The sequence below is a fragment of the Schistocerca cancellata genome, chromosome 2 (assembly GCF_023864275.1).
Source record: "Schistocerca cancellata isolate TAMUIC-IGC-003103 chromosome 2, iqSchCanc2.1, whole genome shotgun sequence".
Taxonomy (NCBI): Eukaryota; Metazoa; Arthropoda; class Insecta; order Orthoptera; family Acrididae; genus Schistocerca; species Schistocerca cancellata.
Window position 1 is genome coordinate 126,959,307 of NC_064627.1, and position 115,816 is coordinate 127,075,122.

At 43.5% G+C, this 115,816-nt stretch overlaps 1 protein-coding gene across 1 annotated transcript; it reads right to left on the minus strand.

Annotated features, from left to right (window-relative positions):
- Positions 1–263: 263 nt before the first annotated feature.
- Positions 264–100,619, minus strand: LOC126161388 (uncharacterized). Its single transcript, XM_049917164.1, has 3 exons — positions 100,462–100,619; positions 17,434–17,710; positions 264–398 (listed from the first exon to the last, which is right to left on the minus strand). Exons 2-3 carry the CDS (start codon positions 17,696–17,698, stop codon positions 304–306), a joined length of 360 nt encoding a protein of 119 aa, XP_049773121.1. The 5' UTR covers positions 17,699–17,710; positions 100,462–100,619; the 3' UTR covers positions 264–303.
- Between the last annotated feature and the right edge of the window lie 15,197 nt (positions 100,620–115,816).

Consider the following 115,816-nt stretch of genomic DNA (forward strand, 5'->3'; position numbering starts at 1 on the left):
AAAGAAATGTAAACAAAATGTGACACTGAAACTGAGTAGTACGTATAGGGCGAGAGGTGGTACCTAGATCTGCAGGCAAGAAGATGAACCAGACCTGTATCGAACCTCACAAGGATACCACCTAGCTGAGATTTCGAACCGTTTATCGAGACACATTTTGGCGAATAGTTTGCTGCATCTCAGAAACGTAACGCGCAAGCATTAAAAAAACGTGTTACTCTACCAAGTGGTCAGGGCCAGGACAAGAAATGAATTTCCATTAATTAAAAGTATGTGAAGCAAAACTTTATTATAAAGTTTACATCACTTCTTTTTCTTTTCCTGTTTCAGTTTCTTCTTTTCCTCTCGTCTCCTTTCCTTCTCCACTTCACGCTGGAAGATCTTATACGCGAGGAACACTGTAAGAAAAGAAAGGAGAATAATTATATTACATCAACTACAACAAAGAAGTGAGGAATTAAGGGTGTAAACAAAAGGAATGCTCATAATAAACCAAATGAAATTGTTTCAAAACTAGGTTGGCTAAACCAGCAGCAGAACTGTGTAATGTCAACTGCCACACCACATTTATAAAAGAATGTGTCCTTCAGAGAAGTTTTCAGCTGTAAACTGCTGTAAACATTTGGAAACCGGTGATTCGAAGATGCAAATCTGACAATATATTCGAAGTACCAATCTTGATTCCCACCCTTCCCCCCCTTTGTTTGTTTTCAAAGCAAATCACCCAGAAAATTAACATTTTTGTAGAATAATTAATTCTCATATACAGGGTGTATCATAATTAATGGCGTAAACGCATACAGTTGAAAGTACACAATACTAGAAGCAAGTAAGTCTCCGTAAACACAGGGTCGAAATAGCATACTTTAAGAGCTATGAGCATTTTTTTCATCTTCGCTACTTTGAAACACAGCTCTTCTAATGAACAAATGCTAATAAATTTTAAGTTTTAAGCTATGCATTTTAGAGCACATGTCTACTGGACTTTTTTTCTTGTTTTGGTCCATACTGACACTTCCCAAAATATGAAAAGCAAAGAGCTTGCAGTAGAAGAGAGATGTTTCACAGCATCGAAGATGAAAAAATAGCTCGTAGCTCTTAAGGAATGAATTTTCGACCCTATGTTTACTCAGAATTTTTTTGCTTCTAGTATCGTGTACTTTCAACTGTATGCGTTTACACCATTAATTATGACGCACTCTATATACCTTGTGGCAACGGCCTTGCCGCAGTGGATAATACGGTTCCCGTGAGATCACCGAAGTTAAGCGCTGTCGGGAATGGCCGGCACTTGGATGGGTGACCAACCAGCGGCCATGCGCTGTTGCCATTTTTCGGTGTGCACTCAGCCTCGTGATACAAATTGAGGAGCTACTCGACCGATTAGCAGTGGCTCCGGTCAAAGAAAACCATCATAACGACTGGCAGAGCGGTGTGCTGACCACACGCCGCTCCTATCCGCATCAGCGAATGCTCTAGGACTTTGGCGAGTAGTTTATGGAATCCTCAGACCCCCAGATCGCACCACACAATCAGTCAAAAGCACCTGAAAAGGGGATCCCGAATCTCTATTCGCCCCTCAGCCCTCTTTTGACAAGGTTGCTGGTAGAATGAGAGTGACTTCTTACTCCGGTAGTCCTCGGCTGCAATAGCTGATAATTTTTCTTCAAAATCTAAGCAATGGCTGAGATACAGAAACTTCGGATTGGTGGTCAAAGAAACTACCCTCCTCCCCCCCCCCCTTACCAGGACCCCAGTTCCGAGAGATTCGCCTGAGTTTGCTTCCAAAAATGAGGTAGTCGTCGACGATGTCATTATAGACGTACACTGTTTCACAAGAACCGTACTGGAATTCGCTTCACTCAACATTGGGAAACCATTGAAAACCTAAATCTGGTGGGTCGGAAGGGGATTTGAATCTTGCTTCTCACGAAAACAGTCCAATAACTTATCCATTACGCCTCTTCCGCCGTAACATGGATGCGGTGACGAAATAGGGTGCTGGAACAGTGTCAAAGCACGAATTGTAGAATGCTGTCACACACGGAAGTGCTTCTCTGGTTGGTAGAGGAAGTACACTTACACAAATTTGAGAAACTTTTACGTTTACATCTGTGCTCCGTAAGCCATGTTACTGCGTGTGGCAGATGGTACTTAGCGTACCAAAGCTATTTCTCACCTTTCTTGGTACAGTTGCGAATGGCTTGTGGGAAGAAGAGTTGCTGGGGAGTCTCCGAATAAACTCAGATCTCTGATTTTACATTCGTGGTCTTTTCTCGAGAAGTAATCAGGAAGATATTGGTTGACTTTTCCAGAAAAGTAAGCTCTTGTAACGTTAAAAATAAACAATACTGTGACGCAATACGCCTCTCTTGCGGCTTCTGCCTCTGGAGTTGGCTGATCATCTCTGTGACGCATTCGCGCTTACGAAATGAATCTGTAATCAAACGCGCTGCTCTCCTTTGTATTTTCTGTTTCGTCTATCAATCGGTACTGATTCCAGATCGACTGGTGTCTACATTACCTGAGGTTAGTTTTTGTGGTCGTTCCGCTTTAAATCGGTCCATGCGCAACCTACTTGATATTTTATGGATATGACTGCTTCCAATGACTGTTCTGCAAAAGTATAATCAATCGACAATGCATCTTTCTGCCTTTTTATCCGCAACACGTAACGTTTGCTAATGTAGAGGGACAAATCCCAATCCCTGCAGCTTCGGTCCTCTGCAGGTCTTCTTTGCATTTCTGTACAAATTCCTAGCGTGGTTACTTCTCTGTATTCAACATCACCCACGAAAAGCCTCAGGGAACTTGTTGTCCACTAAGTCATTTATACATATGGTGACAAGTAACAGTCCTATAATGCTCCATTGGGGTACGCCCCAAGTTACTTTCACGTCGGAAGATTCCCTCCGTTGAGAATGACATGCTGTTTCCTAGGACATTTTCAATCCAGTCACACGACTGACTGCTAATCCGTATGATATTATTTTGTTCGTTTAGCGGCAGTGCGGAATAGTATCGAACGCTCTCCGGAAGTCAGGCAACACGGAATCAACCTCGGTGCTGGCGTCTACTGCTTTCTGAGGGTAATGGACGGACAGAGCGAGCTGAGTTTCCACAGTCGTTGTTTCTGGAACCCATGTTCATTTCCACAGAAGAGTTTTTAAGTCTCCAGAAACGTACATGGTAAGAAGAGCTGATACCCGTGCAAAAAAGAGTGTGAACAGATGTGAAGTAATGCACTCAGCCTCGTGATGCCAGTTGAGGAGCTACTCGACCGAATAGTAGCGGCTTCGGTCAAGAATACCATCATAACGACCGGGAGAGCGGTGTGCTGACCCCACGCCCCTCCTATCCGCATCCTCCGCTGAGGATGACACGGCGGTCGGATGGTCCCGGTAGGCCACTCGTGGCCTGAAGGCGGAGTACCTGTAAGTAAGTGAGGAGAGCTGGAAACTCAAACACATTCTACGAATGTCCGAAAGAATAGACACCAAGCAGCATCTGCAGCTGTGAAACATATTTCTTAAATTGAAGAAGGACGAGGGAGAAAGAAATGGAAATGGATGGGATTACTGATGTCAGATGCATTGGGACTTTAAACGGAATCAGCTGCGACGAGTGAAAATGTGTACCGGACTAGGATCCGAATCCGGGATCTCCCGCTGCACTATGGAGTCTGCAGCTGCGATACATTACATGTAAATTGAAGTAGGAGGGGGAGAAAAAAAAGGAAATGGGAGGGATTATTAATGTCAGATGCTCTGGGACTTTGCCGCGGAATCAGAGACGTAGAGTGAAACTGTGCGCCGGACCGGGATCCGAACAGAGGATGACACGCGTAAAGCTGAAATACTAAACACCTTTTTCCAAAGCTGTTTCACAGAGGAAGACCGCATTGCAGTTCCTTCGCTAAATCCTCGCACAAACGAAAAAAATGGCTGACATCGAAATGAGTGTCCAAGGAATAGAAAAGCAACTGAAATCACCCAACAGAGGAAAGTCCACTGGACCTGACGGGATACCAATTCGATTCTACACAGAGTACGCGAAAGAACTTGCCCCTCTTCTAACAGCCGTGTACCGCAGGTCTCTAGAGGAACGGAAGGTTCCAAATGGTTGGAAAAGAGCACAGGTAGTCCCAGTCTTCAAGAAGAGTCGCCGAGCAGATGCGCAAAACTATAGACCTATATCTCTGATGTCGATCTGTTGTAGAATTTTAGAACATGTTTTTTGCTCGCATATCATGTCGTTTCTGGAAACCCAGAACCTACTCTGTAGGAATCAACATTGATTCCGGAAACAGCGATCATGTGAGACCTAACTCGCTTTATTTGTTCATGAGATCCAGAAAATATTAGATAGAGGCTCCCAGCAGGTAGATGCCATTTTCCTTGACTTCCGGAAGGCGTTCGATACAGTTCCGCACTGTCGCCTGATAAACAAAGTAAGAGCCTACGGAATATCAGAGCAGCTGTGTGGCTGGATTGAAAAGTTTTTAGCAAACAGAACACAGCATGTTGTTCTCAATGGAGAGACGTCTACATACGTTAAAGTATCCTCTGGCGTGCCACAGGGGAGTGTTATGGGATATTGCTTTTCACAATATATGTAAATGACCTAGTAGATAGTGTCGGAAGTTCCATGCGGCTTTTCGCGGGTGATGCTGTAGTATGCAGAGAAGTTGCAGCATTAGAAAATTGTAGTGAAATGCAGGAAGATCTGCAGCAGATAGGCACTTGGTACAGGGAGTGGCAACTGACCCTTAACATAGACAAATGTAATGTATTGCGAATAGATAGAAAGAAGGGTCCTTTATTGTATGATTATATGATAGCGGAACAAACACTGGTAGCAGTTACCTCTGTAAAATATCTGGGAGTATGCGTGCGGAACGATTTGAGGTGGAATGATCATATAAAATTAATTGTTGGTAAGGCGGGTACCAGCTTGAGATTCATTGGGAGAGTCCTCAGAAAATGTAGTCCACCAACAAAGGAGGTGGCTTAAACACTCGTTCAACCTATACTTGAGTATTGCTCATTAGTGTGGGATCCGTACCAAGTCGGGTTGACGGAGGAGATAGAGAAGATCCAAAGATGAGCGGCGCGTTTCGTCACAGGGTTATTTGGTAAGCGTGATAGCGTTACGGAGATGTTTAGCAAACTCAAGTGGCAGACTCTGCAAGAGAGGCGCTCTGCATCGCGGTGTAGCTTGCTGTCCAGGCTTCGAGAGGGTGCGTTTCTGGATGAGGTATCGAATATATTGCTTCTCCCTACTTATACCTCCCGAGGAGATCACGAATGTAAAAGTAGAGAGATTCGAGCGCGCACGGAGGCTTTCCGGCAGTCGTTCTTCCCGCGAACCATATGCGACTGGAACAGGAAAGGGAGGTAATGACAGTGGCACGTAAAGTGCCCTCCGCCACACACCGCTGGGTGGCTTGCGGAGTATAAATGTAGATGTAGAACTTCCTGGGCAGTTGCGTTAACCACTGGACCACCCGGGCAAAGTGTTTACCAGAACGCGCGCACTGTTTCGGCAGTCCTCTCGGTCGACCCACAGTCCACCTAGTGCCACTTATCGGCAGTCCCTGTCCATGTCCTCTACAGCATAATGGCGCACAGCATTTCGCGGCCAGGAATCGAACGGCGTTCAGCTCACTGCCGACAGCTGGCGACACCACCGCCGCTTAACAGCGTAGGCGCAACCATCCCTAAGCCGCTTCTGCTGTAACCCCAGCAAGGCTGGGCGGCGAACATACGGAAAATACACTCATGCTCATAAGGATAATGCTGATACGTGGTGAAACAACGCTCTGGTGGGCTGTTTGCGGGTTTAAATCACCTCGGGGTATGACCATGCAGTGCATTTGATCTGCGGTCGTCGCACGGTGGCGCTGGCTGCAATCCACATACTCAGAGGTTTGTTGGTGCATGTCAGAGTATGGTGCAGCGAATAAGTGAGAAGACGTTTTCAGACGTGCTAATGGTGACAGTGTGCTGAAAATGGCTCAAAGAACACACATTGATGACGTTATGAGGGGTAGAATACTAGAGCGACTGGAGGCAGGTCAAACACAGCAGGTCGCAGCACGAGCCCTCCCTGTGCCACAAAGTGTGATCTCAAGATTATGGCAACGATTCCAACACACAGGAAACGTGTCCAGGCGCTACAGAACGGGACGTCCACAGTGTACAACACCGCAAGAAGACCGATATCTCACCATCAGTGCCCGCAGACGGCCACGCAGTACTGCAGGTAGCCTTGCTCGGGACCTTGTTGTCTCCAGACACACAGTCTACAGGCTACTGAACAGACATGGTTTATTCGCCCGGAGACCTGCAAGGTATATTCCGCTGACTCCTGGTCACAGGAGAGCCCATAAAGCCTTGTGTCAAGAACACAGTACATGGTAATTGGAACAGTGGTCCCAGGTTATGTTCACAGACGAGTCCAGGTATAGTCTGAACAGTGATTCTCGCCGGATTTTCACCTGGCGTGAACCAGGAACAAAATACCAACTCCTTAATCTCCTTGAAAGGGACATGTATGGAGGTCGTGGTTTAATGGTGTGGGATGGGATTATGACTGGTGCACGTATACCCCTGCATGTCTTTGACAGAGGATGTGTAACAGGTCAGGTGTATCGGGACGCCTTTTCAGGGGTGCAGTGGGTCCGACCTTCCTCCTGATGGATGATAACGCACGGCCCCACCGAGCTGCCATCGTGGAAGAGTACCTTGAAACAGAAGATATCAGGCGAATGGAATGGCCTGCTTGTTCTGCAGACCTAAACCCCATCGAGCACATCTGGGATATTCTCGGTCGACTTATCGCCCTACGACAATTGAGGAGCTCCGACAGGCACTGGTGCAAGGATGGGAGGCTATACCTCAGCAGCTGCTCGACCACCTCATCCAGAGTATACCAACCCGTTGTGCGGCCTGTGTACGTGTGCATGGTGACCATATCCCATATTGATGGCGGGGTACATGAGCAGGAAACAGTGGCGTTTTGTAGCACAAGTGCTTCGGGACGGGTTTCTCAACTTATCACCAATACTGTGGACTTACAGATCGGTGTCGTGTCTGTTCCCTATGTGCCTTTGCTATTAGCGCCAGTTTTGTGTAGTGCCGCGTTTTGTGGCACCACATTCCGCAATTATCCTTAATTTCTGAGCATCAGTGTAGCAAGCTACCGACTACGGGCCAATCATGCCGTGCCACGCCGCCGCGGGCTCAACGTCGACTTGTGTACTCCGGCATCCCTGGACTAAAAAGCGCACGCCCCGCCGCGAACGAAAAAATGGTTCAAATGGCTGTGAGCACTATGGGTCTTAACATCTTAGGTCATCAGTCCCCTAGAACTTAGAACTACTTAAACCTAACTAACCTAAGGACATCACACACACCCATGCCCGAGGCAGGATTCGAACCTGCGACCGTAGCAGTCCCGCGGTTCCGGACTGCAGCGCCAGAACCGCTAGACCACCGCGGCCGGCAGCCGCGAACGGCCTTGTGAATTCAAGGCTGCGCGAAGTGTCTGGACTCACCGCTTGTAACTACGGACATATACAGACTTAAGTGACAGTGTTGCATGATAGTGATAGGCACTCAGTGTACATTTCCGTCTGACAGTTTTTGTGTTCAGATCTTGTGTGAACTTCAGTTGAGAGATTTTAAACTTGGTTTTCCGCTCACGCTTCCAGTCTTCGTTGTTCCGCACTTTCCGGATACATCCTCCAAGCTCACTACTTTGAGATTCCCACAGGATGTCAGATGTAATTGTACATCCGCACTGAAAAAGTGAATTCATTGCCCATTGAAGTGAATCAATTATATGAATGCATAGTGTCTGTTCTTTCGGACATGTAAGAAACAACAGACACCACGAAGAAATGGCAGCTGTTACACATTATATGTAAACTGAATGAGTGTGGGTCGCACTGCCTAGTAAGTGGGAGATCCGGTTTCGGATGCCGATTTAGTGAAGATTTTCACTCGTCTCCGCTGATTCCCCGTAAAGTCTCGATGCAGTTGACACCAGTAATCCCTTTCCTTCCCTTTCCTTTCTCGCCCGACCCCCTCTACTTTCAATTTACATCAGATACATTCTATTACCATGTACGGGAGAGGCGATCAAAGTGAGCAGGCTGTGGTATTCCTATATTTTTAAACTGAACAGCAATAGACGGAAAGGCCTAGAAATGAGTGATTATGATCTACAACCATTGAAGTAGAATATGGAATTGTTTAAGCACCTTTGTATCAAATTATATATTTTAAAAAATTCAGTTTTCACAAACTGGAAGAATGGCCTCTTCATCTGACTCAAAAATAAAGGATAAAAATTAAAAAAGAACTAAACAAATTTTATTGTGAAACATGATTAGCATTAAATTATTTACACTTTTCACAAATAAAAGCCGAACTGCGTTCCTCATCTTCAGCACAGAGTTCGTCGTCCAGAGGGAGCACAGGTGGCACTTAATCCACTGCTGTTCTGGCCTTGCATTTGAAAAATTTTCTTCGCATTACATGCACTCTATGCGTTCACCTTCATCGTTAGCGCCAAAAAGAGCTCGACTAGGGTTGTTTTCTGCTATCCCTAATTTTTTTGTTGCCTTTCTTCTCTCCCTTCTTCCTTCTTCTTATTTTATTTTTCTTCTCTTTCTTTGTTTGCCGCTTATTGGTCACTGTCGTAAGGATTTCGACTAAGTATAGCCACGGAGGTCATCTTTTCGGCCGCTGTTGTTGCGTTTACCCCTACACAAAATGGCCAGAAGCCACCGATGAGATGGCCACTTTGCCTGCATTGACGCTATTGCATAAAAGCTGCAGTACCCTCTAATAGCATGACCGAACTCTCAATAACTAGATTAAGATTATGAACTTAAGATATGATACAATTTCATTAAAAAGACATAGGTCACGTTCTCTCTCCACACTAAATACTCAAACTGAGCATTTACCTTAAATCGGAACAACTGAAATCCACAAAAATTATTATAACTCCGAATATCGGCGCGGCGAACAGGTTAGACTTCATGGGGTGACTGGACCCTACTCGGATAATTAGTGAACGAATTTCCAGCTCCACGCCAGTACCTCATAAGTTTCCGGGACTCCAGTAACCACTTTTCCTACCATGGCCACAATGCCCGATGCTCCCCTAATTTCGGATTTGTGGTTGGTGGCAGGGAAATAAGTCCAAAAAGGAATTAAAGAACTTCTGAAGATATGCTCTACGGTACAGAAGAAAACATCAAACAATACTGAGTTTCGTTTAGTTCTGCAACGCATATCATAAAAGTGTATCTCGTTATCCAATTTATAATTTAGTTTAATGTGCTTGACAGAGGGTACTTTTTATAATATGCGACTGGCCAACAAGATTTAGGTTCCCCGTGATTTCCCTATTTCCCTAAATCGCTCCAGGTAAATGCCGGTTGAAAGGGCATGAACGATTTCCATCCCCATCCGAGCTTGTCCTCCGTCTCTAATGACCTGGATGTCGCCGGGACGTTAAACGAAATCTTCCTTCCTTCCTTTTTATAGCACCTTAGACCTTCTTCTTATTCCATCGTGGAGTATGGAAAGAGTCCTTAGTTACATGCATTTGTCAATGCCCGTATTAGTCTAATTTTATTTTCACTCTCTCCATGGAGACGAAAGGGAATGAATATTGTTTATAGATTCTGTTCTGTGGACCTGTTATTGAAACATATTAACTTGACAACACTCCAACCGAGTTATAAACTGGTGTGCAAGTGCAAGTTCTAATGGTGTAATATTCCTTGTCTCTTTCTTCTTTACCTTACCTTTTTAGCCTCAGTTTAGTTTCAAACATTAATAATGGCCATAAGAGACTCATGACTAACTGTTGGACGATTTTCTCTCGTCTCCACTTTATTTGTGCTGTAAACGCACTAAGTACATTATGACAGATGGTGTCGTAATTTAAGCAGCTCTTGAGAATAAGTGAAGACACTTTCTACTTTTCGTGAAGAAAATTCAGGCATCGGCAATTCTCCTACTCAAAGACGCCATCCTCGACCGTAAAAACGATCGCATTATGGTGATCATAATTATTCATGAATCTAAACAGACTGATACCATCATAGTCAAGGGCGGGGCATATTATAATGGCACTAGCAAAGGAGACAGAATTGGATGACAATCAAGTAAGACGAAGACCTTTGTACCTCATACATTATATATGTGTGTTTTGGTGTGTTTGATGAGATGATCAGAACATTCACAGCTGGATGATGAGCTATCCCGAAACCAGGTGCTGTATTATCTGAACACTGCTGTAAAGTGTGTCGAATGCAAATAAGCTATAACGCTTAAATACAACAATCGTTGTCTCAGATCCGCAGAAATGGATAATAACATTAAATTTCATCTGGCATTATATCAGCGTACAGCACACCCACTTGAAAATAGGTTGTACCGTATACCGCAATCAATGGAGAAATGAGTTGTTAGTTAGTTACATGTTCCATACATCATTTGAACAATTTTTTTATCTAAACGATGGGGAACCAGTCGGTTTACGGGATATGTATACATGATTAGTTTTAACGTTAATGAACATACTGTTTTTTAGTCTTACTAATGAAACTACAAATCACACTTAAAACTAGCTTTTATTCTTTTTCGTCTATGAAATAGAAGTTTTCCAGAAGAAATGATTTTAGGTTACATTTAAAACTTGCTTTGCTTCCTGGCAGGTATTTTATGTTGTTGGGGAAATGATCAAAAAATCCTGTTGATGCAAATAGAACTCCTATCTAAGCAATTGCAAGCTTTAATAATGGATAAGAAAAGGTCCTTTTTTATCTAGTGTTGTAGGTGTGGACATTACGGTTCAGTTAAAACACCTAACACCTTGAAGAGGTACCTACAGCATAACTGTGGGTGAACACAACGTATTACCCTCACTAATCGCTTCAGTGCAATTAATACTTTCTTTCTAATTGCAAGTGATGGGTTACACTAGAAAATTATTCTAACAAACATTATCGATTGGGAATAGGAAAAATATGTGAGGACGTTGATGCCTTTATTTCCAACACTAGCAATTGACCGAAGAGCAAAAGTATTTGAAACTAATTATTTGAGCAGCAGAGTGATATATTTCTTCCAGTTCAAGTTTCCATCAATACGTACACCCAAAAATTTGGAGTATTCTACCTGTTTATTGACTCCTGTTCATGTGCTGCATCAGTTGTTGGTATGACTATTTGTTGTACAGAGCTGAATATAGTGTTATGATATCGAAAACTGCCATTTTGAGGCCATAGCTGTATACAAATTGTAATTTGATTCTTTCAAAGAAAAACACAGTAACCATCCGATATTAATAACGCTGTTTATTGCAATAAATAGCTCCATAAACCAACCGATGCACTTTTTTTTTAAGTTTACATAGGTTTTTTGCTCTTTTTCTTATATAAAAAGACCTACGTAAAATTCATACAAATGTGCATCTTGTGAATAGCCTTCTGGAGATGAACCTGTCGAAAGGTGCTATTCACTGAAATAAACAGTGTTATTAATAGAGGCTGGTTGCTGTCATTTTCTTTGAAAAAATCGACCTATACGAAGACACTATACTTTCTCAAAATTTAGGAAGGATCGATTTTCAGGGAAATATTTAATAATTCCTTGCAAAACATCATAAACAATTTCTTCTGTAGCTTTCTGTCTAATGGTATTTATTAAACCACTAGTACCGCTATATAAAATACCATCACTGTTCAATGAGTGTTAAGTGGAAGGTCTTCGCATACACTGAAGAGCCAAACAAACTGGTACACCTGCCTAATATCGTGTAGGGCCCTCGCGAGCACGCAGAAGTACCGCAAAGGAACGTGGCATGGACTTAACTGTAGCCTGAAGTAGTGCTGGAGGAAACTGACACCATGAATCCTGCAGAGCTATCCATAAATACGTAAGAGTACGGACGGTGGCGATCTCTTCTGAACAGCACGTTGTAAGACATTCCAGATATGCTCAATAATGCTCACGTCCCGGGAATTTGATGGCCAGCGTAAGCTTTTAAACTCAGAAGAGTGTTCCTGGAGGCACTCTGTAGCAATTCTGGACATGTGGGGTGTCGCATTGTCCTGCAGGAATTGCCCAAGTCCGTCGGAATGCATAATGGACATGAATGGATGCAGGTGATCAGAAAGGATACTTACGTACGTATCACCTGTCAGGGTCGTATCTAGACGTATCAGGGGTCCTATATCACTGCAACTGCACACGCCCCACACCACTACAGACCCTCCACCAGCTTGAACAGTTCTCTCCTACTGAGATACAGGGTCCATGGATTCATGAGGTTGTCTCCATACCCGTATACGTCCATCCGCTCGATACAATTTGAAACGAGACTCGTCCGACCAGGTAACATATTTCCAGTCATCACCAGTACTATGACGGTGTTGACGGGCCCAGGCGAGGCGTAAAGCTTTGTCATGCAGTAATCAAGGGTACATGAGTGGGCTATCGGCTCCAAAAGCCCATATCGATGATGTTTCATTGAATGGTTCGCACCCTGACAGTTGTTGATGGCCCAGCATTGAAATCTGCAGCAGTCTGCGGAAGCGTCGCGTTTTTGTCACGTTGAACGATTGTCTTCGGTCGTCTTTGGTCCGGTTCTTACAGGATCATTCTCCTGCCGCAGCGATGTCGGAGATTTGACGTTTCACCGGATTCCTGATATTCACGATACACTCGTGAAATGGTCGTGCGGGAAAATCCCTACTTCATCGCTACCTCGGAGATGCTGTGAACTATCGTTCGTGCGCCGACTATACCACCACGTTCAAACTTACTCAGATCATCATAAGCTGCCATTGTAGTAGCAGTAACCGATCTAACAACCGCGCCAGACACTTGTTGTCTTATATAGGCGTTGCCGACAGCTGCGCCGTATTGTGCCTTTGTACATATCTCGGAATATGCAGGCCTATACCAGTTTCTCTGGCGCTTCACGTATATAAAGATTAGGAGTGGAAACAAAATTACATCCTGTGGGACTCCCTTCCTGATTTCTCCCTAGTCGCTAAAATTTTTTTCTCCTTCCAACAGTGTCTGAATTATTTAGCACAATTCTATATTCTGTTCGTTAAGTATGATTCAAACCAACTGTTTGTAAAGCAATTAATACGATAAAATTTAGCCGCGCGGTAGCCGTGGGGTCTCAGGCTCCTTGCGACGGTTCGCGCAGCTCTCCCCGTCGGAGGTTCGAGTCCTCCCTTGGGCATGAGTGTGTGTGTTGTCCTTACTGTAAGTTAGTTTAAGTTAGATAAAGTAGTGTGTAAGCCTAGGGATCGATGACCTCGGCAGTTTGGTCTCATAGAACGTACCACAAATTTCCATAAAATTTAAGTTTTTCTAACAAGGGAACCTCTCCATCGCACCCCCTCAGATTTAGTTATAAGTTGGCGCAGTGGATAGGCCTTGAAAAACTGATCAATCGAGAAAACAGGAAGAAGTTGTGTGGAACTATGAAAAAAATAGCAAAATATACAAACTGAGTAGTCCATGCGCAACATATGCAACATCAAGAGAATGTGAGCTCAGGAGCGCCGTGGTGCCGTGGTTAGCGTGAGCAGCTGCGGAGCGATAGGTCCGTGGTTCAAGTCTTCCCTCGTGTGAAAAGTTTACTTTCTTTATTTTCGCAAAGTTATGATCTGTCCTTTCGTTCATTGACGTCTCTGTTCACTGTAATAAGTTTAGTGTCTGTGTTTTGCGACTGCACCGCAAAACCGTGCGATTAGTAGACGAAAGGCCGTGCCTGTCCAATGGGAACCGAAAACATTTGATCGCAAGGTCATAGGTCAACCGATTCCTCCACAGGAAAACACGTCTGATATATTCTATACGACACTGGTGACGGCATGTGCGTCACATGACAGGAATATGTTGTCGACCCACCTAACTTGTACACTTGGCGAATGGGTAAAAATATTCTTCTACCTTGTCCGATTTAGGTTTTCTTGTGGATGTGATAATCACTCCCAAAAAAGTGATGAAAACATAAGAGTTTGTCACATAAACTGCAACAAATGAATGCAACAGTTTCACAGTCACACAGTTTTCCCTGTCCTCTCTCAAAACATATGTTTTTAACGTTTCCAAATTTTTCCGTGTGTAGACCGTCAAATCCTGCATATGTCCAAGCAAATCTGAACATGTCCTGGAATTTTGGAGAGGATTACGTGTGAGTGCCTGAACTTTGATAATTGTCTGAAAATAAAGAATTAAACTTTTCACACGAGGGAAGACTTCAGCCAAGGACCTCTCGTTCCGCAGCTGCTCACGCTAACCACGGGACCACGGCGCTCCTGAGCTCAGACCCTCCTTGATGGTGCCCATCTTGGGCATGGACTACTCACTTGTCAGTTTGTATATTTTGCTTATTTTTTTCATAGTTCCACGCAACTTCTTCCTGTTTTCTCGATTGATCTGTGTTCAGTTTTTCAAGGCTTATCCACTGTGCCAACTTATAACTAAATGTGAGGGGGGTGCGATGGGGAGGTTCCCTTGTAAGAGAGTGACGTGGTCTACGCAATGAAACGCCTTGAAAAGACGAGCAACCCTTCTAGAATCCAAATTGTGATGTGCTGAGTAATTTGTTTGTTTTTAAACGTTAGCCTCCTCTTGAGTATACAACGTTTTCGAATATTTTGGAAAAAGGTGTCAGTCAGGATGTCATATCCCTGTCTGGCAAACATGTTGACATTCCAGTAGATACTTGGTTCAGATCCAACTGGCTATTACTACGAAGTTTATCAAACAAAGTGCGTGTCATTTACGATGGCGGCCGAGTTTAGGTTCGTTCTGCGCATCTGACGTCACAAAACACAGTCAGCCAATGAACAGAGAACGACATTGCCAGAGCTCCACTGCAGTGCAGAGCACGGACGAGTGTCTTCAGTTTTAGAAACGTTCAGTCATAAATAAAGTAATTGAACAAAAGCAATGTCTTGATAGCAGACTTTCTTTCATAGAAAGTTTGGAAAAAGCATTCTTTATACCAATTGCTTCATAGTCTATTAATTAACTAAACCAAACAAGCAATAAGCCTAATTCAGAAGATTCCAAGGAAAGGCGTTTGTATCATTCCCACTAACCACCTTTTCGCAATAAAGAACAGCCGTAATTGTTTATTTCCTATTGTACTTCGACGAAACGTGAGTAATACCAACAGTGTTTGTAGGTGTTTTGTGTCACATTATAAAGTCCTCCGGGAGATCTATTGGGTAACGAGCTGCGTTAGCGTAAGAGTTAAAACGTTTGGCTATTAAGCGAAAGGTTCTGAATTCAAACCTTATATGGTGCTTAATACACTCCTGGAAATGGAAAAAAGAACACATTGACACCGGTGTGTCAGACCCACCATACTTGCTCCGGACACTGCGAGAGGGCTGTACAAGCAATGATCACACGCACGACACAGCGGACACACCAGGAACCGCAGTGTTGGCCGTCGAATGGCGCTAGCCGCGCAGCATTTGTGCACCGCCGCCATCAGTGTCAGCCAGTTTTCCGTGGCATACGGAGCTCCATCGCAGTCTTTAACACTGGTAGCATGCCGCGACAGCGTGGACGTGAACCGTATGTGCAGTTGACGGACTTTGAGCGAGGGCGTATAGTGGGCATGCGGGAGGCCGGGTGGACGTACCGCCGAATTGCTCAACACGTGGGGCGTGAGGTCTCCACAGTACATCGATGTTGTCGCCAGTGGTCGGCGGAAGGTGCACGTGCGCGTCGACCTGGGACCGGACCGCAGCGACGCACGGATGCACGCCAAGACCGTAGGATCCTACGCAGTGCCGTAGGGGACCGCACCGCCACTTCCCAGCAAATTAGGGACACTGTTGCTCCTGGGGTATCGGCGAGGACCATTCGCAACCGTCTCCATGGAGCTGGGCTACGGTCCCGCACACCGTTAGGCCGTCTTCCGCTCACGCCCCAACATCGTGCAGCCCGCCTCCAGTGGTGTCGCGACAGGCGTGAATGGAGGGACGAAGGGAGACGTCTTCAGCGATGAGAGTCGCTTCTGCCTTGGTGCCAATGATGGTCGTATGCGTGTTTGGCGCCGTGCAGGTGAGCGCCACAATCAGGACTGCATACGACCGAGGCACACAGGGCCAACACCCGGCATCATGGTGTGGGAAGCGATCTCCTACACTGGCCGTCACCACTGGTGATCGTCGAGGGGACACTGAATAGTGCACGGTACATCCAAACCGTCATCGAACCCATCGTTCTACCATTCCTAGACCGGCAAGGGAACTTGCTGTTCCAACAGGACAATGCACGTCCGCATGTATCCCGTGCCACCCAACGTGCTCTAGAAGGTGTAAGTCAACTACCCTGGCCAGCAAGATCTCCGGATCTGTCCCCCATTGAGCATGTTTGGGACTGGATGAAGCGTCGTCTCACGCGGTCTGCACGTCCAGCACGAACGCTGGTCCAACTGAGGCGCCAGGTGGAAATGGCATGGCAAGCCGTTCCACAGGACTACATCCAGCATCTCTACGATCGTCTCCATGGGAGAATAGCAGCCTGCATTGCTGCGAAAGGTGGATATACACTGTACTAGTGCCGACATTGTGCATGCTCTGTTGCCTGTGTCTATGTGCCTGTGGTTCTGTCAGTGTGATCATGTGATGTATCTGACCCCAGGAATGTGTCAATAAAGTTTCCCCTTCCTGGGACAATGAATTCACGGTGTTCTTATTTCAATTTCCAGGAGTGTATTTTCTTTATTTGAAAACAATATCGAAGTGTCTTACTTCATGAAAGTATACTACGGAAAGTATACGCTACGGACTTTTACCTCTGCAAACTCTTGAAAATTTCGTTCAGTGGTTTACTACATCTAATGCTGCACAATAACTGTGTTGAACATCGAAACAAAATTAAGTCATTTATGGGGGGAAGATATCAGTCAAGAACATTTGTAAAAATCAAATTTTTGGGCCAAATAGTTTTTGTGAAATCGAATGATAAAGTGTGTCAAAGCAGTCGAAACACCACGTGTCTGCACAGGCGAGCCGTGCAGTGATGACAAAATCGCTCACAGCGCGGAATGCTGGGACCACGTCTCTGTAGCAGCGAAAGGGTTAACGCGGCCGTGGTGGCCTTACTTCATAAACTGTGCGCTCCCCCCTAAACGTAAGTTTGCGGACTATACTATAGCGCTGCTTCTCTTGGCGCGTGCAACTGACAACGCAGCAATCTCTCGCGTCTGGGCGGGCATGCGCGAACCGCCAAGATAAAAAGAATTGAACTATAATACTTCAGGATACACAACAGCGTCATTCTGTTGGAGGGCACATTTTTGCATGTCAAGCGTAAATAAGATCACAGAAGCGTGGGCGAAAATGGAAGGGCTACTTACGGAAGATCATGACGACGATGGTGATGGCGACGATGACGAGGGTGTAGGGGGAGAGCAGGATGGCCCAGACGCCCTCCGGCTGCGCCTGCTGGTCCAGCAGCGACTTGAGCAGCTTGGCGCGCTTCTCGGCCGGCATGTCGGCCACCTTGGTGATGAGGTGCTTGAGCCGCTCCGCCAGCTGCTCCTTGTCCAGGTTCAGTCCTTCCAGCCCTTCCCTCGTCGCCTCTCCCAGCTCGTCTAGCGGCACGTCGGGCATCTCGTCCATGGTTCGGCGTCGCTGAAGCACAGACAGCCGCCCATTGCACCACACCGGCCACTAGGACTGCCGATATTTTTAAAAATATCGAGATTCCGATGTATCGATTTTAAAAAAGACATCATTATTGGCTCTCGATAAATCGAGAAAAAACGGTGGTATATCGACGTATAAAATAACGACTTACCTACTTATAAAAATATCGGCTTCACATGGTGTAAGTATGCTGTTTATGTTTTCTTATCGGCAACGTTACGTAGCGCTCGGTATGAAAATCACGGGCTGTGCTGTGTGCAGTCTGTGGCTAGTTTGCATTGTTGTCTGCCATTGTAGTGTTGGGCAGCGGCAGCTGGATGTGAACAGCGCGTAGCGTTGCGCAGTTGGAGGTGAGCCGCCAGCAGTGGTGGATGTGGGGAGAGAAATGGCGGAGACTTGAAATTCGTAAGACTGGATGGCATATATATTATGATTATTAAGGTAAATACATTGTTTGTTCTCTATTAAAATCTTTCATATGCTAATTATGCCTATCAGTAGTTAGTGCCTTCAGTAGTTTGAATCTTTTATTTAGCTCGCAGTAGTGGCGCTCTCTGTATTGCAGTAGTTCGAGGAACGAAGATTTTTGTGAGAAAGTGATTTGTGAAAGGTATAGGTTAATGTTAGTCAGGGCCATTCTTTTGTAGGGATTATTGAAAGTCAGATTGCGTTGCGCTAAAAATATTGCGTGTCGGTTTAAGCACAGTCGTGTATAAATTTTTCTAAGGGGACGTTTCATAATGTTAAATATACTGCCGGTTTATGAGCTGTATATTTAAGTATTGATTCATTACTAAATATTCTGCACAAGCTAGCAACCTGCCAACCCCCTTTCGAGCAAGAACTGAAAGGAAAACGATGCGCGTTCATCCTTGACGATAACCACAATGGTAACTGCATGTAAGTGGCACAATAAAAAGTGTCTGATGGGTCCATCGTACGATATCGTCACATATTGAATTTGTCTGGAACACTTCGTGCTGACTTGCCTGTTTCTTTTTTTTTTCGTCGATTTCTATCAATATCAACGACTTAGTAGCTGTGATTCTTCAATTTCTCCACGCGTATTTTATGACTAAATAAATCTCGGGTGAACAGCCTGGTATGAGTATGCATAGGACACAATATTTCGGCAATCGACCACGTTGCCATCATCAGGTGCGCCGATGTACTGCCCGGCGGTGGGCCGGCGCCATGTATATATAGGATAATCCCCCTCTGCAGCACCGGCGGAAACTGAGGATGAACCTCAGGAGGAGGCGGCCTTGGCTATTATTCCGTTTTGTGGGGCCTTATCCGGAAAAAATTGGACGCATTTTACGTAAACACCAAGTGAAAACCATCTTCCGTCCTCCAGGCAAAACCAAGAGCCTTCTCGGTAGTGTCAAGGACAACTTTGGTCTACGTAAATCTGGGGTTTATCAGATACCTTGCCAATGCGGTGGTGTATACATAGGGCAGATCATTCGTACCATTGACCGATGCCGAGAACATCAACGGCACACTAGACTGCAACAGCCCAGTAACTAGGCAATCGCTGAGCGTTGCCTGTCGGAACTCCACAGCATGGATTATGACCAAACCAAAGTCCTGAGACAGACTTCCAAATACTGGGACTGTGTCATCAAAGAAGCCGTAGAGATCAGAGTAAGGGAGCCACAACTAAATCTTGGCAGCGGTTACATCCTTAGCAAGGCGTGGGAACCCGCGATCGCCTGGATTAAGAAGAAAAAGGACGTTTCCCAGAGTGTACCTACTTCGGGGGAGGAGGGAAGAATAACGAGAGCGGTGCCGGCAGACCCCCCTGAACGGGGAGACCTAGAACGCAGCGCCCAGACGGCGGGAGAACGAACGCTATACCTGGACAGCGCGCGGGGCGCGGACCGCACAGACTCATAGGAAGCGCCTTAGGGAGGAGCGTGGGGGGGCCCACCGACGGTCAGTGCATCAGCACACCTGATGATGGCAACGTGGTCGATTGCCGAAATTTTGTATCCTATGCACACTCGTACCAGGCTGTTCACCCGAGATTTATTTCGACTTAGTAGCTGTTGTGTCAAAATTGCTTTGGTGAAGCTAAACGCTCCAGTTTCTGTAGGGTGGCGCCCAGTGACGATTACGTCAGCATTTCTCCTCACACGTCTATGCCCACCGTAAAGACCGAGCTTGTCATTTAGATTTTTACTCATCATTTGCAGCATCTGTTTTTGAATAATGCCAATGAAATGGCACACCAGCTGCGTTAAAAACTGTTTTGTATTCCATTTACACCGCCATCCCCCCACCCCCGCCCCTAGTGTAATCGGACTTCTTCTGTTGTACCACATATAGTTGCTTCACAAAGTCAAAGACAAAGACTGGACGTCATGAAAGCTCAAAAACTGGTAGAAGTCCTTCACACAGTGCAACTAAAATTATGTTCTACTACAATTTCGAAAGAACAACTTCAAATATTTACCGAAATTTGTGAAAAAATATAATATAAAATGAAAATATCGGCACTCCATATTACCACTTTGATATCTATATATCGACATATCGGGGGAAAAATGTCACCGATACGTATAAATACTTTTTGGAAGAATATCGGGCCGGCTGGTGTGGCCGAACAGTTCTAGGCGCTACAATCTGGAACCGCGCGACCGCTACGGTCACAGGTTCGAATCCTGCCTCGGGCATGGATGTGTGTGCTGTCCTTAGGTTAGTTAGGTCTAAGTAGTTCTAAGTTCTAGGGGACTGATGTCGTCAGAAGTTAAGTCCCATTGTGCTCAGAGCCGTTCGAAGAATGTCGATATTTTACCAAGAGTCCTACCGGCTACCCCGGCGACAGTTTGTAAGCGTGTCATACCTACTGAGGCCAAGTTTATTGGACATTTTAAGTGCTGGCATGTGGGGTTCCTGATTCGAACTCATCAACATTATCGAGTCGTTAGAATCAGATAGAAGGTGAATGTAGTTCGAATTTTGAGGACCTATGTAATGTAGAGTATCAATGAATATGGACAAGTAAAGCTAGGAAAATGTGATGATAGGAAGAATATCGACTATACGAGGCCTGTTGAAAAAATTCCGGAACTTTCGCAATTTTGCGCCAATAGTGCGTTGGAGCGAAATGCTGTTGGCATCTCTGCACACGCCTGTCCTTAATGTGTGACTCCCGGAGGTTTCATTCTTGTTCGTCTGTTAGTTATTATTCAGTGCTGTATTGAGTAGAAAGTTGTGTCGCACAGTTTGCGTATCTCTAGATGGTAGCGTTAGAGGAGCAACGTGTCTGCATTAAATTTTGCGTGAAGCACAAGAAAACCTTTACAGACGTATACCAAGTGATGCAGGAAGCCAATGTTGATTACTCGGTGTTACGAATGATTCACACGGCTTAAACATGGACGGACGGAAGTTAAAAATGATCCTCGTTCAGGACGCCATTCGACATCTACCGACGACGCTCATGTCAGGAACGTCATCGAGATTACGCGTGCTTATCGAGGACTGATTGTCAGAGAGATTGCAGAAGAATGTAACATTTCAGTTGGATCACGCCACGAAATCCTGATACAGCATCTGGAGTGGATCGTCTTGCCCCCAAGTTCGTACCATGGCTCATGAGTCGAGACCAGAAAGACCTTTGCCTCGCAATATGTCAAGAGATTTTGGGTCGAGAACGAGATGTTCCTTAAGAGAATCATAACTGGTGATGAGGTGTAGATCTACGGTTATGAAGCTGAGTGCAAGATTCAGTCTTCACAATGGGTCGGGAAAGGTTCTCCAAGATCAAAAAAAAAAAAGCTCATCAGGTCAGGTCAAATGTCAAAGCCATGCTAACAGTTTTCTTTGAAGAATTAGTTCATCATGAATTCGTACCACAGGGACAAATTGTTAATCGACGGTCCTATAAGGACATGTTGCGACGCCTGCTAGAAAATGTGAGGAGGAAACGGCCCGAAATGCGGCGAGACAATTCATGGCTCTTGCATCACGATAACGCACTCGCAGTTTCATCCCGTTGGTGCGTGACTATTGCACAACAAACGAAATCACTGATGTCTCATCCTCTGGACTCTTCGGACCTAGCCCCTGCGGACTTCTATTTATTTCCAAAGTTGGAAACCCCGTCAAAGGACGAAGATTTGGAGCGACAGACGAGATAAAAGAAAATTCGCTGACAGCGCTTCGCCCGGTTTAGCAAGAGTCCCACCAAGACTGATTCCGGAAGAGAAAACGGCGTTGGGAGCAATATATCATTTGTGGGGGATAGTATTTCGAAGGAGAATGTGGTGTCACCGCCAGACACCACACTTGCTAGGTGGTAGCCTTTAAATCGGCCGCGGTCCGCTAGTATACGTCGGACCCGCGTGTCGCCACTATCAGTGATTGCAGACCGAGCGCCGCCACACGGCAGGTCTAGAGAGACGTCCTAGCACTCGCCCTAGTTGTACAGCCGACTTTGCTAGAGATGGTTCACTGACAAATTACGCTCTCATTTGCCGAGACGATAGTTAGCATAGCCTTCAGCTACGTCATTTGCTACGACCTAGCAAGGCGCCATTATCATTTGCTATTTATCTTGTGATGCATGTACCGTCAGACCGATGTTCACCAATTATGAATTAAAGTTAAGTATTCCTTCAGCTACGTACTTTATTTGCTACTATAAATTCCCTTAACTGTTCCAGACCTCACGCCAGCCTGCGTGAGCTTAAACGCGTGCCTTTCGGCTACCAATCATAGTGGCTTGGCTGTCTTGCCAAGTCACAACAGAGACCATGCACAATAAGTAAAAGGTAAGCGTAGAAAAATTTTGTGAACAAAGCTCCGGATTTTTTTGAACAGACCTCGTCCCTGATAATAACACAGTGATTGACAGCTAGTTGTTTACAGGATCGTTACAACAGCAACAGCCAATCAGGAATGAGCTTGATAAGTCCCGATATATTGCCCACTGTTGTCGTATCTGTGGTGTCACCGCCTTTAAATCGGCCGCGGTCTGTTAGTATACGTCGGACCCGCGTGTCGCCGCTATCATGGATTGCAGACCGAGCGCCGCCACACGGCAGGTCTAGTCTAGAGAGACTCCCTATCACTCGCCCCAGTTGTACAGCCGACTGCTAGAGATGGTTCACTGTATACAGACGCTCTCAACTGCAGAGACGACAGTTTAGCATAGCCTCCAGCTACGTTATTTGCTACGACCTAGCAAGGCGCCATATTCAGTTACTATGATTGTATTCTGAACAGATAATATTGTGAATCATGTACCGTCACGAGCGACGTTCATCATTAATGGATTAAAGTTAAGTATCAAACTAATTACGTCCGCTTTCTGAATTCTAATTCCTTGTCATGTTCCAGACCTCACGTCAGTATAGGCCTTCCCTCCTCACGCCAGCCTGCGTGAGCTAAAACACGTGCATTTCGGTCTCCACTAGTAACACGGTGTTGGCTCTTCTGCCAACACAACAATATCTTGTCATATCGCTTTGCTTCTTCAGGGGCCAGTTGCAACAGTCAGCTGCAGTCGACGCTTTCGGCTGGTAGCGTAAGAATTGTAATTCCTTTACGTTATTTGCATTGTTTCGCGAGCAGCGTGTTTGTCTGTGCCACAGATAAGACCATTACCACAATGCTAAGTAAACCCAAAGCTGCATGTTTACGGGCAGCGTGTGAATGCATCTAAAATGGGACCGCCCAGCCGTTTCAACTGCAGCCATATTTTATGCCCAGACAACTGTCAACCGACATCACCCTCTGTTGTTCAACTGTCGATCACTTCGTTATTGTGATCGAGGTATAGTCATATTAACTAGTAATGCAGATGGAAAGATGGTAATAAGAAATAAAAGAAGTAATGTTCTGGTTTAACGGGGTTCTCAAGCGATAAAATCAACATCTGTATATTAATGAAGAGAAACAGTAGGCGCAATTGTCATAAAGAATGATTCATACAAATATTTGTTTTTTTCCTGGGGAACAATCTAGAATTTCGCCGACCACAGTGAAAATGGTCCTGTAACAATAATGATCTACATCTACATAGATAATCCGCAAACCACCATACGGTGCGTGGCGGAGGGTACCCTGCACCACTACTTGTTTCCTTTCCCGTTCCACTCGAAAACAGAGAGAGGGGAAAAACGACTGTCTGAGCCCTCATTTCTCGTGTCTTATCTTCTTGGTCCTTACGCGCAATGTATGTTGGCGCCAGTAGAATCGTTCGGCAGTCAGCATCAAACGCCGGTTCTCTAAATTTTCTCAATAGTGTTTCTCTAAAAGAACGTCGCCTCCCCTCCAAGGATTCCCATTGGAGTTCCAAAGCATCGACGTAACATTTACGTGTTGTTCGAACCTACCGGTAACAAATCTAGCAGCCCGCCTCTGAATTGCTTCGATGTCTTCCTTCAATACGACCTGGTACGGATCTCAAAAGACTCGAGCAGTTCTCCTTTACAGGTGAACTACTCTTTCCTAAACTTCTCCCAATGAACTGAAGTCGACCATTCGTCTTCCCTACCAGAGTTCTCACATGCTCGTACCACATCTTATCGCTTTGCATCGTTATGCCAAGATATTTTGTAAGTAGGCTGTTTATGTTTTCTTTATGTAAGTAGGCTGTTTATGTTTTCTTATTGGCAACGTTACGTAGCGCTCTATATGAAAATCACTGGCTGTGCTGTGTGCAGTCTGTGGCTAGTTTGCATTGTTGTCTGCCAATGTATTGTTGGGCAGGTGGATGTTAACAGCGCATAGCGTTGCGCAGTTAGAGGTGAGCTGCCAGCAGTGGTGGATGTGAGGAGAGAGATGGCGGAGATTTGAAATTACATATATTATGACTTTTGATGATATTAAGGTAAATACAGTGTTTGTTCTCTATTAAAATCTTTCATTTGCTAACTATCCCTATTAGTAGTTAGTGCCTTCAGTAGTTTGAATCTTTTATTTAGCTGGCAGTAGTGGCGCTCGCTGTATTGCAGTAGTTCGAGTAATGGAGATTTTTGTGAGGTAAGTTATTTGTGAAAGGTATAGTTTAATGTTACTCAGGGCCATTCCTTTGCAGGGATCTTTGATAGTCAGATTGCGTTGCGCTAAAAACATTGTGTGTCAGTTTAAGCACAGTCTTGTATAAATTGTTCTAAGGGGACGTTTCATAATTTAAACGACTTGGCTATGAGAGTTGAGCACTAGTAATACTGTATCCGAAGATTACAGCTTTGATCATCCTACTCATCCGCATTAACTTATATTTTCCCACATTTAGGGCCAGCTGTTACTCATCACACCAACTGGAAATCGTCCATTGTGGCGGAGCGGTTCTAGGCGCTTCAGTCTGGAACCGCGCCACCACTACAGTCGCAGGTTCGAATCCTGCCTCAGGCATCGATGTGTGTGATGTCCTTAGGTTAGTTGGGTTTAAGTAGTTCTAAGTTCTAGGGGACTGATGACCTCAGAAGTTAAGTCCCACAGTGCTCAGAGCCTTTTGAACCAACTGGAAATTTTGTCTAAGTCGTCCTGTAGCTTCCTACAGTCACTCGACTTCGACACCTTACCGTACACCACGACATCATCATCTAACAACCGCATATTACTGCGCACCCTACCCGCCAAATTATTTATTTATATAGAGAACAACAGCAGTCCTATCACACTTCCTTGGGTCACTCCTGACGAGACCCTTGTCTCTGATGAACACTCGCCGTCGAGCACAATATGCTGGGTTCTATTACTTAAGAAGTCTTCGAGCCACTCAAAAATCTGTGAACTTATTCCAGATGCTCGCACTTCGTTTTCAGCCTACGCTGGGGCACCTGCTTCCCAGAAATCTAGAAATATGGAATCTGCGAGCGAGCAAGAACGCGGACTGGAACTGTCAGGTTTGAAATGTTTGACGAATAAATGGTGAGTATATTCACGTATTTTGTTCGTTCTCAGTTATATAAACTATGCGCATAGTAGTGTCTAACTGAATTAAAATTAATAGCAATCAAACTTTATTTAAATCGAGTAGAGAAATAGGATGGGTAAAATGTGCACGAAATAACTTGGTCTGTATCTGAAGAGATAGCAAGGCATGGGAGGGGTCAGTGGCACAGTGGCAGTGATGGTGGAGGTGGAAATGGGGGGGGGGGGGGTGTTCCATTGCGGATGGCCATGGAGCTGCAAAATGGTTCAAATGGCTCTGAGCACTATGGGACTCAACTGCTGAGGTCATTAGTCCCCTAGAACTTAGAACTAGTTAAACCTAACTAACCTAAGGACATCACAAACATCCATGCCCAAGGCATGATTCGAACCTGCGACCGTAGCGGCCTTGCGGTTCCAGACTGCAGCGCCTTTAACCGCACGGCCACTTCGGCCGGCATGGAGCTGCAGACGAGATGCAGTTCTACAGCTGAAGTCTGTGCACAAACTCATTTCTCGCATACCTTGTGAGCTACAGCTAACAAATCAGGAAATGATCATATTAAAAGGTTATATCAGTACAGTCTACTATTAGACAAATAAAGATCCTCAAGCTCAACAATGTCTCACTTGAGTACCGAATATAAATAGTCAAATAAGCAAAGGATTAACCATAGCAAGAAGAGTCCCACCATGCGCTGCAAAAGGGGAGTCTTCTCAAAAAAGTGGAGCCTTAGGAAGCACAGCTACTCAAAGAGTTTAAGTGTGGCCTGTAATTATCGTATGGCAGCGAAACTTGATAGATACGCTAATGCGTAAATGCGGAGCCATTTTATGCTGGAAAAACATTAGTTCCATTTGTGATCACCAGGTGCAATCTGGTGCTGTATGCCGTTCGTATGACAGTATACATCCACGCTGTCATTTGACAAGCCATAATGTGAGTGAACAATATGGCTATCGAGAAGAGAGACCATGGGTTGTCAGCGAAGCCGTTGTTTGAATGTGAATGGCAGCAATTACAGTGCTGCAGTGAGAGAGCGTTGCTGACTGAAAGGCTGGAGGACAGGCCTGAGGTCATTAAATGGCTTAAAGAAAATATAACGAAATTCCAAATCAAGGCTGAACTTGGTGCGGCATCTGGAAGGGGTAGGTGTCCTATCCGAGTGGAAGCTATTAACAAGGTTGCTGTTGTTGGAAATGACCATTCAGCACAGGCTCAGGTAGTGCTTGTGCTCGTGTAGTGTCACGAGAATTTTCCATCCCCTGATCAACAGTAGAGAAAGTTTTGCTGCCTATTTTACAAGATCCAGATGGTGCAGTAGCTGAAACCTCATGATGCGCAGCAACGTTCTGAATTTGCTCTTCAGTTTCTGGCATGGATCGAAGCTGACGAAATGTGACCGGGCAATATTCTATGGAGTGACAAGACACAGTTTATACCACAGGGTATAGCGAAAACACAGAACTGTCGAACTTTGGGATACTGTTAAACCATGTGTTGTGCACGAAGAGTCATTGCACTTGCCATATGTGACTGTGTGGTGTGGATCCAAAGGAAGGAAGAAAAAAAAAATCCCTAATTCTCGGTCTGTTCTTCTTTGAAGAGAATACACGCAGGGCCTGTCTGGTGTTTGGTAACATCTGCCAGTTATAGCGACCTCCTGCACCTGTTTTCATACAAGGTGGGGCAACAGTTTCATGTCGCTCCCCCAGATCACCTGATTTGAATCCATGTGAGTTTTGGCTCTGGGGGTATGTAAAACAGCGCGTTTACAAGGGATACGTTCCGTTCCTACTTGATCTGAAGGACAGTATACAGGAACACATGCTCAGATTCCATCAGAACTGCTGCGAGCAACTGTTGATCACGTCGTTTTACGAATGCAGCATCTCGTTGACGTCTCTGGTGCTCAGAATCAACAAACTGTGTAAGTGGCAGTTGATAATTATGTCAAAATTATGCCTTTATCTCTTGTTTGACCTTTTCTGCCCACATTCCGCTCCTAATCCACAACATATGGAAACTTTTATATGTGTCTTTCTTGCTTTCATGGCACCAGATTTACATCTGGTTGCCAAAACTGGGACTAATTTTTTTTCCATCGTAAATCGATTCCGCATTAACGCATTAGAACATCTACCAAGTTTCGCTGTCATACGATAATTACAACGCACACTGGACCTCTGTGAGTAGCTACATTTTAATTACAGCCAACCAGTACCTGCACTACGTTTCTCCCCTCCTTTCTTATTCTCTTTATTGTGCGACTTGAATAGGTAGCTGCTCTTGCAATCCTCTCAAGCACTATTTTTAATGAGATTTTTGTTACGCTGTCTGCCTCTTCTGCCCAAAATTTAATGGTATTGCATACAGTCCCATGTCCCTTACTGGGAAAAAGTTTCCCCGTATTTACGGTGCGTGAAGACTGTGATGCCACACTGTGTGAGAAAGAGATGCTAACGATTGCGGTGGAAGCCCGCAGGTCGTCGGCGACAGTCAACTGTGCGGCCGCCCCTTCGGAACAGCAGGATGGACTCGCCCAGCGCTCAACACGACTCTGCGTTTCTGTGCAACTGCCACGGTATTTTGTGTGAGAGCGCTATTAGGCACACAGTCACAGCTCTTAAACCTTCCATGTTTAATCCAATGAAAAAGATTCCTGTTGCTTTAATTAAAACTGCGACTGGTAATGTGAATTGCGGTGGATGCTTACAAGTTTTGATACATACTACTGCAACACAACCAACCACAGGAATGTGTTACTCCTGGATTTAATACTTATCAGTTGCCACCAGTTATAACTATGCAAAAATCTTAATTATCCTCTAATAACTGGCTATTCACTTCCCAACCTACACCCCAGAGAAGTTACAATACTAGTTACTGGTCCAAAGACTATCGTTACTTAGTGGAGCTATAGAAAGGGTGACCCAAACCATTAGAGTCAAAATTACACTGCCAGTAAAAGGTAGAGGATTCAAAACAGAGTACTTTGAGACAGTGTAGTAGTGGTCGTCAATAAATACACTATCTGATCAGATGTCTCAAGATACCTATTAGTGATCATTAATATGTGGTGTCACCACCCTTTGCCTTTATGACAGCTTGAACTATGCTGGAAAAACTGTCAATGAGGTAGCCATTGTGCTTGCTGTAATGATGGTAGCATTCAGAGGATGTCTGTTCACGAATAACAGCCCATTCTTCATCAAGAGCCGAAACTAGAAAAGGTAGTGATCCAGCAGCGGCAGACTAAAACTGCGTGCAGAGCCGAGACTCGAACTCAGGACCGCTGCCTTTCGCGGGCAAGTCCCCTACCGTCTTTTTTTTTCATTTTGTTCATTGTTGATCGTTGTGTTTGGTCGTTGCGGACGTCACATGACATCCGTTCAAGTTCGTCTGTTGATCCTTCCACTCAGTTTTTTTATTACAGAGGCCAACCAGTTCTCTGACCGAACACGCTGAGCGACGGTGCCGGCATTTGAGCTACCCAAGCACGGCTCACGGCCCGTCCTCACAGCCTTACATCTGCCAGTATCTCGTCTCAGGCCTTCCAAACTTCACAGAAGCTCTCCTGCGAACCCTGCAGAACTTGTACTCATGTAAGAAAGGATATTGCGGAGGCATGGTTTAGACACGGCCTGGGGGATGTTTCCAGAATGAAAATTCTCACTCTGTAGCGGAGTGTGTGTTGATATGAAACTTCCTGGCAGATTAATACTGTGTGGACGGCTTCTGAGCCGTGATTAGTTGGCTCAGACGGTAGAGCACTTGATTGCAAAAGCCAACTGTCCCGAGTTCGAGTCTCGATTTGGCACACAGTTTTAATCCGCCAGGAAGTTTCATACCAGCGCAAACTCGGCTGCAGAGTGAAAATTTCGTTCAGGAAACATCCACCCCGCTGTGGCTAAGCCTTGTCTCCCCAATACACTTTCTTTCAGGAGCGCTAGCTCTGCAAGGTTCGTAGAGTGTTTCCGTGAAGTCTGGAAGGCAGAAGACGAGGCACTGGCAGAATTAAAGCTGTGAGGACGGGTCGTGAGTCGTCCTTGGATAGCTCAGTCGGTAGAGCACTTGCCCGAGAGAGCCAAAGTCCCAAGTTCGAGTCTTGGTCCGGAACACAGTTTTAATCTGCCAGGAAGTTTCAAACGCTGGCGTCTGAAGCAAAGTCAACGTTCTAACTCCTCCCAAGGGCGGCCCAGAGGGTTCAGGCCGGGACTCTGGCTAGGCCAGTACATTTCGGGAATGTTATTATCCACAAACCAGTGTCTCACAGATGCTGCTTTATGACAGGGTGCATTATCATGCTGATATAATCAATCATGGTCCGCGAAATTATTCCTGTACTGTACACAGTACACAGTACTGTAAAATGTGATCGTACCCTTCCGCATTTAGCGTTTCTTAAGCGCAGTAAGGGGACCACACCGTAAACACGAAAAATACACGTACAGTAACGCCAGATCCTCCACACTTCTTATTTCACTATTAGCGTTACGTATAATGGCACGTAGCTTCCTCCAGGCATTCGCCAAACCCATATTCTCCCATCCAACTGCCACAGTCTACAGCGTGATTAATCGCTCCGAATCACTTTCCAGTCATCCACTGTCCAACGGCTTCATTTTTTACAGCACAAGTATCACTTAGCACTGACTACATAAGCTATGTGATCAAAAGTATCCGAATACCCCCAAAAACATATGTTTTCCATATTAGGTGCATTGTGCTCCCACCTATGCTAGGAACTCCATATCAGAGACATCACTAGTCATTAGACAACGTGAGAGAGCAAAACGGGGCGGTCCGTGGAACTCACGGACTTCGAACGTGGTCAGGTGATTGGGTATCACTTGTGTCATACGTCTGCAAGCGGGATTTCACCACTCCTAAACATCCCTACGTCCACTATTTCCGATGTGGTAGTGAAGTGGAAACGTGAAGTGACACGTACTGCACAAAAGCTTACAGGCCGACCTCGTCTGTTGACTGACAGAGACCGATGTCATTTGAACGGGGTCTATCCAGACCATCATACAGGAATTCCAAACTGCATCAGGATCCACTGCAAGTACTATGACAGTTAGGCGGGAGGTGAGAAAACTTGGATTTCATGGTCGAGCGGCCGCTCATAAGCCACACATTACGCCGGTAAATGCCGAACGACGCCTCGCTAGGTGTAAGGAGAGTAAACATTGGACGTTTTAACAGTGGATAAACGTTGTCTGGAGTGACGAATCACGGTACACAATGTGGCGATTCGATGAGAGGGTGTGGGTATGGCGAATGCCAGGTGAACGTCATCTGCCAGCGTGTGTAGTGCCAACAGTAAAATTCGGAGTCTGTGGTGTTATGGTGTGGTCGTGTTTTTCATGGAGGGGGCTTGCACCCTTTATTATTTTGCGCTGCACTATCACAGCAAAGGCCTATATTGATGTTTTAAGCACCTTCTTGCTTCCCACTGTTGAAGAACTATTCGAAGATGGCGATTGCATTGTTCAACACAATCGAGCACCTGCTCATAATGCACGGCCTGTGGCGGAGTGGTTACATGACAATAACATCCCTGTAATGGATTGGCATGCACAGAGTCCTGACCTGAATCCTATAGAACACTTTTGGGATGTTTTGAAACGCCATGCCTCACCGACCGACATCAATACCTCTTCTCAGTGCAGCACTCCGTGAAGAATGGTCTGCCATTCCCCAAGATACCTTCCAGCACCTGATTGAACGTATGCCTGCGAGAGTGGAAGCTGTCATCAAGGCTAAGGGTGGGCCAACACGACACTGAATTTTAGCATTACCGATGGAGGGCGCCACGAACTTGTAAGTCAGTTTCAGCCAGGTGTGTGTGTGTGTGTGTGTGTGTGAGCGTATGGCATTGGTGGCAGGGAGACCTCTCGCGGGGCGGTTCGGCCGCCGCTCCACAAGTTCTTTAACGCCACTACGGCGACTTGCGAGTGAATGAGGATGAAATGATGATGAAAGACACACAACATCCAGTCATCTCGAGGCAGAGAAAATCCCTGACCCCGCCGGGAATCGAACCCGGGACCCCGTGCGCGGGAAGCCGCGGTCTTCAGCCAGGTGTCCGGATGCTTTTGATCACATAGTGTATATCTATTGCTTATGCGAATATGCTCGACCATTGCGCCCCACTCATTTTATCTTCCCAGATGCAGTCATTATGTAAGCTGGACTGCTTGCAGCATTTTTGAACTCACGAGTGATTCCTTTCGCTGATTTCATGTTCAAATGTGTGTGAATTCCTAAGGGACCAAACTGCTGAGGCCATCGGTCCCTAGATTTACACACTACGTAAAGTAACTTGAACTAACTTATGCTAAGAACAACACACACACACCCATGCTCGAGAGAGGACTCGAACCTCCGGCGGTAGGGGCCACGCAATCCGTGCATGTCGCCACAAACCGCGCGGTTACTCCGCGCGGCGCTGATTTCATGCGAGCTTTCATAACCACCCTCACTATGCAGTGAGTTGCAGATGATTATTTCAAACATTCCCGGATCATCTCGTAGATGTTAACAAAGCTGTCCGGACCATTGCTCCAGTTCTTCAGCCGTATCAGTCTGACTGCTGTACACTTCAGTTTTGAGATGACCGCGACAAAAAATGGCAAGGATTAGTGTTAAAAAGAGTAAATCTCCATTTGACTGTGTGTTACTATATTTACCTTTTATATTATCTAGATTTCGGCTTTTATGCCATTATCAGGTACAATACTAAAAGTTGTTAGATCATCATTAAGTCATATCTGTTAAGGCAGTCCAAAGCAGGTACACAAGACTAACACGTGTCAAATTCTTTGATAGTCACATCTTAAAGACATGTGTTAGTCTTGTTTACCTACTTCGGACTGCCTTAACAGATACGACGTAATGATGGTCTAACAACTTTTAGCGTTGTACTTGATAATGCTATAAAATCCGAAATCTAGACAGTACAAAATATAAAAATAGTAATACACAGTCAAATGGCAGTTTACTCTTTTAAACAATATTGCATGACTGTGGCTCGACATCAGCGAAAACTTCGTAAGGATTGATGTCAGGTGACATTGGAGGCAAAGGTACGACCTCTCTCTCTGACATAGCTATCTTATACCACACTGGTGCGTCATATGTCAGCTTAATATCGATACCAAATGTACCTGTGTTCCATCATGAATGTTCCACATTCACATTCATCAAATTTCGCAAGGTAATGTAGACTACGGGTGACATTTGCGCACAATTAGTTGGAGACTGAATTGGAAGCTTACATTCCAAATACACTTGTACTAACTAGGACAATATTTCATACTGAAGTCAGTAGCGGTCGCGTAATCACTTATTCGCAATTATCCCGCAAACGGCTTGTTTGCTACCGCAAATGTTACCAAGTATTACCGTATATTTGCATCCGTGTCAGTTTCCGCTACTAATTATGGTACACGATGTAAACAAAATTTGCACATGGGGGCCCGTGGGGTTCGTCTCATCTTGACTTCCAAAGCGGTCGCTTGGCCCTTAAACCGAATCTGCACACGCACAGACACGCACGCATTGTGGAATAGTGGTAATCAGCTTAACAGTCGCACTCGGAATTCACCTTTATCGACTACCGCGTAATGAAAATCAAAGACAAATTCCTACCTAAGAAACGAGCAGGGTTTTCCGGTCTGGTCGTAGCTACGCGCGCGCAGGAGCTTGAGGCAGACACTGGACAGACTGCTGTGGCGACATTGCAGGACGGGACCTTTCAATATGGAATCCGCTGCATATGCAACAGCCACGTGGACCGTCTAGCGCGGGTCCCGTATGTACCAGCTCCACCTTGACTTCCTTTCATGTCTGTCCGTTCAACAATTCATACAGAGGTGCACGTAAAGTGGGGAAATCTTCTACTCTTATTTTCGGAAATCATTCGAAGGCATTTCATACTCTTATGCAAGGTGTTTCAAAAATAGAGTGGTGATTTCAGATACGTGTTTCCCATATGCGAAAGTCCATTGCAACATTTGTCCGGAAATATTTGGTTTACAAGTTAAGGCCTTCGAAAGAGTGATATTCACCGGCACGTTTTCCTTGCCGCGGGTAGCTGCCGTGACACAAGATACTAACAGCACAGTTGATTCCGAGGCGGAAGATAAATTCAGTGTTCTGTTCGACGTTCGACATGTATTAAAATCAGGAACCAGCGCTCTCTATGCACGGTAAAGAGGACGGCAGTGCTTCTACACTCATGCTCATAAATTAAGGATAATTGCAGAATGTGGTGCCACACAACGTGGCACTACACAAAATTGGCGCTAATAGCATAGGCACATAGGGAACAGACACGAGATAGATCTTTAAGTCCACAGCATTGCTGATTATTTGAGAAAACAGTCTCGAAACACATGTGCTACAAAACGCCACTGTTTCATGCGCATGTACCCCGACACCAATATGGGATATGATCACCATGCACACATACACAGGCCGCACAACGGGTTGGCATACTCTGGATCAGGTGGTCGAGCAGCTGCTGGGGTATAGCTACCCATTCTTGCACCAGTGCCTGTCGGAGCTCCTGAACTGTCGTGGGGGGTTGAAGACGTGCAGCGCCACGTAGACCGAGAGCATCCCAGACGTGCTCGATGGGGTTTAGGTCTGGAAAACAGGCAGGCCACACCATTCGCCTAATATCTTCTGTTTCAGGGTACTCTTCCACGATGGCAGCTCGGTGGGGACGTGCGTTATCATCCATCAGGAGGAAGGTGGGACCCACTGCACCCCTGAAAAGGCGGACATACTGGTGCAAAATGACGTCCCGATACACCTGACCTGTTACAGTTCCTCTGTCAAAGACATGCAGGGGTGTACGTGCACCACTCATAATCCCACCCCACACCGTCAAACCACGACCTCCATACAGGTCCCTTTCAAGGACATTAAGGGGTTGGTATCTGGTTCCTAGTTCACGCCAGATGAAAATCACTTTTCAGACGATACCTGGACTCGTCCGTGAACATAACCTGGGACCACTGTTCCAATGATCATGTACTGTGTTCTTGACACAAGGCTTTATGGGCTCTCCTGTGACCAGGAGTCGGTGGAATATACCTTGCAGGTCTCCGGGCGAATAAACCATGTCTGTTCAGTAGCCTGTAGACTGTGTGTCTGGAGACACTTGTTCCGGTGGCTGCGGTAAGGTCCCGAGCAAGGCTGCCTGCAGTACTCTGTGGCCGTCTGCGGGCACTGATGGTGAGATATCGGTCTTCTTCTAGTGTTGTGCACTGTGGACGTCCCGTACTGTAGTGCCCGGATACGCTTCCTGTCTGCTGGAACCGTTGCCTTAATCTTGAGATCACACTTTGTGGTATATGGAGGGCCTGTGCTATGACCTGCTGTGTTTGACCAGACTCCGGTCGCCCTAGTATTCTACCCCTCATAACGTCATCAATGTGTTCTTTGAGCCATTTTCAACAGTCACCATTAGCACGTCTGAAAAAGTCTGCACACTTAAGTCGCTGCACCTTACTCTGACATGCACCAACACATCTCTGCGTATGTGGACTGCTGCCAGCGCCACCGTGCGACGACCGCAGGATCATACCCCGAAGTGATTTAAACTCACAAACCGCCCACCAGAGTGTTGTTTCACCATGTATCAGCATTATCCTTAATTTATGAACATGAGTGTAGTTTGTACCAGGAGAGGTATCCACAGAGAAAATGTCCAGACGGGAAGACATCAGAGCGTCTCCATGTCCGCTCATCCGAAATTTACATCTCCTCGTGTAGGGAAGCAGCCTACTCACGCTGTAGTAAATTCACATCAGTTTCCATTGTGTGCCAGCCAGTCTGCTGTAACTAGCTCTGACGTCATAAATGTTGCGCAATACCTTAAAATTCAAGCAAATGATCTGAAACTTTTCCAGCATGTAAGGAATAATACTAAATTAATGTGTATTAAATATCAGTGCGATAACTTCAGCCAATTTTGTAATTTGGGCGTTTTTCTAAAAAAATAATTGGCGCAACAGAAAGGAGCTAGAGACTTCAAAATTTATATTTAGACTCATCTTGCATAATGATTTAATAAAAACAGTACTTTGGATTTCACAGGTTAAGACTTTAGTGGAAATTCATGATTTTCTGGTTTTCATCTCAAAACTGAAGGAAGCAAGATAGATTAAGTAGGCTAATGAATAAGACTAGGATGTTTAGATTTAAGTAGGTTGGAGGTCCGCTATGACTATGAAGATGTGAAAAGTTTCTTTTGAATACCTATAAAATTATAGCGATAGCGGATCTCAAAAGGACCAGTTCAGAGCTCTTCTGCTGCGTGCAGCGTAACTTAATTATTTCTCTCGCCCAAGATATTTAACTTAGCCACGTCATAATTTTATTATAAATACTTACCTGCGTGCTAAATGCACGATTAAATGAACAGCTTCATAAGCCATCAGCAAAAGAAGCTATAAATTATTATGTAACTTGAAGTGGTGCGTTACTAGCCCAGCGGCCAGTCGTGAGAGCCAAGTTAGAGCCGGCGTTCTCTTAGCCGTCCGCACCGAGGCTATATATATAAGAGCACTGCGCGAGTAAGGAAGGCCCCAGTTCTCTCCAGACGCTGAATAGCACGTCAGCTGTGTCGGGAGTCGCGTCGCTACGGTAGCGCTGCTACAAACTGCCTCGGGTGCCGTATTGAGTTACGATGTATACGCGTAACTGTGAAAACATTTCAAATGAAGGATTATTTTTGGAATGATTTTCATTATCTAGCTTCAGTTTGCGTGTTGTTGTATTTTCACGTGCCGTCGCGGGACAGACATTCTACCAATCATTTTAGCGTGGCGTTTGATGAGATTTTCTCATCAAATTTTGGCGAGCATTCTTTTGACATTCAATTCGGACATTTATAGTTGCATCAGCGAATTAGACTCTGAACTGCTCTGTTTGTTAGGCTGTTGGGATAATTGTAATGTTATCAGTGAATTTCAGAATATACTCAACTATTTTGGAAAATTGTTTTTGATTAGAAATCCCGAACAATCTCCTACTTCTTCAGAGCTATAAGCTGCAGCTATAATAATATTCTCAGGTTAAGTGGGCACTAGGAACTCTCATTACAGGCTCCACGTTTCGTTAAATCACTTTCTGGGTGCCAAAAAGCAAAGAGAGAGCCAGTGTTGAGAACGGCGAAAGACAGCATTATACAACATTCCAAAAGCCGGGAAGTGCAGTGTTTTTCCCACGTTTAAATAACAAACTTTATTTTCACAAGCAATTTGCCTTACTCACTCGCCGCCCCACATATGGTGCATCGGCCGGGAAATCAACTAAGTGAAAGTGATTTTTAACTATTCGGATTCGCGAGTGAAATGCGACACGCAACTGAGTATAGAACAGTGAAAGTGTTACATAGGCAGGTGGACAACGCAGTTGAATCAACAACGCATCTAGATTGATGGAGCTGGCACTGAGTCTAGCGGTGCTGCCGGCATCGCGAGAAGCCAGTTTCGCCGTACCGCAGTCGTCCGCCGCAGCAGCCGGGGGCCGCGCCTGCAGTTACGGGCCACGTAAACACATCACAGCCGTCGGAGTGCCGTCTGCAGTTCAACGTGCCACGTCGCATCAGGAATCCTGGTAGGCCGCGCCGGCTACGGCAACGTCGTGCAGAAGGAACTAAGTTAAGTGGAAAACTGTTAAAAATTTTACTAACCTGCACTAAGAGACTGTCGGCGATGGAACCGCCAAAAGAAACTGAGGTTAAACTTATATCAGAACCTATGTCTGAGGAGGGAACTGTAAATCCAGACAACGGTTCAAGTGTAAATATGCATAAAAGTGGTAATGTTAAAGTAAAATATGAAGTATTATCTCCTGACAGTAGTGTGGAAAGGGGTAATGATTCAATAATAGAGACCCCTGTAGTAAAGCAGAAAGTAGAAATTGCAAATTTATTGGATGATAGTTTCTCTGATGAATTAAAAATGAAACAGTCATCAGAGATGGTAGAGTTTAAGAAGGAGAAGTTAGATAGGACTAATCAATCAGAAGTTTCATTTAATTTTGATGATTCTGGTGTTGGAGCTAGTTTTTCGTCACCTGAGTGTGATAAAAAGCCAGCTAGTGAGCAACCCAAAAATGCTGGGGCTGTTGATCTAAATGTTATATTACAAGCAATCGCTGCCAGTAATGCACAAATGACAGCTGAATTAAAATCTGATATAATTGAGGTAAATAACAGGATTGTGGCCAGTCAAACTAATTTTAATAAACGATTGGAGGTAATGGACGATACCTTCAAGGCTGGTTGCAATAAGTTGAAAGAGGATCTAGACAGTTTGAATTATAAAATTGATTACAACCATGAGGATATTAAGAAAAAGGTTGCTCAACAATTTTCTGAAATGTATAAAACAGTTAAATCTGAAGTTGCTGAGGTTCGCAAAGACTTCCAAATGGAAGATGCGAAGCTGGAGCACAAATTAACAAAAAAGATCGAGTCGGAATCTGAACTGTGCTCAGATAGATTTAAAGATGTTAATATTAAAGTAAACATATGTCAAGCAGACGTAGATGCAATCAAAAGTGATACTACTCATATTGTACAAAGAGTAGATAATGTTGAATTGAGAGTAGAAAATATCAGTACTAACATTGCTAACATTGAGAGTAAAGTAGCTTCAGTAACTTCTGGTAATGGTAGTGTACAACAAGTTGTAGCTGCAAACGCCGCATTTATCGGGTGTCGGCAGTTCTTGCGGTTTGATCCAGATAAAAATATCCACCCGCTAGATTTCTGGAACGATTTTGAAGATGTAATTCCACCAAATTGGTCTGAACGAGAGAAAATCTCATTTATTAAAAGCCATTTAGCAGGTGACGCCTTGCGTTGGTCCGCTGATGTTATGTTGAAGTGTAAAACTTTAGCGGAGTTTAAAACAGCTTTCATTAATGAATATTGGTCTAGTAATAAGCAAAATGAAGTGTTAAGAGAATTTTGGAGTGGAAAACGCTTCAGTGCAGGCAAGGAATCAATTAAAGAATTTGCTAGGTCATGGATTTCACGTTTGTCACATTTGGCGGAAAAGCTAAAGCCAGAAATGATTATATTAGGTCTTGAAGCCAAACTGCCATGGTATTGGCAAACCAGAATTATATCGGCCCCTAGAGACAATCTTGATCGTTTCATTGAATATTTGGAACGTGTAGAACGTGTTGCTGCCAATGAGGAGCAGGCACGTAATAACAGAAATGCCACTAACAATAATAGTAATTTTAGGAATGAGCAAAATGGTAATGTAAACATCAGAACAGTAGGTATTCGTCATCCTAAGAGAGGTAGGAATTGGGGAAATAATTATCAGAACCAACAATGGCGTCCAAGAGATAATAATTTTGTTCCGAACAGAAATATGCATGTAAACAACAGTACGGAAAGCAATGTTGTGCCAGTCAATTATAATGAAACTAAAGAAAACAGCAATAGGCCGAGGCAGGAAAACTAGTTCCCGTCTATGAGGACACTGGCGCTCACCAGGCGGTTACTTTTCCTAAGCCAGTAGTTAAGGGAATTGGTAAGACAGATCAGAATACTCAAACTGAACATGTGGATGAAGAGTCGGTAGCATCTAAAGATACAACAGAAATATTAGATCACTCACAGTATTTGATAGATACCGTGTTAGAAACGCTTTCTAAGTGGGAAGAGAAAGAGAAGGCGCAGCAGTGTAACAATAGGGAAGAGCTACAAAATACTGAATTGACAGGTGAAGAAGCAGAAGAAATTCATGCTTATATTTACGATGAGGATGATGTGCTCTTATCTAAAGTGCCTGTGCAGGATGTTGATAATGTACTAATAGACTTAGGACAGGAGATAAGTGAGAATGTAGAGGGTAGGCTGTTGAGGGTCGATGAACCCAGTAGCTGTGACCAGTTGTCACTTGAGAAGGAAACTGACGATAATGGTAAAAGTGGTTTAGCTGTAACTAGTGTTATGCCCGGTCTGGAGACGCAGAATCGCTCAGACTACAGTAATTTGGGTTATGTTCAGCAAACTAAATGTAATGAAGTTGTGCAGTGTTTCGATTTAAAATTAATAGACCGACTGGAAAAGGCAGCTGAAAATGTAATTCAGGAAACCCCTACACACTGTGACCTAAATGTAATGAAGACAGATGTCAATCACTTTAGTTGGAGGCAAATCAAAAAGGAACTACTAGATGAATTAGAGGAACCACCTGTACAACCTAGAATAAGCCACCCTATAATAATAGTAAATATGTTGGGTATCAATGTACGTTGTCTCTTAGACAGTGGAAGTGAGGTAAGTGCAATATCTCAGTCCTTCTTTGATGCATTACCTGGTAAAGATAAGCTTACAGTAATGAGAGTATCAGGACTAAGAATAATTGGTGCTACTGGCAAGGTATCAAAAACGGTAAAGCAAGAAGCTTTACTACCCTTTAACATTAATGGTAATTTAATAGATCATCCATGTTTAATTGTAAACAATCTCAGTATTGAGGTTTTAATTGGCATAGATTTCTTGTCAAAATATCAGAGTGTTGTGGACTTTGAAAACAGCCAATTAAAAATGGTCTTACCAATAACCGGAGTAATTATAGTACCTTTTTGTGATAAACATGTAGTAACTGATCATGAAACTTGGGAGTTGCCTATAAGAATTTTGAAAAATAGGAGGTATTGGGACGAAGGTGTTAATCTTAGTAACAATAAGCTGAACACAGAGGAAGAAGAAGCAATTATTTTGGACAAAATAGAAGCTAAATTGCAGGAAATAGATAAGATTTCAGACAATCAGAAGGAAGAACTGAGACAGGTTCTAAAAAGGCATCATAAGGTATTTTCAGATCGACCTGGCATAGTCAAAGGTTATGAGTGTCAATTAAAGGGGAAACCCGGCCAAGTGTTTTTCAGGAAGCCATACCAAATACATGTAGCTAGGAAGGAGGCGGTTCGAAAAGAGATACAAAGAATGCTGGAGTGGGGTGTGATTGAGAAAGCGGTCAGTGAGTACAATAATCCTCTTGTTGTTGTACCAAAAAGAGACGGGAGTGTCAGATTGGTCTTGGACGCTCGTTGGTTAAATGAAATAGTGGTTAGGGAAAGTGATAGACCGCAGAATATGGACGAATTATTGCAAAAATTCCGGGGAGTAAAATTCTTAACTTCTATGGACATCACGTGTGGATATTGGAACTTGCCACTGGCGGAAAGTTCAAGGAAGTACACAGCTTTCTTGTACGAAGGAGTTTGTTACCAATACCGTGTGGTACCTTTCGGACTTAATATCTCTGTTTGTGCTTTCGTACGTGTGATGTGCCATGTTTTAGGACCAGCTTTAAGTAATAAAATAACAGTCTACGTAGATGATCTGTTAATAGCAACTCCTACCTGGGAAGAACACACAGCTTTATTAGAGGAAGTGTTAGAGGCTATTGAGAGAGGTGGCATGAAACTAAAGATTGAAAAGACAGAATGCATTAAAGAGGAAATAGGTTTCTTGGGATATAGGATAAGTGGAAAAGGTATTCTGCCTGACCCAGGCAAGCTAGCAGTCATTGAAAAATTTGAGGCTCCCAGAAACAAGAAGCAATTGAGATCAATGTTCGGTCTGTTCGGCTTCTATAGGCGTTTTGTTAGTGACCAGGCTTTTAATGCTCCCTGTCTTCACCTCCTGCTGAAAAAGAATACCCCTTGGGTTTGGACAGCAGAATATCAACAGGCGTTTGAGGTGCTTAAACAATCTTTAATTAATAGTCCAATTTTACATCATCCTGATTTTGAAAAGCCATTCTGTATGTCTGTTGATGCTAGTGGCTATGGTATAGCTGTGGAAATATTCCAGGTAGAAATAGAGAACGAACAAGAGGTGCACAAGACTATAGCTTTCGCAAGTCGATCTTTACAGACAGCAGAGAGAAATTATGGCATCTCCGAACTGGAAGCATTAGCCATTGTATTTGGAGTACAAAAGTTTGAGCAGTATTTATTAGGTCACAAGATAATTGTTTACAGTGACCATAAGGCGTTGACCTTTTTAAAAACCTGTAAGTTGAGGAATTCTCGGTTGGTAAGATGGTCATTGTATCTCCAGCAGTTTGACCTTGAGGTTAGATATATTCAAGGGAAAGACAATCTGGTAGCAGATGGGTTATCTAGAAGTGCGGAGCTCTGTGATGACGCGGGGATTACAGCAACAGACCTAAATGAAGTCCGAATGTTTGCATTGCACGAAGTAAAGGAAGAAGGTGCATTAAAGAGAGTGATTAAGAACTTGAGACGTGAGCAGAATGCAGATGACCAACTGAAATTAGTGAAGAGCTATTTAGGAAATGCGAACTATCCTAAGGTTTCACAATACTATTGTTTGCATAAAGGTATTCTGTTTAGGAGGAAAAAGATAGGTGTTTCTGAGTGGAAGCTGTGCTTTCCCTCACAACATGTAGACTTGCTAATCGACTATGTACACCTGAGGTATGGGCACTACGGTGCAAAGAAGTGCATTGCAAAATTAAAGGAAAAGGTTGTGTTTGACAACATGTACCGCCGTGTGGCCAAGCGTCTAGCATCTTGCGTAGTGTGCCAGAAGGTCCGTGCTGCTAACACCAGAATACAAGGGGATATGCATTCAGTAGAGCCCACTGAAACCCTAGAATTACTGGCTTGTGATTTGTTTGGCCCTCTTCCTGTTTCGAGAGGTGGTTGTACCCATGTATTTGTTGTTGTGGATGGATTCAGTAAATATGTTAAGCTATACCCAATTAAAAGAGCAAATGCAAAAACATTGGTTGAAAAGTTGGAAAAAGACTTCTTCGTGAACGTTGGCGTTCCGAAGAATTTGCTGTCAGACAATGGGCCTCAATTTACTTCTGATAGATTTAAGGAATGTCTAGATAAGGTCGGCGTGAAACATCTGAAAATATCTGCGTATTTCCCCCAAGGAAATATGAGTGAACGTATTATGAGGGAATTGAATAGGCTTTGTAGAACTTATTGTGTTCGAAAACACTCAAGTTGGGCAGAGCACATTAAGTATTTTGAGAATGTAATTAACAACTTAAGACATGATGCAACTGGTTTTGCACCTTGCGAATTGATGTTTGGCCAAGAACCTCACAATGTGATAGCAGATATGGTAGAATTCCCTATTCTAACGCAAATATCCACAGACGAAAAGAAACTAAAGGCTAGGGCTAATATGAGAAAAAGAGCGTTGGAAAGGAAGAAGCGGCATGACGCAAAAGCTGTACCTACTAGCTTTGAAATAGGTCAATTAGTCCTTGTTAAAACCAAAGAAAAATCCAAGAAGGTAAATGCAGAAACAAAGAAATTCATGTTCGTATACCAAGGACCTTTCAGGATCATAGGAAAACCACATGCCAATGCATATAGGCTAGAATACCCTAAAAGTAAGAAGCTATTAGGTCTAAGGAACGTGATTGACCTAAAGAGATTCATAGGCAGCCAATGAAGGCTGTAGGGAGGAGGTTGTTCTGTAACCTCTACACAGGGTGGCAGCTGTGCAGTCCCAGCTGTGTGAGATCTTCTTTCCCTTTCAGGTCTCACTCATTCTTCATCTTTCCTGTCCACAAAAATTTCCACCTCTTCTTTCATACATTAAATTTTCCGTCATGACTATCAAGTCAGCATTCAGCCAATGAAGGCTGTAGGGAGGAGGTTGTTCTGTAACCTCTACACAGTGTGGCAGCTGTGCAGTCCCAGCTATGTGAGATCTTCTTTCCCTTTCAGGTCTCACTCATTCTTCATCTTTCCTATCCACCAAAATTTAGATCTCTTCTTTCAGACATGAAATTTTTCTGTCATGACTATCAGGCCAGGAGTTATGTTACCATTCTATCTACCGATCAGTGAAGAAAGATACCTAATGTGATAAACTGAATAGTGACAAACAATAGAGAAGTATGACGTAATTAAGATACAAATGTATTGGAGTAACAATTATGTGTAGTACCCTGGTAATATAGTAAGTACAAAGTGTTGTTTGGTTGGAAATGGTCCATCAACAGTAATTTAAAAAGATGTATGAATTCGTGTACAAGCAGAATCTGAAGTGGTAATGAAACCTAGTGGATACATTAGAGCTAACTAATAAATAATAAGAAAGAGATTGCTAAGTGTTATGAAAAATATGCAGATAAGTTGTAAGTTTAAACTCACCTGATGTAGCAAGGAAAGGCAGTGTAATAGAAGTGAGCAGTGTTTGTGGTTGAGTCGTGAAGGACACGTCCCTGAAGTAATTATAAGGTTGGAGCTGGCCATTATTTTAATGTAGTGTGTGACAGGATACACCTACGCGTATTGAGGTTATGAGTTGGAAGCGTGAATGCGACCATAGGTACCCTTATGTTAGATGAGACAGAGCAGCTCATGGTGTCCTATAGGTTTAAGGAATTTAGCATTACGCTCGTCCATAATTATTTGATGCACTTTAGTGGTAGGTCCGAGAGAGACTACCTGAGGTTTCAGCATCCGATCGAGTGGAAATGGATTGCCACGTGAGCAAACTAATCAGCCGCAATACACTATGAATATGAAATAAATGTGCTATCCTATGATTTAAATATTAATAGAGTGAGTGGTAAATAAGTACATACACTAGCAATATAAATAAGAAACATAATAGCAGACGTGAAACAGTAATTTTAGCTCAGCATAAATACACTTCAAAGTAAGTAAGACCCTAATTGCAGATGTGGAACTGACAACAGCAGAGGACCAATAAGTGGATTTTGTAGGCAACTAAACGTAGTGTGTTTTGAACACTCAGGACTGTACTATTACCAAAAGTTACTCACATATACAAAGAAGCTGAGAAAACAACCACTAATCATACTCATACTATTTCTAAGAATAAGATAATCAAAGATGATTCAGTTAAGTGCTTAATATACAAATGTCAGGAATGTACCGAGCATTGGTTCAGTGTTCCGGCCCAGAAATAATAAATTGACGTTAAATAGGATTCATGATTGTATGCCATGAGCATAGATTTTCTCTAGTACGTGACTAACGGCGTTTTGAGCCATTTATTTACCGATTTTATGACATTTAAGTAACCGCAAGAGTAATGTTGAAAAAAAAGTTCTGTTAACTTTGTTCCAGTAATATATTGGAAGTTAAAATGTATATATCCCCATTTCATTGTGACCCACCCTTAGATATTAAGTGAACAGAGTCTGAGACACTCTTTTGTTTGTTCTACAGGACAAACCAGATAATGGCAGCCTGGTAGCTGCGTGACAGCGTGGAGTGACTTGGACACAACTCACAGTGACCCTCCCCTTTCCCTCATGTAAGTTGGAGAGAACGTGAAGGATGCACACCATAGCAACTTCCCCTCCTCTACCCTTGTGAATGGAAGTGTAGGACGCCAGCCAAAGCGGCTACAACCACGTGTGTAAAAATTATTTGTGAACTTTCTTTCAGGTTTAGAAAAGACTGCTAAGAGATAATCATCTGTTTATGTATCATGTTATTTTCTTTGAATTTGTGTATGTAAAAGTGTATTTAATGTATTTAATGGGTCTAAGATTTTCATAATTTTTCAATTATTATGTGTTTGTTGGTCTAAGGCAATATGTATGCCGAAATATTTCAGTGACTTCGCTTAAAATTTTGAGTACTGACATTGTTTAAAAGGCAGTGAACATGCCCACAATTTAAATAATTAATGTAGATAATCAGTTTCTTTAATGTTTCTACATGTTTATATTTCAATTTTGATTTTTATAGGGAGTTAAATTGTACTCTTGCTTCCCTTTTTGTAATTAAATTTTTTTTCATTCATTAAAATTCATAAACAAAAAAATTTAAGTAGAGGGTGATGTAGGGAAGCAGCCTACTCACGCTGTAGTAAATTCACATCAGTTTCCATTGTGTGCCAGCCAGTCTGCTGTAACTAGCTCTGACGTCATAAATGTTGCGCAATACCTTAAAATTCAAGCAAATGATCTGAAACTTTTCCAGCATGTAAGGAATAATACTAAATTAATGTGTATTAAATATCAGTGCGATAACTTCAGCCAATTTTGTAATTTGGGCGTTTTTCTAAAAAAATAATTGGCGCAACAGAAAGGAGCTAGAGACTTCAAAATTTATATTTAGACTCATCTTGCATAATGATTTAATAAAAACAGTACTTTGGATTTCACAGGTTAAGACTTTAGTGGAAATTCATGATTTTCTGGTTTTCATCTCAAAACTGAAGGAAGCAAGATAGATTAAGTAGGCTAATGAATAAGACTAGGATGTTTAGATTTAAGTAGGTTGGAGGTCCGCTATGACTATGAAGATGTGAAAAGTTTCTTTTGAATACCTATAAAATTATAGCGATAGCGGATCTCAAAAGGACCAGTTCAGAGCTCTTCTGCTGCGTGCAGCGTAACTTAATTATTTCTCTCGCCCAAGATATTTAACTTAGCCACGTCATAATTTTATTATAAATACTTACCTGCGTACTAAATGCACGATTAAATGAACAGCTTCATAAGCCATCAGCAAAAGAAGCTATAAATTATTATGTAACTTGAAGTGGTGCGTTACTAGCCCAGCGGCCAGTCGTGAGAGCCAAGTTAGAGCCGGCGTTCTCTTAGCCGTCCGCACCGAGGCTATATATATAAGAGCACTGCGCGAGTAAGGAAGGCCCCAGTTCTCTCCAGACGCTGAATAGCACGTCAGCTGTGTCGGGAGTCGCGTCGCTACGGTAGCGCTGCTACAAACTGCCTCGGGTGCCGTATTGAGTTACGATGTATACGCGTAACTGTGAAAACATTTCAAATGAAGGATTATTTTTGGAATGATTTTCATTATCTAGCTTCAGTTTGCGTGTTGTTGTATTTTCACGTGCCGTCGCGGGACAGACATTCTACCAATCATTTTAGCGTGGCGTTTGATGAGATTTTCTCATCAAATTTTGGCGAGCATTCTTTTGACATTCAATTCGGACATTTATAGTTGCATCAGCGAATTAGACTCTGAACTGCTCTGTTTGTTAGGCTGTTGGGATAATTGTAATGTTATCAGTGAATTTCAGAATATACTCAACTATTTTGGAAAATTGTTTTTGATTAGAAATCCCGAACAATCTCCTACTTCTTCAGAGCTATAAGCTGCAGCTATAATAATATTCTCAGGTTAAGTGGGCACTAGGAACTCTCATTACAGGCTCCACGTTTCGTTAAATCACTTTCTGGGTGCCAAAAAGCAAAGAGAGAGCCAGTGTTGAGAACGGCGAAAGACAGCATTATACAACATTCCAAAAGCCGGGAAGTGCAGTGTTTTTCCCACGTTTAAATAACAAACTTTATTTTCACAAGCAATTTGCTTAACCACTCGCCTCCCCACACTCGTTTGGATATGGGACGACCGAGATCCACAACACCAGATGTACTGAAAGTGATTCTGAATTTTGTGCACCCGATTCGTCTATCAACATAGACTCCTGGAAATGGAAAAAAGAACACATTGACATCGGTGTGTCAGACCCACCATACTTGCTCCGGACACTGCGAGAGGGCTGTACAAGCAATGATCACACGCACGGCACAGCGGACACACCAGGAACCGCGGTGTTGGCCGTCGAATGGCGCTAGCTGCGCAGCATTTGTGCACCGCCGCCGTCAGTGTCAGCCAGTTTGCCATGGCATACGGAGCTCCATCGCAGTCTTTAACACTGGTAGCATGCCGCAACAGCGTGGACCTGAACCGTACGTGCAGTTGACGGACTTTGAGCAAGGGCGTATTGTGGGCATGCGGGAGGCCGGGTGGACGTACCGCCGAATTGCTCAACACGTGGGGCGTGAGGTCTCCACAGTACATCGATGTTGTCGCCAGTGGTCGGCGGAAGGTGCACGTGCCCGTCGACCTGGGAGCGGACCGCAGCAACGCACGGATGCACGCCAAGACCGTAGGATCCTACGCAGTGCCGTAGGGGACCGCACCGCCACTTCCCAGCAAATTAGGGACACTGTTGCTCCTGGGGTATCGGCGAGGACCATTCGCAACCGTCTCCATGAAGCTGGGCTACGGTCCCGCACACCGTTAGGCCGTCTTCCGCTCACGCCCCAACATCGTGCAGCCCGCCTCCAGTGGTGTCGCGACAGGCGTGAATGGAGGGACGAATAGAGACGTGTCGTCTTCAGCGATGAGAGTCGCTTCTGCCTTGGTGCCAATGATGGTCGTATGCGTGTTTGTCGCCGTGCAGGTGAGCGCCACAATCAGGACTGCATACGACCAAGGCACACAGGGCCAACACCCGGCATCATGCTGTGGGGAGCGATCTCCAACACTGGCCGTACACCACTGGTGATCGTCGAGGGGACACGGAATAGTGCACGGTACATCCAAACCGTCATCGAACCCATCGTTCTACCATTCCTAGACCGGCAAGGGAACTTGCTGTTCCAACAGGACAATGCACGTCCGCCTGTATCCCGTGCCACCCAACGTGCTCTAGAAGGTGTAAGTCAACTACCCTGGCCAGCAAGATCTCCGGATCTGTCCCCCATTGAGCATGTTTGGGACTGGATGAAGCGTCGTCTCACGCGGTCTGCACGTCCAGCACGAACGCTGGTCCAACTGAGGCGCCAGGTGGAAATGGCATGGCAAGCCGTTCCACAGGACTACATCCAGCATCTCTACAATCGTCTCCATGGGAGAATAGCAGCCTGCATTGCTGCGAAAGGTGGATATACACTGTACTAGTGCCGACATTGTGCATGCTCTGTTGCCTGTGTCTATGTGCCTGTGGTTCTGTCAGTGTGATCATGTGATGTATCTGACCCCAGGAATGTGTCAATAAAGTTTCCCCTTCCTGGGACAATGAATTCACGGTGTTCTTATTTCAATTTCCAGGAGTGTATATAGGTTAAGTTACTGTTGTTCATACAACCAACTGTCTGGAGACTAGCGAGGGCAACAGTTCTACATGGCGGTTATAATTAAACTTTCAATATCTGAGCCAGTATTCAGACTGTGTGTTGCAGGGTTTTCATTGTTAGCAATGCTGGTGTCGTGACTTGCCGTTAGGCGCCGGCACTGGTACGGTGACGTAGTGTTGGAAAAATCAGTGTGCATTACAGTTGCAGCCAGTCAATATGGGTCGGTCGAAGCAAAATACGCAGTGCTTTACTCGTATAGCTGTTTCATCAAAACAACAGCAGTACGTTCCAAATGTAATATTTCAGGCAGCTGTAGAGCAGTCTGTAGAGCAGTTTCAAGCTATTGTGGATGCAGATGGTCGTCACATTGAGCAACGTTTGTAACCTGGAACGCAATTAACGAATGTTATCCTCTGATATGGAAATGTTTTATTTGTTGTTTCTCTCCCACACGTCTTCACAAATGTTTCCACAAAGTTTCATTGCCCTACGATTACTCGATTTTAATGGGGGCTTTCTCAAGCAGCGAAAATTTGATTACAACCACCCTGTATTTGTATCATTTGCAACTTCTAGAGGCCCTTTCACCAGCAGAGTACCCGGCACGAGTTATGTTCTGCTAGTGGTTCTTCCAGCAGTGTGCTATAAATCCGAAATTTGCTGCTTAGTATTATTCGCAGATGAAGCACAGATCATGCGAGATGGTACTACGAACTTTCATAATCGGCATATATGGGCCTGACATGGAATCGAATCTAATGTTGGTGTGTTGTGCAGAAATAAGCAATGCTTTTAGGATTGAGGGTCGTGTTCACAGTGCCACGATATGAGGGATGTTTTCGAGTAGGAGGGAGACATTTTGAAGAGCTTTTATTTACCACCTCTGGGAAGAAATCTGATCTGGTGAATATCACTGTTTTGAAGGCCATAACCGGGAAACCAAGAATTTCCAGACATGTGGTAATGAACTTTTTTTATTTTCTATATATGTGGAATACATACCCTAAACTTGTGCCTTCTATTTCTGAAATGTCCTACATGATATCTAGCATATAATAATAATGATAATGATAACAATAATAATAATAATTATTATTATTTATTATTCCTGATATATATCAATCACTTTATAGTGATATTACTTATGGTTCAGACTTTTCATTAATGATGAGAGCCATAATTTAGCCACTGAAAATAACGAAGAGAATTTCTTGCAGAGGAAGAAAATGAAACACCCAAGGAAGTTTACAGTTGCTCAACATTTTAACGTTACATTGAGCATAAAAAAGACAAATACCACGAATTTCAGTGCGAAGAGGAAAGTTTGTGTGTGTACCTCTATAGATGGCGTAACAGAATCAAAATTTCTGGGAAAGAATATTGAGTATCAGTTCAAGTTGTCTGAACACACAGAGACAGCTGTCAATAGTATGTCATCATCACATTATGCTCTTAGGGTCCTGTCATCAGTGTTTAACAGTCTGTTGGTTACATAATGTTCGTACGTACACTCAATTCTTAGCTGTAGTATTCTTTTGTGGGAAACAAATGCTCAAAATATGAACTAAAGATCAGTTTAAAACATTTAATATTTTAACTGCGCCATGTGAGCACATTTTCCAGTCAGTTAAGCACACAAAAAACCCATACAATTACTGTGTAAATAGCCCTGTAGGTCGTCACTCTACAAGATCTACACTGAATTTACATTTACCAAGATAGAATAGCGAGACAGCACCCTCTATCATGAGAAAAAAACTATTCACTAAAGCATGGAATGTGAACATTTTGGCCGAGGTCGGAAATCTGTAGAACCTGTAAAAGGAAATTCTAAGGCTTATTCTTGATGCAGTAGGAGTCACTGAGGTGAAATGGAAAGCACACAAAGATTTCTGCTGAGACTAATATAGGGTAACATCAATAGCAGCAGAAAATGGTATAACGGGAGCAGGATTCGTTATGAATAAGGAGGTAGAGCGGAGAATATGTTACTGTGACAGTTCAGTGATAGGGATGTTCTAATCACAATCGACACCAAACTTTGGTACATCGAGTATACACGCTGAAGACAAAGGGACAGAGAAAGCAGAAGACAAAGGACATAGAAAGTTTATGAGGCCATTGAACGGGTAATTCAGTATTTCAAGGGAGATAGTAATCTAATAGTCATGGGAGATTGGAATACGGTTGTAGGGGAAGGCGTAGAAGAAGGAGTTATGGGAGAATATGAGCATGAAAGTAGAAACAAGAAAAGAAAAAGACTAATTTAGTTCTGCAATAAACTGCAACTAGTAATAGAAAATATGCTGTTCAAAAATCGAAGATTCCAGTTGGATTACATTATGGTCATTTAGTAGTGATGAAGAGTAGACTGAAGCTTAAGAGAGTCATGTGGGAGAATCAATGCACAAAGAAGTAGGACACTGAAGTACTGTGGAACGATGAGATGCGTTTGATGTTCTCTAATGCTGTAGGTACTGCAACAATGGATACCACAGTAGGCAGTTCGCATAAAGAGGAATGGATACCACTAAAAAGAGCAATTATAAAAGTTGAACAGAGAAATATAGGCACAAGGAAGGCAATAACGAAGAAACAGCTAACAAAAGACAAACGAGGGGCGTTCAACAAGTAATGCAACATATTTTTTTCTCTGCCACTTTTGGATGAAAAAATGCTGAGTTTGTTGTGCGATATCATGGAATACTTCCGCATCAGATCGTATAGTTTCATGAAGTTGCGATATGTGGCAGCATCTACATATACATCTACATCCATACTTCGCAAGCCACTTGACGGTGTGTGGCGGAGGGTACTTTGAGTACCTCTATCGGTTCTCCCTTCTATTCCAGTCTCGTATTGTTCGTGGAAAGAAAGATTGTCGGTATGCCTCTGTGTGGGCTCTAATCTCTCTGATTTTATCCTCATGATCTCTTCGCGAGATATACATAGGAGGGAGCAATATACTGCTTGACTCCTGGTGAAGGTATGTTCTCGAAACTTCAACAAAAAGCCCGTACCGAGCTACTGAGCGTCTCTCCTGCAGAGTCTTCCACTGGAGTTCATCTATCATCTCCGTAACGCTTTCGCGATTACTAAATGATCCTGTAACGAAGCGCGCTGCTCTCCGTTGGATCTTCTCTATATCTTCTATCAACCCTATCTGGTACGGATCCCACAGTGATGAGCAATATTCAAGCAGTGGGCGAACAAGTGGACTGTAACCTACTTCCTTTGTTTTCGGATTGCATTTCCTTCGGATTCTTCCAATTAATCTCAGTCTGGCATCTGCTTTACCGACGATCAACTTTATATGATCATTCCATTTTAAATCACTCCTAATGCGTACTCCCAGATAATTTATGGAATTAACTGCTTCCAGTTGCTGACCTACTATATTGTAGCTAAATGATAAGGCATCTTTCTTTCTATGTATTCGCCGCACATTACACTTGTCTGCATTGAGATTCAATTGTCATTCCCTGCACCATGCGTCAATTCGCTGCAGATCCTCCTGCATTTCAGTACAATTTTCCATTGTTACAACCTCTCGATATACCACAGCATCATCCGCAAAAAGCCTCAGTGAACTTCCGATGTTATCCACAAGGTAATTTATGTATATTGTGAATAGCAACGGTCCTACGACACTCCCCTGCGTCACACCTGAAATCACTCTCACTTCGGAAGACTTCTCTCCATTGAGAGTGACATGCTGCGTTCTGTTATCTAGGAACTCTTCAATCCAATCACACAATTGGTCTGATAGTCCATATGCTCTTACTTTGTTCATTAAACGACTGTGGGGAACTGTATCGAACGCCTTGCAGAAGTCAAGAAACAGGGCATCTACCTGGGAACCCGTGCTATGGTCCTCTGAGTCTCGTGGACGAATAGCGCGAGCCGGGTTTCACACGATCGTCTTTTTCGAAACCCATGCTGATATCTACAGAGTACATTTCTAGTCTCCAGAAAAGTCATTATAGTCGCCCATAATATGTGTTCCAGAATTCTACAACTGATCGATGTTAGAGATATAGATCTATAGTTCTGCATATCTGTTCGACGTCCCTTCTTGAAAACGGGGATGACCTGTGCCCTTTTCCAATTCTTTGGAACGCTACGCTCTCCTAGAGACCTACGGTACACCACTGCAAGATGGGGGGCAAGTTCCTTCGCGTACTCTGTGTAAAATCGAACTGGTATCCCATCAGGTCCATCCCTTTCCTCTTTTGAGCGATTTTAATTGTTTCTCTATCCCTCTGTCGTCTATTTCGATATCTACCATTTTGTCATCTGTGCGACAATCTAGAGAAGGAACTACAGTGCAGTCTTCCTCTGTGAAACAGCTTTGGACGAAGACATTTAGTATTTCGGCCTTTAGTCTGTCATCCTTTGTTTCAGTACCATTTTGGTCACAGAGTGTCTGGACATTTTGTTTTGATCCACCTACCGCTTTGACATAAGACCAAAATTTCTTAGGATTTTCTGCCAAGTCAGTACATAGAACTTTACTTTCGAATTCATTGAACGCTTCTCGCATAGCCCTCCTCACACTACGTTTTCTAACTCGGTTGTTGTACCACGGTGGCTCTTTTCCATCTCTTACGATCTTGTTTGGCACATACTCATGTAATGCATATTGTACGATGGTTTTGAACTTTGTCCACTGATCCTCAACACTATCGGTACTTGAGACAAAACTTTAATGTTGAGCCGTCAAGTACTCTGAAATCTGCTTCCTACCTTTTTAATATTTCTATTTACGGCAGTAACAGCTTTATGATCGCTGATTCCCTGTTCTGCGTTAACGTAGCCTTCTAAACGGTGTATGTAAAGGAGATCCGTTCCAAGCAGGGCCGTCATTCAGTTTCTTTTGGTGGAAAACCAGAGCATCGAGGCATTTACAAAATGTCTACGGAGATCTGGTAGTGAACAAAAACACGGTGAGTCGTTGAGCGATGCGTCTGTCACCATCCCAACAAGGTCTCGCAGACCTGTCCAAACCGTCGCGAGGTGGGAGGCCACATACAGCAATGACTCCTGCAGTTTTGTAAAGTTCGGACACTCATTCGAGGTGCTCGACAGACAGCAATCAAACACTTCGCTGCACAACTGGACCTCGCTGTTGGTAATGCTGACACACCCGTCCGCCAGTTAGCATACTCAAATGTGTGTGTGTCCGCTGGGATTCTCACCGCTTAAGAGAAGACCATAAAGAGCAACGAATAACCGTCTATGTGGAATTGTTTGCACTTTACGTGGCGGAGCGTGACCATTTTTTGTCGAACAGGGGATGCAAAACGGTTCATCAATTTGAACCCGAAACAAAACAGAAATTTATGGAGTGGCACCACACCACCTCTCCTCCGAAAAAAAAGTTCAAAGCCGCACTGTCAGCCGGTACAGTTATGGCGACGGTCTACTGGGATTCTGTACGGGTTATTCTGCTTGATGTCTTCCTCATGGTACAACGACCAACTGTGAAGTGTATTGTGCCACCCTCAGGAAATTGAAGCAATGAGTTCAGTGGTTCGTCACCACAAAAATGCAGACGAACTTCTGCCCCATGAGAACGCAAGCCCTTGTGCAAGTCTGTGACCTGGAGAGCAGCTCACAAATCTTCAATGGTCTGTTCTTCCTCATCCACCCTACAGCGCGGATCTCGCACTTTCAGACTTCCATCTGTTTCGCCCAAAGAAGGATGCTCTCCACGGGAAGCAGCACGTGTATGATGGGGAGGCTGTTGATGCAACAGGACGCTGGCTCCGATGTCGACCAATGAGGTGGTACGATGCAGACATATAGGCCCTCACAGTAAGGTGACGTAATGCCTTGTAAGTAGGCTCTTTAGGTTTTTAAGTTGGTAACGCCACGTAGCGCTCTGTATGAAAATCACTGACTGTGCTGTGTGTGGTCTGTGGCTGTTTTGCATTGTGCATTGTTGGAATATTTGCTATTCTAGTGCTGGGTAGAGGTGGGTCGAACTCGTTCATTCCCGTGAACTACTTCATTCATTTCGCTCTTTGCCGTGAAGCGTTCAAATGAAGTAGTTCACTCGTGAAGTACGGAAGCCTAGCGAAGTTGCCCAGTTCGCCGCTCAGCCGCGGCTGCGCTCGCTTCGCCTCACTCGTACAATAAAGCTTCGTAATACTTCACAATTTTACCAACAGATGGCGGAACTATGGAGTAACGTGCACGCAACGTTTTACGCTCTTACAGCGTCTCAGTTATCTTAAATAGAGCATGGTCGAAGGGGACAAAGGAAAGATAAACAGAGAAGGCTGTCACGTCTAAAGAAGGTACTACATTTAATCTTGCTCGACATTTTCTCGTGAAGCGCCCAAAAAAGTCTTTATCTGCCAAATGAAACATTATTTGTTGTATTCATGGACTGAAAACTAGGGCTACCAACAAAATGCAGTCCAATTTCATGTTCCTTTCAAAATTTAATCCAAAATAGAATGAGTATGTTTAACACTGTCGCAAAGTCTATATACCTACGTGAAGTAATTATTCAGAAGTTTTCCTGTAGATTTTATTTTTGTTGACAATAATAACCCACTAGATTCAAAACGTAAACTGTCACCTGTAGTCATTGGTATGATTTCAGGTAAAATCCCTCTTTGAGTGTTATTAACAAACCTTTTATTTTCATGTTGGCTGTGCTTGTTCACACAGATAGCCTCTTCGTTTCCATCTTTAATATTCATTTGTCTTCAAGCTCTGCCAACGGTAGGCTACCCGTAGACGCGAAGTTTAACTGCACAAATAGTCACGGGCAATGATGTCAGCACTGCAGGTAGCAGCTGACGCTGTCTTCTCCTCGCCCCTCACATCCCCCGCCCTCCTAAACCTATCGTTCCCCACAAACACCACGCGATTCGTCGACAGGCAGCACAGGGAGGACTGAAGTGAGGGGAGGATGAGTGACGTGGGTGAGGGAGAGGGGAAGAGAGTGAGTGAACTAGAAAAGTGTGGAGTGTGCCATCTGCGAAGAGTTTGAAGTACCAGTTCATTGAAATTGAGTGGTTAGTTCACACTTCACAGGAGTGAAGCGTTCATTTGAACGACTCATTCACGAGCTCCCCATCACTAGTGCTGGGCAGTTGGATGTGAACAGCGCGTAGTAGAGATGGGCAAACTGAAACACGTAACTGTTTCGAAGCAAATGAAACAGTACAATGTAATGTTTCGATACGCTGTTTCGAAACAGTGAAACAGTTTGTGCTTCGTAATTTATTAAACCTACACATTTTATCATCTTGAATGTCTACTGTATAAGTATGTCTATATAAACACGAATGAGGTTCGAGAGCGCTAATCATATCGCAGAAAGTATGAAATTATCACTTAGGCGTCTTGGCAGTTTCGTATTTCATGCAGCAAATGCGCTGCTTTCGTGTCGTGTGACTTTCATACTTTTCAATTGGCTGAGGACAGCCATAGCTGAATACAGAAGAACCACCACGAACAGAGCTGGAGGTGGGAGCAAACTGCAGAAACAACGGATATGCTACTGGGATTCCCACATTCCGTTAGTATGGGTAATATACCCATCCTGCTAATTTCCATGCACACAAAGGGAATCATTGTGGATAATAGGCACAGCGACTATAGCCTCACAAATAATGCCAAATAATTCGAATAAATAACAAAATATAACAGAAAAAAATTTGGTCTTTCAAGGTGTTTCGAACCATTACTATAAATTCACCATGCTTCCCTGCCCTTCCCGTTCACCATTACACTATCAGTGATATGTCAAACAGATTGCTTGCAATTATACCTACATCAAATTTGTATATATGTCTAATAACTGTCACTCTACGCCTTTTTTTATTCACAATGTTGTAGGCTTACTTGCGTTTCTTAATATGATTACTGTACATGAACAGAGAAGCGTATGTTATAAAAAAGTGTAATTTAACTGAATGATTTTCACATATTTATTATTTTGAATGTGAATAGTATGCGTTGTTTTATTGTTTGGTTAGTGTTTATAAAGCAGATGTTACGCCATTTCGGGATAGGACAGTCAGCTAGAAACGAAACTTTATTTTCGGATATCTTAAGCTTCATGCTATTGCTTGTCAAAAAGATTTCGACACTCTTGAAAGTGTTTCACGAAGTGGTATGTTGTGTTTCAGTACCTGTGGCGAGACCGAATCTCGTCCGACACAGAGCGGAATGAAACATCACTGCTTCGATACAATAAGTCCGTTCCAAGCACAGGTGGACTGAAACAGCCTTATTTTGAAACAACGATACAGTTTCTGTGTCTGGCTCGAGATCAAATCTGATCCGGTTATCCGAGACAGGGGCGGAATGAAACACCACTGTTTCGAAACAGTGAACCACAGCCGTTTCGAAACACTGGAACAGTTCCACGTATCGATACGCTGTATCGAAACATAGAAACAGTGGCCAAGTATAGCGCGTAGCGTTGCGCAGTTGGAGGTGAGCCGCCAGCAGTGGTGGATGTGGGGAGAGAGATGGCAGAATTTCATTTGATAACTCTGCGTATCAGTAGTTAGTGCCTTCAGTAGTTAGAATCTTTCATTTAGCTGGCAGTATTGGCGCTCGTTGTGTTGCTGTAGTTCGAGTAATGAAGATTTTTGTGAGGTAAGTGATTCATGAAAGGTATAGGTTATCGTTAGTCAGGGCCATTCTTTTGTAAGGATTATTGAAAGTCAGATTGCGTTGTGTTAAAAATATTGTGTGTCAGTTTAGTGTTGATCAGAATAAGTAAAGAGAGAAATGTCTGAGTACGTTCAGTTCTGCTCAGCTGTTTGAAAATCAAATAACGTAAGAGGTTTATCAGCACAGTAATTCACTAATTTTTCTAATGGGATGTTGCAGCCTTCGCATTGAACAGAGATTACATTGAAAGATAGGGCTTTGTAGCCGAAAGATTGGGGAATAAGATATTGAAATCTCGAATAAAACCACTCTTGTTACAGAAAAAAGTGCTGCCTTACTTATTGAACGGCCCTCCTATATCAGCTGATCGACGAAAGAAGGGAGTACCAAAATGTTCACGGAAAGATAAGACACGGCAACATAAAACAGGAATGAAAGAGATAGCGTGCAAGGAACGAAAGGCGAAAAGGCTCCAGAAACCCGGTGAAGAGATCGAAAAAGAAACAGCCGTCGAAAGAACTGATTCAGCAAATAGAAAAGTCAAAGCAAGCTTTGGTGAAATTAAATGCAAGGGAGGCAACACTAGAAGTGCAATACTAATTCGATTGTTAAACGCAGAGGAGAGTAGCAGTAGGTAGCATGCCTCTGCGATGTGGAGGAATTGTCTGATGATGTGTTAGAAGATGAAATAGACGTCTACTATTAAAGTCAATTTAACAGAGCCTTGGAAGCCTTGCGGGGTTTCTAAAATCATTGGGGAAGCGGCAACGAAATGACTCTTCAAGTTGATGTGCAGAATCATTTTAGGAATGAGACATGCCATCAGACTTTCGGAAAAATATCATCCACACGATTCCGAAAACTGCAAAGGCACATGAGTGTGCGAACTATCACACTGTTAGGTTACCAATTCGTACATTCAAGTTTCTGACAAGAATAACACGCAGAAGAATGGGAAAAAACTGAGGATCTGTTAGACGATGATCAGTGTGGCTTTAAGAAAGATAAAGGTACCGCGAAGGCAGTTATGACGTTGCGCTTGATAGTAAATACAATACTGAAGAAATATCAAGACACATGCATAAGATTAATCGACCTCAAAAAATGTTCAATGAAGCAAAATGGTGCAAGGTGTTGGAAATTCTGAGAAAAATAGGAGTAACGTGTAGGGAGGACAGGTGATACACAATGTGTACAGCAACCAAGAGGAAACAATAAGAATGGAAGACCAAAATTTTGTTGACGCAAACCTACATTGGGAGAAACGATAATCATCATAAAATAATCAGAGCTGGCACAGAAGTATATAGATGTTCGTTTTTTCCGCGTGCCGTTCGAGAGTGGAATAATATAGAATTAGTCTAAAAGGTGGTTCGATGAACCTTCTGCCAGGCACTTAAGAGTGATTTGCAGAGTAGTCACGTAGATGTAGATGTGCAGAGATGTGGCGAAACCTTATGACTGCCTGTTTAATAGCTTGTTTGTCCGTCTTTGGAACGATATACATCACTCATTCTTCCTATCAGGGATCCGACAATTTGTTGGTAGCTTTTTGGGGATATGCGGCATTGGATGTCTGTGCGCAGGTCATGCAATTCGCGTAAATAACTGGCCGCTGATTTGCGTACGTCGTGATGGCGCCCGATAACTACTCAGTAGGATTTAATTGGAATTACATCAAACCAATTTGGTCAACGAGACATCAACGTGAGTTCACCATTACGCTCCTCAAACAACTGTAACACGGTTCTGGCTCCGAGACAATCACGACTACACTGCTGAAGGTTGACGTCGCCGTTGGGGAGACATCAAGCATGAAGGGACGCAGGCGGTTCACAGCTATTTAGAGATGGGGGATCCGCTCTTGAACTAATTCATAGAGTTGAATCTTTCAAAGGAGTGAACAATCAGTGATTCAGAAAAAAAGAACGGTAGCTCCAAACGTTTCCCACGGCAGAGAGAGAGAGAGAGACGGAGCATATCAGCGGGGCCTCTGCTGGTCACAGCACAGTGCACGCCACACAACACAGCCAGCGCCGGCCTCTGCCCTGCTTCTACCTTGGCTGCCTGCATTGTGCAGTGCCCCATTGGATTTTGTGTTTCACATATGCCGTGCCGTCTCTGTGCGTCGTCTGCCGTGCGCAGTGTCTGGCGCAGCTTAACTTCGCATCGCACTCTGTCGGCGATCGTTTCAGTCGCACGTCATGCCCTCTGGGCAGTTGATGCGAGCAACAGGACAGAGAGCCACCTAGCGGATAACATAGGAACTACTTGCAACAACCTGCTCGCAAGGGAACGGATGATTTGTCTCGGAGCGGGTGAGTTCACCACTCCCCCCACCCTCGGAACTCGCCCGCTCAACGTTCACCCCACCGTCTCGACTCTAGCCAGAGCGTTGAACAAAGCGACTCAGGTGTCACTCTGGTCTCTGCGGTCTCAGCTCACGCAGTAATACAGCTCGCGGCTCGACCTGCTCGACTCAGCGCCTCTGCATCGGAGTTCGTCCCTACTGGATATTGTTTTTCGTAGTAATACCGCTATGTATATTACATTATTATGTTATGTATACATCAATTGTTTTTATTTTATTTTTATTTGTTTAAACTGATTAGATTAGGTTCCTGATGACTCCTCTTACTATAGGATTTTTATTATGGACACTCGAATTTACGCTTTAATTACGAGCGAACCGATAAACGTATCGCAAAATGTGATACACCAATATTTTCCTTGTTTTATTCTGCGTAAGGCTATATGCAGCACTTTCGTTTTACAGTCAAATTTATATTTTTTTTCTTATTCTGGTACGGATTTTGCGATTTTAGGCGTCTTCGGAAGGAAACGTTCACTTTAAAAATATATGGCTTGCGATGTATTTGTATGAGGTTAATGAAATTTTAATACATTATAGCCAAATATATTGTTAATGTAAATCTCAAGTTACAACATTTTCCGATCACCCAAAAAACCACGATAGTGCAAAATAAATCAATAATCAAAAACTTTGTCATATCGTGGAATATTCAATAAACAATACAAAATTCTTACTCATTATCTGTGTTACTTCAAAATAGGATCAAATAAGATCAAAATACAGGTATAGTACTGGAATAAACCAAGTTTAAAGGGCAATGTGCCTTCCATTTATTTTCTATTGTAAATGAGTGGTGAGTCATGAAAAAGAGCTAATTCATTTCAGGGAGTGAACAGTTCTGATCCAATCTCTGAAAAGAACAGTTTTGCCCATCTCTACAGCTATTAGCGTGTCTTCGATTCCTAGTGCAGGTCCCATGCAAGCGCAGGAGAATGTCTCTCATAGCATAATACTGCTCCCACCAACCTGCGTCCGTGGCGCGCAGCACGTTTCGAGCCGCCGTCCACCTCGATGACGGCGTTTGTGGAGGCGACCATCGAGCTAGGGTAGCATAAATGTGATTCACCCGAAGAGCCGTCACGTTTCTACTGTTCGACGATCAAATCCCGATGGTCTTGCGCCCACTACAGTTGAAACTAACGATGCCGTTGGGTCAACGGGTGAACATGTAGGGGTGGTCTGCTGCGGAGCTCCATGTTCAACAATGTAGGATGAACGGTGTGCTCCAAAACACTTGTGCGTGCGCCAGCAGTGTGCTCTTTCGGCAGAGATGTCATAGGTCACCATCTATCCTACTTTACTGAATAGACAAGCATCCGAACCCCACGTTCAGTGAAGAGTCGTGAACGTCCAACTATTTAGCACCTAGTGGTAGTTTCACTGTTCTTCTACGGGGTGTTCAAAAGGTCTCTCCGCAGTGCCGTATGATTGTGAGCCACGCGTGCCGTATACCGCAGTGAATATACCGAAATGAAACTCAGTGAAATACAAGTTATTAATTTATTGAATATTCATTTTTACTTACAAATTTTCACATTAAATTTTGAAAGTCCTCCCCCCCCCCCCCTGTTGTTGAATACACAATTCAATTCTTCGAATCATGTTTCCAAACACAAGCTGTAACATTTCTTCTGCAACAGAAGCAGTGAAAGTGGATATTGCAGTTTTCAATTCATCGATGGATTCAGGACGGTTTTTATAGACAGTTGCTTTCGCTGCACCCCGGAAGAAAAAGGTCAAGTGGTGTTAGGTCAGGCGATCGTGGAGGCCATCACCAAAAACGTCAGCAAGCAGTGACATTGAAACGCGAGCTGTATGCGCGGTTGCACCATCTTGTTGAAAATAACCGTTCAGTATTTCACTTAACACAGGTTCTCCTATGAATGGGTACAGAATATCAGTGCAGTTTCATTGTGCGTTTATTGTTTCGTTGAAAACTACGGGACCCACAATCCGACGTCTAGAAATTGCAATCCAAACTCCTATTTTCACAGAATGAAGTGGTTCCTCATGAATTCACAATGGATTTGCAGTACTCCACATGCGAGAATTTTGCGAGTTCGTGCACCCGGATAAATGAAACCATGCCTCATCAGTGAAAAATGTTTCATTAAGAATATCCCTTCCATTTTGTTGAACGAAATTTTTGAACCATTGACAATAATGCAGTCTCTTGCCATGATCAGTATTTTTAAGTTTTTGCACGGCTGTCACTTTGTATGGGAAAACTTCTAATTTTTTCCTTACAGCTGTGTGAGCCGTTCCGACACTAACATCGATTTCCTGGGCGAGTTTTCTTACTGACTTGTTCGGATTCATGGACATTTTATCGGAAATATCGAGCAGTTCATCCTCAGACAAAATGCTAAGACGACCACTTCTCGGTGCATCTGTCACTGAACTTGTTAATCAAATCTCGCGCAGCATCGCGATGTGGGAGTGTTGTCTCCGGGAAAACTGAATTAAATGTTTGACGAACTGAAACTGTATTTACAGCCAGCTTCGAGCACTTGTTCGACTAAAGGCACACGTTCTTCAGTGGTTAGCATTTTAACAGTGACAAAAACGAAACAAACGAACAAAGGAACTAAACTTAAACATTCACGTAAACACGTAACGACACACACCAACGATACTACTGACACTGGCTGAGATAAACGAAACAGTGGAATGTTGAGAGAGTCCACTTGAAGGGAAGTAGCCCAGACAGGCCAACAATTATAGGGCCGCGCGGCTAACAATCACACGGCACTGCGCTGAGTCTTTTTGGACACCCCGTATCTCTTTCCGTAGATGCTCATGACAGCAGCACGTGAACATTCGACCAGCTTCATCGTTTTCGAGATATTCGATCACAGGCTCTGCGTAATAAGAATCTGAAGAATCTGCCCTTTGTCAATATCGCTTATCTCCATGGATTTCCCCGTTTGCAGCCCCTGTCCTCGCTAGACTGACCCTCCGTCTGTCTCTGCTCCGCTTATATATTTTTGCTACGGCGGCACGTGCCGGCAACGTCACCAGGCGGCATCCACCGTCGTAGTGAGCAGTGGTCATAGTGTTTTGGCTCATCAGTGTATAAGCGGTCGGATTGAAATAGGTATAAGACAGGGATACACTGTTCGAAGAAGTAACGACGGAAATAAAAGAAGGGTTCAGGAGCGAGATCACAATACATGGTGAAAGGGTATAATTGATAAGATAAGCAGGAATGAGATCGAAGTAGAATTTTACTATTTCATTGGTTAGTCAGTCCTTTTGCCATGGTCACCATCCCATTGGAGTCCCCTCGACGATCCAAATTGGGCTAATCCGAAATCTTTTTTGTGACCTTAATGCAGAAGTTTTTAGTTAGTTAGTTATGTGTTCCATTGATCAGCAACACTGAAAACCGTTATGATGTGGAACGTGTCAAATGCACAAGAAATGCGCACAGGAAACAAGTTTTTTTGTTTACATTATAGTGTTATACCTAAATATTTCTATTATCTATCCCATTCCCTTAAATGGCACAAAATGCGTATATTATATCTCCAGATTTATTTATTCATATTCAAGAATTCATCTGTGGTATAGAAGGAGTTGTCAAGGATATATGATTTCAATTTGTTTTTGAAACTATTACTGCTGTCTGTCAGACATTTTATTTCATCTGGTAATTTATCAAAAAGTTTTATAGCAGCATATTTTACCCCATTCCGTGCCAAAGACAGTTTAAGTAAAGGATAGTGTAGGTCTTTCTTTTTTGTGGTATTGTAATCATGAATGTCGCTGTTGATTTTAAACTGGTCCATGTTGTTGAGAAAAAATTACATTACTGAGTAAATGTACTGTGAAGCAGTTGTAAGAATTCCTAACATTCTAAACAGAGGCCTACAAGATGTGCGACCATATACCCCACACATTATTCTAACTACTTTCTTTTGAGCAGTGAATACCTTTCGCCTAAGTGTTGAATTGCCCCAGAATATTATTCCGTATGACATCAGAGAGTGGAAGTATGCAAAGTATGTTAGCTTACTAATTTCTACATCCTCAAAATTGGCTGTTATTCTGATTGCAAAAGTTTCTGTACCTAGTCGCTTTAGGAGATCCAAAATATGAATTTTCCAATTAAGATTCTCATCAATATGTACACCCAAAAACTTAGTATGCTCTTATTCTTTTTGCAGCAGAAAATTGGATGTACTGTGTTTTTTCGTAGTTCAGAGCAAGCCCATTCGCAGAAAACTAATTAATAACTTTTCCAAAAACTTTTCTATCGGAATTTCTGTTACTGGATTAATAATTATGCTTGTATCATCAGCAAACAGTGTCAGTTCAGCATCTTGTTTCACATAAGAAGGGAGGTCATTCACATATATCAGGAACAGAAGGGGACCCATGATCGAACCTTGTGGAACACCGAATGTAATTTCACCCCAGTTAAATGAAGTGTCAAACTCCTTTGAATCACTTGAAGCATACAAAGAGACTTTTTGCTTCGTGTTCTGTACATATGACTTAAACCACTCATATGCTGTTCCATTTATACCATAGAATTGTAATTTCCCTAACATAATGTCATGGTCTACACAATCAAATGCTTTGGATAAGTCACAGAATATTCCTACTGTTGACATTTTACTACTTAAAGACTCTATTACGTGGACAGTGAAATTGTACATTGCTGTCTCAGTGGAACAGCATTTCTGAAATCCGAACTGGGATTTATTAAGTATCCCATTACTGTTGAGATGGCTAACCACTCTTTTTTGAAAATTCTATAAGCAAGGATACTGGCCGGTAATTATTGACATCTGTCTCCTGCACTCTCATGTCGTTGATCACAGCTGATTTTGCCATATTTTAGGGTCAGTTTCCCACTCTAACGGGAAAGAGGGTAACTCCTTAATCCAAACTCTTAAGCAGCCTTTGCTGATGATTATTATTCAAAATTCAATCAGTGTATGAGTCTGAAGTCAGGATTCAGGACGATTTGACTACTACTCAAAGGCGCTACCGTTAGACCATGAGCATTTTCGATTTAGCGATTCGAAATGACATCTTCGTGCCTTTAAATTCAGCATCTCCTACTATAAAGGAAATAAAACTAGAAAGTATTCACTAAAGATATTTTTACTGATATGTCTGTAATGTTATGTTGATACTGAACGTTAAAAAGTCTGAAAAATAAAATAGCCTGAGAAAACCCTGTTGGCTGTCAACAGAAATAGCCATAAAAATGGTATTTATTAATACTGTTCAAAGTGGAGTAAGAGGAAATAAAGTTTAAAACATGTTTATTCAACTTTGTTGCCAACTACAACAGTCTCAACACTGCTTGCTTGCCGAACTTCGCCTCTAACGGTGTTAACGGATTAATTGCATTGTTTTCGCACCATCGTTTTTTTTTAAATGTTCTCTGAAATACTTAATGCTGAAGAAAATAGGTTTTCAGTGCTACTTTTTTCGGTTATTTGCGTAAAGCGCACGCCACTGACCGCAATCAAACCTCCCACAACAAGCCTCAAATTAACCGATAGAGCCGATTGCTTGGGACTATTCAAGACAACGTTATTGGAGAATTCGTTACTGTAGAATTCGTAACTCTAAACTACGCTGTGTTCCAGCAGACCCCAACTCTTGGAGAGTTAATCTTTTCGACATTGAAAACCCATGCATTTTGTTTCTCTGTTCTAGTCAAATGATAAAATACTGCACATTAAGTTGTGTCAACGACCGTGCCGAGCTTGATACACAAGTTCGCATCAGGTCACCGAAGTTAAGCACAGTTGGGCCTGGCGAGTACTTGGATGGGTGACCGTACGGATACGCTGCGCGCTGTTGACAATTTTCCCCACGCCTTTACGGTGGAGGGGACAGGAGGGGTGGTGGCGTAAAGTCGTCGATCATCAGTCTTTGCGTCAACGCCCTGGATGAAATTCCAAGCCTCTGTGCAGTGTCTCATGAAATGAGGGCATGAGACACTGTTGATGATGTTCCGTCTGTCGGATGAGGACGTCGACTTCGGTGCTCGCCGAGAGGGGCAGGCTATGAGCCGGCTTCGGGTTTCACCCTCTCCTTTCTCATCATCGTCTCCAGCACGAACATGACACTATACACACACCCATCGCAGTCACCTACATGTAACAAATACCTATACGCACACAGTTTTGATAATTCGCTAAGGAAAGGAGCTTGCGAGCGCTAAGGGTAAAAAATATATTTCCAGTTAGACGGCTGAACTAGCCCTTGGGTGATTCCCGATCGCCGGCCGCTGTGGTCGAGCCGTTCTAGAAGCTTCAGTCCGGAACCACGCGGCTGCTACGGTCGCAGGTTCGAATCCTGCCTCGGGCATGGATGTGTGCGGTGTCCTTAGGTTAGTTGGTTCAAATGGTTCAAATGGCTCTGAGCACTATGGGATTTAACATCCATGCTCATCAGTCCCCTAGAACTTAGAACTACTTAAACCTAACTAACCTAAGGACATCACACAACACCCAGTCATCACGAGGCAGAGAAAATCCCTGACCCCGCCGGGAATCGAACCCGGGAACCCGGGCGCGGGAAGCGAGAACGCTACAGCACGACCATGAGCTGCGGACTTAGGTTAGTTAGGTTTACGTAGTTCTAAGTCCAGGGGACTGATGACCTCAGACGTTAGGTCCCATAGTGCATAGAGCCATCTGAACCATTTTTTGCCTCCCAGTCATTCGTGCTATATGACTTTACTTCATTTTACCGATTAAGTTGTATAGCAAGGGGAGGGGGAGGGATACCCTGGTAGGAATTACGGACGGGTGTCGGGCAGTGTACTGCAACCATGTTTATCTTATGCTGGGAATTACTGCCGGAAACCTTGCACCAGTCTGATGGAGCGATCTCTATCTGCAGCTAGACAAGGGCTATATGTGGGAGCTAGTGGGAAGAGAGGGAAAATATTGGAGATTCCATTTCGGCAACGCTCTGCGAAGGTTTGCATCCGCTTCGACGACAGGACAGCACCGAGCCCGTCGCCGCCTCAAGGAAATTGTGTAATTTCGCGTGAATGACTGGATAACCAAACAAAACCATGTTATATAGCTACTGCTAAGAGCACAGCATTTCTGTCAACTTTTTTATCTGTATCAAAGAGAGAAATTATCGGAAATACGAGAGAATCTCGTAGGGGAGAGTTGTACCTTGTGGATAGTGTGCTTAGGAACACGTGATGCTTCATGACTCGTGTTTCAATCTATGACCAATTTTAGAATCACGTGGAGGAACACGTACTAGAGATCACCGTAAGCAGTTTCCGGCATTTTCTGCTGTTTTTGTTGTTGTAAGACATGAAGTTGTACTTCGTGCATCGTTCGTAAATATTTTTGCTTCTACATTTTTAACTGCTATATAATATATCTAAGCTATTTGGAATGTATCGTTTCTAGCGAAGCAGGGAAAGTAGGAAGATGGAAGGAGTATATAGAGGCACTATACAAGGGCGACGTACTTGAGGACAATATTATGAAAATGGAAGAGGACGTAGATGAAGATGAAATGGGAGATACGAAACTGTGTGAAGAATTTGACAGAGCACTGAAAGGCCTAAGTCGAAGCAAGACCCCGGGAGTAGACAGCATTCCATTAGAACTATCGATAGTCTTGGGAGAGCCAGGCCTAACAAAACTCTACCATCTGATGAGCAAGATGTACGAGACAGGTGAAACACCCTCAGACTTCAAGAAGAATATAATAATTCCAATCCCAAAGAAAGCAGGCGTCGAGAGATGTGAAAATTACCGCACTACCAGTTTAATAAGTCACGGCTGCAAAATACTAACACGAATTCTTTACAGACGAATGGAAAAACTGGTAGAAGTCGACCTCGGGGAAGATCAGTTTGGATTCCGTAGAAATGTTGGAACACGTGAGGCAATACTGACTCTAGACTTATCTTAGAAGACAGATTAAGGAAAGGCAAACCTACGTTTCTAGCATTCGTAGACCTAGAGAAAGCTTTTGACAATGTTGACTGGAATACTCTCTTTCAAATTCTGAAGGCGGCAGGGGTTAAATTCAGGGAGCGAAAGGCTATCTACAATTTGCACAGAAGCCAGATGGCAGTTATAAGAGTCGAGGGACATGGAAAAGGAAGCAGTGGTTGGGATGGGAGTGAGACAGGGTTGTAAGCTCTCCCCGATGTTATTTAATCTCTATATTGAGCAAGCAGTGAAGGAAACAAAAGAAAAATTCGGAGTAGGAATTAAAATCCTCGGAGAAAAGATAAAAACTTTGAGGTTTGCCGATGACGTAATTCTGTGAGAGACTGCAAAAGACCTAGAAGAGCAGTTGAACAGAATCGACAGTGTCTTGAAAAGAGGATATAAGATGAACATCAACAAAAGCAAAACGAGGATAATGGAACGTAGTCGAATTAAATCGGGCGATGCTGAGGGAATTGGATTAAGAAATGAGACACTTAAAATAGTAAAGGAGTTTTGCTATTTGGGGAGCAAAATAACTGATGATGGTCGAAGTAGAGAGGATATAAAATATAGACTGGAAATGGCAAGGAAAGCGTTTGTGAAGAAGAGAAATTTGTGAACATCGAGTATAGATTTGTCAGGAAGTCATTTTTGAAAGTATTTGTATGTAGTGTAACCATGTATGGAAGCGAAACATGGACGATAAATAGTTTGGACAAGAAGAGAATAGAAGCTTTAGAAATGTGGTGCTACAGAAGAATGCTGTAGATGGGTGGATCACATAACTAATGAGAAGGTATTGAATAGAATTGGGGAGAAGAGGAGTTTGTGGCACAAGTTGACTAGAAGAAGGGATCGGTTGGTAGGACATGTTCTGAACCATGAAGGGATCACCAATTTAGTATTGGAGGGCGGCGTGGAGGGTAAAAATCGTAGCGGGAGATCAAGAGATGAATACACTAAGCAGCTTCAGAAGGATGTAGGTTGCAGTAGGTACTGGGAGATGAAGAAGCTTGCACAGGATAGAGTAGCATGCACAGCTGCATCAAACCAGTCTCTGGACTGAAGACCACAACAACAACAACAACAGCAACATCGTTAATTCTTCAGTTACAGAATTTTACTCACGGTATATAGCGTGTGAACATTTAAGCCACACTTCGTCGGTTACATAACATCTTGTTCCTTGAAACGAAAGGAAGTCTTCTACCATGGAACGTGATGTTTGCAAATAACCTAAATTTCTTTAAAGCCTTAACCATTTTACTTGTCTTGGAAATGGAAATTTGCGTTAGCTTTTATATCTAAGTGTCGTTGACTTGTAACTAGTTTTTGATAGTACATCTACTTACACTACAGTGACAGAAGTCGTGAGATTCCTCCTAACATCGTGTCGGACCTCCTTCTCCCCAGAATAGGTCAGCAACACGACGTGGCATAAAAGTCTTTGGAAGTCCCGTGCAGAAATACTGAGCCGTGCTGAGTCTGCAGCTGTCCATAGTTGCAAAAGTGTTGCCGGTGCGGGATTTTGTGCACGAACTGAACTCTCCATTATGTCCCGTAAATGTTCGACGGGATTCATGTCGGGCGATCTGGATGGCCACATCATCCTCTCGAATCCTTCAGAATGTTCTTCAAAGCAGCCGCCATCAGTTGTGGCCTTGTGACATGGCGTACTGTCATCCATAAAAATTCCATCGCTGTTTGGGAACACAAAGTCCATAAATGGCTGCAAATGGTTTCCAAATAGCCTCAGTCGAACATCGGTTCAGCTGGACCAGAGGAGCAAGTCCATTCCATGTAAACACTGCCCACATCGTTACAGAGCCATGACCAGCTTGCACAGTACATTACTGACAACTTGGGTCGGCCGCGTTGTGTAACCGTCCGGTCTGAGGCGCTTTGTCACGGTCCGTGCGGTTCCTCCCATTGGAGGTTCGAGTCCTCCCTCGGGATTGGGTACGTGTTGTCCATAGCGTAAGTTAGTTTAAGTTAGATTAAGTGGTGCGTAGGCTCGGGGATCGATGACCTCAGCAGTTTGGTCCCATAAGCTTACCACAAATTCCCAAATTTCTACAACTTGGGTCCATGGCATCGTGTGGTCTGGGCCATATTCGAACCCTACCATCAGCTCTCACCATTTAACCAGGCCACGGTTTTCCAGAGTCCCATGACAGACGCTACAGGCGATATCGTGGTGTTAGCAAAGGCACTCGGGTCGGTCATCTGCTGCCATAGGCCAATAACGCCAAATTCCGCCGTCCTGCCCTAACGAATACGTTCGTCGTACGCCCCACATAGATTTCTGCGGTTATTTCTTGCGGTATTGTTTGTTTGTTAGTTACATCGCTACTCTCGGTCGTTAAGTGGAGATCTTCGGCCACTGTGGTGAGAAGTAGTGCCTGAAATTTCATATTCTCGGCACACTCTTGAAACTGTGGACCTCGGAATATTGAATTTCTTAACGATTTCCGAAATGAAATCTCCCATGCGCCTAGCTCCAACTACCTTTTAGCGTTCAAAATTTGCTAATTCTCGCCAAGCGGTCATAATCATCTGAGTAGACCCTACAAATGACAGCTCCGCTAATGCACTGCACTTTTATAGCCTGTGCACGCCATCTGTATACTTGCTACCTGTCCGGTGACTTTTGTCACCTCCGTGTAACTTGCTTTCACTTCGTGATAATGTCACATATTAAATACAGTGTTGAAAAACTTTTATCGATTTCAGTGGCTTTAAAATTCAGTGAAATATTTCTTCCAAGGTGCATGACCGTGTTGCATCTTGGAAAATTGTTTCACATTTGGAAAAACATTACTTTTACTTAGTAATTTTTGTAATTTCAGAAAAAAACTACAGCACATGAAAAGTGAATGCTACCATTTAAAAATAGAATAAGAAAATGTATCACATATCTTTTACAGAAGTGGCTAGAGGCGGACGGCTATATTCATTATTACTAAATAACAAAGATTTGCCCACAGCGTTGCTAATCCCACCATTCTACCAACTCCTCGTGACAGCCGCTACTGCTTTCAAAATTTCCCGTTTCCCTGTGCCACACTGTAGCTAGTATTCTACGGAGTTGTAAACAATTTACGTCTTGACACTGTTTAGCGTCCACTCAAGGTTTCCGAGCACTGACATAGATTAACGATGTAAGTTCAAAAAATGTCCAAATGTGTGTGAAATCTTATGGGACTTAACTGCTAAGGTCATCAGTCCCTAAGCTTACATACTACTTAACCTAAATTATCCTAAGGACAAACACACACACACCCTTGCCCGAGGGAGGACTCGAACCTCCGCCGGGACCAGCCGCACAGCCCATGAATGCAGCGCCCGAGACCGCTCGGCTAATCCCGCGCGGCAACGATGTAAGTCTGCAGGCTTTTGTCGCTGTTATAAATTAAGGTGAAGTCTCGTAGGTTGTTAGAGCACTTCATGTTCCTCTTCAGTTCCTTCTTACGTGATCGATGTTTCGATTCCTCTACTGGGATCTTCTACACGGACTTCGAGTTCCTAGTTAGCTGAAGACTGTCAAAGACAAGTGTCGGGTTCACTTACAAAATAATGTATTCCAGCGCTCAATTTGCAGAATCGTTGTTAGCTGGTGAAATTTTGCCAGCTACTATTGCTGGGTAATGTGGTCAGTGGTTAGATATTGAAACAGGCGTAGCAAGAGAGAGGAATGTTTAAGTACTATTGTCGTGGCGCAGCGTGAACATTTGGGGAACTGTGCCAAAGATAGAGATTTCAGCAGTGTGCGAGTGCTAGCTAAGGAGAGCAACATTTATAGAAGGAAAGATCGAGAAACGGTTGGGATTTCTAAGAATTAATGTAATTTCAGTAAAGAAGACAGCTATAGGCTTTCAGCTGCGCGACTTCCTGCTGCCAAGGAAGCAAATACACGGCCAGGATGCTACCTATGCACCATTCCCCTCTCTTTCTGTGTCTGTTTCGCTGTCTATCCAATGACGATGGCTCGCCAATAACAGTTAGAAAAATTTCACCCAATAACCCTACTTCCTCAGAATAAGCATGGTAAAACTCCCTTTCATAAGTGAACGCAACACTGATCTTAACTGTGTTCAGCTAACCGCTAACACTAGATCACGAGGAAGATCTGAGCAGAGCGGCCCAAACATCAATTTTGTAAGAAGAAATTGAATGTGATGCTGTCTAACAACCTAGAGAATTTTACTTTCATAGACTAATATTTATTAAGAAAACGGACGGAATTTCACGACTGTCACGAGTGGAATTGTGCAAAACGAATCTAGCAAGAGAACCGGTTGTGGATCTCGCTGTGACGACACGTCGCGGCCGTTGAACGTAGAGTAATGCGCTGTCACAGCTGTTGTGTCGTCAGCGAAGTCGCAAACAAAGCGTGTACTGACAAAACACGAACGTCTCGCTCTGCTGTTCTCGGCCGCGTCGATGCGCGTTTGTCGCTACTCACAACTGCTTTCCGTTTGGTCAAATGTACAGTTTTAAGCGCACAAATTCCGGACTAAATTTTACAAAATTTAGCGTTACTTATTTGCTCGTAGTTGGTATTCGACCGTACTGGATGCTATAACAAGCCGTTTTGCATACATTGCGATTTTCAAGCTATGGTATACTGCCGTCATCTGAAGTCATTGTGATGCAATATAACGTGTTTTACGTTAAAATTTTCGGTTAAAACAGCCTACTTATTCTTTTATTAACGTAGTTTTTGTTCTTTATGTCGGCTTGCTGAAATGCTTAAAAATTAACATGTATTACTTTTTATGTTTAGGGCCTATACATTTGATACTGAGTCTGGATTGTTGGACGGAAGTATGAATGAAGTTCACAATTTATACAAAACTTAAAGGAAATCAGAAGCAGGGTAGGCATAGGATAAGTCCTTTTCATTTTTGTTGTTGTTGTTGTTGTGGTCTCATAGGATAAGTCCTTTTCATCTTTGTTGTTGTTGTTGTGGTCTTCAGTCCTGAGACTGGTTAGATGCAGCTCTCCACGCTACTCTATCCTATGCAAGCTTCTTCATCTCCCAGTACCTACTGCAACCTACATCCCTCTGAATTTGCTTGGTGTATTCATCTCTTGGTCTCCCTCTACGATTTTTACTCTCCACGCTGCCCTCCAATACTAAACTGGTGATCCCTTGATGCCTCAGAACATGTCCTACCAACCGATCCCTTCTTCTAGCCAAGTTGTGCCACAAACTCCTCTTCTCCCCAATCCTATTCAATACTTCCTCATTATTTATGTGATCTACCCATCTAATCTTCAGCATTCTTCTGTAGCACCACATTTCGAAAGCTTCTATTCTCTTCTTGTCCAAAGTATTTATCGTCCATGTTTCACTTCCATACATGGCTACACTACATATAAATACTTTCAGAAACGACTTCCTGACACTTAATCCTATACTCGATGTTAACAAATTTCTCTACTTCAGAAATGCTTTCATTGCCATTGCCAGTATACATTTTATATCCTCTCTACTTCGACCATCATCAGTTATTTTGCTCCCCAAATAGCCAAACTCCTTTACTACTTTAAGTGTTTCATTTCCTTATCTAATTCCCTCAGCATCACCCGACTTAATTCGACTACATTCCATTATCCTCGTTTTGTTTTTGTTGATGTTCATCTTATATCCTCCCTGCGAGACACTATCCATTCCGTTCAACTGCTCTTCCAAGTCCTTTGGTATCTCTGACAGAATTACAATGTCGTCGGCAAACCTTAAAGTTTTTATTTCTTCTCCATGGATTTTAATTCCTACTCCGAATTTTTCTTTTGTTTCCTTCACTGCTTGCTCAATATAGAGATTGAATAACATCGGGGAGAGACTACAACCCTGTCTCACTCCCTTCCCAGCCACTGCTTCCTTTTCATGTCCCTCGACTCTTATAACTGCCATCTGGTTTCTGTACAAACTGTAAATAGCTTTTCGCTCCCTGTATTTTCCCCTGCCATCTTCAGAATTTGAAAGAGAGTATTCCAGTCAACATTGTCAAAAGCTTTCTCTAAGTCTATAAATGAAAGAAAAGTAGGTTTGCCTTTCCTTAATCTAGCTTCCAAGATAAGCCGTAGGGTCAGTACTGCCTCACGTGTTCCGATATTTCTACGGAATCCAAACTGATCTTCCCCGAGGTCGGCTAATACTAGTTTTTCCATTCGTCTGTAAAGAATTCGCGTTAGTATTTTGCAGCCGTGACTTATTAAACTGATAGATCGGTAATTTTCACATCTGTCAACACCTGCTTTCTTTGGGATTGGAATTATTATATTCTCCTTGAAGTCTGAGGGTATTTCGCCTGTCTCATACATCTTGCTCACCAGATGGTAGAGTTTTGTCAGGACTGGCTCTCCCAAGGCTGGAATGTTATCTACTCCCGGAGCTTTGTTTCGACTCAGGTCTTTCGGTGCTCTGTCGAACTCTTCACGCAGTATCATATCTCCCATTTCACCTTCATCTACATCCACTTCCATTTTCATAATATTGTCCTCAAGTACATCGCCCTTGTATAGACCCTCTACATACTCCTTCCACCTTTCTGCTTTCCCTTCTTTGCTTAGAACTGGGTTTTCATCTGAGCTCTTGATATTCATACAAGTGGTTCTCTTTTCTCCAAAGGTCTCTTTAATTTTCCTGTAGGCAGTATCTATCTTACCCCTACTGAGATAAGCCTCGACATCCTTACATTTGTCCTCTAGCCATCCCTCCTTAGCCAATTTGCACTTCCTGTCGATCTCATTTTTGAGTCGTTTGTATTCCTTTTTACCTGCTTCATTTACTGAATTTTTATATTTTCTCCTTTCATCAATTAAATTCAATATTTCTTCTGTTACCCAAGGATTTCTACTAGCCCTCGTCTTTTTACCTACTTGATCCTCTGCTGCCTTCACTACTTCATCCCCCAAAGCTACCCATTCTTCTTCTACTGTATTTCTTTCCCCCATTCCTGTCAATTGTTCCCTTATGCTCTCCCTGAAACTCTCTACAGCCTCTGGTTTAGTCAGTTTATCCAGGTCCCATCTCCTTAAATTTCCACCTTTTTGCAGTTTCTTCAGTTTTAATCTACAGTTCATAACCAATAGATTGTGATCAGAGTCCACATCAGCCCCTGGAAATGTCTTACAATTTAAAACCTGGTTCCTAAATCTCTGTCTTACCATTATATAATCTATCTGAAACCTGTCAGTATCTCTAGGCTTCTTCCATGTATACAGCCTTCTTTTATGATTCTTGAACCAAGTGTTAGCTATGATTAAGTTGTGCTCTGTGCAAAATTCTACCAGGCGGCTTCCTCTTTCGTTTCTCACCCCAAATCCATATTCACCTACTACGTTTCCTTCTCTCCCTTTTCCTACTGACGAATTCCAGTCACCCATGACTATTAAATTTTCGTCTCCCTTCACTATCTGAATAATTTCTTTTATTTCATCATACATTTCTTCAATTTCTTCGTCATCTGCAGAGCTAGTAGGCATATAAACTTGTACTACTGTGGTAGGCGTGGGTTTCGTATCTATCTTTGCCACAATAAAGCGTTCACTATGCTGTCTGTAGCAGCTTACCCGCATTCCTATTTTCCTATTCATTATTAAACCTACTCTTGCATTATCCCTATTTGATTTTGTGTTTATAACACTGTATTCTCCTGACCAGAAGTCTTGTTCCTCCTGCCACCGAACTTCACTAATTCTCACTATATCTAACTTTAACCTATCCATTTCCCTTTTTAAATTTTCTAACCTACCTGCCCGATTACGGGATCTGACATTCCACGCCCCAATCCGTAGTACGCCAGTTTTCTTTCTCCTGATAACGACATCCTCTTGAGCAGTCCCCGCCCGGTGATCCGAATGGGGCACTATTGTACCTCCTGAATGTTTTACTCAAGAGGACGCCATCATCATTTAATCATACAGTAAAGCTGCATGCCCTCGGGAAAAATTACGGTCTTAGTTTCCCCTTGCTTTCAGCCGTTCGCAGTACCAGCACAGCAAGGCCGTTTTGGTTAGTGTTACAAGGCCAGATCAGTCAATCATCCAGACTGTTGCCCCTGCAACTACTGAAAAGGCTGCTGCCCCTCTTCAGGAACCACACGTTCGTCTGGCCTCTCAACAGATACCCCTCCATTGTGGTTGCACCTACGGTACGGCTATCTGTGTCGCTGAGGCACGCAAGCCTCCCCACCAACGGCAAGGTCCATGGTTCATGGGGGGGGCTAGCCACATAGTTTTTCAAAAGTATGGAAACGATCGACGCACTACAGGGAACAGATTACACATGGAAACTACGTAGATCTAAAAGACATTATTGCTTGCGAAAACTTCAACAATATGAAGAAAAATTGAAAATTATATAAAAAAATGGTTCAAATGGCTCTGAACACTATGGGACCTAACATCTAGGTCATCAGTCCCCTATACTTAGAACTACTTAAACCTAACTAATCTAAGGACATCACAGACATCCATGCCCGAGGCAGGATTCGAACCTGCGACCGTAGCAGCACCGCGTTTCCAGACTGAAGCGCCTAGAACCGATCGGCCACAACGGCCGGCAAATTACATAAAACTTCAAGAAGATTCGAAGCACTGTAGAAGAAGTAAGTGAGTACAATCAAAGAATGGCAGCTTCTGCAGACGTTGAGCAGCCTCTTATGAATGGTCTTGTTAGGGAGTTACGAACATATAAAGGACAATGGAGGAGTCATTAATTTTTAAGTAGCATTTCTCAATTGTGATAAACATCGAATAAGAGGACGCTCGCTAAATCTCGTCGACTACGAATGACAACATTACAGCATGTTAAAGAAAATATGAACCTAGCTGCATTTAAACTGTGGTGCTACAACATCGTACTAAAATAGTGAGCAGATAATCTACAAAGTGATGAGATTATACAACAAACGAGAATGGAAAAAGCCATGCAAGACTTCTTAAGTAGGAGAACTCGACGGTGAGTGTTCATTAGAGACAATGGCATCGCCAGGAGTGCCCCAGGGAAGTGTGATAGGATCGCTGGTTTTTACATATAGATACATGATGTGGCGGACAGGGGAGGCAGCAGTCTGCAACTTTTTGCCGATAAAACTGTAGTGTATGGAAATATGTCCCCGTTGAGTGACTATGGGAGGGTACAAGACGACTTAGACGAAGTTTCTAGTTGGTGTGACGAATGGCAGCTGGTTCTAAATGTAGAAAAATTTAAGTTGATGTAGATGAATAGGAGAAACAAAGCTATAATTTTCGAATACAGTATTAGTAGTGTGTTGCTTGACACAGACACGTTGATTAAATATCTAGGTCGTAAATCGATATGAAATAGAATGATCATATAAGGAGTGTAATAGGGAAGGCGAATGGACAACTTCGGTTTATTGGGGGAATTTTAAGAAAGTGTGGTTCATATGTAAAGGGCACTGCGTACAGGACACTAGCGCAATCCACTGTTGAGTACTGTTCGACTGTTTGGGATCCGCACCAGGTTAGATTAAAGGAAGACATCGAAGCAGTTCATAGGTGGGCTGCTAGATCTGTTACTAGTAAGTTCGAAAACATGAAAGTAGTATGGAGATGCTTCGAGAACTCAAATGGGAATCACTGAAAGGAAGGCGAGACGTTAGAGCACTATTGAGAAAATTTAGAAAACCGGCATTTGAGGCTGACTGCAGAACGATTCTACTGCCGCCAACATACATTTTGCGTAAGGACTATGGAGATAAGATTAGGGAGATCAGGACCCTTACGGAGGCACACAGACAGTCGTTTTCCTTGCGCTGTGTGCGAGTACCCAGCGCCACGCACCGTACGGCGGCTTGCGGAGTATGTACGTAGATACAGATGTTGATACAAGTGCGCGAGAAGGGCAGCGATAACACACTGGAAAAAGAGGAACACTAGGATTTAACGTCAATTCCGTGAGGAAGGCGTTAGAGGCGAACCACTATCTCGGTTAGGAAAGAGATTTGCAAGAAATTTATTGTTCCCTTTTGGAGGGAACAATCCCAGAATTCGCCTCGACCGATTTAAAGAAACGAAGGAAAACCCAAATCTCGACGACTTGTCGGAGATTTGTTCCACACTCTTCTCTTCAGCGTCTTAATCACAGCTATCTCCATTCTGTCCCACTAGGGAGGAGGGACATCCACCCCTCCACACACGCATTTGGGTATTCCTTGAGTCCCCAGATCTTTAAACAAATCTCGCTATGATTCCTTTGCACTTAAGGGCACTTTTCTCTTCAGCGTCTCAATCACAGCTACGTCCATTCTGTCCCACTGGGGGGGGGGGGGGGTGCATCCGCCCATTCACGCGCGCATTTGGGTATTCTGTCCCACTGGGGGGATATCTCGAGTCCCCAGGGGGGCGGGGGGTTGGGGGGGATTGAGCTGGCTTAGCGGATGTCATGGGATGTTGGGTGCAGGTGTGTTGCAAGCGCCCCACACGCCCACCGTGCCAGGTGCAGCTGTATTGTAGAACTGCCGAGAAATGGCTGCGCGTGTGATTCGTGTAACATGCAACGTAGTAGTGAGCTGACGCTATTCAAACTGGTTACTGTTTCCAGAATGAGATTTTCACTCTGCAGCGGAGTGTGCGCTGATATGAAACTTCCTGGCAGATTAAAACTGTGTGCCCGACCGAGACTCGAACTCGGGACCTTTGCCTTTCGCGGACAAGTGCTCTACCAACTGAGCTACCGAAGCACGACTCACGCCCGGTACTCACAGCTTTACTTCTGCCAGTACCTCGTCTCCTACCTTCCAAACTTTACAGAAGCTCTCCTGCGAACCTTGCAGAACTAGCACTCCTGAAAGAAAGGATATTGCGGAGACATGGCTTAGCCACAGCCTGGGGGATGTTTCCAGAATGAGATTTTCACTCTGCAGCGGAGTGTGCGCTGATATGAAACTTCCTGGCAGATTAAAACTGTGTGCCCGACCGAGACTCGAACTCGGGACCTTTGCCTTTCGCGGACAAGTGCTCTACCAACTGAGCTACCGAAGCACGACTCACGCCCGGTACTCACAGCTTTACTTCTGCCAGTACCTCGTCTCCTACCTTCCAAACTTTACAGAAGCTCTCCTGCGAACCTTGCAGAACTAGCACTCCTGAAAGAAAGGATATTGCGGAGACATGGCTTAGCCACAGCCTGGGGGATGTTTCCAGAATGAGATTTTCACTCTGCAGCGGAGTGTGCGCTGATATGAAACTTCCTGGCAGATTAAAACTGTGTGCCCGACCGAGACTCGAACTCGGGACCTTTGCCTTTCGCGGACAAGTGCTCTACCAACTGAGCTACCGAAGCACGACTCACGCCCGGTACTCACAGCTTTACTTCTGCCAGTACCTCGTCTCCTACCTTCCAAACTTTACAGAAGCTCTCCTGCGAACCTTGCAGAACTAGCACTCCTGAAAGAAAGGATATTGCGGAGACATGGCTTAGCCACAGCCTGGGGGATGTTTCCAGAATGAGATTTTCACTCTGCAGCGGAGTGTGCGCTGATATGAAACTTCCTGGCAGATTAAAACTGTGTGCCCGACCGAGACTCGAACTCGGGACCTTTGCCTTTCGCGGACAAGTGCTCTACCAACTGAGCTACCGAAGCACGACTCACGCCCGGTACTCACAGCTTTACTTCTGCCAGTACCTCGTCTCCTACCTTCCAAACTTTACAGAAGCTCTCCTGCGAACCTTGCAGAACTAGCACTCCTGAAAGAAAGGATATTGCGGAGACATGGCTTAGCCACAGCCTGGGGGATGTTTCCAGAATGAGATTTTCACTCTGCAGCGGAGTGTGCGCTGATATGAAACTTCCTGGCAGATTAAAACTGTGTGCCCGACCGAGACTCGAACTCGGGACCTTTGCCTTTCGCGGACAAGTGCTCTACCAACTGAGCTACCGAAGCACGACTCACGCCCGGTACTCACAGCTTTACTTCTGCCAGTACCTCGTCTCCTACCTTCCAAACTTTACAGAAGCTCTCCTGCGAACCTTGCAGAACTAGCACTCCTGAAAGAAAGGATATTGCGGAGACATGGCTTAGCCACAGCCTGGGGGATGTTTCCAGAATGAGATTTTCACTCTGCAGCGGAGTGTGCGCTGATATGAAACTTCCTGGCAGATTAAAACTGTGTGCCCGACCGAGACTCGAACTCGGGACCTTTGCCTTTCGCGGACAAGTGCTCTACCAACTGAGCTACCGAAGCACGACTCACGCCCGGTACTCACAGCTTTACTTCTGCCAGTACCTCGTCTCCTACCTTCCAAACTTTACAGAAGCTCTCCTGCGAACCTTGCAGAACTAGCACTCCTGAAAGAAAGGATATTGCGGAGACATGGCTTAGCCACAGCCTGGGGGATGTTTCCAGAATGAGATTTTCACTCTGCAGCGGAGTGTGCGCTGATATGAAACTTCCTGGCAGATTAAAACTGTGTGCCCGACCGAGACTCGAACTCGGGACCTTTGCCTTTCGCGGACAAGTGCTCTACCAACTGAGCTACCGAAGCACGACTCACGCCCGGTACTCACAGCTTTACTTCTGCCAGTACCTCGTCTCCTACCTTCCAAACTTTACAGAAGCTCTCCTGCGAACCTTGCAGAACTAGCACTCCTGAAAGAAAGGATATTGCGGAGACATGGCTTAGCCACAGCCTGGGGGATGTTTCCAGAATGAGATTTTCACTCTGCAGCGGAGTGTGCGCTGATATGAAACTTCCTGGCAGATTAAAACTGTGTGCCCGACCGAGACTCGAACTCGGGACCTTTGCCTTTCGCGGACAAGTGCTCTACCAACTGAGCTACCGAAGCACGACTCACGCCCGGTACTCACAGCTTTACTTCTGCCAGTACCTCGTCTCCTACCTTCCAAACTTTACAGAAGCTCTCCTGCGAACCTTGCAGAACTAGCACTCCTGAAAGAAAGGATATTGCGGAGACATGGCTTAGCCACAGCCTGGGGGATGTTTCCAGAATGAGATTTTCACTCTGCAGCGGAGTGTGCGCTGATATGAAACTTCCTGGCAGATTAAAACTGTGTGCCCGACCGAGACTCGAACTCGGGACCTTTGCCTTTCGCGGGCAAGTGCTCTACCAACTGAGCTACCGAAGCACGACTCACGCCCGGTACTCACAGCTTTACTTCTGCCAGTACCTCGTCTCCTACCTTCCAAACTTTACAGAAGTTCTCCTGCGAACCTTGCAGAACTAGCACTCCTGAAAGAAAGGATATTGCGGAGACATGGCTTAGCCACAGCCTGGGGGATGTTTCCAGAATGAGATTTTTCACTCTGCAGCGGAGTGTGCGCTGATATGAAACTTCCTGTTGTCGACGGCCGACGAATGAGAATTTCGATTTCCGCAGCAGTGGCGCAGAAATTAGGCTTCACACAAAATGTTCTGGAAGGTAGGAGACGAGGTACTGGCAGAAGTAAAGCTGTGAGGACGGGGCGTGAATCGTGCTTGGGTAGCTCAGATGGTAGAGCACTTGCCCGCGAAAGGCAAAGGTCCCGAGTTCGAGTCTCGGTCCGGCACACAGTTTTAATCTCCCAGGAAGTTTTAGGCTTCACACGTTCAACAGTGTCCAGGGTGAATGGTTGAATGAGGGAGTCACAGTTCACCACAGACGAACTACTGGCCGTGCAGCCACCCTCGATGACCGTGACCGGCGACTTCTGAGACGGCTCGTTAATATTGATAAAAGGACAACAGTGCAACAAATCACAGCTCAGTTCAACACAGGGCGTGCTAGAGTTCCATGGGGTATGGGAGGTGGCGCCGCACACAGATGGCACTGTCAAACTAACGTCATCAGGCACAACGATTTGCATTTGTCGTCAAACACGAGGGATGGACACCGAAACGAAGGCAGAGTGTAATATGGTCGGACGAATCACGATTTCAACTCCACTATGGCGATAGGAGGCACGGTGTGTGGTGCAGACCACATGAATCGATGTAACCCGCCTGCCAAGTAGGTGTGGTCCAAGGCGGCAGTGTGTCTGTTATGATCTGGGGTACATTTTCCCGGTATGGAATGGGCCCCCTAGTTGTTCTGATAGGTACTTTGTATGGTCCGCGGTATGTGGAGCTGCTTGGGGACAATCTACACCTATTTTCGCCCTCTCCTTATGTGGTCTCCTTATGGTCTGCGCATTCGGAAGTACGACGGTTCAATCCCGTGTCTGGCCATCCTGATTTAGGTTTTCCGTGATTTCCCTAAATCGCTCCAAGCAAATGCCGGGATGGTTCCTTCGAAAGGGCACAGTCGACTTCCTTTCCTAATCCGATGAGACCGATGACCTCGCTGTCTGGTCTCCTCCCCCAGAAACAACCCAACCCAACCCAACCTTATGGTCTGCGGTATTTCATGATGATAATGCGCCGCCACATTGTCCCACGCCGCCCAGAAATTGTTCCAGGAACATGCACGGGGGAGAGGAGGGGGGGGGGGGGTCCAAAGACTGAGGTGGCTACGCCGGAGCCCAGATTTGAACCCCATCAAGCATATCTGGGAAGCCATAGAACGCAAGCTCCTTGCTATGGATCCTGCATCCACAAATACTGAATTGAACTGGCTGCCGATCTGCAAACAATTTGCTGTCAGCTGCTTCCAGAGGACTAGCAAGAACTAGTAGAATCACTTCCACGGCATCTCACTGCAGTCCTCAGGGCCAGAGGAGGCACCAAGCGATATTAGATGCCTAAGCGATGACATTTGCTAAGTCAGTGTATGTTTCGCTTTTTTAATGGAACTTTAGCAGTTTCTGCTGCTAGTATTGTCTATTTCAGAAGCGAGATAGGAGGAGCAGAAATTACGGCAGTTGTAAGTGAAAAAGCGAAATTTATGCCGTTGTCCTTATAATTAACGTAGGTATGAAAAGAGACATACATACACTACCTGACAAAAACGATGAAGCACTCAGAAGACATTCTCAGGTGTCAATGTAACTTCGTACATGTACACACCTTCGGCGGGTAGGTAAATGATCAGAAACGCAAACCTCTGTGACAGGTAGAATGGCCACCAGAGTTAATTGGTGTTGTTCGTATTTAGTGTTGTTACGAGGCCTGGAGGATATGTAAAGGGCATGAAGAGCATCAGACATTGAGTCGTCACTGTAAAGGACACGGAGATGCTGCGCACTCGTATGAGACAGCGTTATCAGCATCTGGCAGACTCTGAAAGGGACCTCCTTGTAGGTCTCAATTTGGTCGGCTGGTCGAATCGTGCAATACCCAGGGCGGCGTACTCATACTCAAGGTTCCCTGGACCAAACCTGACCACCATAAGGCAGGATTATCGTACACCAAGCACATCGTAACCCTTCACATCTGCCGCTCCCATTAGAGAAAGAATAATGGACTCCCTACTACATACTAAAAGGGGTGCTCGATAAGTAAAGGGACACTATTTTTCAGAAAGGAGATTTTATTCAGGGTTTCAATACACCATTCTTCTGGCTGCAAGACCCTATTTTTGAACATGATCTCCGTCCAATGCGACGACTCTGCGCCACCTTATTGGAAGGGCCTGTATGCCCGCATGGTACAGCTCTACTAGTCGACGTAGGAGCCAGCATGTGGCTACATCAATAACCTCTCATCATCCACGTACTGCTTTCTCGGAATGCACTCAGAGAGATAGAAGTCGAAGATGCGAGATCCGTGCTGTAGGGTGGATGAGTTAGAAGGGTCCAATAAGTTTTATGATCTCCTCTCAGATGCGCAGGTCCGTTCATCACATCCAGTGTGCGATTTGAGGTTTTACCAGTGGGGGGGGGGGGGGGGATGTCTTAGGGGGTTAGTATAATTATATATGTTACTAGCTTGGACCGTGGCGTTACCCATGGTTAAATAGTTATTTATAAACAGATTTTAATGCCGAAACTCACTATTCACGTGTATGCGCTATCAGAACAGCCATCCCTTGTTGTATCTTGAAAAGTACATTATAGGTAAAGCTTATTTACAAAATCATCTACATACAGGTATACGAGGGGAATTCAAAAAGTAAAGGCACATTTGTGAAAAGCTGTACTTATTCTGATGATAGAAAACTGAAACATGCGTTATTTTTCTACGTAACCTCCCTGGACTTCAATGCAGTTTTTCCGACGTTTTACCAGTTTTTTTTTTATTTCATCAGATAATACGTTTATCGGTTGCATGTGTAACCAATTTTGCACAGCGGCAATGACGTCTTCATCACTTTCAAATCTTCTTCCCTGTAGTGCTTCCGTTAAGGGTCCAAACATGGGAAAATCGCTTGGAGCCAGGTCTGTACTGTATGGTGGATGTTCCAGCACCTCGAATCTCAACTCCTTTATTGCGTCGGCTGTCCGTTTGGCAGAATGAGCGTTATGTTGGTGCAGGATGACACCTCTTCACAGTTTTCCATGACGTTTGGATCTGATTGCAGGTTTTAGTTTCGTACGCAACACATCACATCCGCCATACACTACAGACCTGGCTCTAAAGCCTCGTTTACGCTGGGGCGACGTCTTGCAACATTGTGGCGTGCGTCGTCTTGTCGTTTAGTTCTAAATGTTTTGAAATGCTTAACTACTACATAACACTTTTTCAAAATTCATAAGCAAACATATTAGTAGTACTAATAGTAAACTTTCAGTGTTCGGCTCCACAAATTTAAATTACATGTAAAGTTTTACTCCAGTGCGTGGGAAATAAACATCCCAGGTTAGGATGCATAAGCTAAAACCAGAGGAGGGGATGGTCTGATGCAGAGGTGCCCCCCCCCCCATCCCCCCCCCCCCCCCCCCCCTGCAAATCGCACACTGATCACATCAAATGAAAGTGTTCTCATGTTCCAACATTGCATGCTGGTACGCGTGAAGTGGGGCAGGTTTGCACGACAGAACCCTTGCCAAATGAATCACCGTCGTTCTGTTCACTACATTCTGGAAGCTCCTATGAATATCTTCGATGCCTTGGTTTTCCACCAAAAGAAACTGACTGGTAACTTTCTGCATGGAACGGACCTCCGTTACAGACTCCAAGTCTCCATTTTGAAGACTACGTACAGCACTGCCACCTGTCGGAACTTCATTAAACTCTAGAGGCTGAAGCGGGATTCCGCATTGTTTCAACCCAAACTGGCCGAGAAAAAAAATGTGTTGCATTAGTTGTAGAAAGCCCCTCGTAGGTGATCCGATACCATTGGTCGCAGAGCAGTTGCAGCCATGCTGAAATGTTATTCGCCTTTACGCCTCTCAGCGTTAAGCAAACAGTTCCTTCCGATTCACATCCAAATGAGATAGCCAGCTCTTATTTTCAGGTGCACGTGTTATTTATTGATTTCGACTCGCTATCGCCCCTCGTGAAGTGCGTATCGACCGGCTGGCGAAGTAATAACGCAGATAACAGCTTCTGAAGAGTATTTTTATCGCAGATATCTACATGTCTGGCGATTAGCGAAGCTACTACTTGTGCCAGCCCTGGAGGCTCGCCTTTGATAACTGCTATAGTTTTCAGCGTCTTTTACGTATGTTTTTAATTTAGCTTATATCCGAACGACTTCTCAAGCCGGTCTAAGAAGAGGGAGTCAGTATGCTAAAATCCTTAAACAGATGCCTACAAGATGATCGGGGGTGAGCACCTCATATTACTCTTACAGCAAGTTTTTGATCAATGATGGCTTCCTTCTTTCAAGATGAATTACCCCAGACCATTTTTCCATATGTCTGCCCCGGTAGCTAAGTGGTCAGCGCCGCTGTCTGTCACGCGAAGGGACCCGGTTTCGATTCCCGGCTGGGTCGAAGACTTTTTCTGCTCAGGGACTGGGTGTTGTGTTGTCCTCATTACCATTTCATCATCATCAGTGGAAGGCAACGGGAAACCACCACATGAATCACTTCCCAAGACGCTCATGCGGTGGACCTCTCTGATGAGGCTTCCCCCATGACAAAACCTGCCGTAAGGCAGAACACAACATTGTACGTTGTAGTATTGTTTCATATGACATTACTGAATGAAAATACGCAAAATATGTCAACTTACTGATTTGTTTTTCCCCGATTCTTTTAGTTCCAAACGGTGGTTTTCCCAGTTTAAATTCCTATCAATGTGGATATATGAAAATTTTGAACTTTCGACCTTATTTATTATTTCCCCACCCTGTGTGACACTTACCTTTGGTGTAGTACCTTTAAATGTGCATAACTGAATGCGTTGTGTCTTTTTAAAAGTGAAAGTAAGACCATTCTCAGAAAACCAGTCAATGACACTCTTAAGGATATTGTTTTCCATTTCTTCTCTTGTTGCATGTATGCTTTGATTATAATACTAATGTCATCAGCCAGAAGAACTAATTCTGCTTTTTGTATTTTAGGCGGAAGGTCGTTTACATACAGGTTGTTCAAATGGTTCAAATGGCTCTGAGCACTATGGGACTTAACTGCTATGGTCATCAGTCCCCTAGAACTTAGAACTACTTAAACCTAACTAACCTAAGGACATCACACACATCCATGCCCGAGGCAGGATTCGAACCTGCGACCGTAGCGGTCCCGCGGTTCCAGACTGTAGCGCCTAGAACCGTACGGCCACTCCGGCTGGCCAAACAGGTTGTCGCAAGCTTTTTGGGTCAAAGTGAAACAGTGGGTCAACAACCGATTATACTGAGAGAGGGAACCAATGGCCGGCCGCTGTGGCCGAGCGATTCTAGGCGCTTCAGTCTAGAACTGCGCTGCTGCTACGGTCGAAGGTTCGAATCCTGCCTCGGGAATGGATGTGTGTGATGTCCTTAGGTCAGTTAGGTTTAAGTAGTTCTAAGTCTAGGGGACTGATGACCTCAAATGTTAAGTCCCTTAGTGCATAGAGCCATTTGAACCATTTGGAACCAATGTTCGTAAATGTATATTCATTGTGTTATGGTCATACACAGTGTACACCGCATATCAACATCTTAGCTCATAGCATTTGTTCAAAGTGACGACTGCCAGTCTCAATGCATGCACGGCAGAGGCGCATGAAGTTCTGGCGTACTCTGAAAGATCCCTGGTGTCAGGCAGCTTAGCCCCTAGAGGACAGGTCTCCAACGCGGGTTCCATGGACCAAGTCTTGACGTAACCCAGAGCAAAAAGTCCAAAGATGCGAGATATGGCGAACGCGGTGGCCTTGGGACAGGACCTCCCCTTCCAGTTCAACGATGGGCGTAGATGTTGTTCACGTGCACGTGGACATTGATATCGAAGTTGGCTTCCTTTCGCGGAAAATAAGGGGCACAGTCTCCAAGAACTTTGGCAGCACATCTCCCAGTGACACCAGCTAAAGTGTATCAGTCAAACGGTGAGGCAATAAATAAGGTGCTATTGGGTGATCTTGTACAACTCTCGCCCATACGTTGACAGACAATCGTTGCTGGTGGCCACTGATGTGGTTGGCGTGGGGATTGTCCTCACTTTAGACATGGCTGTTGCGGCCACAGAAAACGCCATGGTCTCGTCCGTGAACAACATAACAATACAAAGTGTACGAGGCTCGGCTCTTAAGCATTGCAGTAGATAATCCATTTACGGAAGTGAACGCAGGTCTCAAAATTCGTTGGTCCAAATGTCTGCACACGTTCTTTGTGATAAGGATGTAATACCTGTTCCAGCAGTACTCTTCAAACAGTATCCTTCGAAGTGTGTGTTTGATAGGCGAGTTGATGGGTACGTATTGCTGTGTGGTCGATCCAACTCCATTCTCAAAGTCTCGTGTTTGGACATGTCTTTGGCAGGAATCGCCGGCTCTCTGTGGTGTTAACGACACTGCCTCTCGTAAGCTGGTATCCACGGAGATAAACTTCTTCCATTTATGATGACACCTATTGGGAAAGCGTTCTCTGTACATCCGTGCTGATTTGCAGACACCACATCCTGCCAGACCATAGATTAGATGTATGTCTGCCAGCTCTCCTAACGAGTAAAGTTCTGTCTGTGACTACGTGTCATGACCTGTACACAGTAACACACCTCACCATGGTTACGTCAAAAGTTGTCTGATGCAATGTACATCTTACACCAGGGATTGTGGCGTGCATGCAGCGCAAGTTAATGCGCCGGTCCGGTGCATACGGTTGTCTCATGGCACACGCGCTATGACGGTTGTCTCATGGCACACGCGCTATGAACCAAGTTGTGTACAGTACGTCTGTTTGGTAGTCAGAAGTGTGTGCTGTTTATCATCCGCTGCCTGTTCCAGTGTACATCAGACACCCGGGATCTTTACGAGAGTGCTGCAGACTTGCATGCACCGTTGCAATACATGCTATGAGACTGGCGATCGTCGCTTTGAACAGTTACCATGAACTACGTTGTTGAGCCTTGGGGAGCCTCATATGTAATTTCTCTACAGTTTGTAGACTTTCCCCTGACTGCATTGGTTGGATTACTAAGTACCACTTCCTGAATTCTTCTGATTAGATAAGACATTTTCGGTTGGTTGGGTGTAATATCATTTCCATAAAACCTAGTTTATGTGGTAGGGTATTATGAATCACACAGTCAAATGTCTTAGATAGGTCACAGAAATTACCAGCCGGAGCTATTCTGTTATTTAATCCTTGTAAAACGTGGTGACTGAACGTGATCTTTTGGGATACTAATCTAGAATACATCACCTTCTTAAAAAATTTGGAAAAATTTGTCAGTAATGAAACAGGACGTAGTCGTCTGTTGGAAACAGCGAAAAATCCATATGAGCTATTATTTTTGAGAGAATATATAATTTTCTTAATTTCAGACGGAGAAGTTGGTGATACATTCATATAACAGAATTTTATGAGGGCCGCTATCTCAACATACTGCCGCAATTTTTCTTCTGAACTATTTGTCCCTCTATTTTCTACTATATTTAACAAATGATTATCAAACGCATTTACTATCAGTAACTCATCATTTATAACCCTTCCATTTAATTCAATAGTTTTTTTCAAGGAACACGTCGTCATTTGACTGTTTTACTGTTTATTTAAGTACAACCCATGCTTCTGTCTTTTATGCCATTTCCAAGTATTTGATGTTATGTCTATAACATATATGCAGGAAACTTAACAAGTTGTCAATAGTGATGTTACCCTGTTCTTTTTCAGGTTGTCCTGTCTCCAGTATCACAAAATTCAATATATCCTTAAGTCTGTTGTCGGAATTGCTGATTTCTGACATTGATTTTTTAATAACTTTTCTTACTATTTTGGAGCAGTTTTTGTGATGTGCAACTACTGCACTCGATCTCTACTTCACTTTTCAACAGATACATTTCCCTTTTCCTTTTTACAAGATGTATACTTAAATCCTTCTAGTAATCCAAGGTTTTTTACATGTCTGTTTAATGTCCTTTGTGATTTGCATATGTGGAAAGCTGTTTTCAAATAATGTCGTGAGTTTATCGGGAACAGAATAAATTTGCATATTGTTTTATTGTATTAAGTGATACAAAAGGTAATCCACACTTTCCTAAGAGCAATCTAGGTAATCTATACGTTCATAAGAGTACTCTAGGGAATCTACACTTTCCTAGAACTCTCCCAATAAACCGATGTCAACCATTCGCCGTCACTACAATTGACCACACGTGCTCGTTCCATTTCATGTCGCTTTGCAATGATACGCCCAGGCATTTAATTTCTGTGACTGTGACAAGCTGCGCACCACTAATACTGTATCCGAACTAAACAGGATCGAGTTACCTACTCATCCGCATTAACTTACATTTTCCCACGCTTAGAGCAAGCTGACATTCTTTTCACAAGACAGAAGTTCTGTATCGTCCTACAGTCACTCAACGACGACACTTTCCCGTACGCTATAGCGTAATTAGCAAACAATCGCAGGTTGCTTCTCTCTCTGCTTGCCAAATCGTTTATGCAGATTGTTGGAGGTATATGTCCAGATATTTCTGTTGGAGACTGAGATTTGTGTAGTGACCAACATTAGATCAGTCTTTAATTAATCGGCAGACTAATAATCATAGCTGTTAAGAGTAGTATGTTTTTAGGTTGAGTACTTCCATGTGACATGAGCAAGCCATTAATGCTTATTTTCAGCTGGGCAGCAGGTCAGGTGTTGAAGAGTGGACACGTCGACACAAAATGGTTAGTCTGTACTGACAGGCGTAGTCCACTTACTTGTGCAGTTATAACCACGCAGAAAACACCAGGTAGTAAATTATGTTACATAATATAGAAAGACTGTCCATCGCTTAGAAAGAACAATCAATGCACTGATGTGTTTATATATTAAGGTTCCACATACAAACATATCCGAACGTATACCCGTTGTACCCTGTATGTATAGAGTACGAGAGCAATCCTCTCACACTTGGAACACACCTGATGATGTCCTTGTCTCCAATGAGCACCCGCCGTCCTGGACAACGTACTGGTTTCTTTTGCGTGAAAAATCTTTGAGCTACTCACATATCTGAGAATCTAATCCGTATGCTCAGACCCTCTTTAACAATCTGCAGTGTTACACTGTGTCAAACACTTTCTTCAAATCTATGAATGTGCAATCTGCCTGTTGTCCTTCATCAGTGGTCCACAGGATATCGTGAGAGATAAAGGCAAGCTGAGTTTTAAGTACATATTGACTTCACACTTTCTAAAAAGAACGTAAGCCGTAAATATAAATTGACAAATAACAGCTCCTAATTACAATCTGACCAAGCCATGTAGATAAGAGTGACTATTACTTTTTGGGTTATTGATAACAAATTTCATTAGTATATATATATATATATATATATGTTGCGAAGCTACTGTAAACATCCCTAGTTCCTTAAATAAATATCTGCAAAATGACATTGGGTGGGCTCCAGTTATTATTTCGATTACACGCTTCTGTACAATGGATACGTTTCTCCTTTATGATGAATTACCTCAAAATATGATGCCCTATGAAACAGTGTGTAAAAATGGGCGTAGTAAACTAATTTATTGATATGTTTATCACCAAAATTTGCAATAGCCCTATTAGCATATGTAGTTGAACTCAAACGTTTCAGCAGATCATCGATGTGTTTCTTCCAATTCAATCTCTCATCAGAGCACACGACCAAAAATTTGGAATATTCTGCCTTAGCTACAGACTTCTGTCCAAACTCTGTATTTATTAAAGGTACTATGGCATTTTTTGTGCATAACTGTACATATTCTGTATTATTAAAGTTTAATGAGAGCCCCTTTGCAGAGAAACTGTTAATAATTTTCTGAAAAACATTATTTACAATTTCCTCAGCTAATTCTTGTTTGCTGTGTGTGATTAGTATGCTTGTATCATAAGCAAAGTGTCAAGTCATTAATATATATTAGAACAATAAGGAACCCAAGACTTAACCCTGTGAGACCCCATTCTTGACACCTCCCCAGTTTGAGAAGCTGTGGAGTGCTGCTAGACTTCTAATCCCCACTACGTGGAAACCTTCTGCCTGGTGCTTTGGAGGTGGTTCATGATAACACACACTTAATACTGTCATTTCTCTCTCCAAAGTGAGTAACATATAATTAACATTGTGTTTTATACACACTGATCATCTCTAAGTGTTTCGCTTGTATAACAAGGCTGCTAGACTTCTAATCTCCACTATGTGGAAACCTTCTTCCTGGTGCTTTGGAGGTGGTTCATGATAACACACACTTCATACTGTCATTTCTTTCTCCAAACTAAGCAACATATAATTAACACTGTGTTTTATACACACTGTTCATCTCCAAGTGTTTCGCTTGTATACATATCAAGGCATAATCCTGTTTCAGTGGTCTCTATGTAGCGCCGCTGCCTCAAAAACCGAGAATGATTCAAATGGCGTCTCGGACATGTGCCGATATTCTGTACACTATCGGCCCAAAAGTATCCAGAGACGTCCAAGTAATGCGACATTGATAATTAATTGACACCCTCAGCTGCCGACAGATGTTGTTGATGTACATCGATGGGGACAGCTGAAAATGTGTGCCCCGACCGGGACTCGAAGCCGTGGTCTCCTGCTTACATGGCACACGCTCTACCCATCTGAGCCACCGAGGACACAGATGAATAGCGCGACTGCAGGGACTTATCCCTTGCACGCTTCCCGTCAGACCCACATTCCCAACTGTCCACAATCTACAAACGTAATGTTCCTACTAGATATTTGCCCATCCACTGTTCTTTCGAGAACAATTACTATCTTCATATATATAGTTAAAGGCTACCTAGCCCGTGAGACCCACATTCCCAGCTGTCCACAATCTACATACATAATGTTCCTATTAGATATTTGCCCATCCACTGTTCTTTCGGGAACAGTTACTATCTTCATATATATAGTTAAAGGCTACCCAGCCATTGACCTTTGTGCAAATGCGCACAGGTTTCCCGAACTCTTACGGGAATCGTCACCTTAGTTGGCGCGAGTAGTAAGTGGATGGGCAAATATCTAGTAGGAACATTACGTCTGTAGATTGTGGGCAGTTGGGAATTTGGGTCTCACGGAAAGCGTGCAAGGACAAGTCCCTGCTGTCGCGCTATTCATCTGCGTCCTCGGTGCCTCAGATGGGTAGAGCGTCTGCCATGTCAGCAGGAGATCACGGGTTCGAGTCCCGGTCGGGGCACACATTTTCAGCTGTCCCCATCAAGGTATATCAACAACACCTGTAGGTAGCTGAAAGTTTCAATTAATTATCATTTATTCTAGAGAAGCTACACGGTCATTAATGGTATCTGTTCTTTCGAGAACAGTTACCATCTTCATATATGTTGTGAAATTGACTAATAGATGTGACAAGAGGCAGAGAGGCAGAACCGTCAGTACAAAAGGAGGTGGGGTGTATTCCGTTATCAGTAGACAGGCAGTAGCAACAAAATGGGTCGATCAGAACTCACTGATGTCGAATGTGGTGACCTGCTTAACAAACCTAGCAGGGATACTTTAGGCCTTTTCAAGCTGCCCAGGTCGACAATTGGTGATGTGATTGTGAAGTGGAAACGCGAAGGAACAATCACAGGTAAACCAAGACCAGTTGGAACTCATGAACTAATGGACATGGAACGTCGAGTCAGATGTGAGCTCCAAAGTGCTACCAGCAGTCCAGCTAGAACATGGCGGTACGTAGGGAGTTGAAAAGAATGGGGTACAGTGATCGAGCATCTCCTTAAAGGTCACACATTTCTGTAACTAATGCTGAGCGACGCTTGATGTGATGTGAAATGTGGCGCCTCTGGACAGTCGACGACTGGAAACGAGGGATTTGGTATGATGAATCACGCTATACACTGTGGTTGTCCGAAGGAAGGGTTTGGATTCAGCAATGTCTGGAGAACGTTACCTGCTCTATCATTCATAGTGCCAACATTGAAGTTCAGAGCTTGTGGTGTTGCGTCACGGAACCGTTTTTCATGGTTAGAATGTGGTCTCCTTATTGCGCTTAAGAATAAGCTAAACGCGGAAGGACGTTAACATATTCTATAGCATTGTGTACTGCGTTCAGGCGAGGAACAGTTAGGAGACACTGATTGTTGGTTCAGCATGACAATGCACGGTGTTATAAGGCATCATCTTTGAGGCAATGGATCGTGCACAGTAACATTCCTGAAATGGACTGGCCTGCCTAAAGTCCCGACCTGAAGCCAACAGAACATCACTCGTTTGAATTTGCAAGTGGACTTCGCTCCAGTCCCCAGACTCCACTACCTTCTCCGGTTTCGGCTCTTGAGGAAGAATGGGCTGCCACTCCTTGGCAAACATTTAGACATCTCACAGAAAGTGGCCCCAGCAGAGCTGAAGACGTTATAAAAGCGCAAGGTGGACACTTCTCATATCAATGCCCATTAATAGGTGTTCAGATGCTTTTGATCAGATATTGTACACGACACGCAGAATTTGAACATACGTTTGTTAATTATAATATGTTAACACATAACTGGTTCAAATGGCTCTGAGCACTATGGGACTTAACATCTGAGGTCATCAGTCCCCTAGAACTTAGAACTACTTAAACCTAACTAACCTAAGGACATCACACACATCCATGCCCGAGGGAGGATTCGAACCTGCGACCGTAGCGGTCGCGTGGTTCCAGACTGAAGCGCCTAGAACCGCTAGGCCACACCGGCCGGCATAAATGGTTCACTTCAAAACGAATGTCCTACCTGTGCGGCGAATAAAAACCATACAACAGATTTTTAAATAAGTAGTAAAACTGATCACTGTTAAGCAAATAGGCGCAGAAATTGCGAGAGACTGATTAGAGCTTTTCAGTTCAAAAGCTAAACTGTCGTAGTGGGTTCTTCAGCCTCTAACGCCGTTGAAGTCTTTCGTGTCATGTATGGGATTCTTGAAATGTTCAGCACTAGCTCATGAGACAATCTCCAAAGCTCCTTCCAGTGCTTATCAATCGGCTGATGTCTATCTGCCATATTCAAGTGCCTGTCATTTTGCAACGTCTCTCGATAATTCGCTTTCATGAGCTCGAATAATATTTAACTATAATTCATATCTGCGTCTCTTACACATTTTATTCGTAGACAAAATACGGTTTACCAGGAGTGTTAGAAGAAAAACCTGGTACTATGCACAGTTTTGATATTTTGTGGATAAAACCATCTGGATTTCTTGATATATTACATTATTTGTAACGTTGTTTCGGTAGCTGGCTTCATCATCAAGTAAGACAACGTTCTGGCAGTTAATAAGAGCTATGCCTAGACGGGGCATCGATTCTTTATAAATAAAACAATATATTAAGCCATCTAGACGGTTTTATTCACAAAATATAAACAGGCTCATTCAGAAAATTTATTTCCTTTAGTAAGAAGCAGTGCTGATTTATAGGGTCGGTCTACACAAGGTGTAACTAATATAAGAACGTAGGCTTCCGCGGCCGGCGTCATAGTGATTAAAATTCTTCTGGGTAATATGCCGCGTCATTGCTAAAAAGTAACAACAATAATAAACTAAAACCGACGTTTCGGCCGAATTGCCCTGAGGAAGGCCGTTGCAATTCGGCCGAAACGTCGGTTTTAGTTTATTATTGTTGTTAGTTTTTAGCCGGCCGGAGTGGCCGAGCGGTTCTAGGCGGTACAGTCTGGAACCGCGCGACCGCTACGGTCGCAGGTTCGAATCCTGCCTCGACCATGGATGTGTGTGATGTCCTTAGGTTAGTTAGGTTTAAGTAGTTCTAAGTTCTAGGGAACTGATGACCTTAGAAGTTAAGTCCCTTAGTGCTCAGAGCCATTTGAACCATTTTTTGTTGGTTTTTAGCAACGACGCGACACAGTACCCAGAAGATTTTAATCACTAACGTGTAACTACTCGTAAATTCCTTTTACAGACGTTGATGACTTGTAAAGGGGAAAATAATATCGAGGATGTATTAGATGAAGACCAATTTGGCTTTAGGAAAGGTAAAGGCACCAGAGAGGCAGTTCTGACGCGGTTCATAATGGGAGCAAGACTAAAGAAAAATCAAGACACATTCATACGATTTATCGACCTAGAAAAAGGGTTCGATAACGTCAAATGATGCAAGATGTTCGAAATTATGAGAAAAATAGGGCTAAGCTATAGGGAAAGAGGAATATATACATATGTACAAAGGACAAGACGCAACAATAAGAGTGGAAGACCAAGAACGAAGTGCTCGGATTAAAAAGGGTGCAAAACAGGGATGCATTCTTTCGCCCCTACTGTTCAATCTATATATCGGAGAAGCAGTGATGGAAATAAAACCAAGGTTCGAGAGTGGAATAAAATTTCAAGGTGAAAGGATATTAATGATAAGATTCGCTGATAACATTGCTATCCTGAGAGAAATTGAAGAAGAAATACGGGATCTGCTGAATGCGATGAACAGTCTAATGAGTAAAGAATATGGACTGAGAGTAAATCGAAGAAAGACGAAAGTGATGAGAAGTAGCGAGAACAGCGAGAAACTTAACATCAGAACTGGTAATCACGAGGCACATGAAGTTAAGCGATTCTGCTACCTAGGCAGCAAGATAAACCACGACGAATGGAGCAAAGGGGACATTAACAGCAGACTAGACAAAGAGGGCATTCCTGGCCAAGAGAAGTCTACTAGTATCAAACATTGGTCTCAATTTGAGGTAGGAATTTCTGAGAATGTACGTTTGGAACACAGAACTGTATGGTAGTGCAACTTAAACTGCTGGAAAACATTGACAGAGGAGAATAGAAGCATCTGAGATGTGGTGCGACAGAAGAACATTGAAAATCAGATGGACTGATAACGGAAGGAACGAGGAGGTTCTCCGCAGAATCGGCGTGGAAAGGAATATATGGAAAAAAACTGACAAGAAGAAGGGACAGGATGGTAGGACATCCGTTAAGACAACAGGGAATAACTTCCATGGAATTAAGGGGAGCTGTAGCTGGTAAAAAACTTTAGAGGAAGACAGACATTGGAATACATGCAGTAGATGGTTGCCAGTGCTACTCTGAGATGAAGAGGTTGGCACAGGAGAGGGATTTGTGGCAGGCCTCATCAGACTAGTCAGTAGCCTGATGACACAAAAAAACTAAAACGTGGGTACCATGATGGTTGTTTAGCATAGGAACTCATGCCTGTAAACGTGCTGTTTCCTCGCTACAATCAGAATACCACAACACACGTTCAAATCTCTCGCATTTTCGGCGCCACTGGCCAGGATATTACGTACAACATCCACCAATCACCTGATGTCCTATGCCCATTGACGGTTTGCTTACATACTATTCAGTTGAGTTTGTGCTCTCCCGAGAGGGTTTGCACCTGCTGCTGAGCTTGCACTAATGTAGAGTAGTAACTATTAACTACAGTATAGAATGCAAGCTGTATGTGCGTTTCATTTTTTGTGTGTTGCTATTGACAATAGTGAACTACTCCTTTGTGGAAAACGCCTACACGATGTTATTGTACGACAAAGCTCTGTGCAATGGAAACGTACTATTTCTGTAGGTTTGCTTAGACGTGGAGAAATAGATTAGAACTATATTGCGAGTTGCCGACCCTTACGCTGCCTCCTGTTTCCTATCGTAGTATCGCACTTGGAGCCTCCGGATTCTAGACGGAGGAATAAGATTGCGCTATCGGTGGAAATCTTTTACTCACTCTATAAATCAATATACTCGTGAACACAGAGATGTTTATGTTTAACATTAAAGTAGCCCATCTATTCTTCTTATTTGAGTAAAACTGCGTGGAACGCCTTTATATTATATTGTAAACATAAATGGCATATAGACATCTCAGAGGTAGCATATAGAATGAAGTTTGACAACTACCAAGATAGATCATTAAACACGGACACGATACATCTCATCCAGCATTCTAGTTAAGACAGGCAAGCTCTGTCTCTAATCTCGGTGGAGACGGGATGCTACGCGCTTACCTACCTCCATCAGAAAAACCAGCATTCTTTAATCTAAAAATGTGATATATCACGCTAGAGTAAGACAAAACAGTTGAGTAATTCTACAATGCTGCTAGCAAAGTCACCTCCCGCAACTAAAAGTTTCTTAAGTTTAACGGATTATTGACAACAGAGGCTACCCGTTCAATCTTAACAAAGCAGAACAACTTGTTTTCTCTGTAGATAACATTTAAAATATTTTCTTCTACCAGTATCGTTGTTCAAAATGACAGTAAATTGTTTTTTCTTATTACGCAAATATGTATTCCATAATCCTTAGGGACCAGTTCACTTATTTACCTTCCTCTTCTCTAGCTTACTTTTTTTTCTTTCTTCCGTTTAACCAACCAATATTAATTGTTCACTGTGGGAAGAATTACGCTGAAATGGCTGACAGGAGTAGCTGTTTCGCTAAAAGTCGAAAGAATCTGTATGACTTCACGCCTATATTCAATTGTTTCCATTAGCGAGCTTGCAACACTAAGTGCAAAGAGGATCTTCATTGAACAGAACAATAAATTAAAATGATTTCAAATTTAATCACATGTTAGATTCCTGTGATCTCTAACTGTATACGCTGCGTGTGCTCTTGTTTATTAGTACATCGCCGCAATGAAAGTACTGTCGTCTGCTAACTATGGTTGCCTAGATTGGCTGCGCCGAAACTCTGTCGGGATCGACCAAGGACAGTCGACTTCTGTCGATACAGCTGCTACCGTACTTCATCGCGCAGTAACTCTACTTATTGTTTGTAGTTAACATACATGTTGAGGTAAATGGGATTCAATAATAGTTTCCGCATCCTTGTGACCGTGTGAAGCTATTACTGAACAAAGTCCATTCACCACCCCCACCCTAAAAAATTCAATTGTTTACTGGAGTCTTCGTTATATATTTGACCTTCAGGTTCAAGCTGATTCCTTCCTTCTTCCTCTAACTGAGCTACTATTTCATATCCAATGTTTCGATGAAGTTGAGACAATAAACGATAACTCATCTTTTATCCTTCCAATTTAGATACCTGGTTCGAGATACAATATCAGTTTGTTCAGTTTGTTTATAAATGGCATTCCAGCTGTGGGTAAAATATGTAATATTAATTCTTTTATATAAACTACGTTATGTTTGTTTAATAACCATACAGAATGCTTAGTACATTCATGCTAAACAATTTCAGTCCTGTTTAGTCACACAGAAGTTTAAACTAGGAATAGTACTTTCATAAACTGTAATCAAAATATAGCTTTGACCATAGATATAGTTTTCGGGTGTAAACAAAGATGTCGGGCATCAACATGGCGGATACTGCATTGTTTTTCTGCCAGACGCAAGCGCATGAGTGCTTGTACCACACCTATAAACGCGAAAATCGGAGTAACAACAAGCAAAGTAGAAGCTACGTACACCTAACCAGAAGTATAGCGTAAATATACAATCGAGAAGTGTAGCAGCTAAGCAAAATTGTTATTTGCACAGTGTAGCTTCAGTATCCAATGTGTTGTCGATGTTTTAACGATGTAATTACTGAAGAGTCAAAAACGTATAACGCTAACTGAAGATTGTTATACGCCCGAAGCGCTTATTATCTTAAATAAAAATACATTAAAATGACTGGTTGCTGTAATTCTTAAAACAATATAAACTTATCACAAATAATGTATGCGAATGTTACTATGACATCATATATGTCAGTTTAAGAAGTACTAGCTCGAAATCGAATCGGTGTCACTGACGGGATCTCAGTGGTATTCCACCATTTTCAGGGAATCAACGGAGAACTGTAATCAAGGTAGATAGAGAGTGGTTTTAATCTGTGTTGTCCCGATTAAGAGTCTATCGACTTAACCTTCCAGTAGGCTCGCTGCGATAACACCATCCGTCGACATTTTTAAACAACTCAGTACACTGTACACAAAAAATAAAGAAACAAAAAAAAGAAAAGAGAGAGAGAGAGAAGTGTGCCCCAGAGAAATGTGATAGGACCGGACCTTTTTTCTGTATGCGTAAACGGTCTAGGGTGAGCCGCAATCTTCGGCTGTCAATGCCGACGTAGTGTATGGGAAAGTGTCGTGTTGTCTTTGAGTGACTGTAGAAGAATACACGATGATTTAGATAGAATTTGTGTTTGGTGTGACACATGGCAGCTTGCTCTAAATTTTGGAAAATGTAAGTTATGCAAAGGAATAGTAAAAGCAATGCTATAATATTCGAATACAGTAACAGAGGTGTACTGCTTGAAACAGTCACACCTATTAAATATCTGAGTGTAACGTTACAAAGCGACATTAACTGCAGCGAGCACGTAAGGTCTGTTGTACGGAAGGTGAATCGTCGACTTAGTTTTATTGTGAGAATTCTAGGAATGTATAGTTCAAATATAAAGGAAAGCGCGTACAGACTCGCACGACCCGGTTTTGATTACTGCTCAAGCTTTTGGGATCATCACCAGGTCAGGTTAAATGAGGTCATCGATGCAATTCAGAAGTGCGCTGTTAGGTTTGTTACCTTAAGCTCGATCAGTATGCTAGTATTAAGGTAATGCTCCGTGAACTCAAACTGGAATCTCTGGAGAGCAGATTAAATTAAGACGGGTTGTAGGTTCCGACCAAAATCACATGAAAACACTGCTTGACCAGCATTGTTTAGCATTTACTGTCGGCTTTCAGACAGTTGCAGATCGCTTGTAAGTGATTCAAAGTGTGAAGAGCACTAAGCAGTATAGCGACAGGCTATTGTTAATAGAATTCAAATGGTTCAAATGGCTCTGAGCACTATGGGACTTAACATGTAAGGTAAGGTCATCAGTCCCCTAGAACTTAGAACTACTTAAACCTAACTAACCTAAGGACATCACAAACATCCATGCCCGAGGCAGGATTCGAACCTGCGACCGTAGCAGTCGCGCGGTTCCGGACAGAAGCGCCTAGAACCGCTTGGCCACTGCGGCCGGCTGTTAATAGAATATCATGCCTTTTTTCTCATGTGAACGTTCGTTCCATGTGACCGAAAGAGACCCTTCTTGATGATATCTATGGAACACAATGTATGAATGTGTAAATGAATGAAGACATACTTTTCGCGAATCACTATTGAAAAGCTTAGAGAACCGCCATTTGCTACAAATTACAGAACTATCCTACTGCCACCAATATAAACTCGCTTAAGGGTCGCAAAGAGAAATCAGGGCTCGTGCGGACGCATATAGACTGTCGTTTTTCCCTCGCTCCATTTGCAGTGGAACAAGAAAGGGTTTGACTATCGGTGCTTCAAGGTAATGTCCGCTAAGTATCGTACGGTGGCTTGCGAAGTATGTGTAAATGTTAATGGAAACGATAGAAAATACATTCATCCTGGCTGCAGTGATGTAGAATTTCCACGAGCACTATCCAATCGCCAAAGGTTGTAGGTTTCGACAAAAATCACATGAAAACACTCCTTGACCAGCGTTGCAGAGCATTTACTGTCAGCTGTCAGACAATTGCAGATCGCTTGTAAGTGATTCAGAGTAACACGAGGCGCCGTGGCCGTTCAGCGCGATCGACTTACCTAGTAGTTTGGTCGCAGCTGCCGGCACAGCACACCACGTCGCGGGTACTGCGTAGCCACCGGCCGGCACGTTCGGGAACGCCTCGTCAACACGCTATCTATCGGCAATACAGTCGCTGACGGCGCGCTCCTTATCTGCTGGCAGTCGCAGGCGAACGCGTCCCTACGAGGCGATACGTGTCTGCCGCCGTCTCCAGCGCTGGCCGGACCACGTCAGCACACGCGTGGCGCTGCCGGTAACAACTGGCGCCCCAAATTACTGCGTCCTAGTCCTAGTTCGGATTACCCCCTCTGTCTATGAGGTTTTCAAGGTAGGAGGAACAAAATACAGGGTATCAAATGTTATCTACAACCTGTACAGAAACACAGGTAGTTACGAGAGAGTCGAAAGACATTAAAAGTAACATTCAGTGAGACTGGAGTAAGAAAGGGGTGTGTAGTCTATCTCCAATATAATTCAGTCTGTACACTGAGCAAGCAGTAAAGGAAATCGAAGAGAAATTTGGAAAGAGAATTAAAATTCAGCGAGAAGAATAAAGAACTTTGTGCTCTGCCAACGAATTTTGTAAATCTTTCATAGACGGCCAATGACTAGTTTGAGCAGTGTAACGAAATACGTAACGTCTTGAAAAATTGACATCAAAGAAGTAAAACAACGATGATGGAATGTGATCCATTTAGGCTATGCCCGGGGATTAGATTTGGAAATTTGTACGATTCTCATCTCTATACGTTTTTCGCCCTTGTACGTTATACACTGAAGAGCCAAAGAAACTGGTACAACTACCTAATATCGTTTAGGGCCCCCGTGAGCACACAGTAGCGCCGCAACACGACGTGGCATCGACTCGCATAATGTCTGAAGTAGTGCTGGAGGGAATTGACGCCATTAATCCCGCACGGCTCTCCATGAATCCGTAAGAGTACGAAGGGGTGGAGATCTCTTCTGAACAGTACGTTGCAAGGCATCCAAGATAAGCTCAATAATGTTCATGTCTGGGGAGTTTGGCGGCCTGCGGAAGTGTTTAAGCTCAGAAGAATGTACCTGGAGCCATTCTGTAGCAATTCTGGACGTGTGGGGTGTCGTATTGTCCTGCTAGAATTGCCCAAGTCCGTCGGAATGCACAATGGACATGAATGGATACAGGGAATCAGACGGGATGCTTACGTACGTGTCAACTGTCAGAGTCGCATCTAGACGTATCAGGGGACCGATATTACTCCAAATGTACACGCTCCACACCATTGCAGAACCTCCACCAGATCGAACAGTCCCCTGCTGACATGCAGGGTCCATGGATTCATGAGGCTGTTTCCATACCGTGCGACTCCATCAGCTCGACACAATCTGAAACGAAATTAGTTTGACCAGGCAACATGTTTCCAGTGATCAACAGTCGGATGTCGGTGTAGACAGGCCCAGGCGAGGCGTAAAGCTTTGTGTCGCGCTCTCATCAAGGGTATGCTAGTGGGCCTTTGGCTCCGAAAGTCGATATCGATGATGTTTCATTGAATGGTTAGCACGCTGACAATTGTTGATGGCCCAGCACTGAAATCTGAAGCAATTTGCGGAAGGCTTGCGCTTCTCTCGCGTTGAACCATTCTCTTCAGTCGTCAGGATATTTTTCCGGCCGCAGCGATGTCGAAGATTTTGTGTTTTGCCGCATTCCTAACATTGAAGGTACACTTGTGAAATGGTCGTACGGGAAAATCTGCTCTTAATCGCTACCTTGGAGATGCTATGTCCCATCGCTCGTGCGCCGACTGCAACACCACGTTCAAACTCACTTAATAACACTGAGCGAAGGGTCGCAGTGGCTAGCACACTGGACTCGCATTCGGGTGGACGACGGTTCAATCCCGCGTTAGGCCATCCTGATTTACGAGGTGCATTCAAGTTCTAAGCCCTCCGATTTTTTTTCTCACCCGAAATCGATGAAACTGGCGTTACTTCTCGACGTAATCGCCCTGCAGACGTACACATTTTTCACATCGCTGACGCCATGATTCCATGGCAGCGGCGAAGGCTTCTTTAGGAGTCTGTTTTGACCACTGGAAAATCGCTGAGGCAATAGCAGCACGGCTGGTGAATGTGCGGCCACGGAGAGTGTCTTTCATTGTTGGAAAAAGCCAAAAGTCACGAGGAGCCAGGTCAGGTGAGTAGGGAGCATGAGGAATCACTTCAAAGTTGTTATCACGAAGAAACTGTTGCGTAACGTTAGCTCGATGTGCGGGTGCGTTGTCTTGGTGAAACAGCACACGCGCAGCCCTTCCCGGACGTTTTTGTTGCAGTCCAGGAAGGAATTTGTTCTTCAAAACATTTTCGTAGGATGCACCTGTTACCGTAGTGCCCTTTGGAACGCAATGGGTAAGGATTACGCCCTCGCTGTCCCAGAACATGGACACCATCATTTTTTCAGCACTGGCGGTTACCCGAAATTTTTTTGGTGGAGGTGAATCTGTGTGCTTCCATTGAGCTGACTGGCGCTTTGTTCCTGGATTGAAAAATGGCATCCACGTCTCATCCATTGTCACAACCGACGAAAAGAAAGTCCCATTCATGCTGTCGTTGCGTGTCAACATTGCTTGGCAACATGCCACACGGGCAGCCATGTGGTCATCCGTCAGCATTCGTGGCACCCACCTGGATGACACTTTTCGCATTTTCAGGTCATCATGCAGGATTGCGTGCACAGAACCCACAGAAATGCCAACTCTGGAGGCGATCTGTTCAACAGTCATTCGGCGATCCCCCAAAACAATTCTCTCCACTTTCTCGATCATGTCGTCAGACCGGCTTGTGCGAGCCCGAGGTTGTTTCGGTTTGTTGTCACACGATGTTCTGCCTTCATTAAACTGTCGCACACACAAACGCACTTTCGACACATCCATAACTCCATCACCACATGTCTCCTTCAACTGTCGATGAATTTCAATTGGTTTCACACCACGCAAATTCAGAAAACGAATGATTGCACACTGTTCAAGTAAGGATAACGTCACCATTTTAAGTATTTAAAACAGTTCTCATTCTCGCCGCTGGTGGTAAAATTCCATCTGCCGTACGGTGCTGCCATCTCTGGGAGGTATTGACAATGAACGCAGCCTCATTTTAACACAATGTGCATGTTTCTATCTCTTTCGAGTCCGGAGAAAAAAAATCGGAGGCCTTAGAACTTGAATGCAACTCGTAGGTTTTCCGTGATTTCCCTAAATCGCTCCAGGCAAATTCCAGGAAGGTTCCTTTGAAAGGGCACGGCCGACTTCCTTCACCATCCTTCCTTAATCCGATGAGACCGATGACCTCGCTGTCTGGTCTCCTCCCCAAACAATCCAGTCCTTAATAACATGCTATTGTAGTACCAGTAACCGATCTAACAACTGCGCCAGACGCTTGTTGTCTTATATAGGCGGTACCGACCGCAGCGTCGTATTCTGGCTGTTTACATATATCTGTATTTGAATAAGCATGCATATATCAGCTTCTTTGGCCCTTCAGCGTACTTGCAGTGGACGGGAGTGTGAGCAGGTTCAGAGCATAATGGCTTAAACTAGGACTGTTTTGCAAGCGGTGGGCTTAGTTAATTTTTTTAGTGTAGTTTCCAGTTTTAGTGCACGCGAAAATGATCAGTTCGTCACAAAAGAAAATATATTTTTCCGTTCTGGAGAAAATAAACGCAATTGAAGCAGTGCAAAGAAGGCCTAGTGAACCTGAAGTAAGCCTCCCGAAGCCTATATTGCACCTTAACTACCACACTGGCCAGTGAAAGGCAGATAAGATGTGCTTCGAAAGCGTGGTCAAGCAGTGAGAAACGGACGCATACCCAGAGTCGAAAGTTTGCGGACGTAGAAAAATGTCTTCAAGCTTGGTGAAGCAGCAGCGTGCAGCTAATGTGCCTGCTTCAGGCACAGTACTGAAAGAGAAGGTTCGAGAATTCGCAAAAAAAAGTTAAATGAAAACTTTCATTGTTCTTCTAGATGGTTACACCGCTACAAAGTAACATGTGACGTTGCAGTTGGTGGGGAACTAACAGCGTGGATAACCCCACGGTGGAAAGTTGGAAACAGCGTGATGTCAAAAGTCTAACTGAAAAATACGCTCTGAAAGGTATTTACACCACAGACGTAAGAGGAAATGTTTTTAACTTAGGGTCAGGCAAAACGTTGGCATTTAAATGGAACTGATTTTGATGATTTTGTTGATTGTGATGCTGACAGTGCCGCGTGTTGTGTGCAAAATGATGATGGAAAAATTTAAAAAAGTTGTGCAACTATCAGCTGAAAAAATGTTATTCTGGGGAATCCAAAGAATCGAATGGTGAATCTGCAGACCCCCTCAGTATGCCAGAGCCACTTACTGCACTGGAAGTAATGCAGTGTTAGATAAGATCCACAAACATTAGTGATGACAAGAGGTGCATGGTAACTGCATATGAGGACCTGATCTACGATTGCAGAGTTGCTTCCAAAAAAATCCCACAACTGATTCATTCTTCAGGCATAAGTAATTTTAATTGTCCATAAATTAGGCATAAACTCATTTGAACTATTGTATCTACTACTATACAGTACGTTTGCATGCATTTAAAGTTAGTACAAATATATTAAGAAGTTTCATTTTAATGTTAATCTCACTTGTACATTGATTTTACATTCACTTCCAAAAACGTATGAACAAGGTTCTGCTGTATTACTAAATGGCTACCCTGGTTCGTGCTTCATGTTTCATCGTTTTCAGTCACAGGTTGCCTACCTAATGGCTTCCAAGGCCAACAAAAAATATGATTTTCAATATTTAGCGTAATTATTGACCGGGCTTGAAAATTTAAAATGCTCTCATAATCTGCTCATTAAGAGGTATAATCTCATATTAAATCTTTAACAGAATTAGGCAAATTTTACTGTTAGAAACTCTGTATACTTCTTGAGACAGCGCACTTACCGTGCACAGATACCCAGATTATATTCTTCAAGTTTTGGAGGACGAGATCACTTAGTGACTGGTGAAAAACTCTACATATAATTTCAAATCTTGAAGAAACTTTATCTCTGTGAAACAGCACACAAAATGTTGCAAGGAGCACATTTAGGTATCGCTTACTACATTTTCGTTGTTCTTGCAGTAATACTTCGGAATAAGGCATGACGTTTTAATTTATTACTTCTTTGCCTCTTACTCTATTTGCTACTTTTGCTAAAAACGGAGCGCAAATCGCCGAGATATACTCATCCAGTATGTGATAATGAGAGCACTTAGCGACTTTCAACTAACTTTAGAAATAATTTCAAACCTTTCCTAAAATTTTTCTCGCTTACGTGCTTTACGTCATATATCTAACATATTAACTCATTTGTAAGATAATCAGAAATTTGAAGCTATTTCAAAAATGATATCGCGACACTTTAAAGAAACGGGGCTTTAGTGGTGATCCACCAAAAGTAGTGGGTGAGTTCTGCTATTTGGGCAGCAAAATAACTGATGATGCTTGAAGTACAGAGGACATAAAATGTTCACTGGCAAAATCAAGAAAAACGTTTCTGAGAAAAAGAATTATTTTAATATCTAATAGAAATGTAAGTGTTAAGAAGTCTTTTGCGAAAGGTTTACGGCTGGAGCATAGGCTTGTGGAGAAGTGGAACATAGGCAGTCAGCAGTACAGGGGAGAAGAAAATAGAAGCTTTCGAAATTGGGTGCTACAGAAGAATGCAGAAGATTAGATACGTAGACTGGATAATTCATGAAGAGGTACTATATCTGGTGGGCGAGAAAAAAATGGCACATCTTGTCAAAAAGCAGGGATCGGCAGATGGGACACTTAGTGAAGTATTGAGGAATAAGTGGGGGCATTTGACCCCCCCCCCCCTGGAACATGGAGTTTTTATTCAAATATCGATTGGAAAAACCAACAGTTTTCTGGGTCATAATAAGTTATTAGTGCCACCTATAAAATTTAGTTCTTACGACATGAGATGTCTCGAAACTGAACAATTCATTTGGAACAAGTAGTAGTAGTTGTCATTCAGTCGCTAATGATGTTTATTGCATGTCTATATTTCGGCCACTTCGTGGCCATCTTCAGTGCAGTAAATGTAAGTGAAAACGTTAAAACCGCTTGTATATGCATATAGTTCCAATTGAACTGTTCATGTCAGAGGCTGAGTTCACACCGTAGGCGCTGTTAACAGTTGTAAAACAGTAGTAAAATAGTGGCTTCAGTGTGAAGTCAGTCTCTGTCATGAATAGTCGCGTCGGTTGGAATGGCCTTCTTGGTCAGCGACGTGGAAACGTCTCTTCGGAGACGGCGGTGGGCGGGAGATAGCCTGGTGGAGCAGCGGCGAGCTGCATGGCATCGCCGGTGCTGTGGACCGCCTGGATTTGTCTCTTGAGTCAGTACCGTTTTAAGAAGAAGCATTAAGATTGCTCGTGAGGTCGTTTGTGACTATCTGATGAAGATTTGTGGCCTGTAGGGAGACAGGCAGCGACTGTCGAGTTAAAACCGATGTGCGTCGGTCATTTGGGCAAGTGGGTCAACGTAAGCTGTATCTCAAGACCGTCTTTTTTGTTTTTGGGTCATCAGTCTTCTGACTGGTTTGATGCGGCCCGCCACGAATTCCTGTCCCGTGTCAACCTCTTCATTTCCGGGTAGCACTTGCAACCTACATCCTCAATAATTTGCTGGATGTGTTCCAATCTCTGTTTTCCTGTACAGTTTTTACCCTCTACATTTCCCTCTAGTACCATGGAAGTTATTCCCTCATGTCTTAACAGATGTCCTATCATCTGTCCCTGCTCCTAGTCAGTGTTTTCCACATATTCTTTTCCTCTCCTCATTCCTTACCTTATCAGCAAGACTGCCTATATGTCAATATGTTGTTTATGAGTGGCAGCCGTTGGTCCAACCTCGTTTCTTGGTAGCAACAGTAACTGGAGCTGAACTCGGAACAGTGTTTGTACTGAGATTAAATATTTGGGCTTGTTCATAATAACTGAAGTTACGCTAACAATACTGGTACGCACCTAATGCCTAGAATTAACTGATTGTGATTGAGATTGACCAGCAGTTATGTTTCGGAACATTGGTACTTGCATTGGTAACTGAATTTTTACACTGAAAATTTTGAATAGGCACCTTCAATGCCGATTTGAGGTTAATTGAAGTTAGGTGGTGACAAGCAATGTGTTTTGAATTAAATCTGCTTATGTTCTTGATTTCGAACGATTGAGTTTTACTTAAGGGTTTTTGGTGGGCACCATTAATGTCATTTCGTGTTAACTGAGGCTGGGACTTGGCCAGTAGTTATTTGAGACAGATCTATATTTTTTTTCATGAAATTCTCTTTTTAATAATGTCGTTACCGTCTGAACAAGAGGATGGTTATATTGTGTGTCATTGTGAGAGGACTGGGCCCCCACCCTCTGGAGTGGAATATTTTTCTTTCGAAGGGCTTTTGGAAAATAAAGATGTTTCTGAAAATGTATGTACGTCTCTCAACCCAGCACCACCACTCTACAAAGACAAGTTCCTCTACAGTTTTAACTTACATTAACTGCAATGAAGATGGCCACACAGTGACCGAAATCTAGATATGCAATGTTATTATTATTTATTTTATGGCCTTCATTGGACCACTCTAGTCAAAAATACAAAGTTGTAAACAAGTTGTTACACAGGGATACAATTTGGTTCAACAATAACTTAATATGATATTTAGGTGATATAATTATTAGAGTCTCTTCTTATATGAAAGGTGTTTTGCTCTTCTGTCTGCCCAATATTTCTTCATTCTTTCAGATATTTTCTTTCTTTCTTCATCTGAGACCACTCTTCCTGTACTCCTTTTATTGATTTTCATTTGTAGTCTGGTTTGCGGGTCTTGCAGTATTCTGGTTTTCTGTCTTGTTTTGTAGGTCATCTACTGTAATTTGTGAAGTTCTTTTATGTCATCCTTAATTTCTGTGATCCATTTAACGTCGCTCTTGCTATTCCACAATTTTTGTATTATTTTTACTACTTCTGTTTTCTGGAGTTCTCATCAGATGTCCAAAGAATGAGATGCGTTTCTTCCTGATTGTGCTCATGACTCGTTGTATTTTCTTATATACTATTTCATTTGATGCTATTCTCCAATGTCCATTTATTTTATATTGTTTATTTATACATGTCCTAATTATTCTTCTTTCTATTTTTAGTATTCTGTCAGTTTCTGCTGTATTAGTTGTTTTGAAGATAGTTTCAGCTGCATACGTTATTTCTGGTTGTGTAACTGTTTTATAGTGTTTTAATTTTGCATCTATAGATAGGCTTTTTTTGTTGTATGTGGTTTTGGTAATGTAATTTGCGTAGTTCAGTTTTTTTATTCTATTCTGCCATGATGGCTTTTCTGTATGTTATTATTTCGCCTAAATATTTAAATTTATCAACAATTTTGATTTCCTGTTCTCCTATTGTAATTTTGTTTGCAAGTGGTGGATCAGTTAGCATAATCTCCGTTTTTTCAAATGATATTCTAAGGCCTACTTTCTCTGCTATTTCTTGTAGTGATTTCACTTGTTGCCTGGTTTCTTGAACGGTGTTGGCTAGGAGAGCAAGATCATCAGCGAATCCCAAGCAGTTTAAGCTAATATCATCTTTTGCACTTCCAATTCTTATCATCTTTGGATTGTCCTTGTACCATTCTCTCATTATGTATTCCAGTGCACAGTTGAACAGTAATGGTGATAGGCAGTCACCTTGTCTTAAGCCTGTTTTTATGAGGAATGGTTCCGAAATTTCTCCTCTAAACTTCACTTTTGATTTGGTGTTGGTTAGAGTGAGTTGTATTATTTTAATTAGTTTTGGATGGAGTCCTAGATTTCTTAAAATTTGTAGTACTGAAGATCTGTGGAGACAGTCATATGCCTTCTTAATATCTACAAATGTTATTGCCAGAGGTTTGTTCCGTTTCCTGTAGTATGCCATAATCAATTTTAAACTAATTATCTGCTCTGTGCAGCTTCTCCATGGTCTGAAACCTAATATTCCCCTAACTCCTCTTCTAATTGCTCCTTGATTCTTTCATGTAGGATCTTGGATAGAATTTTGTATGTGCAATCTAGGAGAGAGATTCCTCTGTAGTTGCTCTTATCTCCCTTTTTGTGTAGTAGGTGGATGATAGCTGTGGTCCAATGTTCAGGAAATCTTTCTGTTACCCAAATTTTTGTTAGAGCCATGTGTAAGGAGGTCTTGACTGTGTCACTTGCATATTTCGACATTTCAACAAAAACCTGATCTTCTCCACATGCCTTATAATTTTTTTGTCCTTTAAGAATTTTTTCTACTTCTTGGAAAGTTGGAGGGTCTAGTTTGTTAGGTTTGGTTTTTATTGGGGTATTTATGTTGATTTGTAAGGGTTCTTTGGGTTCCTCGCAATTCAGAAGTTTGTTAAATGCTTTTGCCATGATTTCTGCATTTTCCTTGTTACTGTGTGTCATTCTTCCATCTTCATCTTTCAGTATTAGCATAGGGGCCTCATATTGTTGTAGTTGTTTCTCAAAGATTTTATAGTTGTTACTGGAGTTGGTTTTATGATAATTACCATCTATAGAGTTTTTAATATCTTTATGAAATCTTCTCTTGATTCTTCTAATATTTTGTGTGAATTTTTTTCTTTCATTTTTTAGGTTGATGGCATTTTCTTCAGTTTTATGTTTTTGAAACTTTAACCATGCTTGGTGTCTATCTTCATGGAATTTGTCACATTCTGATGTCCACCATGCATGTTTCCTTCGTGGGTTCAAGGGAGTTAGATTCTCTGCTTCTTTTTTAAGATTAGACACTAGTTGTTCTAGATCATCTGTTAATTTGATGGTTTGTGTTATTTGTTGGTACTTATTATTTTTAATTAGCTGATGTGGGTCAAACCTCCTTTTTGTTTTATTAGTTTTTTCGGTTCTGTTCTTTAATGGAGTGAATTTGATTTTAATTTTAACCATATAATGGTCTGAGCCTGTGTCTACTCCTCTCAGTACCTTAACATTGTGGATCTCCTTATGAAAATTTTTGTCCATACAGACATGGTCTAGCTGCCACTCGCCCTTCCTCCAGTCTGGATGTTTCCATGTTTTAAGTTTACTTGGCTTCCTCGTAAAGTATTTTGATTTAGATATAAGGTTGTGTTCTCTGCAGAGTTCTACAAGTCTTTGACCGTTTTTGTTCGTAAATTTATGTGGACTCCATTTTCCAATTATATCTTTATATTTCCTTTCTTTTCCCAACTGAGCATTGAAATCTCCCAATAAGATTTTTACATTCTTTTTAGTTACTCTGTTCACAGTTTGTTCTAGAAGGTCCAAAAATTTATCTACCTCTTCCTTTGTTTTTGTTAGACAATTGTTTTCATTTAGTGGAGCATGAGCATTTATTATTATATAGGTTTTATTCATTGTTTCAAAGCTTAGAGTCGCAATTCTTGGTGATACTGCTTGGAAATCCGTTACTGAATCTATTATTTTTATGTTTACTAAAAACACTGATCCAAACTGGGGACATTGTTTCATTGCCCTCGGTCCTGGTTTCCCATTATAAATTCTGTATCCTTGTGATTCGAATGGGTCCTCTGTGGTGTTTCTCATTTCTTGGATCCCTGTTATTAAAATTTTTTGTTTATTTAGTTCATCTGTGAGCTCCTTGAGTTTTCCGGTCTGAAGTAGTGAGTTCATATTGTGTGTTGCTATATAATTTATTTGCTCATGTTTAATGTCCTTTTTGTGTTTTAGTGTGCATTTGGATGGTTGCAAACGCTCCGATTTGTTGCTGTCTTCTAGTTGACTACCCACCGAATCCGATGTAGCCTTTTCCTGCCTTTTTGAGCAGGACGGTGGAATTTTTTTTCCTTTCGAAGGTTTTCAACCTTAGTTGGAGCAAGCTCCGATTTACAACTACGGTTGTTAACCGCAGAGGGTGTGTTTGGTCCGCGAGAACTATGTTATTTCACTCAAGTCCGCCAGTAAACCGGTGAGGTCTTCCCTATCTGCCACCTGGGACGCGCCACGTAGGAGTATCACCTCTCCTCCTACTATGACAGCATAGTATGTTCGTGGCTAGATATGTAATGAATATAATTTGCGGCTGATTGCTGTACCGTCTACTACTTGAAATGAATACAGTCACCGGTCACAACTGTTTCCCTATGGTATCAAACCTGATACAACTCATTTGTGTCAAAAATGGCATTGTTAAGGCCTAACTCGCCTGCTGGAAAAAAATGTTAGGACTCCCATATTTCGTGCACACCTGCAGATGCCTGCAACCAGTTTACTACTCGCAGATTGCTTCTCCGGGAGTCTTCAGCTAACTTATTTCTAGTTTATGTCTGGCTTACCTGCACCAGTAATTACGTATTCTTTACTTCTTATTTACTTTCAGAAGAGTGAGGCATATATCGTACGGTCAATTTTCCGTTGTGAATATTTTTATCTTTTGCATTCAAAGACAAAAAAAGCCGTCGGACCATGAAGGATTTATGCAAAGGGGACGGAAATCGATAGCTGTTGTGTACATATACGGAAAAACAAATGATAACAATTTCCGAAAAATTGTCTGATATATTCAGGACAAAGAATTTTACAAATGGAGCAAGTTAGTAAAGCGTTGGTCCACATCTGGCCCTTATACAAGGAGTTATTTGACTTGGCACTGATTGACAGAGTCCTCCTGAGGGATATCGTCCCCAATTCTGACCTATTAGGGCTTAGATCGTCAAAATCCCGAGATGGTTGGAGGGCACCGCTTGTAATGCTCCAAATGTTCTCAGTTGGGGAGAGATCCAGCGACTTTGCTGGCCAAAGTAGGGCGTGGAAAGCACGGAGACAAACATTAGAAACTCCCCGCCGTGTGCGGGCGAGCATTATATTGCTGAAATGTAAGCCCAGGATGGCTTGCAATAAAGGGAAAGAAAATGGGTTGTAGAACATCATCGACGTACTGCTGTGCTGTAAGGGTACCGTGGATGACTACCAAGGGGTCCGCTGTGAAAAGAAATGGCACCCCAGACCATCACTTCTGGTTGTCGGACCGTATGGCATGCGACAGTCATGTTGGTAGCCCACTGCTGTCCAGGGCACCTCCAGGCACGTCTTCGCTGGTCATTGGGACTCGCTTGAAGCGAGACATCACTGAAGGAAATTCTGCTCCAGTCAATGAGATTCTAGGCCGAAGATGTGTCTGGAATTGCCCTGATCAGCAGGGGGTTACCAATCTGTCTGTCACCAGCCATACTGCCCGACAACCAGAACTGATGGTCCGGGGTGCCATTTCTTTTCAAAGCAGGAGCGTTTTGGTTGTCATCCTCTGCACTATTACAGCACAGTGGTACGTGTACGATACTCTACGCCCCATTTTGTAGCGGTTCATCGCAAGATATTCTGGCTTACATTTCAGCAACATAATGCCCAGCCACACATGACGAGACTTTCTAATGCTTGTCTTGGTGCTTGCGAAACCCTACATTGGCCAGCATTGTCTCCAGGTCTCTCCCCAACTGAGAACGTTTGCAGCATTACGGGCAGGGCCCTCCCACGAGCTATGTACTTTACGATCTAACGCGCCATTTGGGCAGAACTTGGCACCATATCCCTCAATAGGGCATCTAGCAACTTTGTCAATCAATGGCAAGCAAAGTAACTCATTGCGTAAGGACCAGATGTGCACCAAGGCTTTGTTGACTTGCTCCATTTTTGAAGCTCTTTCTCTTGGACAAATTACCCAGGATTTTCTGAAATTGTTCTCATTTATTTGTCTGTACATGTACATCACATCTATCGATTTCCTTCGATTCGGATGATTCCTCTGTCCAGAGTCCTTTTATTGTCGCAGAGTGTGTTTGCAATTTAAGAATTACTAGTGTTATTGTCGACTTCATTTTCGCCAGTCAGTGCACTTACACTACTGGCCATTAAAATTGCTACACCACGAAGATGTCATGCTACAGACGCGAAATTTAACCGACAGGAAGAAGATGTTGTGATATGCAAATGATTAGCTTTCCAGAGCATTCACACAAGGTTGGCGCCGGTGGCGACACCTACAACGCGCTGACATGAGGAAAGTTTCCAACCGATTCCTCATACACAAACAGCAGTTGACGGGCGTTGCCTGGTGAAACGTTGTTGTGATGCCTTGTGTAAGGGGGAGAAATGCGTACCATCACGTTTCCTACTTTGATAAAGGTCGGATTGTAGACTATCGCGTTTGCGGTTTATCGTATCGCGACATTGCTGCTCGCGTTGGTCGAGATCCAATGACTGTTAGCAGAATATGTGATCGGTGGGTTCAGGAGGGTAACACGGAACGCCGTGCTGGATCCCAACGGCATCGTGTCACTAGCAGTCGAGATGACAGACATCTTATCCGCATGCCTGCAACGGATCGTGCAGCCGAGTCTCGATCCCTGAGTCAACAGATGGGGACAACAACCATCTGCACGAACAGTTCGACGACGTTTGCAGCAGCGTGGACTACCAGCTCGGAGACCATTGCTGCGGTTACCCTTGACACTGCATCACAGACAGGAGCGCCTGCGATGGTGTACTCAACGATGAACCTGGGTGCACGAATGGCAAAACGTCATTTTTTCGGAAGAATCCAGATTCTGTTTACAGCATCATGATGGTCGCATCCGTGTCTGGCGACATCGCTGTGAACGCACATTGGAAGCGTGTGTTCGTCATCGCCATACTGGCGTATCACCCGGCGTGATGGTATGGGATGCCATTAGTTACGCATCTCGGTCGCCTCTTGTTCGCACTGACGGCACTTTGAACAGTGGATGTTACATGTCAGATGTGTTACGACCCGTGGCTCTACCCTTCATTCGGTCCCTGCGAAACCCTACATTTCAGCAGGATAATGCACGACCGCATGTTGCAGGTCCTGTACGGGCCTTTCTGGATACAGAAAATGTTCGACTGCTGCTCTGGCCAGCGCATTCCCCAGATCTCTCACCAACTGAAAACGTCTGGTCAATGGTGGCCTAGCAACTGGCTCGTCACAATACGCCAGTCACTACTCTTGATGAACTGTGGTATCGCGTTGAAGCTGCATGCGCAGCTGTATCTGTACACGCCATCCAAGCTCTGTTTGACTCAGTGCCCAGGCGTATCAAGGCCGTTATTACTGCCAGAGGTGGTTGTTCTGGGTACTGATTTCTCAGGATCTATGCACCCAAATTGCGTGAAAATGTAATCACGTGTCAGTTCTAATATAATATATTTGTCCAATGAATACCCGTTTATTACCTGCATTTCTTCTTGCTGTAGAAATTTTAATGGCCAGTAGTGTACATGCTTGCGCTTAGAGAGCTTCCCATGGTCTGTTCAGTTATATGTTGCCGTATTATTAGAGGCGATCAAAATGCTTCCTTTCCAGAGCCATACAGTCCTGAATCGGTATGCTAGTCAGACAAAAACGCCGTGAGCATTGAGGCAGTTATTCCACCGATGCACCAGGTTGAATATATCTGTTTGGTAGAACACCGTCTCCTGCTGCGTGAAGAAGCCTGTAACTACCTCCTGCTTATTCTTGTCCCGACAGGAATCGTCGACCTTTGAAGGTCTTTTTCAAGGAATCGAAGACGTGCATGATCAAGGAGCAGCAGCACCCTTTATACGGAACTTGGGGTCCCATTGCACAATGGTGGTCTCCTACAGACGTGCTGCCCGAAACTTATTCCTCATTCTCCGATGGGTGCCTGTAGTTCACGTTTCCACGTTTACTACACGACCGTCGGAAAAACACGAATGCCACACTAATATCTTGCCTACATGTCGGTGCTTATATACCCACATTCGAGACGTGGAGCGCTGCACATACACTGCAACAACGTCATCGGACGAAAAAATTTTGATCGCCCTTATGCTATATAACATACTAGCTTAGTGCCTGTTGCTTCGCTCGCCTAGACTGTATGGCCTGCAACGATTTTTTGTTTTGTTTTTTGTTTTTCTTTAATCGAATTTTTATGTTGTTCACAAATTAAAAGATCGTCTAAATTTTTAACACTAATTAAGTCCATAGAAGCATGGTCTCTTCCGAATGTGCTGGAGTCCAAAGTCCCTGTTAACCATGCCTTTTGCGTTCTTGTAGCGATATTTCCATAGAAACTTTCATCCACTAATACATACACTACTGGCCATTAAAATTGCTACACCAAGAACAAATGCAGATGATAAACGGGTATTCATTGGACAAATATATTATACTAGAACTTACATGTGATTACATTTTCACGCAGTTTGGGTGCATAGATCCTGAGAAATCAGTACCCAGAACAACCACCTCTGGCCGTAATAACGGCCTTGATACGCCTGGGCATTGAG

Excerpts from the sequence above, each read along its gene's own strand:
- LOC126161388 (XM_049917164.1), bottom strand. The coding sequence starts at position 17,698 with ATGGACGAGATGCCCGACGTGCCGCTAGACGAGCTGGGAGAGGCGACG. Across the intron at positions 399-17,433 it reads CATCGTCGTCATGATCTTCC|TGTTCCTCGCGTATAAGATC; the intron begins GTAAGTAGCCCT and ends CTTTTCTTACAG.